Source organism: Artemia franciscana, chromosome 11, assembly GCF_032884065.1.
Source record: "Artemia franciscana chromosome 11, ASM3288406v1, whole genome shotgun sequence".
NCBI classification, from domain to species: Eukaryota; Metazoa; Arthropoda; class Branchiopoda; order Anostraca; family Artemiidae; genus Artemia; species Artemia franciscana.
In genome coordinates this window covers 34322317-34439164 of record NC_088873.1, presented here as the reverse complement: position 1 = coordinate 34439164, position 116848 = coordinate 34322317, and the positions used below count along the sequence as shown (strand labels likewise).

Here is a 116848-nt window from a genome sequence, read left to right as displayed (position 1 = left end):
GTCGACTGGTTCCATGTAAATTTTTAGGTCGTCATTTTGTCGTCATATTCATATTCATATTCTTTTTATAGATATTCCTATCTATTTGTCTAACAAACAATTAAATTAATAACATATTGCCTAGCATCTATATCTTCTTTTAATTATGAAAATTCTTTTACAATTAAAGCACCCAGTGAAAAAGCAGCAGAATTGGAGAAATATGTATGGACTGCAAACTTACCTAAAGTATCCATAAGAGTAAACCAAGAACTACAATCAAAACAAATATACAAATTTTAAGCCTCCAAAAAATGATTCCTTGGAAAAATAAGAGCCTGTGCAGTGACCATTTTCAGACCCCTAGATTAAAGGTAATGGGTCAATAAAAATTAAATTTTGTTTAGAAGCCCTTAAGAGTTTCGAAACTAGATAAGAAAAATGTGACTAATTTAGGAATATTTTGTTTTTAACAAAATAATATCTTGCTTAAACAGTTGAACGCATGTACATCAGTTGGTGAAAAATATCAATATTTCCATCAAAATATAAGGCCACTATTTTTTTTCAATGAAAACACAATAAAAAATAGTACTTTAAAAGTTGGGGGGTCAAAATATTAAAGGGTGAGGTAGTTCTCACCTCCCCTCCTCCCTTTACGCTCCAACCTCTAGGCTCAAGTCTCTCTCTTGAGTTGCATCGCAAAATAAGCTCAATATTGTATGTTTTTGTATGTTGTTTTTTTTTGTGGCCGTGGCCCTGCGGTTATTTGTGTGTCAAATGTACTACTGCTATACTACTAGTGCTAGTCAAATGCTTATAGAAATTATCAAGATCTAAGATAAAATCAGCCTTTTCTATATGGTAAAAGTACCATAGGATAGTTACATCATTTCAACATATATACCAACATATATTAATTAAATTTTATAATTTTATACATTGCCTGGTAAGATAAACACAACTTAATATTAAGCACGTAAGCAGGAGAGCAGCCTTTCGGTGTTTGTCCTCTCCCTATTAAACCTGGAGATTAATACAGCTTCTGTAGTAACTTACGTGCTTTGATAGTCATCGACAAAACGTCAAAGGAATATGGAGACATTGCCTGGTAAGATAAACACGACTTAGTATTAAGCACGTAAGCAGGAGAGCGGCCTTTCGGTGTTTGTCCTCCCCTATTAAACCTGGAGATTAATACAGCTTCTGTAGTAACTTACGTGCTTTGATAGTCATCGACAAAACGTCAAAGGAATATGGCGACACTGCCTGGTAAGATAAACACAACTTAATATTAAGCACGTAAGCAGGAGAGCAGCCTTTCGGTGTTTGTCCTCTCCCTATTAAACCTGGAGATTAATACGGCTTCTGTAGTAACTTACGCGCTTTGATAGTCATTGAAAAAACGTCATTGAAATTTGGCGACATTGCCTGGTAAGATAAACACAACTTAATATTAAGCACGTGAGCAGGAGATCGGCCTTTTGGTGTTTGTCCTCTCCATCTTAAACCATGAGATTAATACAGCTTCTATAGTAACTTACGTGATTTGATAGTCATTGAAAAAACTTCACAGGAATATGGCGACATTGCCTGGTAAGATAAACACAACTTAATATTAAGCACGTAGGCAGGAGAGCGGTATTTCGGTGTTTATCCTCTCCCTATTAAACCTGGAGATTAATACAGCTTCTGTAGTAACTTACGTGCTTTGATAGTCATTGAAAAAACGTCACTGAAATTTGGCGACATTGCCTGGTAAGATAAACACAACTTAATATTAAGCACGTAAGCAGGGGATCGGCCTTTTGGTGTTTGTCCTCTCCATCTTAAACCTGGAGATTAATACAGCTTCTATAGTAACTTACGTGATTTGATAGTCATTGAAAAAACCTCACAGGAATATGGCGACATTGTCTGGTAAGATAAACACAACTTAATATTAAGCACGTAAGCAGGAGAGCGGCCTTTCGGTGTTTATCCTCTCCCTCTTAAACCTGGAGATTAATACAGCTTCTATGGTAACTTACGTGCTTTGATAGTCATTGAAAAAATGTCACAGGAATATGGCCACATTGCCTGGTAAGATAAACACAACTTAATATTAAGCACGTAAGCAGGGGATCGGCCTTTTGGTGTTTGTCCTCTCCATCTTAAACCTGGAGATTAATACAGCTTGTATAGTAACTTACGTGATTTGATAGTCATTGAAAAAACTTCACAGGTATACGGCGACATTGTCTGGTAAGATAAACACAACTTAATATTAAGCACGTAAGCAGGAGAGCGGCCTTTCGGTGTTTATCCTCTCCCTCTTTTTATCCTAACCTGTTTATCCTAACCTGGAGGTTAATACAGCTTCTATGGTAACTTACGTGATTTGATAGTCATTGAAAAAACGTCACAGGATTATGGCGACATTCCCTGGTAAGATAAAAACAGATTAATATTGAGCACGTAAGCAGGGGATCAGCCCTTCGGTGTTTGTCCTCTCCCTATTAAACCTGGAGATAAATACAACTTCTGTAGTAACTTTCGTTATTTGATAGCCATTGAAAAAATGTCACGGGAATATGGTGACATTGCCTGGTAAGTTAAACACAACTTATTAGGCACGTAAGCAGGGTATCAGCCTTTCGGTGTTTGTCCTCTCCCTCTTAAACCTGAAGATTAATGCAGCTTCTATAGTAACTTACGTGATTTGATAGTCGTTGAAAAAATGTCACTGGAATATGGTCATAGAAAAATCGTCACAGGAATATGGCGACATTGCCTGGTAGGATAAACACAACTTAATATTAAGCACATAAGCAGCGGAGAGGCCTTTGGGTGTTATTCCTCTCCCTCTTAAACCTCGAGACTAATACAGCTTCTATAGTAACTTATTTAGCTTTATGGTCATTGAAAAACGTCATAATAATATGGCAACAAACAACACAATAGAAACAATTAATTAATGAACAAACAAGAATCTACATAACCAAAAAATTTTCAATGCGCTCCATACCTACATTAGGGAGGTCGGCCGATGTTTACCCTCCTCCCCCATATTCTAAAGAATATCTCCCCAGAAAATACTCCCCCCTAGAAATTACTCCAGGCAAAATATCCCAACCCCTTGAAAATAAACCCACGGAAACCCCCCTTGCGGGAGATACCCCCCGGAAAATACCACCCCACGTGGCTGGTCTCCAATCCCTTTGGACTTAAAAAAAAAGCATTATAACTCACAGATTTTTACAATCCTACATTAGGGAGAGCTGCCAGCATTTACCACCCAGAAAATACTCAGGGGTATTTTACGAGGGAGGGAGGGGGGGGGTTAAACGCCCAAAACCATTAGGATATATCCCTAATAGCTAAACAATATTATGAATTTTGTTCTCAATCATATTTATTAGCAGTGTTTCATCCTACTTTTGACACCAAAAGGAGATACCTCTTAAATTCTTCATTTTTCCATGCTTATTCATAAAAAAACTCTAATTCAAGTCAATGATTTCTTATAAAATGAATCAATGAATTTTCCACGCACTCACACATTAGGCACAATTATAGACCATCAACGTAGTTCTTTGCAAAATTATACTTCATATGTACTTGTTTAGTATGTAGATTATATTTATTTCAATTATATGTAAAATTATATGTACTTATATGTAATATAATATATATTATATTACATAATATACTATATATTACATATATATAATATAATATATCATATAATACAAAATATAGTATATATTTATATGTATTATATAGATATATGATGTTGGGGTGGCACTTTGCGCCACCCCAACACCTAGTTGGTGGGGGCGCTTCGCCATTGTAGTTGTGTCCCTGTGTCCCACCTGTGAATATATATATATATATATATATATATATATATATATATATATATATATATATATATATATATATATATATATATATATATATATACACACTAGCTATTGGGGTGGCGCTTTGCGCCACCCCAACACCTAGTTGGTGGGGGCACTTCGCGCCCCCCCCCCCAAGCCCCCCCGTGCGCTTAAGTCGTTACGCGCCATATTAGTTACGCGCCATTGTAGTTGTGTCCCTATGTCCCACCTGTGAATATAGATGGATATATATATATATATATATATATATATATATATATATATATATATATATATATATATATATATATATATATATATATATATATATATATATATATATATATATATATGCTTTTAACTACGTAAAACTTGCGAATATACAACATTCTTTGCTGTCCCATTGTCTGTGCATATAAATAGATTGTCAGGTTTACCGACTCTTGAACATGCAACATATAATGGTCCATGGGAAAACAATCCGTATTCAGATCTATACCTCATGATTCTAATGATTGCCCTTGAGCTTTGTTGATGGTGATTGCTAATCGACCATTCCCTGTGTCGCCGTCGTCATTTATATATCCCCCTGTGCCCCCCGGCGTCCCCTTTGTAGTTGTGTCCCTGTGTCCCGGTCGTCATTTATATTCCCTGTGTCCCGGTCGTCATTTGTATCCCGGTGTACGGGCTGTATATATAATCGTTTTTTTAGTTTTGTTTTTCTCCTTTATTTTACATTTTTTTCCTTTTTTATTTTTTTCTTTTTTTTCTTTTTTTTAGTTTCTTAGCTTTTTTAGTTTTTTTTTATTAGTTTTTATTTTTTTTTCTTTTTAGTTTTTTTGTAGTTTTTACCTTTTTTTTAGTTTTTTTAGTTTTTTCTACTTATGTCCTGGTCAACATTTATACTTCCTGTGTCCCGGTCGTCATTTGTGTCCCGGTGCTTTGTTGATGGTGATTGCTAATCGAACATTCCTTGTGTCCCGGTCGCTTTCTCTTTGAGTGTCGTCATTTATATTCCCTATGTGCCGGTGTCCCGATCGTCATTTGTGTCCTGATGTCCCGGTCTGTAATTGCATCAGTCGAAAACATGACGTCAGTCGACATACAAACATGACGTCACTCGACAGACACACACACACACACACACACACACACACAGACAGACAACTTATATATATATATATATATATATATATATATATATATATATGTTTTTAACTACGTAAAACTTGCGAATATAAAACATTCTTCGCTGTCCCATTGTCTGTGTATATAAATAGAAAAACAATTCGTATTCAGATCTATACCTCATTATTCTAATGATTGCCCTTGAGCTTTGTTTATGGTGATTGCTAATCGAACATTCCCTGTGTCCCCGTTGTCATTTATATATTCCTCCTGTGCCCCTTGGCGTCCCCGCTGTAGTTGTGTCCCTGTGTCCCGGTCGTCATTTGTGTCCCGGTGTCCCAGTCTGTAATTTCTCTTTGAGTGTCCCGGTCGTCATTTATATTCCCTGTGTCCCGGTCGCCATTTGTGTCCTCATGTCCCAGTCTGTAATTTCTCTTTGACTGTCCCGGTTGTCATTTATATTCTCTGTGTCCGGTCGTCATTTGTGCCCTGGTTGTCCATGGGAAAAACAATCCGTATTCAGATCTATACTTCATTATTCTAATGATTGCCCCTGAGCTTTGTTGATGGTGATTGCTAATCGAACATTCCCTGTGTCCCAGTCGTTATTTATATACCCCCCTGTGCCCCCCGGCTTCCCGTTGTAGTTGTGTCCCGGTCGTCATTTATGTTCCCTGTGTCCCGGTGACCCAGTCTGTAATTTCTCTTTGAGTGTCCCGGTCGTCATTTATATTCCCTTTGTCCCGTAAGTCGTTACGCGCCATATAAGTTACGCGCAATTGTAGTTGTGTCCCTGTGTCCCACCTGTGAATATAGATAGATATATATATATGTTTTTAACTACGTAAAACTTGCGAATATACAACATTCTTGGCTGTCCCATTGTCTTTGCATATACAAAGCCTTTTATACTTACAATGAGGTCATATGCAAACGCTCTTTTTACAAACAAACAAACATGCATACATACAACTTATTTTATATAGATAGATAGATAGATAGATAGATAGATATACATATACAATACAAATTAACGGCGTAAAACTTGCGAATATACAGCATTCTTCGCTGTCCCATTGTCAGTTCATATAAATAGATTGTCAGGTTTACCGACCCTCGAACATGGAACGTACAATAGTCCTTGGGAAAATATTCTGTATTAAGATCTATACCGCATTTTTCTAATGATTGCCCTTGAGCTTTGTTGATGGTCATTGCAAATGCTAATCGAATTGGGAATTGCAATCTTTTAAATTGAAAAGGCAGATCCGTTGGAATCATGGGAATGCGAGGAATAAGAACAGCCTCACCCTCAAAAGGACCTGTCAAGATTGTTGCCTCTATTACGTTTTTTATTGTTTTTTTTACGGCAAGTCGCGTGCCATTGCAAAGCTTTGGTGGGTTGATATTTCGTAACAATATTATTGGTACGCCTATTTTTAGTTGTAGCACGTGTGGTGGAAACCCTGGGAGATCCAGGGATTTAAAAATTCAGATGGATAATTAACCGCCTCATTTGGTTCCAGAACTGTGTCGACTGACTTGTAAAGGACTGCCTGCTCTCGAATCTTGGTCAAAACAATATTTTTGATTTCGTGGACGTCTTTATTCTTGGCTGCCAGAATCCCTTGTTCACTTAGCCATTTATGATTTTTATATTTGGTTATAATATTTGGAAATACTTTTTCAACCAATTCATATTAGGACGTCACTAAATTACAGAATTCAGCAGGCAGTTGTATACGTCCTGAAATTGAGTCTACTGGAAGCTTTCCGTTTCCAATTGCCAGCAATTGATCTGAAAATGTCTGACCAGAGTCATCGTTTTGCAATCGGACACGCATATTTGTAGTTAATTTTAATGTCTTTACGTGTGACCATAAATTATAATTTTTCAGGCGAGCATTCATTTTGTCTGCAGGGGTAATCTAGGTATTATAGGTAATGTTTGCCTGAAATATTCCCCAAGCAATATTAATGTGCTGCCAAAGGGTTTCGAATTTCCTCGCAAATCTCTCAAAGATTGATCCAGAGCCCCGAGCGATTTTTTGTGTGCCATTGTGCACTCGTCCCAAATAATAAGTTTGCATTGCTGCAATACTTTACCCATCCCAGATGATTTGGAAATATTGCAACGTTGGAGTTTCTTTAGAATGCAAATTCAGAGGCAATTTCAAAGCGGAAAAAGCAGTTCTTCCACCAGGCAGCAACGTTGCGGCTATTCCGGACGACGCAATTGCCAGCGCTATCATGAAAAGAGAAATCACCAATGCTACAGCACAAACACACAAAAAAAAAAAAAAAAAAAAAAAAAAAAAAAAAAAAAAAGAGACAGAAGGAGAAAAGGAAGACTGTTTTCCTAAATTAGTGATTAATATAGACCAGCACTTGAATGAGGCCTTAATCCTACTCATCCATACAATCACATAGGTCAAACAGCATAGCCACACACAATCAACCATAAAGAATAATCCATGGACAGGCAGTCATGTCGTCAATAAGTATAAGTCGTCATTTACCAAACAATAGAAAAAATAATATAGACAAATAATTCAGAGGCAACACCCAACATAAGGGCTCATCAGGAGAATACACTGGCCTATATAGGGTTTCGCCACTCTAAATTCTCTACCCAGCACAGTGTTGTGGCTACCACAGAATATCCATGGCATTCCCGCGTCAGGTATCACCCCCAAAATACATGCCTATGAAAAAAAACCAGCAAATGTAAAACAACCAAGTAAAACCAAAAACAAGCTTATCCTGTTAATATATCCCTCCCTTCAGCAACAATAGGTAAACTAAATATTATAAATTTTACCAAATCACCAATATTAACACATTGCAAAAAACCTGAACGAACTAAACAATTATAGAATTCATCTTTACCATGTGGCTAATTTTTAAAAATTCCGCTCAGTTAGAAACACAATTCAAAATAAATGGCGCTGTGACAACATTTCTCGAACCTCCGAAATTAGTTAAAAATTTCTTTAAGTATTTCTAGATAATTCTTTTGATATTTATTTAAAATTTCGTTATAATGAAAACTAAATTTTTTAAATTGCCAAGTTAATTTATTTGCAGAAAAACCTCTTGATATCAATTTTTGGCTTAAGATTTTACATCTATTTTTAAAATCAATATAATTACTACAAATCCTTGCATAACGAAGTAACTGTGAGAAAAACGCTGAATATGTGATATTTGAGTGTATATTACTTTCAGGGAATGGGAAACTAATCACTTCAAAATCAAAATCATCCATTTTATTATACATTTTAAAACTTAATTTATTATTATCACAAATATTAATATTTAAATCTAAGAAATGATCTTCATGACCAGCGCCATGACTAGGCTCAAGAATAAGCTCTGATGGATATATATTTTTAGAAATATCAATGAAATCCTTACAATTTAAGACCAAAATATCATCTAAATATCTTTTATTATTTGACAAAGCATGTTTTAAATTAATTGGATTATTCTTATCCATCATATATTTATATTCTAGTTGACTTAAAAACAAGTCAGCTATAAATGGGCTGTCATTCCCCCCCATGGGAATTCCCATAATTTGCTTGTACAAATCACCCCCAAATCTTATATAAGTATTGTATAAAACAAATTCCAATAACTCAAAAATCATATCCAAGCTGTAACATCTCAAGTTAACTGTAGTATTAAAGCAGTTTGTCCATATGGCTTTTTTATTATAACTGTCTATTTTTAAGAACCTTTTACTAGATGTCATTTTTTGTTCGAATTGATGCCAGAATCAATTTTATCACAGATGTTTTACCAGTATCCAAAGGTGCATCCAAAAAGAAGATTTATCCAACGTTGTTATCGACACAATGCATTATCTTATCATAAATGTCCTTTTGCTCCGACGTTAACTTAGAAATGTTATTTTGTACATACGAAAATAGATCACTCGTGCTGTAACTTTGTTCACGATCCAATTCTACACATGTTGAAACAGCAGCGTTACGATTAGGTGAAGGCATTCCCAAACCCTGAAGAGGTTTGTTTGCCATACATACGCACAAATCTTCAATAATAACTAAAGTGTAGTTATAAATTTCTGATGTAAAATCAACAGTCATATCTGACGTCTCTAGCCGTTTTCGATGCAGTATATCCTTGGCCATTCTCGATTTATATTTTTCTCATAACTCTGTAGGAGCTGAAGGAGAGCAAGTTGTTAGTATGACTACAAACAATGCACGAATTTGACTTGGAGTTTACGTTTCGCACGCGTCATTGATGCAGTTATCCCAGTGTTGGTCATTCTCCAATAAATTCAGAACTTGGCATGCACTACGGTAAGTGTGATGTATAATACCGTTTACAGTTCTCAATTACTCAAAGGACGTCGGACCGGGTACATTCACCAAAAGCAGGCGGAGAAAGAAGCATACATGTTGATTGGGGTGAACGGTGTAGAGTCTTCCTATCGTGGTATCTTTGAAGATGGTAGGTTGGCCGTCGACTGACTTACCCTGTTTTCGACGCTCAAATACTTTATTTTTAGCATTCCGCGTGTAATACGAAGGCACTTCAGTATACAGCAGTTTTTTTTGCAAAAGAATCATTCTGACATAACGAAAAGAAAGCAGTTAACGTTGTATCCGGTGGATTCAGGGCTCTTTGTTGCACGTTGGATTCCGAAAAATAAACACGTTGTCCATTCTGTAAATGTACCACTAAGTGAACAACAGCTGGACTTCGTTCATGTATCGGAAATGAAATAATTCGCCAAACAGCTTCATTACTGCTAATGTATCTTCCAGCCTAATATTGTACGATTTCATCGATATCACTGATTTCGGACTGCAAGCCAAAAACTGCCATGTCACTGCCTTTGGTGACGTATTTACATATGTATTTGATTGCCTTTACGGATTTACAGTATTCAATGTTTATGTGTGCATTACTTTTTTTGACAATAAAGGTGAATATGGAACAACCCACTGATTATCTACTTCGATGGTGGTACCGTTATGCTTCTTTATTATTGCTGTTTTACCGCCATCTTCAGTAGATCTTCTTCTAAATTGTGGGTAACCATCATTGCCAGTAATTGTGCTGGGTACTAAAAGTCGAGGATATTGCTTTGTGCACCTTCCCTTTGCCATGCATGGTAATTTTTCGTTCAGTGCACCGTACGGTCCATGTCTCATATTCTTACAACAATATCATATAAGCCCTTATCGACATTTTCATCAGGAATTTCAGCTGAAATCACATCGTCAATTTCATTAGAAATAATTTTATCATGTATCCAGATTAAAATATGTGCGTGTGGCAATCCTCGTTTTTGCCATTCCACTGAGTACATCCAGCATCGGACTGAACCAAACACTTTAAATTTTGCTATGTAGTTTATCAGTGATTTCAACTTTTGCCGGAAGACACGGGCCGTAACGTCATGTCTGTGAACCGCCGATTGTCATTGAAATAAAAGCTGCCGTATCTCGTCCCAAGATTGATTACATGTAAATGTAATGAATAAATCTGGACAAACATTGAGGCGAACATACGCAATAGTATCTTGAGCATATTCATGCATATGACGGGGACTGCCAGCATGTGACGAAGGTAAAATCGTTAATCTTCCAACGTTTGTGGTGTTACCGTCATTTACAACTGCATATCGCAAATGAATGTATTGTTCAGAGCGGACCTTGGTCTGATTCAGACGGGTAAATAGCAAACTTTCTGATTCAATTTTTGCATACATATCATTGATGTATTGGTGAAACAATTGACCGCATTTTAAAATATAATTGTCTTCATCCTGCCGAATCATTAGTCTATAGGAATAATAATGCATTGCGCTGCATTTCTTATCCGTTTGTTTGTTAGTGGATGGATCTTGCAAATTATTCTTAAAGTGATAGCCGTCGGCTCCATCCCAAAAAATGATAGGATATTGTAGGGCATCGTAGCATCGATGAGTTTCAGCAATTCTTACCAACTGAGCGTTTCGCTTGGGAAGAATAATATCTCGATGTAAAAACTGATCACCGACAATAACGACTGCCACTTCGTCGATAGTTGGAGCATTGTATCTACGCACATGTTGGCCAGGAGGCGTTTTGTCAGCGGAAATAACAATTTTGTCCGTATCAGTAGGTATCAAATCGATGGCTGTTTTGAACAGACGTACTAAACTATTATTTTCGTGGAAAAGATGTTGCAATTGGGAAACGATATTCCTTTCAACGTCGGGAGAAATTTCGCAACGTGCATTCAATTCAGAATTTCTATAACTGATGACGTACAGTTGTAAAAATTTATGATTCTCGCCTGAGAATGGTAGAAGGGACCCTGCTCTATGATAAATTTGCCCTTTTACTTTGAAAGTAGGCATAAATTGATCTGGATTTTTGATTTGGGCACCAAACGACGTCATTTGGAAACATGAGTTATATTTTCTGATCTTTGATAAAAAAAACACTTAGATTCTGACGTAGTTCCAGTAAGCAAAGTCTTCAATGGCTCTGGTGGTGCAGCCAGTTGAGGAAGTTTAACTTTTCCTGAGGCGCAACACATTCCCACTGTTTCACCATTAAATTTCAAGGCCTTGCAATAGGGACAAATTTTAGACATAGTCCCGATTTGAACACATCTACTCAAGTTATAATCATCGACTGGGCTGTACCTGAATGCCAGGCGGAAATTTTTAGGTTGCTCTTGTGATTCCTCGGCATGCTTTCTTTTGGTGTTTCTCTTTGAGACGCAAGCTGTTTTCATGCTATTCTTGTGATTCTTCGGCACGCTTTCTTTTGGTGATTTCTCTTTGAGACGCAAGCCTGTTTTCACGCTGTTGTTGTGGTTCCTCGGCACGCTTTCTTTTCATACTTTCTCTATTAGCCACAAGCCTGTTTTCACGCTGTTCTTGTGATTCCTCGGCACGCTTTCTTTTCATACTTTCTGGTTCCTCGGCACGCTTTCTTTTCATACTTTCTCTATTAGCCACAAGCCTGTTTTCACGCTGTTCTTGTGATTCCTCGGCACGCTTTCTTTTCATACTTTCTCTATTAGCCGCAAGCCTTTTGGCATAGACTCTTTGAGCAGCTTCCTCGGCTGTTGCCATTGTAGGTTCTTCTGTCATTTTAAAATTAAAAATTTCTCTTTGAACGGGCTTCTTATATACTTTTAATGACGTCATATTTAAAGCCTCGTCATAACAAACATGATGTCAGTCGACAAACAACTTCATGACGACATACAGCTCAATCCTTATAATGACGTCAGTCGACAAACATGACGTCAGTCGACACACAAACAAGACGTCAGTCAACACACACAAACAAACAACGTATTTATATATATATATATATATATATATATATATATATATATATATATATATATATATATATATATATATATATATATATATATATATATATATATATATATATAAATATATATATATATATATATATATATATATATATATATATATATATATATATATATATATATATATATATACTAGCTGTTGGGGTGGCGCTTCGCGCCACCCCAACACCTAGTTGGTGGGGGCGCTTCGCGCCCCCCCCAAGCCCCCCGCGCGCGTAAGTCGTTACGCGCCATATTAGTTACGCGCCATTGTAGTTGTGTCCCTATGTCCCACCTGTGAATATAGATATATATATATATATATATATATATATATATATATATATATATATATATATATATATATATATATATATATATATATATATATATGTATATATATATATATATATATATATATATATATATATATATATATATATATATATATATATATATATATATATATATATATATGTTTTTAACTACGTAAAACTTGCGAATATACAACATTCTTTGCTGTCCCATTGTCTGTGCATATAAATAGATTGTCAGGTTTACCGACTCTTGAACATGCAACATATAATGGTCCATGGGAAAACAATCCGTATTCAGATCTATACCTCATGATTCTAATCATTGCCCTTGAGCTTTGTTGATGGTGATTGCTAATCGACCATTCCCTGAGTCGCCATCGTCATTTATATATCTCCCTGTGCACCCCGGCGTCCCCTCTGTAGTTATGTCCCTGTGTCCCGGTCTTCGTCATTTATACTCCCTGTGTCCCGGTGCTTTGTTGATTGCTAATCGAACATTCCTTTTGTCCCGGTCACTTTCTCTTTGAGTGTCGTCATTTATTTAGATTGTCAGGTTTACCGACTCTTGAGCATGCAACATATAATTGTCCATGGGAAAAACAATCCATATTCAGATCTATACCTCATGATTCTAATGATTGCCCTTGAGCTTTGTTGATGGTGATTGCTAATTGAACATTCCCTGTGTCCCAGTCGTCATTTATATTCCCAGTATCCCGGTCGTCATTTGTGTCCCAGTGTTCCCCTTTTAGTTTTTTTTTATTGGTTTTGACCTTTTTTTAGGTTTTTTAGTTTTTTTCTTTTTAGTTTTTTTTTTGAAGTTTTTATCTTTTTAGTTTTTTATTTTTATTTATATTTTTTAGTTTTCTTTTTCTCCTTTATTTTTCAGTTTTTTTCCTTTTTTTAGTTTTTTTTTTCTTTTTTAGTTCTTTTAGTTTTTACCTTTTTTAGTTCTTTTTAGTTTTTCAGATGAAAATTTTTTTTTAGTTTTTTTCCTTTTTTCCTTTTTAGTTTTTTATTGGTTTTTACCTTTTTTTTAGCTTTTTTAGTTTTTTTTCGTTTTTTCTTTTTACTTTTTTTTTAGTTTTTATCTTTTTTATTTTTTTTATTTTTATTCTTAATTTTATTAGTTTTCTTTTTCTCTTCTATTTTTCAGTTTTTTCCTTTTTTTTAAGTTTTTTTTTAGTTTTTAGTTTTTTTAGTTTTTTAGTTTTTTTAGTTTTTTTTAGTTTTTTAGCTTTTTTATTTTTTTTATTAGTTTTTAGTTTTTTTGTAGTTTTTGCCTTTTTTTAGTTTTTTCAGTTTTTTTTTTAGTTTTTAGTTTTTTACCTTTTTTAGCCTAACCAGGATTTGAACCTGGGACCTTCATCTCCGTTCTGACACCCTCTCTCACCGAGTGACTACTCCAGAATGTTCATTTTGGTGTTTTAAATGGTATATTATTAACCAAATTAATGTGTTTTACAATATACTAAGCATCGTCAAAGCAAAAATGACGACAACTAATTTCATGACGTCAGCCGACACAGAAACATGACGTCACCTGATCCACAGACTAACAGACAACTTATTTATATATATATAGATATATATATATATATATATATATATATATATATATATATATATATATATATATATATATATATATGTTTTTAACTACGTAAAACTTGCGAATATACAACATTCTTTGCTGTCCTCATGATTCTAATGATTGCCCTTGAGCTTTGTTGATGGTGTTTGCTAATTGAACATTCCCTGTGTCCCGGTCGTCATTTATATTCCCAGTATCCCGGTCGTCATTTGTGTCCCAGTGTTCCCCTTTTAGTTTTTTTTTTATTGGTTTTGACCTTTTTTTAGGTTTTGTAGTTTTTTTCTTTTTTCTTTTTAGTTTTTTTGAAGTTTTTATCTTTTTAGTTTTTTTATTTTTATTTATATTTTTTTAGTTTTCTTTTTCTCCTTTATTTTTCAGTTTTTTTCCTTTTTTTTAGTTTTTTTTCTTTTTTAGTTCTTTTAGTTTTTACCTTTTTTAGTTTTTTTTAGTTTTTTAGATGAAAATTTTTTTTAGTTTTTTTCCTTTTTTTCTTTTTAGTTTTTTATTGGTTTTTACCTTTTTTTTAGCTTTTTTAGTTTTTTTTTCGTTTTTTCTTTTTACTTTTTTTTTAGTTTTTATCTTTTTTATTTTTTTTATTTTTATTCTTAATTTTATTAGTTTTCTTTTTCTCTTCTATTTTTCAGTTTTTTCCTTTTTTTTAAGTTTTTTTTTTAGTTTTTAGTTTTTTTAGTTTTTTTAGTTTTTTAGCTTTTTTATTAGTTTTTAGTTTTTTTTGTAGTTTTTGCCTTTTTTTTAGTTTTTTTAGTTTCTTTTTTTAGTTTTTAGTTTTTTACCTTTTTTAGCCTAACCAGGATTTGAACCTGGGACCTTCATTCTCCGTTCTGACACCCTCTCTCACCGAGTGACTACTCCAGCATGTTCATTTTGGTGTTTTAAATGGTATATTATTAACCAAATTAATGTGTTTTACAATATACTAAGCATCGTCAAAGCAAAAATGACGACAACTAATTTCATGACGTATATACGTATATATATATATATATATATATATATATATATATATATATATATATATATATATATATATATATATATATATATATATATATGGTTTTAACTACGTAAAACTTGCGAATATACAACATTCTTTGCTGTCCCATTGTCTTTGCATATAAATAGATTGTCAGGTTTACCGACTCTTGAACATGCAACATATAATGGTCCATGGGAAAACAATCTGTATTCAGATCTATACCTCATGATTCTAATGATTGCCCTTGAGCTTTGTTGATGGTGATTGCTAATCGACCATTCCCTGTCCCGGTGTCCCGGTCGTCATTTATATCCCCCTGTTTCCCCCGGTGTCCCCGTTGTAGTTGTGTCCCTGTGTCCCGGTCGTCATTTATATTCCCTGTGTCCCGGTCGTCATTTGTATCCCGGTGTCCCGGTCTGTATATACATTCGTTTTTTAGTTTTGTTTTTCTCCTTTATTTTTTTCCTTTTTTTTTTCTTTTTTAGTTTATTTAGATTTTTAAATTTTTTAGTTTTTTTATTAGTTTTTAGTTTTTTTTTTCTTTTTAGTTTTTTTGTAGTTTTTACCTTCTTTTTAGTTTTGTTAGTTTTTTTTTTTACTTATGTCCTGGTCGTCATTTATACTCCCTGTGTCCCGGTGCTTTGTTGATTGCTAATCGAACATTCCTTTTGTCCTGGTCGCTTTCTCTTTGAGTGTCGTCATTTATTTTTTTCTTTTTTAGTTCTTTTAGTTTTTACCTTTTTTAGTTTTTTTTAGTTTTTTAGATGAAATTTTTTTTTAGTTTTTTCCTTTTTTTCTTTTTAGTTTTTTATTGGTTTTTACCTTTATTTTAGCTTATTTTTCAGTTTTTTCCTTTTTTTTATTTTTTTTTTATTTTTTATTTTTTTTAGTTTTTTACCTTTTTTTAGTTTTTTTTAGTTTTTTTAGTTTTTTAGCTTTTTTACTTTTTTTTATTAGTTTTTAGTTTTTTTTGTAGTTTTTGCCTTTTTTAAAATTTTGTTTTTCTCCTTTATTTTTTTCCTTTTTTTTTCTTTTTTAGTTTATTTAGATTTTTAGATTTTTTAGTTTTTTTATTAGTTTTTAGTTTTTTTTTCTTTTTAGTTTTTTTGTAGTTTTTACCTTCTTTTTAGTTTTGTTAGTTTTTTTTTTTACTTATGTCCTGGTCGTCATTTATACTCCCTGTGTCCCGGTGCTTTGTTGATTGCTAATCGAACATTCCTTTTGTCCTGGTCGCTTTCTCTTTGAGTGTCGTCATTTATTTTTTTCTTTTTTAGTTCTTTTAGTTTTTACCTTTTTTAGTTTTTTTTAGTTTTTTAGATGAAAATTTTTTTTAGTTTTTTCCTTTTTTTCTTTTTAGTTTTTTATTGGTTTTTACCTTTATTTTAGCTTATTTTTCAGTTTTTTCCTTTTTTTTAGTTTTTTTTATTTTTTATTTTTTTTAGTTTTTACCTTTTTTTAGTTTTTTTAGTTTTTTTTAGTTTTTTAGCTTTTTTACTTTTTTTTATTAGTTTTTAGTTTTTTTTGTAGTTTTTGCCTTTTTTTAGTTTTTTCAGTTTTTTTTTTAGTTTTTTATTGGTTTTTACCTTTATTTTAGCTTATTTTTCAGTTTTTTCCTTTTTTTTAGTTTTTTTTAGTTTTTAGTTTTTTTAGTTTTTTACCTTTTTTTAGTTTTTTTAGTTTTTTTAGTTTTTTAGCTTTTTTATTTTTTTTATTAGTTTTTAGTTTTTTTTGTAGTTTTTGCCTTTTTTAGTTTTTTTAGTTTTTTAGCTTTTTTATTAGTTTTTAGTTTTTTTTGTAGTTTTTGCCTTTTTTTAGTTTTTTTAGTTTTTTAGCTTTTTTATTTTTTTTATTAGTTTTTAGTTTTTTTTGTAGTTTTTGCCTTTTTTTAGTTTTTTCAGTTTTGACGTCACCTGATTCAGTTTTTTCAGGTGACGTCACCTGATCCATCCACAGATCCACACACAGACAACTTATTTTTATATATATAGATATATATATATATATACAGTACAGAAGCTGTATTGTGATGTCTTGAGTTCTGCACGATTAATGTTTACAAAAAGGTTAATATAGAGGATGAGAATTTAATTGAAAAAACTGAAGAAATACTTTTAAAAAAATTTAATATTAGAATTAATGACAATGATAAAAGGTTCCCTTTCCTATATTGGACTGTAAAATTTCATAACAATCCCCCTAAACCACGGTTTATTGCTGGAGCAGCTAAATGTCTAACCCCCATTGCTGCTACTGACCTCTCTTTAATTTTAAAGGAAACATATAAATAAACTTAAAACCTACTGTTCTGGTATAAAAAAAAATTCGAATTTTAATCCATATTGGAGTGTTAATAATTCACTGCAGGTGATATATTCTTTAACAATGATTTCAGCTAAAAGAATTGAGTCTTTCGATTTTGCGACAATGTATACTAATTTATCACTTAATGTAGTGTTAGATAATTTAAAAACGGCTATCAAGAAATCTTTCCTCTTATCTAGTAAGAGGTTCTTAAAAATAGACACTTATAATAAAAAAGCTATATGGACAAATTGCTTTAAGACAACAGTTAACTCGAGATGTTACAGCTTAGATATGATTTTTGATTTATTAGATTTTGTTTTATATAATACTTATATAAGATTTAATGGTAATTTGTACAAGCAAATCGTGGGAATTCCCATGGAGGGGGGGATTGCCAGCCCATTTATAGCTGACTTGTTTTTAAGTCAACTTGAATATAAATATATGATGGATAAAAATAATCCAAATAATTTAAAACATGTTTTGTCAAATAATAAAAGATATTTAGATGATATTTTGATTTTAAATTTTAAGGAATTCATTGATATTTCTAAAAATATATATCCATCAGAGCTTGCTCTTGAACCTATTCATGGCACTGGTCTAGAAGATCATTTCTTAAATAGATTGTCAGGTTTACCGACTTTTGAACATGCAACAAATAATTGTCCATGGGAAAAACAATCCGTATTCAGATCTATACCTCATTATTCTAATGATTGCCCTTGAGCTTTGTTGATGGTAATTGCTAATCGAACATTCCCTGTGTCCCGGTCGTCTTTTATATATCCCCCCTGTGTCCCCCTGCGTCCCCGTTGTAGTTGTGTCCCTTTCGTCATTTATATTCCCTGTGTCCCGGTCGTTATTTGTGTCCCGATGTCCCAGTCTGTAATTTCTCTTTGAGTGTCCCGTTTGTTATTTATATTCCCGGTGTCCCGGTCGTCATTTGTGTCCCGGTGTCCTGGGCTGTAATTTTGTCAGTCGACAAACATGACGTCAGTCTACACACAAACATGACGTCAGTGAACAGACAAACAACTTATTTATATATATATATATATATATATATATATATATATATATATATATATATATATATATATAGATGGAAGATTATAGTAGTTTCATATGTAAGTTATCTATATATATAAAAATAAGTTGCTTGTGTGTTGTGTGTTGACTGACGTCATGCATGTTTGTCGACTAACGGCATTATAAGGATTGAGCATTATGCCGTCATGAAGTTGTTTGTCGACTCACATCATGTTTGTCGACTGACGAAATTACAGACCGGGACACTGGGACACAAATGACGACCGGGACACCGGGACACAGGGAATATAAATGACAACCGGGACACTCAAAGAGAAATTACAGACTGGGACACCGGGACACAAATAACGACCGGGACACCGGTACACAAATGGCGACCGGGACACCGTGACACAGAGAACATAAATGGCGACCGAGAAACTCAAAGAGAAATTACAGACTGGGACACCGGGACACAAATAACGACCGGGACACAGGGAATATAAATGACGACCGGAACACAACTACAACGGGGACGCGGGGGGGGGGGGTACAGGGGAGATATATAAATGACGACGGGGACACAGGGAATGTTTGATTAACAATCACCATCAACAAAGCTCATGGGCAATCATTAAAATAATGAGGTATAGATCTGAATACGGATTGTTTTTCCCATGGACAATTATATGTTGCATGTTCAAGAGTCAGTAAACCTGAATTATCTATTTATATGCACAGACAATGGGACAGCAAAGAATGTTGTATATTTGCAAGTTTTACGTAGTTAAAAACATATATATATATATATATATATATATATATATATATATATATATATATATATATATATATATATATATATATATATTTATATATATATATATATATATATATATATATATATATATATTCACAGGTGGGACACAGGGACACAACTACAATGGCGCGTAACGACTTACGCGTGCGGGGGGGCTTGGGGGGGCGAAGCACCCCCTCCAACTAGATGTTGGGATGGCGCGAAGCGCCACCCCAACAGCTAGTACTTCATAAGATACTTCATATGTACTTGAATTGTATTTGCAATTCCCCTACCTATGATCTTTTTCTATTACCTCCCTGGAAGACCCCCTCATTGAAATGACTTCGTGAGTACATGCCTGTTCGATGGTATATTTATATAATTATAAAATTGACAAGTCATCCATGGAGACTAAATTGGCAAATGACTCAATCATCTTTAAATATCTCTAAAAGGAAGTTTAAGATGGTTATAGGGAATTTATCGGGGATAATAATAATAATTTTATTTCTGTCTAAAATGCTGAGTCAAAAAAAAATACAAAGAGAACAAAGAGGATCACACCTCTAACGAATTCAAAGATAACTTGATGATATGGACGGTTGAATTAGACAGCCCATATTTTGAAACGTCCAAAATACGTGAACGGCTTACTATAACCAGCTTACAGTATCTGATCTTATTTATGCATGTCGACTGGTTCCATGTAAATTTTTTTGTCGTCATTTTGTCGTCATATTCTTATTCATATTCTTTTTATAGATATTCCTATCTATTTGTCTAACAAACAATTAAATTAATAACATATTGCCTAGCATCTATATCTTCTTTTAATTATGAAAATTCTTTTACAATTAAAGCACCCAGTGAAAAAGCAGCAGAATTGGAGAAATATGTATGGACTGCAAACTTATCTAAAGTATCCATAAGAGTAAACCAAGAACTACAATCAAAACAAATATACAAATTTTAAGCCTCCAAAAAATGATTCCTTGGAAAAATAACAGCCTGTGCAGTGACCATTTTCAGACCCCTAGATTAAAGGTAATGGGTCAATAAAAATTAAATTTTGTTTAGAAGCCCTTAAGAGTTTCGAAACTAGATAAGAAAAATGTGACTAATTTAGGAATATTTTGTTTTTAACAAAATAATATCTTGCTTAAACAGTTGAACGCATGTACATCAGTTGGTGAAAAATATCAATATTTCCATCAAAATATAAGGCCACTATTTTTTTTTCAATGAAAACACAATAAAAAATAGTACTTTAAAAGTTGGGGGGTCAAAATATTAAAGGGTGAGGTAGTTCTCACCTCCCCTCCTCCCTTTACGCTCCAACCTCTAGGCTCAAGTCTCTCTCTTGAGTTGCATCGCAAAATAAGTTCAATATTGTATGTTTTTGTATGTTGTTTTTTTTTGTGGCCGTGGCCCTGCGGTTATTTGTGTGTCAAATGTACTACTGCTATACTACTAGTGCTAGTCAAATGCTTATAGAAATTATCAAGATCTAAGATAAAATCAGCCTTTTCTATATGGTAAAAGTACCATAGGATAGTTACATCATTTCAACATATATACCAACATATATTAATTAAATTTTATATTCTAAAATTTTGGAACTTTAAAATACCTTGTTCAAACTATTGCAGTCGGCTGAGATCTTCAAAGATCTAGATCTACTTCCAATAAAAGAAATCTTTTTTGCTTTTAATGTATTCAGAACATTTACTTTTATTTATTTTATTTCACTTAATCCATTTACTTATTTAAATCTTGTCCTTAAAGTTGCTAAATCCCTAATCCTATCTTATAAAGAAGATCTGAAACGCATAATGTAGGTCTAAGTTCATTGCCATGGGTCACTGACAAGGTAAAATGTATGTCAAAATGATACCTTGCCTCTATTGTTGTCGTGATAAAAATCAGAATTTTAGCCGTGATCCTCCGGTTGAACTTAGTGTTGAATGGTGCAATTCTTGTCAACAGACCGATTGAATTCATGCTGATGATCGTTCATCGCATACTGGTTAAAAGATATAAATCAATCAAGTTTTTTCTTACGAAATAACTTGTGGAGCCGATTCTGTATAGATATTTGAATACTAGAAATTCTATCTGATTAGCCTTTGAACAAATGCTCATTCTTGCCGGTAATCCGCAATGGCTCGATGCCTTTAAGCTCTGAAAACTACAGTTCAAACCTGCATGTCGAAAGGGCTTCGCCTTCAGGGAGTGGTGACTCTTAAGATAGGTATGACCACGAAACTTACATGAACTTGCTTTGTGTTGGTCTCAGTCACCTGCGTCCTGCGATGAACTGTTAACAGTGAATAAGACGATGAGACTACGAATAAACAGACTCTTTAGCATTTCCGTAGCCTCAGGCAGATAAAATCAAAAGTTCATACGTGATGCAAAAGTTCGTGGTAACGAAATGTAATTAAGGAGCGACTCGGTCCAATAGTAGCCAAAACCCTAAAAAACGAAAGAATGATAACAATTGGTACATTAAAAGAATTGGCTTTTTATACTAAATGCAAATAGCCTATGGTAAATTCATTAAGTTTAATGTTACCCATCAAAAGCTACGAGCTTAAGAAAACTTACTTGATTTAAAAAAAAGAGGTGAAACCTCCCCAAAGTGTCATTTGATCTTAATGTACATCCCACCCTCAAATTCATCATATCTGAAAAGCCTACTGCAGAAATTTCAAATTCCTATCTTCAAAAATGTGGAATTTTAATTTTTTTCAAAAGTTCACGGATGCGTGTTTATCTTTTTTTTTGGTTCGTTTTTTTTTTCCCAGGGGTGATTGCATCAAACCAATGTTCCTAGGAGATCGGGAGAGAGCTTATTCAAACGTAAATAAAAAGTTCTAGTGCCTTTTTTAAGTGACTAAAAAGATTAGAGGGCAACTAGCCCCTCCTCTCACCCCTCTATTTCTCAAAGGATAACAGATCAGAATTTTGAAATAACTATTCAATTCAGCATTGTTGAAGTGTTCAGTAGCTATGCGTTTTGGAACAATGGGGCCCCACATAAACCCTGGGGAAAGGGGTGTAAGTAACGCAATATTTTCATTTTTCACATATAGTAGGCTACTTGTTATTACTAAAAAATGCACACATTTTTCTTGATGTGGGGGAGGAAATTTTTGACAGTTTTCTTCCATGGGTAGGAAAGATTCCTGGTAAAATTTTTCAGGGAAAAATTTACAGGGAAGGAGAAGGATTTACTGGTGGTCAAAATTAAATGAAATAAACAAGTTCTTATCTAAGAGTACGGAGTAACATTAAAACTTAAAACGTACTGAAACTACTTTGTATGCAAAAAGGGTCTACCCCTTCCCAAAACCTTTTTCCTTGCGCTAAAGTTTGACCCAGAACGAACAAAAATTAAATAAACAAGCATAGCAAATAAATATGCAATAGGTACTAATAAATCTAGGTAATAAAAAATCTTGAAACGACTAAAACTTTAATTGAATATGCAAATCAAGCTTGAAACAAACAAAAATCACTACGAACAAGATTTCGGGTTTCGCCTCCTTCTCTCACTGTAAAAGTCAGAAACCTGCGTCATTGGCGCTTTACTGAAAGCTAGATGTGCCTTGAATAGTCTTGGAAAGTATAAATAAAATCAAACTGAATGTTTGACATAACGCTATTAATTGTTGAAAGATCATCAGTTCAAGATTTTATTTCACTTATAATTTCATTTTCATTTTCAGCGCTATAATAACTGGATAAGAAAATATTTGCAATATACTTCGTTTTCAGTGAAGCACCAATGACGTAGTAGGCTTAAGACCTTTACAGTTAGAGAAGGGGAAAGTATCCAACTCTTCTTTATAGTGAAGCTATATTTGTCTTGAACAGTCTTGGAAAGAACTAATAAAATTTAACTGAGTATCTGATATTGATGAATTGATGAAAGCTCATCAGTTAAAAATTTAATTTTACTGTAATTTTTTGGTTCATTTTCAATGTTGTAATAAGTAGAAAAGAAAATATTTGTAATACAATTCGTCTTCGGTAAAGTACCAATGACGCAGTAGGATTTAGACATTTACAGTGAGAGAAGGAGGTAAAACCCAAACTCTTGTCTGTAGTGATTTTGTTCGTTTCAAACTTGATTTACTTATTCAATTTAAGTTTCACTCGTTTTAAGATTTGATTAGTCATTTATATTAATTCCTATTGTATGTTTGTTTGATATGTTTGTTTATTTAATTTTTGCTCGTTTTGGGTTTCATTTATACTTCAATATCAAAATCTTTTTTGTTCGTTTTAAGCTTGATTTGAATATTCATTTATATTACTACATGTAATTTCTGGTTGTTTTGAGTTTGAGTTATTGTATGTTTCTATTGCTTCTGATCTAAAGTTTAATATGGCCTTTACTTTCCTTTAAAAAAAATTGTTTCGGGAAGTTTTTTTTTTAATTAATTTCTGTTCGTTCTTTATTGCCAAAGTCTTAAGTTTTTCAGAATTCGCTATTTCGAAATAATTTTTATTCCAAAATAATTTAACAGTCTTGGCAAGAACTATTAAAATTAAACTTAATATTCGATTTTTTCTATTTAGTTTAATTGAAAAAAAACTTTTTTCCACAAAAAAGTTTTTCAAAGAAAAGTAAAGAGCTCCATTAGGAAACGATCTTCCAAGCTTAAAACTACTACAAATCACTATCAATAAATACATAAAACTCAAAACGAACAGAAATTACAATAAGTAGCTGAGTCAAACTCAAAACAAGCAAATATTAACATAAGTAGTGCTGACAACCCCCATCCCTTCTCATGACCAGAACAGAGTTCGTGGTTTACTGAAAACAAAGTACGTTTTAAGTATTTTCACTTTTTTTACTTTAATAAATAAAAAACAATTGAAACTTTAAGGAATAAATATCAGTATATATAAACTAAACTGACAATCCACGGTCATTTGTTTGTTTTAACTTTTTTAGTAAAGTGAAAATTTACAAATATTAAAATAAGTAGGGATCAGCCCTACATATGTTAATATTTGCTTGTTTTGAGCTTGACTCGGCTATTTATTGTGATTTCTGTTCGTTTTGAGTTGCATTTATTTATTTATAGTGACTTGTAGTAGTTCTAAGCTTGGAAGATTATTTGGTTTCTTCAACATCCCCTTCAACACACGCTGATACCTTAATACCTTCATACTTTTTAGTAGTAGTAGTAGTAGAATTAAAAGTAGTAACATAAGCTTTAGTGGTAGAATTAGTAATTAAAGCAGTAATAATAGTAACAATAGTACTAGTATGAGTAGAAGCAGTAGCATTAGGATGCAAGTATTTTATTTTGGTTTGTTCAACATCCTTCACAACTGCTTCACACCATTGCTTTTTTTCAAAACGTGTTTCTAAACTTTCAGACACTTTGGGCTGTAGTTTGCTCTTTACTAAGTTGCTAAAGGGGCTGACTGAAACTACTTTTTACTACATTAAAAAGGAAAGACTACAAACCTCTGGTTATTGATTTTTGACCGTGTAGTTTTGAATTGTACCGTTTTCATATTTCCCAGTATTTATACTACCCACGCAAAAAAGGTAATTCCCTTATTTTTCCGGGGGGGGGTAAGTTTCTTGTAGAGGTTTCTTGACAATGGTGTGCTTTTAGTTTCAATCTCACGCCATTTCCGATGGGTTTCTAGCTGCTACTACTACTACTACTACTACTACTACTAATAGCTCACTGGAGCACCAAGCCGCCTGAGGCCAACACAGCTACGCACGCTCCTCCTCCAACCTAATCTATTCAAGGCCTTCCTCTTTACACCCTCCCAAGAAATTTCCATTTCCTTTATATATTTGTTTATGACATCCTCCCAACCCAGACGAGGACGACCCGCTTTCCGTGTAGCCCCAGACGGTTGGCCAAAAAGGACAACCTTCGGCAATCTGTCATCCTTTATCCGCAGAACGTGGCCTGGCCATCTCAATCTTTCTGTCATTATAGCCTTAAAAAGCGGGATTGAACCTCATTTTTCGTACAACTCTACTGTTTGAAATACGGTCACTCTGCCGGGTACCCAGAACAATCCGTAGGCAATTTCTCTGGAAAACATCTAGTAAATTTTCTTCTGCTTTTCGGAGCGCCCATACTTCAGAGCCATATTTGACCACTGTCATCAGTGTAGCTTCCAATATTCTAATCTTGGTTTGCAGACTTATCTTTCTATTCTTCCAAACTTTTTTAACTGTGAAAAAACGCCCTGAGCCTTAGCTATTCTACTTTTAACATCTTCACTGCTCCCACCTTCTTTACTAATAATACTACAAAGGTAAGTGAAGCTGCCAACCTGATCAATCTTTTCGTTACCCAACGTCAGCTTTTCATCTTCACTTATTCCTAGCCTTAGTGACTTAGTCTTCTTAACATTAATTTTCAAGCCTATTCTAGAACCCTCAACTCCCAAAACCACTGAAAATTCATTCATTTTGCTCACATTTTCATCTAATATTCTCAAATCATCAGCATAATCTAAGTCCAGGAGAGTTTTTCCTCCCCGTTTGATTCTGTAGTCTCCAAGTGCCCTTCCTGTGCTCCTTAAGACGGAGTCCATCAAACTGATCCATGTGAAGGGGGATGGAACACAACCCTACTTAACTCCTGATTTAATACAATACCAGTTGCTAACCTCATTTCCTACCGTAAACGCAGCAGTATTATTCTCGTACATAGCACAAATCACTTTAAGGTATTTTTCTGGTATACCATATTAGAATGAGACCTTGCTAACGCTCTTCTATCAACAGAGTCGACAGCATGCTCTTATTCGATAAAACTGAGGACTAAAGGTGTTTGACAACGAAGGGCCTTCTCAATTATTGACCTAAGAGTGAAAACTTGGTCGACACATCCTCTACCTTTTCTAAGGCCGTACTGTTCTTCCCTTAAAACTTTGTCTAGTCACTCCTGCCTTAAAATTATAAAACTTTAACTCTAGCTACTCTAATAACTCTACATTTTTTAACTCTAGCTTGAAAATCACACATTTATCTGCCTTTTTTTTAAGAACACACTCCATTTCTACTGTACGTTAAAAAATTCCGAAAAGTCCATCAGATAAACAGTTAACCATGTTAGAAGTATTTCTGGTTTCACTGCCATGGGGTCAATAACAGAATACCTAGAAACTCTTTCCTCTATTCTTGTTACAATAAAAATCGGAGTTTCAACTTTGACCCTCTATTAGAACTTCGTATCAAATTGACCATTTTTGTCATTCCATCAATTGGACTCATACCGGTTATCTGTCATTCGGGTATAATGGTTGACAATCAGGCATACTGCGTATGCTGATATCGATAAATCATGTTTCTTTCTCACTGAGTGACATGTGAATTCTATTGTTGTAATCCTATCAAAAACGCTATTGATTACCTTTGTTTTTCCTTTATATTAAAGATGTTCTGCTTTCTTAGGTTTCTTTTATGGCATTATTTATAAATTTTTTTGTATTTCTTTTATGATTCCTTTTTTTTGTGCACGAGCCAATTTTTATTTTAACTTGCTTATTTATTATGAATTACGCTATTTATTTACCTTGTGATAGCTTAGTGGATACTGCCATACTTTCTGACCGAAGGTTTGGACGTTCAATCCCAAGTGTCACAAGGTTTGGGTACTAAAACAAAAGTTTCCAGGATGGAATTTAACGTACGCTATTTATTGTGTCTATTTACTGTCTCTATATTAGATGTAGAAATGATTGGATTTCGCAAAAATGTCATCTTGAAAATTTGGCTCTGCTTCTAGATTCTAATGATTGCCCTTGAGCTTTGTTGATGGTGATTGCTAATCGACCATTCCCTGTGTCACCGTCGTCACTTATATATCCCCCTGCGCCCCCCGGCGTCCCCGTTGTAGTTGTGTCCCTGTGTCCCGGTCGTCATTTATATTCCCTGTGTCCCGGTCGTCATTTGTGTCCCGGTGTCCCAGTCTGTAATTTCTCTTTGAGTGTCCCGGTCGTCATTTATATTCCTTGTGTCCCGGTGTCCCGGTCGTCATTTGTGTCCCGGTGTGCCGGTCTGTAAATACATTCGTTTTTGAATTGGTCTTTTTTTAGTTTTTAGTTTTTTACCTTTTTTTAGTTATACCTCATGATTCTAATGATTGCCCTTGAGCTTTGTTGATGGTGATTGCTAATCGAACATTCCCTGTGTCCCCGTCGTCATTTATATATCCCCTTGTGCCCCCCGGCGTCCCCGCTGTAGTTGTGTCCCTTTGTCCCGGTCGTCATTTATATTCCCTGTGTCCCGGTCGTCATTTGTGTCCCGGTGTCCCGGTCTGTATATACATTCGTTTTTGAATTGGTATATGATGAAATAAATTTTTGTGTTTTTCCCCTTTTTTTCTTTTTAGTTTTTTTTAGGTTTTTACTTTTTTTAGTTTTTTAGTTTTTTTCTTTTTTCTTTTTAGTTTTTTTTTGTAGTTTTTACCTTTTTAGTTTTTTTATTTTTATTTTCATTTTTTTTAGTTTTGTTTTTCTCCTTTATTTTTCAGTTTTTTGTTTTTTTTCTTTTTTAGTTTTTTTAGTTTTTTAGCTTTTTTAGTTTTTTAATTAGTTTTTAGTTTTTTTCTTTTTAGTTTTTTTTTGTAGTTTTTACCTTTTTTTTAGTATTTTTTTCACTTTGAGTGTCCCGGTCGTCATTTATATTCTTTGTGTCCCGGTGTCCCGGTCGTCATTTGTGTCCCGGTGTCCCGGTCTGTATATACATTCGTTTTTGAATTGGTCTTTTTTTTAGTTTTTTACCTTTTTTTTAGTTTTTTTTTTTAGTTATACCTCATGATTCTAATGATTGCCCTTGAGCTTTGTTGATGGTGATTGCTAATCGAACATTCCCTGTGTCCCCGTCGTCATTTATATATCCCCCTGTGCCCCGGGGTCCCCGTTGTAGTTGTGTCCCCGTGTCCCGGTCGTCATTTATATTCCCTGTGTCCCGGTCGTCATTTGTGTCCCGGTGACCCGGTCTGTATATACATTCGTTTTTGAATTGGTATATGATGAAATAAATTGTTGTGTTTTCTCCCTTTTTTTCTTTTTAGTTTTTTTTTTTGGTTTTTACTTTTTTTTTAGTTTTTTTAGTTTTTTCTCTTTTTTCTTTTTATTTTTTTTGTAGTTTTTACCTTTTTAGTTTTTTTTATTTTTATTTTCATTTTTTTTTTAGTTTTGTTTTTCTCCTTTATTTTTCAGTTTTTTCCTTTTTTTATTTTTTTCTTTTTTAGTTTTTTTCTTTTTAGTTTTTTTGTAGTTTTTACCTTTTTTTTAGTTTTTTTAGTTTTTTTGTTTTACTTATGTCCTGGTCGTCATTTATATTCCCTGTGTCCCGATCGTCATTTGTGTCCCGGTGCTTTGTTGATGGTTATTGCTAATCGAACATTCCTTGTGTCCCGGTCGCTTTCTCTTTGAGCGTCCCGGTCATCATTTATATTTCTTATGTCCCGGTGTCCCGGTCGTCATTTGTGTCCCGATGTCCCGGTCTGTAATTTCGTCAGTCGACAAACATGACGTCAGTCGACACACAAACATGACGTCACTCGACACACAGACACACAGACAACTTATTTTTATATATATAGATAGCCGTTATTTACAAAAATTATTTTGTAGAGGTCAAAACTCTTATTGAAAGGCTTATAGGTTATCCATGGGTCTTCCTGGAAAATTTATGAAATAAATGTTAGAATTCAGCAAACAGGGATATATTGGATTACTAACACATATTTTGTATTATACAACTCGCATTCTTTACTAGGAAATACCCGTGTTTGTCGAAGTTCAGACTCATGGCAACTATGCTAGCAACCAAAAGGATAGATCCTCAAGGATAAATAAATACAAATATAAACAATATATAGCATATATAGCAATATATAGCAGCGTATATGTGACAAAATATACACTTTTTCATATTTTTTATCCTACCGAGGTGAATCGCCAGTCAATAAATTCTGATTCTCTCTCTAATGCTATGCATATCCATGAGTATCCTATAGTCTCTTAGTACAAAGGAATCGGTGCATCTTATGCTTACAGCAGTTTTGGAACCTAAAATTAAATTTTAAACAAATGAAAGAAAGTTAGAAACTACCACAATCTTTGGAGTTTGCGGGCTCAGATCCTTCTCTCATTCTACATTGGGTCTATTGTAAAATAACCTATTTTTACATTGTGTGAATTTTTCATGTTCAGCTTTCTGTATTTTGAATTTATTTTTTTAACTTTTCTTTAATTCCATTGAATTTTACAATCCGAATTCGAACTTTTGATTTTTTATTATACCATTTTGTCAACTTTCAAAATGTACAGGTTTGTTTAATCATAACAAAAACTAGTCTTGGAACCTAAAATAACTTTTTAAAGGAAAAATTGAAAAAGGTTACATTGTTGAGAATCAAGGCCGTATCCACGGGGGGGGGGGGGGGGGTTAGGGTGTTTTAATCCCCCTCCCCCAAACAAATGTTTCTACAACTCTTAAAACGTAACAGGCCTCAGGTATGTTCTCTATGTTTTTTTTTTGTTTTTTTTCTCCTTCTAGTTGTTGCTTATATTTTATCCCCCATAAATATATTGCCTGTAAACTGCTATATGTAATATTTTTTTCTTATTCCCCTTGTATCCCTGGCCATGGAGCCTTTCGAGGGGAATTATGTGTATTGCAATTCGATTTTGAATTGTATTTTGTATTGTCTTCTATTTAATATTAATAAACTTCTCTCTCTCTCTCTCTCTCTCTCTCTCTCTCTCTCTCTCCCTCTCTCTCTCTCTCTCTCTCTCTCTCTCTCTCTCTCTCTCTCTCTCTCTCTCTCTCTCTCTCTCTCTCTCTCTCTCTCTCTCTCTCTCTCTCTCTCTAAAGAACAAAAATGAATATAGACAAATTTTTATGCGTTTTTTGAGTGTTTGTTTGTGTAAAATCCGAAAAAAATCTTTTTGTAAAACCCCCTCTGAAAAAAATCATGGACACGGTCTTATTGAGAATATGAGAAGGGGCGAGGATAAGTTCAATCCCCCCACCCCTTTTGGATAAATTCCCTTGTGATATAGCCTATTTTAATGTTATTTGAGTTTTTAGTACTATATAATTTTCTATATATTCAGTTTGTCCATTTAGTTTTAATTATTTGTTTAATTCTATTGACCTCTACCATTTTTGACTTTTTATTTTTATTTTAATGTCGTTTTGATAATTGTCAATTCTAAAACGCTTAATTAATGATAAATAAAGCCTAATGTCTGGAGTATTCATTCGTTTCAATGAGTGACATAAAATTTTGTATGATAATCCTTTAGTCATCACAATTCAAGGATGAGAACTCACAAACCAACCGTTAAATTAAACTATCCTTCAAGAATATTTAAAAATGATTTACAATTTTGAATGGAATGGATTTGAATGTAAGCGAAAAATTGAGATTTACAACTGCTCCATATTCACTATACCACATTGAAGGTCAGGCGTTTTTAAAATATATCGTCATTCTATAAAAAAAAAAACTTATTACTCTCACGACAATCGTGTTAGAATTTATGCTGATTCTATTTGCAGAAATACACAATCAGTAGCTCAAGAAGAACTAATCCTGTACAATGGGTAACACCCGGTGTTTAGACCATGAAAATCACCTATTTTTAAGAGAGATCGTAAATTTGGCAAAAATCATATAGCTTGACAAAACTTCGCTTAAGGTTGATTTTATAACTTAAACATTAGTAATAAGCTGTCCCACGCCCTTTCATTTCTTTCACTGTGGATAACATGTCCGAGCTCTACGTTTCCTGTGAAATTTATGATTTTACGATAAGTCTACAGGTGTTGACTTGACCATAAATTTGTTTGTTTTAATAGTAATGTTTTAGTGTTTTTGCTGATGACGACAACTGGTGTATGTGGTCAAACCCAGATTTTTTACATCTGTTTTCACTGTCCAAATGTTCAAATGGGCTTATCCCCATCGAAACTTTTGTGTGTTCTTCAAGAAAAGGCAGTGAGGTCTTAGAAGAAAATACCTTATTTAAGGTATTAAGTCGAAAATATGGTGCTTGGCCCTGGTTCTTTTGAATTTTAAGCAGGGCTGCTACTCCCTCCTTTAACTTCCTTTCTTTACATTCAAGTTTAATATTAGCAAAACCATGCTTCTAGAATAATATTCAAAATTTGTATAAAAGGATCGCCGCAGCATAAGGGGTGATGCTACTCTAGAACAAATAACAAAAGTGATGGCAAAAAGTATTACCGGGAATCAACAAAAATTAAATGTCAATTTCTAATCCCCTTCTCCTAAACAGATTTTATATTTGTCCGAAATCTGAATGAGATTTAGGATATCTGGCGATTAAAATACACACTTTGAGGCATCTAGATCCTTTGCCTACGCAATGAACCAGCGCCCCTCCGTCGTAATAGATGATATTTACTTATAGTTCACTATGTATAATTGTATGCAATATCAAGGGAATCAATTTGTTTTAATGAAGTCTTAAAATAAATTTCAGAAACATTTTTCTCAATAAGAAGGGAGTTATCCTCATTCAGTTAACCCTTATTCAGGCTTAGTCTACATGAAGGGAGATGAATGATTAATTCCACCCCCCCCCACCAGAGCTGTTACTAAGGGGGGCACCCGGGGAAACTGCCCTGGGTGCCATGATTTGGGGTGGGCTGCGGCTGGGGAATTGCCCATTTTGATCAGATTTTTCACATTTACTCGGCTATTTTTTTTTATTTGAATCGGGAGGAGGGAGGGGTGTGCTGTAAGTAATTTCCCCGGGCACCAACAACCCTATGAGCCCCCTCCTCCCACAAGCAATCTTCTTCCTATACTTACCTAAAACTTCTTGGAGAGTTAGACAATTTAGGCATTGAAATGCACTATTGAAAATTTGCACAGGGAAAATACGTCTTAACATTTATGATTCTCAAGCATTGCAATAAATTATGAAACCAAGCTCGTGGGAATTTTATTTTGTAGGTCATTCAGTTTATTAAAACGTAAAATGAACCAAAATGTTTTGTAGCACCGGAATTTGAAGTACAAATATTGAAGCGAACTGAGATTTTAGGCGTAGAGGGGTTGGTGTCTCCCTCCGCGTCGGAGCCTGATTACTTACCAGCAGTATCTACAATGGCCCTTTTCCATAAAGATTCCATGTCTGATAAAGTTAATCACTTTTAAGTGCGAGTTAAAGTTACTTCTATTATCCCACCTCATTAGCTGACATTGCTCATTTGGCTAACTCGGAATGTCCTTCTATCTTTGGATAAAATTGACACTTCCTAGCAGAGAATAGCCAAACATGGCACTTTAATGTGGCAGCATCTCTGTCACTACTTTAAAAAAAAATCTGTAAAACTTCAAATTCTCATCCGCAAAAGACCTCATTTTCGTCATCAGTTTTTTTTTAGGTTTCCAATGGTCTCCTATGTCCACAAAAGCTGATGAGTGCATAGGTTTACTTTGTTCTGTAGATACAAAACAAATTTAAGCTTGATCTTCAAAATCAAAATCTTTTTTATAGACGGAATACAAGTACTGCTATGACCTTGTACTACACTATGTACTTCACTACCTGAATAAAGACATCAAGAAGTGACAAATGTTGAACTCCACAACATGCATGGCAACGCTGCTGCTTCACTGAGGCTTCGTTCTGGGTTGTTACGTTACGTTTCTCACGTTTTATGACTTTTTAAAGCTGAAGTTTTATATTCTTTTCCCTTGGAATTATTAACGACATTTTGACTGACTCTGATTTGTTGTATTTTTATGGAAATTTAATAAAGTTTATTCTCCCTCAATTGCATTCAGGGGAAGTCTTTTAAATATGAACTAACGAGATTTGAAATGGAGGCCATGGAAAAAACGGCTAAAGATCTAGAAGATGCAGGCTGACAGCATAATAGTAAAATATTGCATTGGTGCGATAAAATTTAGAGGGAAGGGTCAATCTGGACATGTCCCATTTAAAGTTGGGAACAGAGCCACAATTAGGAAATACGAACACATTTAAAGAGAAACTGGTGGAATGTTTTGAGGATATACTAAACCGTGATAAAGATACAGGAAAAGACAAAGAAAATAATTAAAAAATTATGACACTTCAGATATGAAAGAAGATTTATTTTGCAAGCAAGAATTAGAGGCAGTAATAAAAGGATTACAAAATAATGAGACCTCAGAAGCGAATAGCGTGGTGAATGAGTTTTTGAAATATGGTGTTTATGAAGTTAGAGATAAATTACCGAAGATTTGCAGAATGACTTTTTAAAAAGGGTAAGTACCTTGCAATTTTTGGCAAACTTTAATTAAACACATTTATAAGAAAGGCGATTGGAATGACTGAGCTAATTGTAGAAGCATTACCTCAGTTTCTGTGGGAAGCAAATTATTGAGTATGATGATGTTTTTAGACTTGATGTTGTAGATAAGGTTTTAGGGATAGAACACTGTAGTTTTAGAAAGGGGGAGGAGAAAGTGTTTTAGAAAGTGTTGACCATTTTTTTACTCTTAGATTAATAATTGAGAAGTACTTGAGTCATCATACCCCTCCATTCCTCAGTTTTATAGATTTCGAGCAAGCATATGATTCATTCAATAGAAGAGCTTTGACGAACCTCCTATCCTTGGAAACTAAACCAGCTAAATACATTAAGTCATTAGTGCTATGCATGAGAATAACTTCGATATGGTTAAGGCAGGAGGGCAGTAACCGGTTTCGCGTTGAGTCAGAAGCTAAGCAGGGTTGTGTTTCATCCCTGTTTATTAAATCATTTTGATTGATTGTGTCCTAAGTAGCACGGCAATGACTATGTGAGCATGGAATCAAATGGGAAAATATAACTCTCCTAGAATTTGATAATGCTGATGATTGAGTGTCCTAGGTGAAAAACATTAGCAAAATGAATGATATTTTGGAGGTTTTGAGAGTTCAGGGCACGAGAAAAAGTCTGAAAATCGATTTTAAGAAGACTAAGTTGTTTAGGCTGGGAATAAGTGAAGGTGAAGAGGTAATGTTGGACAACGATAAGATCGATAAAGTGAATAGCTTAACTTACCTAGGTAGTTTTTTTTCTTTTAGCGATGAAGATGGATACAGTAAAGATGTTAGAAGTGGAATATCTAATGTCAAGGTTGCTTTTCTTCAAAATTAGAAAAAAAAAACAGGAAGAATAGAAAGATAAATCTGCGAACCAAGATTGGAATACAAAAGGTTGCAGTAATGTAAAGTATGGTTCTGAAATATGGGTGCTACGAAAAGCGGAGGAGGATTTGTTAGATGTTTTCCAAAGGAATTGCCTACAGATTATATTGGATACCCGTCTGACTGACCGTATTTCAAACAGTAAGCTGCACGAAAATGTAGTTCTGTCCAATTTTCTATAGCTGTAATAAAATAATGGTTCAGATGTCTAGGGCACGCTCCGTGGATAAAGGACGACAGATCGCCAAAGATTGTCGTTTTCAGCCAATCATCTAGGGCCAAACGAAAAGCAGTTTGTCCCCGAATGGAATGAGAAGAAATTGTAAGGAAGTACTTGATGAAAGTAGAACTTAATGAAAGGATTTCAAGAGGGAGGCTTTGAATAGATTAAGATGGAAGAAGAGCTTGGGTAGCTGTGTTGGCCTCAAGTGGTTTGCTACTGTAATAAGTTCTTAGTAGTAACTCTACTAGAATCGACCTTGTCTGTTGTTGGGCTGTTTTAAAAAATAGTTTCTAAAAAAACAGCTTTTCAAAAAAAGTAAAGATCTACATTGCGCTGAAGATGAACAGAGATAAATTTCAATAATATTTCAAGCGTAAGACAAGCATATATCCTTATAAATAAACACATTAAACCGAAAATGAACTAAAACTACAGGAAATAATTCGGTCAAAATAAACAAGCGGAAGCTACCACAAAGAGAAGTAGGGCTAATGTCCCTGTATCACTAAAGCCTAGAAGGTAATTTGCACTATAATGCAAAATTTTTGTTTCGATGTATGTGGTTTTATCTCTCAAAAACTGAAATAAAAAAAAAAATCACCAAGATTACCAAGATTAATGAAAAGAACAAATGAATGTAGATTGAAGGTTTAAAATGTGTATCAATATTCATTTCTGAAAGTCTTAACAGTTTGGGTTTAAAGAAGTTACAGAATAGAAAAAATTAAAATGCATTTTCCATTCAGCAAAATGAGAATTACGTTCTAGTCTTTAGAAAACACAAGGGGTGTCAGAAAGGGTGAAGCTTATGTTTTAATTTGGGGCGGATAAAGAATTTGCTTATAAATCATCCAGTGTGCTGATAAATGCGAACACATAAGCTAAATTAAGACGCCAAGCACGCCAGAAGTTGTAATTTGGATTGGGGGAGGAGTCACCCTTCCTCCTTGTCAACCCCCTGGATGGCATCTCTACTTCACTTTATAGTAGTTTCTACTCGTTTTAGGTTTGACTTGGTTATTTAGTGTAATCTCTCTTTGTTTTGGTTTTCATTTATTTATTGATAGTGATTTATTATCATTTTACGCTTCAAATATTATTTGAACTTATTTCTACTCATCTTTGTTGCAAGTCTCATTACTTTTCTTTCGAAACTTCTTTTGCAAAAGAAGTTTTTCTATATAAGAATCCTGATTTTGGCTCATAATTTATGTTTCTCAAAATGTTGTAGCAACTTTTAATAATAGTGTTACTGTAGTGCTTTTGATGGAAGGGTACGGGGAGTAATCTATATATATATATATAAATAAGTTGTCTCTGTGTGTGTGTGTCAGGGAATATAAATGACGACCGGGAATCTCAAAGAGAAATTACAGACTGGGACACCCGGACACAAATCACGATCGGGACACAGGGAATATAAATGACGACCGGGACACAGGGACACAACTACAACGGGGACGCCGGGGGCACAGGCGGGATATATAAATGACGACCGGGACACAGGGATTGTTCGAATAGAAATTACAGACCGGGACACAAATAACGACCAGGACACCGGGACACAGGGAATATAAATGACGACCGGGACACTCAAAGAGAAATTACAAACTGGGACACCGGGACACAAATGACGACCGGGACACAGGGAATATAAATGACGACCGGGACACAGGGACACGTCATTAGAATAATGAGGTATAGATCTGAATACGGATTGTTTTTCCCATGGACAATTATATGTTGCATGTTCAAGAGTCAGTAAACGTGACAATCTATTTATATGCAACATATATATATATATATATATATATATATATATATATATATATATATATATATATATATATATATATATATATATATATATATATATGGGGCACGAAGCGCCCCACCAACTAGGTATTGGGGTGGCACGAAGCGCCACCCCAACAGCTAGTGGTCAAATAAATTGGTTGATAATCCTTAGGGATGTATAGACTGACGGAATCGTGAATCCCATCTAAATACCCATGATCCATCTTAATACCTTTGATCTCTCCTAAGATATCCCAGATACATCCTTCTGACAACCAACGATACACATGGGGTGCTCTGGTTTAGTCTAACTTCCCACTCAACATCTCCTGACAGTTTTAATTTAATATCCTTAACCATTCCTGATATAATGCTCATATGCCAATTTGACAATATTGTATACACATGGTTTTTTTCATTTAGCTCAACTTTACCAATAATATGAACTGAAGCTACAATATAACACCCTTATTTTTTCCTGGCATATTGCTCAGACACCCTTTTGACAAAGTTGAGGCACACAGTATCTTTTGATGCAGTTTTACATCTCCCTCAACTTTCCCTGGAAAATTCAACTTTTTAACCTATTCCAATCCCGAGACATTGCATCTGTGCCATTTTGACAACCTGGATATATTTGAACTTTTTTTAATTCAATAATAGTAGCAGAAGTAGTAGTAGTAGTAGTAATAGTAGTAGGCTAGTAGTAGTAGTAGTAATAGTAGTAGTAGTAGTGGTAGTAGTTGTATTAGTAGTAGTAGTAGTAGTAGTAAACAACACGTAAGACAAAAGGAATTTCTTAAGATAGTCTTATTTAAGTAGTAGTAGTAGCAGTATCTGTAGCAGTAATAGTAATAGTAGTAGTGATATTAGTAGAAGTAGTAGTAGTACCACTAGTAGCAATAGTAGTAGTATGGGTAGTAGCAGCAGTAATAGCAGTAGCAGTATTAGTAGTAGTAGTAGTAACTGCAAATTTTTAGCAGTTACCGAGAGATCGTAAATACGTCCTTATGACATACAAGGATGCACATAGTGCTGTTTTATTTAGCTCAACATCCTCAATAATGGGCTCCAAAAGCTCCGAAATAACACCCCTAGCCGTTCCTAGGTTGTTACAAACATACCCTTTGGATAATCTGGATACACATGGCACCTTTTTATTTAGCTCCAGATCCTGCCAATTTTCCCTGAAAGTTTAAACTTAATATCCTATTCAGCTCCTAAGACAATGTATTTACGTCATTTTAACAAACTGGACACAGTTAAACCCTTTTGTTTAAATTCAATAATATAAGAACTAGTAGTAGTTGCAGTCCTAATAGTAGTAGCTTTGAGAGTTCAGACTATAATACCGTTCTAGCTTTTGACAATCCGAATACACACGGCACCTTTTTATTTAGTTCCAAATCCTGTCAATTTTCCCTGAAAGTTTAAACTTAATATCCCATTCAGCTCCTAAGACAATGTATTTACGTCATTTTAACAAACTGGACACATTTAAACCCTTTTGTTTAAATTCAATAGTATAAGTACTAGTAGTAGTTGCAGTACTAATAGTAGTAGCTTTGAGAATTCAGACTATAATACCGTTCTAGCTGTTCTAATGATATTGCTGATACGTCTTTTTGACCACCTGTATGCACTTGATCTAGTTTTATATTAACATTCAATTCCCCTTAAACTTACTACTTTCTGTCCTGTTCTGTTTCTGAGGTATCGCGTTTGTGCCATTTTGACAACCTGAATGTACGTTAACTCTTTTGACTTAGTTCCATAGTAAAAGCAGCCGTAGTAGTTATAGAAGTAGTCTTGAAAGTTTCAACTTAGTACACTTACCCATTCTTAAGACCTTGCCCGTCCATCCTCTGGACAACCAGTTTGCTCTTGATGGCTTTTCATTTAGTTTCACTTTCCCAGAAAGTTCCGACATAATAGCCCATTCAAGGCCTGAGTGTTTATTTGACAACCTGGATTAACTTAAGCTCTTTTGATTTAGTTCAACAGCAGTAGTGGTAACAGTTGAAGTAGCAGCAGTACTAGTGGTAGTAGTTGTAGTAGTACTAGTTGTTGTGGTAGTAGTAGTACCCCAATTGAACCCTGCCACTACTGTACCCAAGCTGATTGCTGCAAATTATCGAACAAACAATAATTGGCCCATACAAACTACAAACTGATTTGTCTAGATTAATTTTTCCAATACAAGTTACAAAACCTTCACAAAAGACCTTGGGCGAAAATACTAAGACACAATTGCCTCTAACAACAGGGGAAGGTGGTCTGCATTCCATCCAGACCAGGATATAGTTTCTTTATCCTGATATAGTTTCTTGATTTTTAGGTTGACTTTGAGGGGGCAAATTTCGTGCTTCCATATATAGGCCATATTCCAAAATTGAACCTTAGGTTTTTTGAGGTTGATTTTAAGGGGAGAGGGAGTCAGATATTTCGGCATTATTTGAAAAACGAGCAGAAATCAGAGGCAACGCTATAGCGTTGCCTTTAGTAAAGGTCATACGGTTACAACGTTTTTTTTTAAACAACAAAGATAGACAAAATTCCACAAAAAAATACCTCAAACGAGACTGCGGCCAGTAGAGAGGAAAGACTAAAATAACGCGGATATTTCACCTGTATCCAAATTAGGCGTCCTCAGCACAGGATAAAAAGAAAAACACTAAACAAAAACAATAAAACCACCACCAATAATAATAAATACAATTGTCGCTACTGATCCACGTAGAGAAAAGAAGCTATTAGAGTTACTTCAATGAGAACATCAAAGCAACTGAGGAAAAATTATGAAAATTGAAACTTAGTTATCTATTCTGTTGCGAAATAATCCTCTTGTAAGCTAATATTGAAGCAACTCTTTTTGGTCTAGTAGGTAATCTTGTCCCCTTGCGATTGTGTAAAATTTTAATTCCCTTATTGACTATTGGTTCATTTTTCAAAAGATAATCATAAATTGGGTCAATATTTAAATTCCCTGTGTCTATTTAATGAAAGATTAGCAAATATATGTTTTTTAATTTCTATAGCCTCCCTCGCCCACTGAGAAAAACCTTTCTCAAAACATCATTAGAAATAGCTGAAGCCTCATCAAATTCTATAAAATGTTCGGGATGAAAGAATGTATGTTCAGCCAGAGCTGAAACAAAAGTTTCAGGAGGCTTTCTTAATTGTAGGGTTTTTTCTATTGAGTTGCGATGCTCAATAAATATTTCAGTAAATTGTTGGTGAGTTCTACCAATATAAAACTTTCCACAAGAACAAGGAATTTTATACACCCCACTAACTAAATCTCCCCGGGTTAAATCCTTCCCAGAATTAAGAAATCTACCTAATGGTCTCTGATTGGAAACAAGTATCAATGTTGTGTTTACCTAAAATTCACTTAAACATCTCCCCCAAAGTAGGTACATAAGGCAGAGAAGTCAACCTTTTCGGTATGTTTAATTCTGTGCACTGTGAAACCTCAATAACCCTATTGTTGTGTTTAATGCGTCTATTTTTTTTTTTTTATTCATAAATTTAATCGGGTAACTATTACAAAATAAAATATCCCTCAAATACAACAATTCAGAATCTAAAAACTCCTGAGAACAAATTCTGAAAGCTCTATCCATCAGTGCAATCACAACCCCTCGTTTCACTGAAATAGGGTGGCACGAGTGACAGTTCAAATACCTATCACTGTGTGTAGGCTTTCTATATACTGAAAAAATTAAATGGAAATCTTTTTTATTCAATAGGATATCCAAAAAAGGTAGTCTGTCATTTGCTTCAAACTCCACTGTAAGTTTTACATTTTTGTCAAAACTATTTAAATGTTTGTGGAAAAGGTCTAAGGACTCTAAACCGTGTTTCCAAATGCAAACCCCATCATCCATGAATCTGTCCCAAAAACAAGGGAAGAGCCTAAAACTGTTTATAGCGGAAGTTTCAATAGATTTGATGAAGAGATTTACCAACAAAGGGGAGAGAGATGCCCCCATAGCCGAACCAAACACCTGTTTGTAAAATTCACCTCTAAAACCAAAATAAAGAGAATATTCATTTGCCAGGATTACCAACTTCATAATGACTACAATCTCCAAACTAGCCATGGTCATATCTTGTATCAAATCAAAGTGCTTTTTTAATTTAATCCTTAATATATCCTCGCACTTTTTCACGTTACAATTTGAATATATGGACACCACATCAAAACTACAGAGAATTGAATTCTCCTCCAATGTGAAATTTTTTAACTTATTAGTAAGATCAGTAGAATTTTTTATATATGATTTTTGTGTTCCTAAGAGTGGACGCAATGCCGTCGACAACCACTTTCGTAATTTCGCCACTGGTGATGAGAAAGTTGATACAATGGGACAGAGGGGGACTTCCGTCTTATGAATTTTGGGTAGACCATAGATCTTGGGTGCGGAACAACCTCTTGGATAAAATTTATTATAAAATTGTGGGGTAATGTGTAAATTATTTTTCAGTGACTCCAATTTCTTTCTTATCGACTTTACATATTTATCAGTAGGATCGAAATCAAGTTTTTTGTAAATAGTGGTATCCGAAATTATTGTATTCATTTTACGATCATAATCATCAGTGTCCATAATTACAATAGTATTGCCTTTATCTGCCCTATTCTTTTTCAAACCAGAAAGTATTTTAAAGTCATTTTTTGTTATATCATTTTCTGTTTTTCTCCTGTTAAAAGTCTTAAGTTTCCTTACGATTTCAGCTCTAAGCTCTTGAGGAGCCTCGACTTTATCAATAGAATATCAATGATCAATATTGATCGTTGTTGATTAATGTTTTATCAAATGATAAAACATTGATCAATATCAATGGTTTTTTCCAGAGGCACTTCATACGGAAGGGGCGGTCGCATGAACTTCGGGAGGGGGGACTCTTTCGATTGGGAATAAGAAATTCTAGTGCAATTTTTAAGAGTCAAAAGTGATCAGATGGATACTAGGCCCCTACCACACCCTTTTTTCCCAGTATGCATCCAATAAAAGATCTGAGATAGATATTTTGTTTAAAATAGCCCAAAGATCAGATAACAATAACTCTGGATTCAACAAAACCCCCCGGGCCCGGAGGCAGGCGTTGTAAGCTATGCCCTGGGGGCATATATGGTTCTTATTGAATGGATGCTCGTACAAACTTCAGAGAGGACTCACTTCATTGGAAATTGAAATCTCTAGTTGATTTCTTACGAGTCAAAAGAGATCAGAGGGTAACAATCCCCCCCACGCCCTTTTTCCCAAACCCATCCGATGAAAATTTGAAAATAACCATTTTGTTAGAAATCGCTCAAACTAAACTCCGGGATCAATAATAGAACCCAGAACCCAGGGTCAAGTGTTTCAAGTTATACTATGGGGACATAAAGAATTTTTATGTAATGGGTGGTCGTATAAACTTCGGAAGTGGCTCATTTGGTTGAAAATTGAAAATTCTTGCTACCTTTTTCGAGTCAAAAGAGTCGGAGGGCACTTACCCCCCTCCACACACACTCACTTTTCCCCAAATGCACCCGGTCAAAATTTCGAGAGCGTTGTAAGTTATACCCGGGGGCATATACGGCTCTTGTCAAAGAGCTACGTGTGTAAATTTCAGAGGAGTTTCGATTGACTGGAAGCTGTAGTTAACTGTCTAAGAGTGAAAAGAGATTGGGAGGTCAACTACCCCCTTTGCCCTTTTTTTACCCTAAAACATTCAATACAGATTTTGAGATAGTAATTTTATTGAAAATAGTTCACACATCAGACAACAAAAACTCAAGGGTTTACACAAGCCCCCAGAACCTAGTGGCCAGTGTTTTAAGTTATGCCCCAGGGGTATACAAGGTTTTTATGTAAGGGGTGGTCGTATAAGCTTTAGAGGTAGCTCATTTGATCGGAAACTGAATTGATCAAAAGGTACCTACCCCCACACCCTCTTTTCCTCAAATGCACCCGATCAATTTAAAAAACCACATTCTTTGAAGTAGTCCAATTATCAGATAGCAAAAACTTCAGTGTCAATATACCCCCCAGATCACGAGGAAACTAAGGACTGTAACTTGTGCCCCGGAATCATATAAAGCTTTTATGGAAAAGGTGGTCGTACAAACTTCAACGATTGTTGTAATTTGTGCCACCGGGACAAATAAGGTTTAATGGAAGGGACAGTAGTATAAACTTTGGAAGGAGCTCATTCGACTGTAAATCGGAATTACTAGTGCCCTTTTTAAGAGTCAAAAGTGATCGGATGGCAACAAACGCCCCCCCCCCAAGGTCCTTTTTCCAAGTGTTGTAAGTTGTGTACCGGGGGCATATAAGGCTTTTATGTAAGGGGAGGTGATATAAACTTCATACGTGGCTCATTTAGTTGGACATTGAAAGTTCTAGTTACTTTTTAGGAGTCAAAACATCTACTCTCCCCTCACACGCACCCTCTTTTCCCCTAAGGCATTCAATCGAAAGTTTGAAATAGCCACTTTGTTTGTAATAGTCCAACCATCAGATAGCAAACTTCTGGTTCAATATAGCCCCTCCCCCAGAGCCAGGGGAAGAGTTGTAAATAACGACGAAGACCACACTGCCTTTCCATCACAAACACCAAAAACAAGAAGAACAATAGGGAATTTTTTAAGACAACGGGGAACAAATTAGAATGAATATTTTGTTCTAATTTCTGCCGAAATATTCATTCTAATTTGTTTCCCACTGTCTTAAAAAATCCCTATTGTTCTTCTTGTTTTTGGTGTTTGTGATGGAAAGGCAGTGTGGTCTTCGTCGTTATTTACGTATCGCTTATGGGGAGCAGTTGACCAATGATATATTTTACTTCATTAGTTTAGGCAAAAAACCAGCTAATATTATTAACCAGCAAAAGTTCTTGCAATCTTGCAAATTTGAAAATCTTATTCCCAAGTCTTTCAGATTCAGAGCACACTTAAATACCCGAAAAGAAGAGCGTTTTGCTCATACATTACAATTAAAAACATTAATACACATTATTAAAGATAAAAAACAAAAAAGATACATTGTTTCCTCTGAAAGGAAATCTCTAGAAAAGTTTTTATTCGAAAATTTGTCTTCTGCTGATTTTAACAAAGTTGCTGGATTGGAAAGAAATTTATTTAGTCATGATTTCCGCTTATCAAGGGAACGACTTATTAAGAAATTGGAAAACCTACGAAAGGAATCATCGATAAATAACCCTATTTATGCTCCAAGATTCACTCCTACCTAGACCGGCTGTGGTTAACTTGTCCTCTAGAACGCTTGAACCATTGGAAATTCAAGCTCTCGAAAAAGGTCTGAAATTCTCTTTTTTTCCAAAACTTTTTTTTCCAAGTTCCTGTGGCGGATTTGATTTCCTCTCTAGAGTCGTCTTTGCACAAATTTTATTCATCTATTTCCAACCCAGACGAAGTTAGGGCTTGTCTTATTAATACATTTTACAATAATGAAAAAAAAGGCTGATCCTCCCGCCAATATAGAACCACATAATTTGCGTGACCGAAAGAGTTGACCAAAAGTAATTGCGTGATGCAAAAGATTACGACACAAAAATTTATGCACATCTAAATGACAAAACTACATATAAAACTATAACCTACGACCATACTGATCAGTTTGCTAACAAAATTATAAAAGAATTAAAAAATCTAAAACAAAATAGTAAAATTACTCCACATAATAAATTTTTCCCCCGAGGCAGCTTTTGTCCAAAATTTTATGGTCTACCAAAATTATATGAGCAAGGCATTCCTTTAAGGCCAATTGTAGCTTGTACGAAAGCCCCCACCTCACACATTGGAAAATGGTTATGTACAGCCTTCAAACCTTTGCTTTTTTCTCAAAAATCTTATATATGTAATTCGGTCGATTTAGTTGAAAAACTCAAAAACATAAATATTTCAAAAAACACAATTATCAGTAGCTTTGACGTTGTGTCTATGTATGCAAATATTAATGTAGCAGAATCCGAGAAATTATTAGAAAATAAAATAAATGAAAATTATGATTTAATAGAAGTTTCAGCAACAGGATTAGATTACGACGTTTCAATGACCTTGGTTAAACTTTGTACCAAGTATTCAATGTATTTCTAATTCCGTAATTCTTTCTACCAACAAATAAATGGCTTGCCCATGGGTGCGCCCATACTGGTGAATATTTATCTAGAGCATATTGAAAATTGGGCATTAAATTCATATTTTTTTAATCATATCTTTTGGGGACGTTACATGGATGACGTAATTTCACTTTCGAACTATGGGGAAAATGAACTTAGGGGTTTTTTTTAGATCACCTTATCACATATGATAGGAATTTACAGTTTACCTTAGAAATTGAAATTGCAAATAAAATCTCATTCCTAGATGTTCTAATTATTCGTAACTTAGATGAACTCAATTTTACTATTTACAGAAAACCAACACAAATCAGTAGATATTTACATTTTGAATCAAACTACCCCCCACAAGTTAAAAGAGGTGTCGTAATATCTCTCGTAGATCCTGCCCTGAATATTTTTTCTGATTCCTACATCAGAGCTGAACTAGACTTTATCAGGGACATACTTTTTGGAAATGGGTATCCTCTTTTATTTATCAATAATACAATTGACCATAGAGTGAAAAGACACTCCCGTAAAATCGACGATAATTTACCATGTGAAAATCCCGATAAGCCCCAAAACATAATTTACCTCCCATATATCCCAAAAATCACTAGAAATCTTAAAAAAGTATGCACACAAAATAATCTGTATGTTGTATTTACCAATAATTTGAAAATCATAAATCTCCTAAATTCTGGTAACGATAAGACTCCAGTTACTCGCCAAAGATGTGTCAATCAAATACCATGCGACTGTGGCAAATTCTATGTAGGGAGAACCCACCAGAATTTCGAGAAACGCCCACAACAACATAAAGATGAAATCACCAAAGCTCTGAATTCTAATATTACTTCTGGTTCTTTTGATTCTGCTTTAAGCAGCCATGTTTTCGAAAATCCTAGCCACAAAATACTTTTTGAAGAATCTGCCATTATTAGCAATGATCTAGCAAGTAGTTCGAGAAGCAATTGAAATCAGACATAAGATTAATAATAATATTTCCTTAAAAAGGGATTTAGGAGAATATTCACTGAATGCCTTATACACAAATTTAATTAAAAATGACCTTAGAAAATATATAAAAAAAAAACCAATAGATATTAACACAGAACCTGTCACAAATAGACCTATAAGATCAGCAGCGAAAAAAGCTAGACTGGCATTAAAAACCTGTTTTTAAATCATTTTCTTTCATTTAATTGAATTGCCTCGTTTCATAACAATTTATTTTTCAGTCCTGGCTGAACATCGCTGAGATAAGGATGCTGGGACTATTTTGAAAAATTATTCATTTTAGTTTTGTTGATTTTATCCTTTCGTAAGTTGTTTTTTCTTATTTGTGTTGCCGAGGACGGCCCTTGGACATAGGGCCGAAATATTCATTCTAATTTGTTTCCCACTGTCTTAAAAAAAGTCCCTATTGTTCTTCTTGTTTTTGGTGTTTGTGGAAGAGTAATAAATTACGCCCAGGGGCATATAAGGTTTTTATGGAAGAGTTAAACTCCAAAGGGGACTCATACGACTAGAAATTGAAAGTTCTAGTCCCCTTTTTGAGATTCAAAAATAATCTGATGGAAACTAACCTCCCCCTCCGCAAGTTGTCTTTTCCCAAAATGCGCCCAATTGGATATTTACATTTTGTCCAAAATAGACATAAGATCATATTATAAAAACTCTAGGGTTTATATACTCCCCAGGATCCGAGTGCAAGAGTTTTAAACCATACCCTGGGAGCATATAAGGTTTTTATGGCACTTGGTATTAACCAAGTGACATATAGCGATCGTAAATTCTGTCTGTCGGTCCCAGTTTTGCTACTTTTGGCACTTCCAGGTAAGCTAGGACGATGAAATTTGGCAGACGTATCAGGGACCTGACCAGATTAAATTAGAAATAGTCTTTTTCCCGATTTGACCATCAGGGTAGGTGAGGGGGGCCGGCTAATTCGGAAAAAATAGAAAAAAGGAAGTATGTTTAACTTACGAACAGGTGATGGGATCTTAATGAAATTCGATATTTGGAAGGATATCGTGTCTCAGAGCTTTTATTTTAAATCCCGACCAGATTCGGTGACATTTGGGGAGTTGGAGGGGGAAGCTAAAATCTTGGAAAACGCTTAGAGTGGAGGGATCGGGATGAAACTTGTTGGGAAAAATAAGCTGAAGTCCTAGATAAGTGATTGACATAACCGGAATGGATCTGCTCTGTTTGGAGAGTTAGGGGGGAGGTTTAATTCTGAAAAATTAGAAAAAATGAGGTATTTTTAACTTACGAAGGAGTGATCGGATCTTATTGAAATTTCATACTTAGAAGGACCTTGTAACTCAGATCACTTAATTTAAATCCAGACTGGATCCAGAGTCATTGAGGGGGGAGTTGGGGGAAACCGGAAATCTTGGAAAACAGTTAAAGCGGAGAGATCAGGATAAAACTTGGTGGGAAGAATAAAAACAAGTCCAAGATACGTGACTGACATAACTGGAACGGATCCGCTCCGGATTCGGTGACATATGGGGGAGATGGGGGGAACCTAAAATCTTGGAAAACGCTTAGAGTGGAGGGATTGGGATGAAACTTGGTGGACAAAATGAGCAGAAGTCTTAGATATGCAACTGACATAACCAGAACGGATCCACTATATTTGGGGGAGTTGGGGGGGGGGAGGGTTCATTCTGAAAAAAATAGAAAAAATGAGGTGTTTTTAACTTACGAAGGAGTAGTTGCATCCTAATGAAATTTCATATTTAGAAGGATCTCGTAACTCAGATCTCTCATTTTAAATCCCGACCAGATCCAGCGTCATTAGGGGGGGGGTGGAAATCTTGGAAAACACCTAAAACAGAAGATTAGGATGAAACCTGATGGGAGGAATAAAACCTGTCCAAGATACGTGACTGAGATAACTGGACTGGATCCACCCTCTTTGGTGGAATTGGGGGGAAGGAGTAATTCGGAAAAATTAGAAAAAAATGAGGTATTTGTAACTTACAAACGGGTGATATTTGATACCTAGAAGGATCTTGTGCTTTAGAGCTCTTATTTTAAATCCCGAACAGATCCGGTAACACTGGGGGGAGTTGGAGGGGAAAACTGAAATCTTGTCCCAGTTCCTTAAGAACGACCTCTGAATCGCAAAGGCCGTAGAATAAATAGTTGAAATTACTAAAAATACTTTAGCGTAAAGAGTGAGGTATAACGAGGAGGTAAACTCCTCATATGCGTAATAATATTTGTTCGTTTTAAGTTTTAATGCTGCTCCTTACTTTTAGTAGAAAAACTTTTAATATTTTTTTTCCTTTTTTTTTAAATAATGCTAAAAAATCCTGAACCCCCCTTCATTGAAATTCTCTTCTCCTGTGAGAATTTTCTCAATGGAAATATCCTCCCACGTAACCACCCCTCGACTCTCCCCCTAAACCAAAAAATCCCTCTGAAAACGTCTGTATACTTCCCAGTAATCATTACTATATTACTTACTTGTACTTGTGGCGGGAATCAGGCGTTTCCACCTCGCCCGGCATCGATGTTCTTAGAGACCTTCTTGGACCATGTTGATCGATCTTGTGCCAGCTGCTCTGCAAAGGCTATATGTTAACACAGGTCAAAGTTTGTAACTTACAGCCCCTCCCACGGGGACTGCAGGGGAGTAAGTCGTCCCTAAAGACATAGTTATTAGGTTTTTCGACTATGGTGAATAAAATGGCTATCTCAGAATTTTGATCCGGTGATTTCTGGGAAAAAATGAGCGTGGGAGGCGGCCTAGGTGCCCTCCAAATTTTTTGGTCACTTAAAAAGGGCACTAGAACTTTAATTTCCCTTAGAATGAGCCCTTTCACGACATTCTAGGACCACTCAGTCGATACAATCACCCCTGAAAAAAAAATAAATAAATAAACACGCGTCCATGATGTGTCTTCTGGCAAAAAATGCGAAATTCCACATTTTTGTAGATAGGAGCTTGAAACTTCTACAATAAGGTTCTCTGATACGCTGAATCTGATGGTTTGATTTTCGTTAAGATTGTATGACTTTTAGGGGGTATTTCCTCCTATTTTCTAAACGAGGCAAATTTTCTCAGGCTTGTAACTTTTGACAGGCATATCTGATCTTGATGAAACTTATATATTTAAAATCAGCATTAAAATGCGATTCTGTTGATGTAATTATTGGTATTAAAATTCCATTTTTTAGAGTTTTGGTTACTACTGAGCCGGGTCGCTCCTTACTACAGTTTGTTACCACGAACTGTTTGACTACGCCGGAAATACAATGGTTGCTTAATTAGAATCAGAATCCTTGGAAAGCATAAAAAAAACTTGGGCATAAAGAGAAGAGTTTTGAAGAGGGAACAGTCCCCTTTATATACGGAGTAATTTCTATAAGTTTTTATGTTTTAACGTTGTTCCTTATCTTCAGTTAATATATAATCGTAGCATAAAACTGTACAGGAACTAAAACGACCTGAAGTTTTCATGGCTAATATTAGTTATTAGCTAAAACTGCCTAACTCTGACCCGACAACTACCATCATTTAATTCTATTTTTTAATCTTCGGCTGCACACTAACATACTCAGTATCCATACAAAATAACACTCATATACAAATAAAACATACAATCCCCCATACATAACTTGCGTGGAGGTAACATACCTACTTCAAACATACTATTGTTCATATGAGTAAGCAGTTATTAAGTACTCCCTTAAAACTGAGTTCAATGTTATAAAATTTGTTTTTCAGACTAAACCCACCGACTGAACGTTACCAACTGAATGTCATTTAATCTAGATCTAATGGCTGGCTTTTCACCGACGGAGAGATATAGTTCTAGGTCCCTTGTGGGTCTTAAAAACAAAAACAATGAATATCACGAATTGGAAAATTATTTCTGCGCTATGGTAAACCTACGTTTTTAACGTGAAAAGCACAATCACTCTTAAGATAAGTCATAGGTTAGTTTTGTGAAGATGAAATTGACATTTAATTTTGCTCGTTCGATTGGAAGGCCATCATTTATTTTACAGCTCAATGCACTGCTACTTCGGCTTTATATGAAAGTTCAGGCATTCGATCAAATCTAACATAACAATTCAATGAGCCATGAGATATTAGTGAGCAATTGAGTTTTATTTTTAAACAAGCTGATAATTTAAAATACGAGAACATATCAGGAAAAAATGTTCAAGTCTCTTTAGAGACATTTAAATATAAAACAAACGAGTTTTCTATCCCATTACTGCTCGATGATATAGAGCTGAACTCCTTTACCTAATTAAATAAAAAAACGAGTTTTTTAAATGAAAGTAAGAAGCGACATTAAAACTTAAAACGAACAGAAATTAGTCCGTTTAAGAAAGGGGCTTTTACTCTTCAAGGCCCCGCTCTTTACGCTAAAGTTTGACTCTTTCTCTTAACTCTACTTCTTAAAACGGTAAAAAAAACTTTAGCGTAAAGAGCGGGCCGTTGAGGAGGAAAAGCCCCTTTCATATACGGATTAATTTCTGTTCGTTTTAAGTTTTAATGTCGCTTCTTACTTTCATTTAAAAAACTTGTTTTTTTGTTTAATTTCTGGACGTTTCTTAATTAATGCATGTTTTGATCTTGGCTCTCCACACATAAATAATTAAAACGAAATTTGTACATTAATTTTTTTTGGCTAAATGGCTTTCTCATAGTTTTAATCGGAAGATTTTGAGAAAAAAAGGAGAGAGGGAGGAAGCCTAGTTGCCCTCCAATTTTTTGATTACTTAAAAAGGCAACTAGAGCTTTTAATTTTTTTACGAACATTTTCATTAGTAAAAAATATACGTAATTTACGAATTAACTTACGTAACAAACTTCTATATTCGTATGTTTTATTGCGTATATGAGGGAGTTCACCCCTCGTCGATACCTCGCTCTTTACACTAAAGCTTAAATTATGTCCCAATTCCTTAAGAATGACCCTTAAATAACAAAGGCCGTAGAATAAATAGTTGAAATTACTAAAAATGCTTTAGCGTGAAGAGCGAGGTATTACGAGAAGGTAAACCCCTCTTATGCGCAATAATTTCTGCTCGTTTGAAATTTTAATGCTGCTCCTCACTTTCAGTAGAAAAAGACTTTTCATATTTATTTTTTCGTTGTTTTTTTATTTTTAAATAATGCTAGAAAATCCTGCGCTCCCTTCATGGAAATTGTCTTTCCCCATGAAAAATTCCTTCAGGGAAAGTTCCCCAGACATATCCCCCTCTTTTCAACCCCCCCCAACCAAAAATTTCCCCCTGAAAACGTCTGTACACTTACAAAAAATACAAAAAATACAAATTTTCTGCCAAAAAATACAAAATTCCACATTTTTGTAGATAGGAGCTTGAAACTTCCACAATAGGGTTTTCTGATACGCTGAATCTGATGGTGGGATTTTCGTTAAGATTCTATGACTTTTAGGGGATGTTCTCTCCTATTTTCTAAAATAAGGCAAATTTTCGCAGGCTCGTAACTTTTGATGGGTAAGTCCAAACTTAATTAAACTTATATATTTAAAATCAGCATGAAAATGTGATTCTTTTGAAGTAAGTATTGGTGTAAAAATTTCGTTTTTAGAGTTTTGGTTGCTATTGAGCCAGATCGCTCCTTACTACAGTTCGTTACCACGAACTGTTTGATCTATTTAGCTACCTAATCTTCCAAACGTTTCAACTGTGAAAAAACACCCTGGACCTTGGTTAATCTACTTTTCAGATCTCTACTTCCTTTAATTATAATGATACCCAGCTACCCAATGTACTCATAACAAATCCCAAAACAGGCCGAAAAATCCACAAGAAAAGAAAGATTGTAGGAAAAAAAAGACGATCTTGAAACTAGGTAAAACAGTTTTTTCCTTTTGCTGCCGTTTTTACAGTTGTATTTGTTTTTCTTTGTGTTCCTTTTTTTCTTTTTGTTTGTCCGATATTTTCTTTTTTACAATTTCGTATAACTTTATAAGTGATGTTCCTTTGAATGTAGCAAATTAAACTGACTAAACTTTTTCCTATAAGTAGCGCATTTCTTTGAAAAATTCAAACAAAAGCTTCAACCAGTTCAATCAGTCACAAGCTCATTTCGAGTTCACGTATCTTGGACTTGAAAAATCCACGAGCTCAAGGTATATTCAATTCAAGCTATTGTGCTCATTTGCGTCCTCGAGTTCATTTCCAGGCATTGTAAGTCACCGTAGTTATTCATTTAAAACCAAATAAAAAAAAATGAGAAATATTTTATACTTTATCTCCAAATTTACTAAGAAATTAATTCAGAAAATTTAAGTTTTAAAAGACTAAAAAAATTCACATACCAAGACCACGTCTACCTCTCATTCGAACTATCACCTAAAGAGACAATGTTAAACGAATGCTAAAAACAAGAAGAATTTTGAAAAAAACGGAATTTTGATGCTAAAATATAAATCAAAAGAATCGGATTTTCATGTTGATTTTAAATATATAAGTTTCATCAAATTTAGTCTTTGTCATCAAAAGTTACGAGCCTGAGAAAATTTGCCTTATTTTGGAAAATAGGGGGAAAACCCCCTAAAAGTCATAGAATCTTAACCAAAATCACACCATCGCATTCAGCGTATCAGAGAACCTTATCGCGAAAATTTCAAGCTCCTATCTACAAAAATGTGGAATTTCGTATTTTTTGCCAGAAGACAAATCACGGGTGCGTGTTTATTTGTTTTTTTGTTGTTTTTTTTTCTTTCTTTTCCCCAGGGGTCATCGTATCGACCAAGTGGTCCTAGAATGTCGCAAGAGGGCTCATTCTAACGGAAATGAAAAGTTCTAGTGCCCTTTTTAAGTGACCAAAAAAATTGGAGGGCACCTAGGCCCCCTCCCACGCTCATTTTTTCTCCAAAGTCAACGGATCAAAATTTTGAGATAGCCATTTTGTTCCACATAGTCGAAAACCATAATAACTATGTCTTTGAGAATGACTTACTCCCCCACAGTCCCTGGGGGAGGGGCTGCAAGTTACAAACTTCGACCAGTGTTTGCATATAATAATGGTTATTGGAAAGTGTACAGACGTTTTCAGGGGATTTTTTGGTTTTGGGGGTAGGGTTGAGGGGAGGGGGCTATGTGGGAGGATCTTTCCTTGGAGAATATGTCATGGGGGAACAGAAATTCAATGAAAAGGCATGGGATTTTCTAAAATTACTATAAAAAAAAACAATGAAAAAATAAACATGGAAACGTTTTTTCAATTGAAAGTAAGATGTAGCATTGAAACTTAAAACAAACAGAGATTATTACGCATATGAGGGGTTCTAAAAATACTTTAGCATAAAGAGCGAGGTATTTAGGAGGAGAAAAATACCTCGCTCTTTACGCTAAAGTATTTTTAGTAATTTCAACTATTTATTCTACGGCCTTTCTGATTCAGGGGTCATGCTTAAAGAATTGGGACAAAACTTACGATTTAGTGTAAAGAGCGAGGTATTAACAAGGGTACAAACCCCCTCATATACATAATAAAAATTTAAGAATATAAAAGTTTGTTACGTAAGTTAATTCTTAAGTTACGTATATTTTTTTACTAATAAAAACATTCGTTAAAAATTAAAATTTATAGTTGCCTTTTTATGTAACCAAAAAATTGCAGGGCAACTAGGCCTCCTTCCCCACCCCTTATTTCTCAAAATCGTCTGATCAAAACTAAGAGGAAGCCATTTAGCCAAAAAAGGAATTAATATTCAAATTTCATTTTAATAATTTATGTGTGGAGAGCCAAAATCAAACATGCATTAATTCAAAAGTGTTCAGAAATTACATAAAAAAAACTAGTTTCTTAACTGAAAGTAAGGAACGACATTAAAACTTAAAACGAACAGAAATTACTCCGTATATGAAATGGGTTGTCCCCTCCGCAATCCTTCGCTCTTTACGCTAAAGTTTGACTCTTTGCCACAATTCTGCTTTTTAAGACAATTAAAAGCTTTAGCGTAAAGAGCGAAGGATTGCGGAGGGGACAACCCATTTCATATACGGAGTAATTTCTGTTCGTTTTAAGTTTTAATGTCGCTCTTTACTTTCAGTTAAAAAAACTAGTTTTTTTTATGTAATTGCTAATAATGGCATATTCTTCAAAAAGTACTTTGTGGCTAGGATTTTCGAAAACATGGCTGCTTAAAGCAGAATCAAAAGAACCAGAAGTAATATTAGAATTCAGAGCTTTGGTGATTTCATCTTTATGTTGTTGTGGGCGTTTCTCGAAATTCTGGTGGGTTCTCCCTACATAGAATTTGCCACAGTCGCATGGTATTTGATAGACACCTCTTTGGCGAGTAACTGGAGTCTTATCTTTACCAGAATTTAGGAGATTTGTGATTTTCAAATTATTGGTAAATACAACATACAGATTATTTTGTGTGCATACTTTTTTAAGATTTCTAGTGATTTGTGGGATATATGGGAGGTAAATTACGTTTTGGGGCTTATCGGAATTCTCACATGGTAAATTGTCGTTGATTTTATGGGAGTGTCTTTTCACTCTACGGTTAATTGTATTATTAATAAATGAAAGAGGATACCCATTTCCAAAAAGTATGTCCCTGAAAAAGTCTAGTTCAGCTGTGATGTAGGAATCAGAACAAATGTTTAGGGCACGATCGACGAGAGATATTACACCTCTTTTAACTTGTAGGGGGTAATTTGATTCAAAATATACATATCTATTGTTTTGTGTTGGTTTTCTGTAAACAGTAAAATTGAGTTCATCTAAATTACGAATAATTAGAACATCTAGGAATGAGATTTTATTAGTAATTTAAATTTCTAAGGTAAATTCCTATCATATGAATTAAGGTGATCTAAAAAACCCCTAAGTTCATTTTCCCCATGGATGACGTAATTTCACTTTGGAACTATAGGGAAAATGAACTTATGGGTATTTTGGAAAATGAAATGGTTGGGGTTTGGGGGAGGGGATTACGTGGGAGGATTTTTTTTAATGCGTGAAGTGACACTTCTATGAAGGGAGCACCGAATTTCCCAGCATTATTTAAAAAACTATCAAAGATTATATAGAAAACAAATTGTTTCAACTGAAAGTAAGAAGCAACATTAAAACTTAAAACGAACAGGTATCATTACGTATATGATACCTTTACTTATATGATTACATTACGTATATGATTACCCCCTACTCAATACCATGCTCTTTGCACTAAGGTTTTTTAGTTCTTTCCAAAGAGCTACCTATTCTAATTAAACGGCCTTTGTGATTCAGGAGTCACTCTTAAATGATTGGAACAAAATTCGAACTTTAGCGTACAGAGCAAGGTATTGACTAGGGGGCAAATCTCCTAATATACACAATAATATCTGTTCTTTTTAATTTTTAATGTTGCTCCTTACTTTCAGTTGAAAAAACTTGTTTTTTTATTTAAGTCTTAAATTTAGAGCGAACTAAATGCCAACTACATACAGAAGATTTAAGAATTCCATTTAAAGACAACAGTCCTTGGAGGCAGCTTTGGGGTCTTTAGTGGCGAGGAGAAGTGACTCCCTAAAAAAAGTCTTTAATAGGAAACATTGAATTTTCAGTTATTTTTATATAAGGGATTTGTTTTTAGTTTTTATAGTACTTATTTTGTCTTTCTTATTGATGGTCATATTTGTAAAGTTGGCATTATAAATTCTGTTTTCAGTTCTGTTATCGAATAAAGAAATAAATGATTAAAGAATGGGTACAAAGACAACAGAAAAGGTAGAAGGGATACAAAGGTGGACGATAAATTGCCCAAACATTTTACTTCGAGTTTCTTCTTTTTCTGTTCACAAATTTTTAGAAAGTCAAAATATTAACTTTATGAGGCCAAAATCTATCGTAAAGTCAGATTATTATAGCACAACTTTATGAGGCCAAAATCTATCGCAAAGTCAGATTATTATAGCACAAAACCCATTCCGGCCCCCCCTCGTATCGGTTCTACCAATTGGAAAGGTGGTCTGTGCACGTCTTATGTACGCCCTTTTCTTGAATTAATTAAAAAAAAAACAAGTTGTTTTAAATGAAAGCAAGGAGCAACATTAAAACCTAAAACGAACAGAAATTACTTCGTATATGAAAGGGGCTTTTCCTCCTCAACGCCTCGCTCTTTACGCTAAAGTTTGACTCTTTCTCTTAACTCTATTTTTAAAACAGTAAGAAACGTTAGCGTAAAGAGCGGGGCGTTGAAGAGGAAAAGCCCCTTTCATATACGGAGTAATTTCTGTTCGTTTTAAGTTTTAATGTTGCTCCTCACTTTCATTTAAAACAACTTGTTTTTTTTTTTTGTTTAATTTCTGGACGTTTTTGAATTAATGCATGTTTTGATCTTGGCTCTCCGCACATAAATAATTCAAACGAAATTTGCATATTAATTATTTGCAATTTTGAAAATTTTAGGAAGATTTTGAGAAAAAAGGAAGGAGGGAGGAGGCCTGGTTGCCCTCCACTTTTTTGATTACTTAAAAAAGCAACTAGAACTTCTAATTTTTTACAGACGTTTTCATTGGTAAAAAATATACGTAACTTACGAATTATCTGACGTAACGAACTTCTATATTCGTATGTTTTTATTGCGTATATGAGGGGGCTCAACCCTCTTCGATACCTCGCTCTTTACATAATAGCTTAAATTTTGTCCCAATTCCTTAATAATGACATCTAAATCACAAAGGCCGTAGAATAAATAGTTGAAACTACTAAAAATACTTTAGCGTAAAGAATGAGATATAACGAGAAGGTAAACTCCTCATATACGTAATAATTTTTGTTCGTTTTAAGTTTTAATGCTGCTCCTTACTTTCAGTAGAAAAAACTTTTCATATTTATTTTTTCATTGTTTTTTCAAATAATACTAGAAAATCCTGCGCCCCCTTCATTGAAATTCTCTTCCCCCATGAGCTGTTTCTCCATGGAGATATCCTCCCACGTACCCCCCAACTCTCCCCCCTAAACAAAAAAATCCCCCTGAAAATGTCTGTACACTTCCCAGTAACCATTACTATATGTAACCGGTCAAAGTTTGTAACTTGCAGCCTCTCCCACGGGGACTGTGGGGGAGTAAGTCGTCCCTAAAGACATAGTTATTTGGTTTTTCGACTACGGCGAATAAAATGGCTATCGCAGAATTTTGATCCGATGACTTTTGGGAAAAAATAAGCGTGGGAGGGGGCCTAGGTGCCCTCCAATTTTTTGGTCACTTAAAAAGGGCACTAGAACTTTTAATTTCCGTTAGAATGAGCCCTCTCGCGACATTCTAGGACCACTCAGTCGATACGATCACCCCTGGGAAAAAACGAACAAACAAAAAAAAAAAAAACAAATAAACACGCATCCGTGATCTGTCTTCTGGCAAAAAATACGAAATTCCACATTTTTGTAGATAGGAGCTTGAAACTTCTACAAAACGGTTCTCTGATACGCTCAATCTGGTAGTGTGATTTAATATTGTATGACTTTTAGGGGGTGTTTCCCCCTATTATCTAAAATGAGGCAAATTTTCTCAGCCTCGAAACTTTTGATGGGTATAACTGATATTGATAAAACTTATATATTTGAAATCAGCATTAAATGCGATTCTTTTGATGTAACTATTGGTATCAAAATTCCATTTTTTAGAGTTTCGGTTACTATTGTGCCGGGTCGCTCCTTGCTACAGTTCGTTACCACGAACTGTTTGAAACGCATGCCCAGTTTGGAGACCACAAATGCATAACATTGACACGACAAAATTGAAACAGTGCACAAAAGAGGTCTATAAAATCTCCTAGGAGCCAAGTATGTCATTTGCAAATCTAGCCTCGCAGCTCTACAAATCCCAGCCCTTAAAGAAGGCAGGTACCATCTGATGCATAGGGTTGGCCACTCCGTGCCTTTGAGTGATAAACACAGTTCCCTACTACCCCTTGTCACTGCAGTCAACCCAAACACACACCACAAGAACAAGCTTGAATCAGTGCACTGCAGGACTAACCGTTTCAATAACTCATTCGTTGCTTTTTTTTCTACTATGATATAGTCGTCCCCAAAGACATAGTTATATGGTTATTCGACTACGATGAATAAAATGACTATCTCAGAATTTTGATCCGGTGACTTGGGGAAAATAATTAGCGTGGGAGGGGGCCTAGGTGCCCTCCAATTTTTTTAGTGACTTAAAAAGGGCACTAGAAATTTTCATTTCCGTTAGAATGAGACCTCTCGCAACATTCTAGGACCACTGGGTCGATACGATCACCCCTGGAAAGAAGAAAAAAAAACAAAAAAAAAACACTTATCCGTGATCTGCCTTCTGGCAAAAAATGCAAAATTCCACATTTTTGCAGATAGGAGCTTGAAACTTCTACAAAAGGGTTCTCTGATACCCTGAATCTGATGGTGTGATTATTGTTAAGATCCTATGACTTTTAAAGGGTGTTTCCCCCTATTTTCTAAAATAAGGCAAATTTTCTCAGGCTCGTAACTTTTGATGGGTAAGACTAAACTAGATGAAACTTGTACATTTAAAATTAGGATTAATCTGCAATTCTTTGATATAGCTATTGGTATCAAAATTCTGTCTTTTAGAGTTTTGGTTACTATTGAGCCGGGTCACTCCTTACTACAGTTCGTTACCACGAACTGTTTGATAAAGATTTGCTAATCTATAATTGCTCAATAAAGTTTCATATTAAATTCTATTGAATGGTTGGATCAATCTAATACCAACTCAATAAAGCGTTAAGCAAAGAAGTGAATGGTGACCTTCTCATCGAACACTTTAGAGAAAGATAATTAAGAGCCACATGGAATGACGCTGATATTCAAACTTAAAAAATAAAATAAAATATTTTTATTTTTAAATATTTCTATGCAAAAGTAAAACTTTAGTGTAAAGGCTAGAAGTAGTTGGGGGATGGGAAGCTACCCTTATGTCTATGTAAAATTAGAGATGATGTTAGAAATGAACAGAAACTAAGTTTTTTAATGAAATTAAACTGCGACAGTGAAACTCAAAAGGAAGCGGTTACGTGTGTGAAATGGAAGGGTTTATTATTTACATTTGCTTTAAACAATAAAATTTAGTTTAAGTATTTTGAAAGGTAAATAAGACATCTGTTATTACCAGCTGGCTATATCTTTTGAACTTTAAAGTTCTTTAAGCTAAGCAGTGGCTTAACTTTAAATTAGAGGGAGGGCAGTTGAGGGGGTCACAACATTCCTCATATAACACAGTTGTTGTATTTACTTTAGTTGGAAAAACTTTTTTCAGTCACCCATCTTCATAGATTGCTTTAACTGCTTTAACAAGCTATATGAAATTTTATACAGAAGAAGTCTTCTAAAATACTCTGTCAATCTGCTGAACCAACAGTCTGTTCCACAGTAGAGGTAATATACAGTAGCAAAAAGATCTATAATCTCCATTGAAAGTTTTGGACACGCACCTAAAACCACACAAGCTTCATGACCTCGCCTTCGCCACGCGCAATGACTGTTTCTGATGGAATTAAATAAAAAAAAACAAGTTTTTTTCAACTGAAAGTAAGGATCGACATTAAAACTTAAAATGAACAGAAATTACTTCGTATATAAAAGGGGCTGCCTCCTCATCAACGCCAACAAAATTTGCATGTTTATTTTTTTGGCTACATGGCTTTCTCATAGTTTTGATCGAATGATTTTGAGCAAAAAAGGAGAGGGAGGAGGCCTAGTTGCCCTCCGATTTTTTGGTCACTTAAAAAGGCAACTAGAACTTTTGATTTTGTACGAATGTTTTTATTAATAAAAGATATACGTAACATACATTAGCTAACATTAGCTTACCTAACGAAGTTCTGTATTCTCATGTTTTTATTATGTATATAAGGGGGTTCACCCCCTCGTCAGTAGCTTGCTCTTTACACTAAAGCTTAAATGTTGTCCCGATTTCTTAAGAATGACCCCTGAATCACAAAAGCCATAGAATAAATAGTTGAAATTACAAAAAATACTTTAGCGTAAAGAGCGAGGTATTATGAGGAGGTGAGCCCCTCATATGGGGAATAATTTCTGTTCGTTTCAAGTTTTAATGCTGCTCCTTACTTTCAGTCGAAAAAACTTTTTCATATTTATTTTTTCATTGTTTTTTTTTTAAATAATGCTAGAAAATCCTGCGCTCCCTTCATGGAAATTTTCTTCCCCCGTGATAAATTCCTCCATGAAAAGTTCCCCCAACATATTCCCCTCGTCTCAACCCCTCCCTAACCACAAAATCCCCTTGAAAACGATTGTACACTTCCCAATCACCATTACTATATGTAAGCACTGGTCAGTTTGTAACTTGTAGCCCCTCCCACAGGGAATATGGTGGAGTAAGTCGTCCCCAAAGACATAGTTATAAGGTTTTTCGACTACTCTGAATAAAATGGCTATCTCAGAATTTTGATCCGGTGCTTCGGGAAAATAATTAGCGTGGGAGGGGGCCTAGGTGCCCTCCGATTTTTTTGGTCACTTAAAAAGGGCACTAGAACTTTTCATTTCTATTAGAATGAGCCCACTCGCAAGATTCTAGGACCAGTGGGTCGATACGATCACCCCTGGGAAAAAAAAACAAAACAAAAAAACAAGTAAACGCGCATCTGTGATCTGCCGTCTGGAAAAAAAATACGAAATCCCACATTTTTGTAGGTAGGAGCATGAAACTTCTACAATAGGGTTCTCTGATACGCTGAATCTGATGGTGTGATTTTCGTTAAGACTTTTACGGGTTGTTTCCCCCTATTTTCTAAAATAAGGCAAATTTTCTCAGACTCGTAACTTTTGATGGATACGACTAAACTTGATGAAACCTATATATTTAAAATCAGCATTCAAATACAATCCTTTTGATATAGCCATGGGTATAGAAATAGCATTTTTTAGAGTTTTGGTTACTATTGAGCCAGGTCGCTCCTTACTACAGTTCCTTACCACGAACTGTTTGAAACCAAGTAGTAACTGAAATAATGGCTCTGACGAATATATTTCTGCTGACGTATTGCTCTGGTGGTCCACCAAATTGCCCAATTACGCGCCATGCAAAATGTGTCCTGTTTGGAGAAACATTTCACTAATGGTACATACTTCTACTGTGAGCTATTCATAACAGTATGGGTACCTGTAAATATAGACAATTATCCTTTGCTACCAATAAGACGAAGCCATATGACGAAGGTAAAATCGTTAATCTTCCAACGTTTGTTGTTTCCTTGTTTGAGAGTGCGGGGTTTATTGTAAAGTCGTGACTTAGTTTACTCTCATAGAAAAAAGTCACATTTGATGGTTTGATGTTGGCTCCAGCATCCCCTCACATGCCTTCCTCTGAAACACCGCTTGAACTTTAATCTTACATGTATCTGCATTCTGTATGATTAGAGAGCCACAGTAGCCCCTCCAAAAACCTCAGCCCCCAGCAACAGCCTAATAGCTTTAAGGAAGGCAAGCTTCATTTTATTTGAACCAGATTGTACAAGGATTCAAGGTGTATGATTGGCGGACCAGAGTAGATCCGTAATCCTACCTTTCAAATCCTGTGTTTTTTTTTGATCCTGTAAAAAAAAAGGCAGAAATGGTTATAACACTAATTGGTTATAACATTTGCTACCATAAGCCAACGCCTGATTCACTGATACTCTACTTGTTCCAAAACCACTTAGTTAAGGTCAATCTCCGAGGTTTGAAGCCAATGCTACTTTCCTATAGCAGTGAAATGCGTATTAACAGCAGACACGAGCAGATTCTTTGATGAAAAAATTATTGTGGCTTCATTGAAAGCTTTAACATGAATAGGCCGAACAAATTTGCATTTTTATTCTTTAGAGCTTCATAAAAAATTAATTAGTGGAGACACCTCTAATTTTTAAAAGTAGTAATAAAATTACTTTTAGAAGATGTAGAGAATTGTAAAGTAGCCTCTCGATTTGCCATAAGATTTTAAAATTTTTGGCCGTGAATCTATCAGCACCTTATTGACGAATTCAGAATAAAATAAACCCAACCCGTAGCTGGCTACCGGTAAAGATCAGACTTACTTCCCTTTGATTTTAATCAGTGTTTTGTCACCTTTGCGTATTTAAACATACTATCAGCACTATCTGAGGATCTATCTGGAGCCCCATCAAAAATTACTTTCATAGCCATTACGAGCATATTTTTAGATTCACTTCCATTGGAATCCTATATGAAAATTTTACTGGAACTCATCAACTACGGCATTTACCCTGGGAGCTTTACCATCTTGAATTACGAAATATTAAAAAAAATATCCTTTGTAACAGGCTAACATTAATGTGTTTTTTTTTATATGGAGACATATACTCCCAATCATGATAAGCCTTCCCTAAATATCGCGAAGAAAGTAAATTTCTAAAAATAAAACCAAGGGTTGAACACCCCCGGCTATAGAGCTCTCTCAACAGCATATGTTGTTATTCAAAAAAATGCCTTGGTTCTATATAATAAAATTTTTGTTTTAGTTTTAAGATACTCAACAAGAAACAGTTTTTGGCCCCTTCAGGCCAATTTTTTAAAGAAACCAGTGTTATTGTTTGAATTGGACTAGCCCACAAGCCAAGTAGATTGCACTGGCCAAGCAGATCAGAAGATTAATGTATCTTATTCGTTTAAAATTGGGTCCGATTTAGCTCTTACGGAAATCTTTCTTCTAAGCTGAAAAACTTTCCTGGAAACGTTTTCCTTTTTCACTTCTGTACAAGAAAGAGACAAAATGACTGCACTACTTCGAATCTTTCCTTTCAATCTCCTTTCTTTCTATCATATTGTTTCTAAAGTCGCCAACAAACTTGGCCTTCTGAATGAAACGCATACACACGCGCCAGTTACGGGGGGGGGGGGGGGGTAGGAGGCCCAATTGGCCACTCCATTTACTTTTAAAATACCTTTTTGTTTCTATTTCATTGCTATTTTTATTTTTAGAATTATGTTTTAGGTATATTTGCTCAATGGTGTTCAGGTTTTTTCTTCATTAAGAAAATAAACTGCCCCTCCCCCCTACATTTTCGTGAATCAGCGCTACTGATCACATATAAGTCCAGGTGATCCTCTATAAAGCGGATCCGAAGACCTCCCCCACCCCTTTGGACAACTGTGGCCTAATAAATGCCTTTTCCGTCCCCCCACCTTATCCAGGAGAAATTCTCTAATCCATCCCTGGCTCAAACCTCGGTATAGCTACATGTATTAAACACTAAGAAAACGAAAATAAGTGGCTTGCCTTGTTTGAAAATGTTCCCGCTATAACTACACCAGTTCATAGAAGTTCCAAATCCTGTGCTTTCCTTCCATTCATCCCCACTGAAAAATAGTTTATTTTTGTCCCCAAAATTTTGAATAAACCCTTGCAATTAAATTCATTCCATTCTACTTTATTAATTTTAATTTAATTTGTTAATTTATTCTATTTTAAATAAATTTGTCATTTCCCGGAAAGCCACCTCGGAATTAAGTCCTCTGAGGCGATTGCAGATGCATCCACGTGTCAGTAATTCTTAAAACATTCCTGAACAAACATAAAACGGAATGCCTTGACGATTGTAAATTGCATTTAAAAAATAATAACAATATGTATCACATAAAACATGTTTTGCACGAATAGCTTCCACTCTTGGTTTTTGCGAATAGGAAAAAAGTTGATGACCTTCAAACGATTTTACGCTTAAATTATAATTGGCCTAAAATCACTTCTGCTTGATAAACTTAGGCACTAAAGGCCAAAACATTTGGCTTAATTCCTCTTTAAACGGGTTCTTGAGCAATCGCTTAATCACCATTATAACTCACAATATATAAAAATAGCTAGATATTTTAGTCCTTTTCAAACTATCTAATTTAAGATTTCACGAATTTCCAATAAATTTCAAATTCAAACGTAAAATATATTGCGCTACGCTATATGAATACCTCTTAAATTCATCATTGAGGTAAAGGCAGAAAAAAACAATTTGGTGTCAATATTTATGTCACAATTTCAAAGAAAGTGACGATTTCAATTTGGAATAGGTACATTCCAAATATCCTCTGGTAAGAATAGGAAATACCGGGTTGCAGGCAGGTTTATGATTCAAACACAATCAGCAATAAAACACCAAAACACTAATCCTAATATGGCAGGGTATCAATGTTTTGATTTCGGCTTCGATTTACTCGACCGTGTCGACGGTTTAATTGTTGTTGTTGATTTTTTAGCACTAATGGAAACCATCACTGGTAATTCTCTTATATTTTCGACCGGTTCGACAATTCGGCCATTGGGTTCATATTCATCATACTTATAAAAACTTGGCCGATTTGTACTGTCATAATCATAGTAATAATAGTCATATTCCAAGGTTGAAGAATTGTCAGAATAGTAGTCATCGTAAGTCACATCTTTGCTTCCAGATGGTACTCGACGGCCAACGGGACGTTGATCGATCTGCTCTAGGTATTCCTGCTGCTTTTGAAGCTGCCTAAGCTGTTGCTTAAGAGTTTCCGTATTCTGTCGCTCATGCTCTCGAAGGGTCTTCTCTTGGTGGACGTCGGATGCACGTTGTGTTTCTTTTAAAAACAGCTCATGCTCCTGAAACACACACAAAAATCGGTTAAAACACAAAAAAAAAAATCGGCAAACTTACACGAGTTAAGTATTGACCAATGCCACATTGATTCTTTTAGACTAGAGTTCTTATAAATAACAGTTCTTAGTTCTACACCGAAAAATTATCTTTTAAATGTTCAAGTTTGCAAACTTGAACATTGCAAACTTGTTTTTAGGACACAGATTAAAAATGAAAATACTAACGCTTGAAATTCCAGAAAATTGGAATTTTAAAATAAATGTCGAAATGTCACGAGGACTTGCAGATGATAGTTTTACAAAAATGGTAATTTCCGACTTTATTTTAGCAAACTACAAACTCGATGGAATATCTGCATAGTTGAAGGGGCAAAAATAAACAAAGTTGCAACTTTTAGCGTGGTGAAGGTTGATAAGAACTAATTATTAGATATATTGGCACACATGAGCAACCCTAAAGGTGAAATTAGATGAGTTTTTCTAGGTGGGGGTCGGAGGTCTCAAGAGTTGACACAACGAAATTTCACATTGAGGCAAAACTGTACAAGTTTAAAAAAAAAAAATTCTTAAAGCCTTGAAAATACATTATTTTTTTTAAACCAGTAAAAATTATTAGCACAATAGTGGCTAAACTTTATGAAAGATTTATCTACAAGACAATTTTATGATCGACTTCCATACTTAGCTTAGATCTTTTAGTAAACTCGTTACCAAACTTCGGATTCTGATCTTTTCATGGTTAATATCTTTTAAATATTACATTATTTATGAATATCTATGAAATTACTAACGTTGAATTACTGACAACAAATAAATATCTCTCTAATTGCTCTAAGCAATTGAATGATAATACGCACATCTTAAGTATTTTCAAACCCGAAGGTATTAACAAAGGATGCTAAACTAACACATTTGCTTGATCTTTTGTAAGCATTAAAGAGTATGGGTAGCTAATAAGAGTGGAAACTGGTGCTAGTAAACGCCAGTATCAACGCCATCTAGCGTTTGGCGACACTTGGTATTTTTCAGTGTAATAATAAGAATAGGTAATTCAATCAGTATAATTGGTAAAAGTATGGTAGTATTAAGTATTATATATCTGTTCCAGACAGAAAAATTATTACAGAGTCTGAAAAATGTCTAGTGTCACCACGTGGTAGATGGTGTTGACAGTTTTTTTTTCTGTCGATACTAGTGCCAGTTTCTACTTTGTAAGTCATCCATATTCTTTGTAGCATACTAAAACAGCTTTAGAAAATGATATAGATCTTCAAGCTAGAAATACTGAGTGTCTTCCCGGTGGAAATTGCAATTTAATTCCTATTAATCTCAAACTCAACACGGATTAACAACGAACCAGGAAAGGTTTCATTAACTAATACCTTGATAAGCAATATAATGATCGATAGAAAATGAATAAATTTCGCGAGTAATGAGTAAAACTATAAGAAATATGAGTATTAACGCCTTAATACTCGTTAACTCTCGCAGGTTCGGTCATTTGCCTCCAATTTCTCTAATCTGATGATGATTGTGCAGAAGTTAATGTACTAAAGGTGCTAGTTGACTGTAGTCTCAAAAAATTAATACAAAATACAATTCGAAGTTAAATTTGAATTATTCCAGCCTTTAATTCGTTCTCACATGGAACAAAAACTTTAATTCTTATTATTAACTTTTTATCGTACCTGGGACGCGCTCGCAAATCGGAAATTAACACTTTAGTTAGAATTACACCATAAGTATATATATATATATATATATATATATATATATATATATATATATATATATATATATATATATATATATATATATATATATATATATATATATATATATATATATATATATATATATATATATATATATATATATATATATATGTATAAGGATTTGGGTGTCAACTCTTCACAAAGCGAAACCTTAAGTTTCAAGATTTAAGAATCTGAATTTCAACGTTTCACAAAACGATTCTTTTAAGTTTCAAGATTTAACTATTTGGATTTCTACGTTTCCAATAACAAAACGTTAAATCTCAAGATTTAAGGATTTGGGTTTCTACGTTTCAAATAACAAAACATTAAACCTAAAGATGTGAGGATTTGGGTTTCTACGTGAGCTCAAGCCAAACTACTGTCACTTTTTTTATAAGAGCTTTCATCTGATAAACCTTGAAAATTTTGACCTACACTTTGAATACTAATTTCTCGTAAGAAAAGACCGAATTTAAACATAAATTTAACCTGTTTTTAGTTTTGACATATGGAGTTAATTTGGGATTCTCTACTATAAAATAAATACAAATAAATAAAGTAAACAATGACTGCAAGTAATGGTAAAAATTATAAAATATTCCAACCGATAGCCATCTGAGAAGAAGCAAAGAAACAAAGACTAACTGCAAAATTTAGAACCGTGCAGTAACAATTTTCGATATTTGAAACAAACTTCAAAATTGTATACGTATTCCAAATTGTCCATTAAAATCTTAGGTTTTAATATTCAGGGAAATAAAATCAAAAATAAATAGACCACTGAAGCGTTATATCGTGCAATATATGCCTAAATTCAAGGCAAGTGTAACGTATCAACGAGTAGTTGACACAAAATTTAGTAAAGAGGTATTTCTTTTGAACGATTGCAATTCTATAACGTAACGAGAGACCATAAACCCAAATGCTCCCCACGAGACCCTCTCTGTATCTTGAACTTGCACATACAACCTTCTTTAGTTGTCCCCTCCCCCTCCTAGGTTTGTCGATAGGACCCTATCCAGGAAATATCAAGAAATTCGGACATAAAAACTTGCTGCTTCTGCAGTCCCCCCTCTCTCCCCCAGAATAGTACACTTATTCTCCTATAGGGGCCAAGCATATATATATATATATATATATATATATATATATATATATATATATATATATATATATATATATATATGTATGTATGTATACATACATATATATATATATATGTGTGTGTGGGGGGGTGGGGTGGAGGTTAGATTTTCAACCTTCCTTCATTCTTATATGGATGGAGCAAAACACAATTCGATTCGCATGCTTTAGTCATTATACTGCCCACGCATTCTCTGAAACTACTATTCTTAATTTTTTTATTTTTTCCTGCTGCTTCTTTTCTCAAACGACTTATACATGGTTCATCAGTATTTTACTACATTTTGTTTTGGACACCGATTTTATTTGCTGCTTCATACCTTCAGCCTTCCTGATTGTTCATCATAAATTTCCTGTAACTGTTGCTTCTGCTTTTGTTGAGCCCTTCTTTGGTTTTCATACGGTGATTCAGTGAGGCCACCTATACTATTTGAGGCCAATGAACTTTTCAGCTTAGGATACCATTTAACTGAGAGACTGCAGTCAACATCAAACCAATTGGCACAAATGAAGTTCTCCTGATCAAATACAGTGTCATTGGGACACATGAATTTGAAGTCGCGTATCTGAAATTTCAGACGAATTGCTATATGTATATTATACAGTATAGTTATGTTATTTTATAAAAATAGTAGTTATTCGAAAACCCCATATGATGAGAGGCATGCATTATTCATTGCAATATATATAAATTCATATGAACAACAGAGCAGAGTAATCTTAGTATGTGTTAATATAAAGATTAATAAGAATAATCTGACTCAGAAAAGGACGAACTTGACATGCGAAGCTGGAATTTCAGTTTACAACAGTCCTAATTTGAAATCCAAATCGAGCAGAAATATATTTTTAAAATAAATAAATACAATTGAGTATGGGAAGGAACTCTTTCTCAGTTTTTGCCCAAATTTAAAAGTTAGGCTCATTATTTTTAGAATTTATTTTAACATATTATAATTCTTTAAATTTAATGATTTTGTCCACTATAGACAACTTCAGTTTGAAATGAAGACATTCTGATATTTTTCCCGTTCCGGTTTCTTTTTTATTTCTTCGTTTTAAAGGTTCCCAAGATCCTTAGATTTCTTCTTTTTTTTGTCTCACGTTTTGTTGGTTGCAAAATTATTTAAAATTTAGAGCTTCGTCAAAAATAATTTTTGTGGATTCCAGAAGCTTGAAAAAACCTTTGTTGTAGTTTTTACATACCACTGTAAGGGTTAAACTGAAAAGGGTAAAGCGTTTTGAACTTACAAAAGTAACCTTTGAAAGCCAGATTTTTGCTACACTTACAAAACATAATAAACAGAGCTCAAACAAAATTATGATTCTCTAACCTTCAGAATGAAGCAAAAGTCTGATAAACAGTTTATAATCACTTTATTTATGATGCAAGCTAATTGTATACTTGAATTCAGACACAATAATACGCATGCAAGTCTTAAGCCTAACAGGAGGCCAAACTTAGGCCAAACAAAAAACATGTGTATTTAATTGCAGATCAAAGCTGGTTAAGCACTGGAAACAAAGAGCGATCCTCGTGACAAGCAACTAGAGTTTAATTTAAGTTTCTCAGTACAGTAACTTAACCAACCAAGGTTTGAATTTAGTGGCTTATATTTAAAAAGGAAAATATTTTCGTAATTAACTTTTAGCCTACTGTTAACATAAACATAAATAACAGTTGTGATTCCAAAACCAGAGTGAATATTTTTTTTTCTTTTGGCAGATTTTTTTGAGCGTATATTTTAGTTTTCCCTTATGAGGGGCTGGAAGGAAATTCCACAAAAAGGGGAGGTGTAAACCTCTAATTAAATATTTTCCACAATATAATGGTAGGCTTTTACACTTCTCCACCTTTTAATTCTAGATATTGCACCAAAAAGTGTTTTTTGGTGCCAAATGGAAATTTACGATAGTGTTACAAAGACTAATCAAACAGCTCGTGGTAACAAACTGTAGTAAGGAGCGACCCGGCTCAATAGTAACCAAAACTGTAAAAATGCAAGTTCAATACCAGTAGTTACACCAAAAGAATTGCATTTTTATGCTGATTTTAAATATATAAGTTTCATCAAGTTTAGTCTTGTACACCAAAAGTTACGAACCTGATAAATTTGCCTTATTTTAGAAAATAGGGGAAAACGCCCCCTAAAAGTCATTGAATCTTCGAAAACCATCAAATTCAGCGTATCAAAGAACCCTAATGCAGAAGTTTCAAGCTCCTATCTGCAAATATTTTGAACTTTGGATTTTTTGCCAGAAGACAGATCACGGATGTGTGTTTATTTTTTTCTCCCCAGGGGCGATCGTATCGATCCAGTGATCTTACAATGTTGTGAGAGAGCTCATTCTAACGGAAATTAAAAGTTTTAGTGCCATTTTTAAGTGAACAAAAAATTGGAGGGCACCTTGGCCCCCTCCCACGATCATTTTTTCTCAAAGTAACCGGATCAAAATTTTGAGATAACAGTTTTGTTCAGCATAGTCGAAAAACCTAATAACTATGTCTTTCGGGATGAATTAATCCCCCACAGTCCCCGGGAAGGGGCTGCAAGTTACAAACTTTCACCATTGTTTACATATAGTAAGGGTTATTGGGAAGTGTGCGGACGTTTTCAGGGGGCTTTTTTGTGAACGGGGGGATTTGGATGGGGGAGGGGGTTTCGTGGTAGAATATTTCCATGGAGGAATTTATCATGGGGGAAGAGAATTTCCTTGAAGGGGCTGCAGGATTTTCTAAGATTATTAAAAAAAAAACAATGAGAAAATAAATAAAAAAGATTTTATCTGGAAGTAAAGAGCAGCATTAAAACTTAAAAAGAACATAAATTATTAGGTAAAAAAGGGGGTTCATCTCCTCCACAATACCTCGTTCTTTACACTAAAGTATTTTTAGTACGACCTTTGTGATTCAGAGGTGAATCTTAAAGAATTGAGACAAAATTCAAGCTTTAATGTAAAAAGCAAGGTATTGACGAGGGGGCAAACCCCCTCTAAACGTAATAAAAATATACAAATATGGAAGCTTGTTACGTAAGTTAATTCGTAAGTTACGTATATTTATTACTAATAAAACGTTCGTAAAAAATAAAAAGTTCTAGTTGCCTTTTTAAGTAACCAAAAACTGGAGGGCAACTAGGCCTCCTCCAACACCTCTTTTTTGATAAAGTCGTCCGATCAAAACTATGAGAAAGCCATTTAGCCAAAAAAAATATGCAAATTTTGTTTTAATTATTCCTCTGCGGAGAGCCAACATCAAATTCCTTAAAGGGTGTATTATAAGGTAATGCAGTATATATTAGAAATTGATCATGAATTCGAAATTACTTACATATAAAGCATTATCTTGAGATCGCTTGTTCATTATTGTAATTCTGTTTCAAAAGTGTTAGTTTTCTATCAGAGATGAACCTTTCATACAAAAATTCCAATGAAATAGAAAACTCATATTTCAACTGTATTTCAATTTACCATGGGAGTGCATATGGTCATGCTACTTATATGAATAATTAAAACAACATTTGCATATTCAATTTACTTTGTTTTGGCTGAATGGCTTTCTCAAAATTTTAATGGAACGAATTTGAGAATAAAGGAGCGGGGGAGAAGGCCTAGTTGCCCTCCAATTTGCTTCGTTACTTTAAAAGAGCACTGGAACATTTAGTTTTGTTTACGAACATTTTCATTAGTAATAAATATGCGTAACTTACGATTTAACTTTAGAAACGAATTTCTATATTCGTATATTGTCATTATGTATATGAGGGGGTTCGCCCCTCGTCAATACCTCGCTCTTTGCGCTAAAGTTCGAATTTTGTTCCAATTCCTCAAGAAGAGTCACATTGAGTCACAAAGGGCTTAATTAGACTAAACAGCTCTTATGAAATTACTAAAAAAAATAGCATAAAGAGCAAGGTACTGAACTGACGAGGGGGCTAAACCTCTTATAAATAATAATTTCTGGTCATTAAGTTTTAATGTTGATCTTTACTTTCAGTGGAACATTTTAAATTAAATTTCTGATAATTTTTTTTTATGCTGTGGAATCCGTCACTCCCCTCATGAAAAATTCCCTCCCCCCTGAAAAATTCCTCAATGGAAGATCCTCTCACGTAACCTTCTCCCCCCGACCTCCCATAGAAAATATCCTCCCCCCAGAAACCATCTGTATACTTCCCAATATCCAATACTACGTGTAAACAAAGGGCAAAGTTCACAACTTGCAGACCTTCCCCCGGGTACTGTGGGGGGGGGGGGGGGTTAAGTCGCCCTCAAAGATAAAGTACTTAGATTTATCGACTATGTTCAACAAAATGGCTATCTCAAAATTTTGATCAGGTGATTTTGTGCAAAATGAGTTTCGGAGGGAGCCTAGTTCCCCTCCAATTTTCGTCACTTAAAAAGAGCACTATAAATTTTAATTTTTAGTTGAATGAGCCATCTCTTAATGCTTTATGATTACTGGGTCGATATGATCACCCTTGAAAAAAAAAACAACAACAAATAAACAAAATCTTTCATCTGGCAAAAAAAATTCAAATTTTTGCAGATAGGAGCTTGAAACCTTTACATTAGGGTTCTCTGATACGCTGAATCTGACATGTGATTTTGCATTAAGACTATACTACCTTTAGGGGGTGTTTTTCTCTCTCTTCGAAAATAAGGAAAATATTCTCAGACAGATAGCTTTTGATGGGTAAGACTAAACTTGATGAAATTTATATATTTGAATTCAACATAAAAATCTGATTCTTTTTATGTATCTATTGTTATTAAAATTCCGTTTTAAAGTTCCGGTTACTGTTTAGCCGGGTCGCTCCTTACTTACAATAAAATATAAAATATATTACTTACAATAAAATATAAAATATATGTATTACTTACAATACATATAAAATTCGACAAGTTGTGGATCCAAGTGAGTGGGACTTATCCATTAACCGCCTCCTGGCATGGGTGAAGTTTAAGTTTGTGCAGATTTCCACAAAGAAACCTAAGTTAATCACGGGCCAGACTGGGCCGTGATCTAAAGATAACTTTCGTAGGGAATCTTGCGAATAAAATGTAGGTATAAATATTGATCTTCCTCTGATTTTGCAATTACCACTAACTTTGTAAATTTTTGTGGTTTAACGCACTCTTTTGTGAAACCACAAAGGTATAAAAATTGCTAATAATTTGGGATTTGTTGATGATTATTCACACAGTTACATAAATATGAGCAAGGTCAAGTTCACACCTAGGTCGTGACAGGAACTAAATTTACTTTTACGATCCACCGCAATTGATTGCAATTTTAATTTGGAGTTTAAAGGCGCTTCAAGGCAAATGAAGCGCTATATTTTCATTGAGATTTTTTTTTTATTACGTTGATTTTTATTATTACTAACATTTGGATTCAGTTTTACAACAAGCGATTATTATTATTATGTGGAAGAAAAATTCAAGATTGTGATCAAAATTGAAATAAAAACTATAAACTGGTTAGTTAGCGTGAGTCTAGACCCTTGATTTCCAACGTGAGGCGCAGGCCCCTCCGGTGGGGCATGACAATATTTTAGTGGGTCATGGGGAGGACGTGCACCCTTAAGCTGATAATACTTTAGAGGCTTAATTTTGAAAAAAAGCATTGTTCATGTGACTGATATTACGTTCATATTCATTTATAAAAAAGCAAAAAAAAAAAAAAAAAAATACATGATAGCGCTGCGATTACGTCGTACATTGTATATAAGGCCATATTTTTTTCAGACTATATTTTTCATTAGTATAAAATATGCTTAGAGGACGCCCGATAAGAGATACCAAGTTAAGGGTCTTTTAAGCTTCCTTCAGGTGAAAAAAAATACAAAATTTTGAAAAAAAAATTTAGGAATCATGGGGGGGGGCAGTCTAGGTTGACTTTCATTTTGCACTTAGGACAAAAGTGTTAATCTGTAAAACATTACAACAGTAATTATGAAGTAAGAAATTGGTACAGATTACTGGCAATTGCTAATTTACTTTTTAAATTAATATATCAAGATATATACGTAGAAATCAAATATAGTAAATTTACCTAAGGAATATAAATAATAAAGTGCGAACCAAACTTCCAAAAACGCAAAGTAAAAATAAAAAATGTGAATAAATAACTTAGAGAGCTTGTAAAAAGTATATTTTTTAGAAGTTTCTCAAAACAAACAAGGTTTTTTATCGGATAGAAGAAAATGATCTAAAATATAAAAACAGGTTATTAGCGTAAATCTAATAGAACCCGACACAATCTGCTTTTAAAACTTGTTGTAAATAATAGATCTACATTCCAGTGTCAATTGTTTCCCTTTTCGAAAATAGCGACGAAGACCACACTGCCTTTCCACAACAAACAAACACAAAATAGGAACAATAGGGAAAATCTTTTCAAGACAGAAGAAATCAATTCAGAGAATATTTCGGACCTATATCCAAGGGCCATCTTATAGGAAGACAGTCTTCCTTTTCTCCTTCTGTCTTCCTTTTTTTTTCTTTTTTTTCCTCTTCCTCACATATGTGAACGATCTCTACCGACTTTTTAACACCCCAATTAACATTGTTTGCTGTGGATTGTGTCACAATTCTTACTCTCAGAGTACGTTGGTGTTCACACCTAATAGTCAAGAAGAATTAATAGCATTTGCAGATGACACTACTTTAGGTGCTGCAGCTCCGGATGAATCATCTCTTATTCTAAATCTTCAAGCAATGACTGAGAAAATACTCTTTTGGTTTGACATAAATCAACTAACTTTAAATGTAAAAAAATCCTACCTTCTTATTTTTTCTCGTGAAGGTGTGAGCTGCCCCACAATTACTGAGCTTCATACACCAAGAGGCTCCATAAGTCGTCCCCCGGATCGATATGTGTGATTCCTGGGAGTTCTTTTGGATGAAAATTTATCATTTAAGTGGCATGTTCAAATAATAATAGTGAAAATTTCCCGTGGACTTGGGATCATCCGAAAATTAAAGCGTTTATTCCCTTTCCCTATCCTCCGTCTTTTATACTTTTCTCTGATTTACCCTTATATATGTTAATGTTCGTCTGTGTGGATGTCCACATTTCCCTCGGTACTTGCTCCTATTCACAATCTTTATGAGAAAGCGGCAAGAATTTTCCAGTCGGCTACACACATTCCTCTTGACCTCCTCAAAATTAAAGATATTTATGTTTTATCTCTATCTTCGTTGGCATATCAATATTTCCAGAGAGATCTCCCATGTTGTTTTTCGGGACTGCTTAAACTAGTAGGGGAAGTAAATTTATATTTCGTTCGTAACCGGGAGGATGTGATGATTCCAGCTAGTCCCTCGGTTCGTTCAGACTTCGGCCTGGCTGTGACTGTGGGACATGCTTGGAACTTGGTTCCCGCTGAGATCCGGCAGTCACGAACACTTGGCTCCTTTAAGAGACAGATGAAAAGTTTCTTATTAAAGGCTTCTTATTAAATGTTTCCTATGGTTTATTTATTATTTTTTTTTTCCTTTTTTTGGGTTGTTGTTTTGTTGGTGTTGTATCCTCGATGACGCGTGAATTTTAATTTGTATTTTATTATCGGGTGATGTGAGGGTCGCTGTTTCGTGGGGACTGCCGGTGAGTTGATTTCTTTTCCTTACATATTTATATTTAGACGTTGTTTAGTATGTTTATGACAAGTTTTTATGATTCTTTATTTATTGTATGCCGTTTCCCAAATAACGGGCCATTGAGCCCTTTGGGATATTATTTTTGTTATTGTTATTTTATGAAAATAAATAGAACTTGAACTTGAACTATTCCTCTACAGAGAGCCAAAATTAAAACATGCATTGATTCAAAAACGTTCAGGAATTAAGTAAAAAAACAAGTTTTTTTAACTGAAAGTAAGGAGCGACATTAAAACTTAAAACGAACAGAAATTACCTCGTATATGAAAGGGGCTGCTTCCTCATCAACTCCCCGCTCTTTACGCTAAAGTTTTTTTACTGTTTTAAAAAGAAGAGTTGAGAGAAAGAGTCAAAGTTTAGCGTAACGAGCTGGGCGTTGATGAGGAAGCAGCCCCTTTCATATACGAAGTAATTTCTGTTCGTTTTGAGTTTTAATGTCGCTCCTTACTTTCAGTTAAAAAAAACTTGTTTTTTTTTATTGGATATAGGCCGAAATATCCACTGAATTGATTTCCACTGTCTTTAAAAGATTTTCCCTATTGTTTCTACTTTGTGTTTGTTTGTTTCCCTTTTCTTTAGGAGGGAAGAGAGGGGTAAAGTTAAAGTACAAAATTTTATTTTCAAATTAAGACGAGGATTTTAATGACTAAACATTAAAACAGTACTGCTGAAACAAAACAATTGGCAAATATTATAAACAATTTCTATTTTATTCATAAAAAAATATATGTTAAGGTATATTCATAGAAACCAAATATAGTAAATTTATCTGATGAATAAGAACAAAGCAATAAAATCGTCAGAAAAGTAAAATAAAAAGCGTGATTAAATACTTCGTATCTTAAGGAGACTGTCAAATAAATTCATTTTCCGCACAATTTCTTACAGAGAAGAACTTTTTAATAGATAGAGTAATGTTATTTTATACAAAAGATTCTGAATTGCTTGTTGCATCTGCTGTGCATGAACGTTTTTTACGTTATGCACAAAAACATTTACGTTAAAAACATTACGTAACATTTTACGTTAAAAAAAGAAAGAAAACACAGTAGTGCGAACTCAAATCCCAAGCCAGAACTCAATTCCAACCCAGTAAGGAGCAATTTCCCGGAACTACTTGCGATTGTGGCTTCCATTGAAGGAGACGGGGATGTTGGTCAACAGAATGACTAAAATTGAAATTTATTTATTGTTCCCGTCGTCGATACCGACTTCTAAGCACACCAAATGTGTTCCTGGCTTCTGACTCATGACTAATCTAATTCCGTAAGATATTTTTTCGGGGATGCTAATCTGTGAATAATATTGAGATCCGAGCCAGTAAGGAGGAGTTTCCCGGAACTACATGCGATTGTGGCTTCCGTTGAAGGAGACGAGGATGGTGGTCAACAGATGACTAAAATTTAAATTTGTTTATTTTTCCCATCGTCGATACTGACTTCTAAGCACACTAAATGTGTTCTTGACTTCTGACTCATGACCAATCTAATTCTGTAAGCTATTTTTTTTTCAGGGATGCTAATCTGTGAATAATATTGATAAAACTTCATGTAAAAAGTCTACCCTCTAGCCCGCTTAAGGACGTGGCATCCTTAGTTTAGGAAATTCTTATATAAATAATGCGCTATGAAATTATGGGGCAATACCCTTTTCACCTTGACCAGATTTATAATAACTGTTTTAAAATCCATTATGCACAGATAATTTAAACTTCTAACCTTACAAACAATTTAAGGAAATGCTTTATGCATGACTTAATAAATTTAAAGAAGTTACGATCGTGTCACAATCTCAACAGATATTTCTACCCAAGCTCGCACTGGTGTCGTGACGGGGCGTGGCTTTTTGAGTACATTTAATGGAGATCAACCTCCGGTCAAAAAATCTTCATAGAAGGGATTTTTATAGATCATCACTGACCTTCAAAAAAGGTCAATTTTCTCATTGCTTCCCAAATGTAGTAAAAGGTCATGGTATTGTGATGAAATATAAAACCATATCAGATTTAGAAAATTAAATTTTCATTTGCAGAGTCATCACCACAAGCTTATTTTAGGGATTGCATTTTGGTTTCAAACAACTTTAAAAACAGCGAAAATGACGTTTAAAAACGTTGACAACGATAGATGGCCAAATTAGACGAGTTTTCGGTCCTTATCAACGTGCTGAAGGTTAAACTCCCTGGTTTGTCCGGTTAACAGCTTGTCGAAGGTGTTGCAAGGTCGTTGGAATTTTCGACTCTTCCCTTTTAATCGTCTTGGCGACAATCACCTCCTTTCATATACGCTTATGTTAAAAATCATTCTAATAGTTATCAGAAGAGACAGTGAATGTTTAGCAAGAAGAAAAGATTTTGCCAATTATTCTTAATATTTCTTTTATGATTTTTTTTTCTACAAGGCACATCATTAAAAGTAGTAATAAAAATACCAAATGGGTTGCATATTTTCTTCTGTAGATATGTTTAATTTTTGCTTCCAACCCTGTGTCCGGTCCTTTTCCTTCCTAATGTCTTTAGTATCACCATACTTTCCCCAGGAATTAGGAACTAACTTAGGTCTAAACTTGATAACGTCTTCCTTTGATTTAGTCCCAGTTCTTTTTTTTTACCACTTCCTGTTATGACCCTCTCAAGCATTAATTTATAATGTAGAATTTTAGCTTATGTTTATTAATATACTTTAGTTATTTAGCAAGTGCAGTTCTTTCGTCATTGTTCCATTCAAATCGCCCTCATCTAATTTGCGTAATACTATAACAGAGATGTCACTCCAGTTTTCTTTGGGGAGTCCTAAGAGTCAACATTTCTACAAGGATAAGCTAAGACAGAAAAAACACGATTCAAGTTCCCTTTTAGCCTTAAGGAGGATTAAAAAAAAACAGCCTCATCCTCTTCTCCCAACTAACGGCTTTACAGATATGCATTTTAAACTCTTGGCCCTATACAAAGGGGTACAGAAAATCACATACAAATCAGGATTATAATAAATGATGTATGAAGGGTGTGAGGAAAAAGAAAGAAAGTGGAAGACAGGGAGAGAGAGAGAGAGAGAGAGAGAGAGAGAGAGAGAGAGAGAGAGAGAGAGAGAGAGAGAGAGAGAGAGAGAGAGAGAGAGAGAGAGAGAGAGAGAGAGAGAGAGAGAGAGTTGTTGCTTACGAACTTCAGTCAGTTGAAATTTCTCAGATCAATTTGGAGATTTAGCTTGCCTTAGGACAAAAAAATAAAATACTTACATCAGTTTCATCAACTTGTACACAGACGTGGAACATTTGACATTCGGCATCGATGTCTGCATAATAGCCACCGATTACCTTCTCTTCGCAAGAAAAAGGAGTGTCAGGCATATTCTCATGATGGTAATTAGGGGGTCGTTTCGGCTCACAAGAAGCAGAAGGTAGAATACAAATAAATATTACGCCTAAAGCATAAACAAAATCATCAATAAACGATAGAAGAAATATAGCGCTTCGAAATTAATGCAACACCTTGCATAAAGCGAATATTCTTGTTCTTCAGATGTTGTATAGAAAACCTTGCATGAACAAGTAAAGTGGAAACCATGAGCTGTTGTAACAAAAATAAGTATCCAATAACGGAGTTCCTAGGTTGACATTCTAAAATCGAATTTTAGCCAATAGCAACGGTGTTTCTTTCATATTCTATCCCCTCAGCACTAGCTGCTTATAGATGATCGTAGGGTGGTGATTAGATACTCATTTGAAAGGTAATTTGATAGACGGTACGATTTTTTTTATTTTTAGTAATCAAACAGTTATGATTACTGACTGTAAGTAAGGAGTGACACGGCTCAATAGTAAAGTTGACAGTTGACATTCTAAAATTCGAAAGAAATCGAATTTTAGCCAGTAGCACGGGTGTTTCTTTCATATTTTATCCCCTCAGCACTAGCTGCTTAATAGATGGTCGTAGGGTGGTGATTAGATGCTCATTTGAAAGGTAATTTGATTGACAGTATGATTTTTTTTTTAGTAATCAAACAGTTCATGATTACTGACTGTAAGTAAGGAGTGACACGGCTCAATAGTAAACGAAACTCTAAGAAACAGAGCTTTGATAACAATGGAACCATCAAAAGAATCGAATTTTGATGCTTATTCAAAATATGTAAAATTCATCAAATTTAATGTTACTCATCAAAAGTTAAGAGCCTGAGAAAGTTTAACCAATTTTTGAAAAAGGGGGGAGGCATCCCCAAAAGGTCAAGCGACCTTAATGAAAATGACACGATCAGATTCAGCATACCAGAGAGCCCTAATGTAGAGGTTTCAAGCTCCTATGTGCAAAAATGTGGAATTTTGCATTTTTTGCGAGAAGAAAGATCCCGGATGCATGTTTAATTGGTTTCTTCTGCATTTTACTTTCTCCCCACGGGTGATCGTGTCAAACAGGACTCCTGAATCACAAAGGCTGTTAAATTAGAATAATAAACTCTCTTAAAGTTCGAAAAAACTTTAGCTTAAAGAGCCAGGTATTGAGGGGAGGACGACCCTCCTCATATACGTAATAATTTCTGTCCGTGTTAAGTCGTAATGTTGCTCCTTACATTCAGTTGAAAAACTTGTTTTTTATAAATTAATTTAGATTAAAGAAGCAATGGCAAAGATTAATATGGACAAAGAAATGTGTCATGACTTTTTTTTTAGTTTTGTTTTACCTGTGTTGGCCACGTTTTGGCTGATCACAAGCTGTGATCAGCGAGTTTTTTGCCTATTTTCTTTTTATAAATCCACACTTACGGTCCCAGAGGAAAATGACATGTGGTGCGAACTGGAAGACTATTGGCCCTCTTTCAACTTCATTTTGTTCACCAGCCTTGGCAGCCTACTGGGTGGTCATAAGGTAACAATTAGAGGCTCATTCGAAACTATATGTGTATCAAAATTTTTAGAAAGTTAAGGAGTCATTTAGCACAAAAAACAACAATTTTAGTGGCTTGCTGGGGATAAGAGGCTGAATAGAGGCTTTAAACGGAAACTTGTCAAGGAAATTCTCCAATACCCAATACGAACTTGATTGGTCTCTTAGTCATCGTCCTACCTTCAACGTTGTCATATGGGACCTAGCCCTATTTTCTGGAAACCAAAGGAGATACAGAATCGTGAAAAATTTTTAAGCACTGTTAAAAGGGTGGTAAACGAAGTTATACAAGGACTGCTCCTGCCTACTTACTTGTCCTGTTGCCTTATTTGAGACGCAAACTTGAAATGCCATCTAAGGAATGGTAAAATTAGATGACTGGTTGCACCCAATTCGGATTGATTATTGAGGAAGATGATGGTAACACAGTTCCCGGATAAACTGGTTTTCGTCCTTGAAATAGGTACATATTACCATTTCTCATCTTGGGATTCTCTATCTGCTCAAGAGTTACTGCTAAACTCTATCAATGATAGCCAAATTATATAATGGCGCTATAGTAGTTTTTTCTGTTCTACTATGCTACCCTCAGCTGTAGTATTAGGGGCGGGGCGAGGGGTGGTAATCAGTGATGACAGTGGTCAAGTATGGTTCCGAAACATGGGTGCTACAAAAGATTGAGAGCGACTGGTAAGATACTTTCTAGAGGAATTTTCTACGGATTGTTTAGGGTACCCGTTCGACTAGCCGTATTTCAAACACTAAGCCTTACGAATAACGGGGTTCTATCCTGCTTTTTAGGGCTATAACCAGGGAAAGATTGATGAGGCTAGGGCATTTACGGATGAAGGATGATAGATTACCAAAAGATCATCCTTTTCGGCCAACCATCTACGGCCAAACGAAAATCAGGTCGTACCCGAACGGGGAAGGAGGTCGTAAGGAAGAATTTAAGGGAAACTGAAACTTTTGAGAGGTTGTCAAGAGGGAGATTTTGAATAGATTGGCATGGGAGAGTAGCGAGCATAGCTGTTTTGGCCTCAGATAGCTTGATACTGGAGTAAGTTGTTAGTAGAAGTAGTATTAGCATTTCTATACTGAAATTTTCAGCAGTTTAGCTCTAACAGTTGCATTAATTAATTCTACAGTGCTAGATAGTCCACTGACCTAGAAATATTTGGATTTAAAAGGGTTGGCTTCAAAGGTTAATTTAATCAATTTTTTCCCTTTGAAACTTTAGGGCTGCTCTTATAGTGTTTATATGAATATGTAAATTAGGTGATAACCCTAAATTTGTATTATAAGACAATACATTTCACTTTTATGGGCATTTCCTTTGCGAACCATTACCTATTATGTTTCCCAACATTGAAAACAAAGAAACTAAAAAATAATAATCTTTTGAGATTATTTTTCGTTTCAGTACATCAAAACTGGCAGTTTAACGTTGAAAGAGTAAGGATGGATTCTCATGAGCAAGGTAGCCTTTTTGATTTATAAAAACAAAAATAAAAAAACATGATGAAAAACATAAATTAAATTTAGAAACAAGTATCTTCAAATACCCTGAACCAAAAGTGAGCTATCGCCACCTTTAACAATCGGTCGTAGCATTCAACGAATTGCTTGTTTTTTAGTAGAAACTGGCATAACCACAACAGCTACTCAAATGGTATAAGAAAGGGGTATGTCGACTAGAAAAAAGCGAAGCATCTTTATGTTTTCAAAAAAAACGAAAATTTTGGGATATCAGTAAAGCACAAGCAACCTCTTGAACTTAGCGGGTGAGGATTGAGGAGGCAAGAGTCCCCCACCTGTTAGTTTTAAACTCCCTCTACATTCATTTTAAATTTAAACCTCTTTACGTGTACTTGAAACCTATTTTTATTTACGTACTGTATATACAGGGTATCGCCAGGAAATAACTTAATATAAGTTTGCTCTCTCTGCCTGAGAAACGACGTTAAGCAATTTTCATTCACAAATATATCTTCTGAATTATTTTTCTCACCCGCTAAGGTCTCTAAACCCAGTTTGGATCCTTAAAACACAAGCTACTCGTATGGGCAAGTACCAAAACAAGACCCTCTGTAAATCTGGAACTCAAGCCTCCCTATGCGGTAAGGGCTCCTCGCGATTGCAAGAAAAGTCAATGATTGCAACTAAAACTTACGTCTCTTCAGTATAGCATTGAAATATGGGAGAAAACGTGCTAAAATGAAAGTAAATAATGTGTTTCCCAATCACTGAATTGCGAAGTAAATGAAACAGGTTATACTCCTTAGGCAGATTATGGGGTAATGCTGTTACAAGTTTTCTTAAACGCCTAAGTGGGAAAAAAGAAATTCTCCGAGACAGCCTCAAAAGATTTATTGCGGGAGTGATGGTCGGCCTTTTCCATCAACAGTGGCGGATCGGAGCTGCATCCGCAATCCGAGATGATGACAAGGCCATTAGTTTTAACTCTTAACAAGTTTTCCTCATATTTTATTAACTTTTTTTCTTAAAAAAAATGTGATGGAACAAACACGCTATCGCTGACCCCTGTTACAGTTCAACTAAACCGAAATTAAAATTTATTACTAGTTGCAGTCAATTTTGCTGCAACGAGTAAAGACATAAACTAAACAGTCTGGCATAAAGTTTTGCTCAAAAATTGTCTTTAATACCTTCTTATCTCTTTCTAAACTATATTTTACCAGAGTCAAGGTTTAATTTAGAAATTTAAGTAGCTATGTTCCTGTAGGAAAGTTTGTCGTGAGCCTGACTATACAAATACGGTAGCCAACAAATAAACTGACTTGACTTCTATAAGCAGACCTATTTGTCAAAAGATACTTTATGTTTTCTTGGCCAAATAAAGTACAGAGAATGTATCTAGAAAAAAACGAAAATTTTTGGCGCATCAGACTGTCCTCGCCTTATTAAAAAATTTACATTTCTTGAATTTTCGGTTAATCGATGCTAACCGTTTTCATAGCCACCATTTGCTTAAGAAAAGAAATACTCCAATATCACCACTTTGGAATGAACACAAAAAGGAATTAGCAATCAGAACCATAAAAGGACGGCCGATTGGCTCGTGCTCCTCTACCCCCCCCCTTCTACCGTTTATAGAGAAGTCAAGTTTCTTTGAAACTTGAAAAACGTCTCTTTTCAAATACAAGTAAAGAGCGATATTTAAACTTGAATTAAATAAAAAAAAACAAGTTTTTTTTTAGCTGAAAGTAAGGAGCGACATTAAAACATAAAACGAACAGAAATTACTTCGTATATGAAAGGGACTGCTTCCTCATCAATGCCTCGCTCTTTACGCTAAAGTTTGACTCTTTCTCTTAATTCTGCTTTTTAAAACAGTAAAAAACTTTAGCGTAAAGAGCGGGGCGTTGATGAGGAATCAGCCCCTTTCATATACGAAGTAATTTCTGTTCGTTTTAAGTTTTAATGTCGCTCCTTACTTTCAGCTAAAAAAAACTTGTTTTTTTATTTAATATCTGGACGTTTTTGAATTAATGCATGTTTTGATCTTGGCTCTCCGCACATAAATAATTAAAACAAAATTTGCATATTAACTAATTGAAATTAATCGGAAGATTTTGAGAAAAAAGAAGCGAAGGAGGAGGCCTAGTTGCCCTCAAAGTTTTTGATTACTTAAAAAAGCAACTAGAATTTTTAATTTTTTACAAACGTTTTCATTGGTAAAAAATATACGTAACTTGCGAATTAACTTACGTAACGAACTTCTAAGTTCGTATGTTTTTATTGCGTATATGAGGGGGTTCAACCCTCGTCGATACCTCGCTCTTTACACTAAAGCTTAGATTGTGTCCCAATTCCTTAAGAATGACCTCTGAATCACAAAGGCCGTAGAATAAATAGTTGAAATTACTAAAAATACTTTAGCGGAAAGAGTGAGGTATAACGAGGAGGTAAACCCCTCATATGCGTAATAATTTTTGTTCGTTTTAAGTTTTAATGCTGCTCCTTACTTTCAGTAGAAATAACTTTTCATATTTATTTTTTCATTGTTTTTTCAAATAAAGCTAGAAAATCCTGCGCCCCCTTCATTGAAATTCTCTTTTACCATGAGAAGTCTCTCCATGGAAATATCCTCCCACGTAAACCCACCCCCCTCAACTCTCCCCCCTAAACCAAAAAAAAACCCCTGAAAACGTCTGTACACTTCCCAGTAACCATTACTATATGTAAACACAGGTCAAAGTTTTCAACTTGCAGCCCCTCCCACGGGGACTGCGGGGGAGTAGGTCGTCCCTAAAGACATAGTTATTAGGTTTTTCGACTATGGAAAGATAAAATGGCTATCTCAGAATTTTTATCTGGTGACTTTGGGAAAAAATGAGCGTGGGAGGGGGCCTAGGTGCCCTCCAATTTTTTTGGTCACTTAAAAAGGGCACTAGAACTTTTAATTTCCATTAGAATGATCCCTCTCGCAAGATTCAAGGACCACTCAGTCGACACGATCCCCCCTGGGGAAAAAAACCAAAGAAACAAGAAAACAAATAAACACGCATCCGTGATCTGTCTTCTGGCAAAAAATGCGAAATTCCACATTTTTGTAGATAGGAGCTTGAAACTTCTACAATAAGGTTCTCTGATACACTGAATCTGATGATGTGATTTTCGTTAAGATTGTAGGGGGTGTTTCCCTCTATTTTCTAAACTGAGGCAAATTTTCTCAGGCTCGTAACTTTTGACGGGTTGATGAATGGGTTGATGGGTTGATGAAACTTGTATATTTAAAATAAGCATCAAAATGCGATTCTTTTGATGTAACTATTGGTATCAAAATTCCATTTTTTAGAGTTTCGGTTACTATTGAGCCGGGTCGCTCCTTACTACAGTTCGTTACCACGAACTGTTTGAAAGAGAAAAAAACTGCCCATAGAGGTAAGGAGAAGCAGCTGAGCGAAAAGGAAGGCTTTTTCATTTATGGTACCGTCATTTGTATTACTCCTCATGCTAATGAAAGATAATCACTAATGAATATTTAAGACAAGACTCCGCATTCGACAAAAAAAAGACATAAAAAAAGACAATACCTAGTTGGCGGGGGCGCTTCGCGCCCACCAAGCCCCCCCCCCCCCGCGCGCGTAAGTCGTTACGCGCTATATTAGTTACGCGCCATTGTAGTTGTGTCCCTGTGTCCCATCTGTGAATATAGATAGATATATATATGTTTTTAACTACGTAAAACTTGCGAATATACAACATTCTTCGATATCCCATTGTCTGTGCATATAAATAGATTGTCAGGTTTACCGACTCTTGAACATGCAACATAAAATTGTCCATGGGAAAAACAATCCGTATTCAGATCTATACCTCATTATTCTAATGATTGCACTTGAGTTTTGTTGATGGTGTTTGCTAATCGAACATTCCATGTGTCCCCGTCGTCATTTATATATCCCCCTGTGCCCCCGACGTCCAGTCTATATTCCCTGTGTCCCTGTGTCCCGGTAGTAATTTATCTTTGAGTGTCCCAGTCGTCATTTATATCTCCCGGTCGTTATTTGTGTCCCAGAGTCCCAGTCTGTAATTGTCCCGGTCGTCATTTATATTCCCTGTGTCCCGGTTTTTAGTTTCCTTTTTCTCCTTTATTTTTCAGTTTTTTACCTTTTTTGTTTTTTTTTCTTTTTCAGTTTTTAGTTTTTTTTAGTTTTTTTAGTTTTTTTATTAGTTTTTAGTTTTTTTTTCTTTTTAGTTTTTTTGTGTTTTTACCTTTTTTAGTTTTTTTTTAGTTTTTTTTTAGTAATTGTCCCGGTCGTCATTTATATTCCCTGTGTCTCGGTTTTTAGTTTCCTTTTTCTCCTTTATTTTTCAGCTTTTTTCCTTTTTATAGTTTTTTTTTTTCTTTTTCAGTTTTTACTTTTTTTATTTTTTTTTTATTAGTTTTCAGTTTTTTTTTCCCTTTTAGTTTTTTTTGTAGTTTTTTTGTTTTGTTTTTTGTTTTTTACCTTTTTTATAGTTTTTATGGCACTTGGTATTAACCAAGTGACATATAGCAGTCGCCAATTCTGTCGGTCTGTCGGTCTGTCTGTCGGTCCCGGTTTTGCTACTTTAGGCACTTCCAGGTAAGCTAGGACGATGAAATTTGGCAAGCGTATCAGGGACCGGACCAGATTAAATTAGAATAGTCGAATAGTCGTTTTCCCGATTTGACCATCTGGGGGGGGAGTGGGGGCCCGGTTAATTCGCAAAAAATAGAAAAAATGAAGTATTTTTAACTTATCAGCAGATGATTGGATCTTAATGAAATTTGATGTTTGGAATGATATTGTGTCTCAGAGCTCTTATTTTAAATCCCGACCGGATCTGATGACATTGGGGGGAGTTGGAGGGGGAAAACCTAAAGTCCCGGTTTTGCTACTTTAGGCACTTCCAGGTAAGCTAGGACGATGAAATTTGGCAAGCGTATCAGGGAACGGACCAGATTAAATTAGAAATAGTCGTTTTCCCCGATTTGACCATCTGGGGGGGGAGTAGGGGCCGGTTAATTCGGAAAAAATAGAAAAAATGAAGTATTTTTAACTTATGAGCGGGTGATGGGATCTTAATGAAATTTGATGTTTGGAATGATATTGTGTCTCGGAGCTATTATTTTAAATCCCGACTGGGTCTGATGACATTGGGGGGAGTTGGAGGGGGAAACCTAAAATCTTAGAAAACACTTAGAGTAGAGGGATCGGGATGAAACTTGATGGGAAAAATAAGCGCAAGTCCCAGATACATGATTGACATAATCGGAACTGATTTGCTCTCTTTGGGGTTGTTGGGGGGGGGAGTAATTCTTAAAAATTAGAAAAATGAGGTATTTTCAACTTACGAACGGGTGATCGGATCTCAATGAAATTTGATGTTTAGAAGGATATCGTGTCTTAGAGCTCTTATTTTAAATCCCGATCGGATCTGGTGATGGGGGCGGGGAGTTGGGAGGGGGAAACCTAAAACTTGGAAAACACTTAGAGTGGAGGGATCGGGATGAAACATGGTGGGAAAAATAAACACAAGTCCTAGATGGATGATTGACATAAACGGAATAGATCCGCTCTCTTTTGGGTAGTTGGGGGGGGGGTATTTCTGAAAAAAAAAATGAGGTATTTTTAACTTACGAACGGGTGACCGGATCTCAATGAAATTTGATATTTAGAAGGATATCGTGGCTCAGAGCTCTTATTTTAAACCCGACCGGATCTGGTGACATTGGGGGGGAGTTGGGAGGGAGAAACCTAAAAATTGGAAAACACCTCCAACGAGTGGAGGGATCGGTATGAAACTTGGTGGAAAAAAAACACGAGTCCTAGATACATGATTGACATAACCAGAACGGAATCCAACGGATCCGCTCTCTTTGGGGTAGTTGGGGGGGGGGGTTAATTCTGAAAAATTAGAAAAAATGAGGTATTTTTAACTTACGAACGGGTGATTGGATCTCCATGAAATTTGATTTTTAGAAGGATATCGTGTCTCAAAGCTCTTATTTTAAATCCTGACCGGATCTGGTGACATTGGGGGAAGTTTAGGGTGGGGAGACCTAAAATGATGGAAACGCTTAGATTGGAGGGATTGGGATGAAACTTGGTTGGAAAAATAAGCAGAAGTCTTGCATACGTGATTTACATAATTGGAACGGATCTGCTCAATTGCGGGAGGGGGGGTAATTCTGAAAAATAAGAAAAATGACGTATTTTTAACTTACGAAGGAGTGATCGGATCGTCATGAAACTTCATATTTAGAAGGACCTCGTAACTCCGATATCTTATTTTAAATCTCAACCGGATCAATCGTAACTGGGGGGGGGGCAGTTGGGGGGACCGGAAATCTTAGAAAATACTTAAAGCGGTAAGATCAGGATGAAACTGGATGGGAAGAATAGAAACCTGTCTAAGATAAGTGACTGACATAACTGGACTGGATCTGCTCTCTTTGGTTATTGGGGGGGGGGGGTAATTTTGAAAATTGAGGTATTTGTAACTTACGAAAAGGTGACCAGAACTTAATGAAATTTGATATTTAGAAGGATCTTGTGCTTTGAAGTCCTAATTTCAAATTCCGACCAGATCCTGTGACATTCGGGGGAGTTGGAGGGGGGAACCGGAATTCTTGGAAAACATGAAAATTGGAGTATTTATATCTTACGAATAGATGATCGGATCGTAATGAAATTTGATTTTTAGAAGGAATTCATGTCTCAGAGCTCTTATTTCAAATCCCGACCAGATCTTTTGACATTGTGGGGATTTGGAGGGGGAAATCTTGGAAAAACACTTGGAGTGTAGGAATCGGGATGAAGCTTGGTGGATAGAATAAACAAATGTCCTTGATACGTGATTGACAGAATCGTACTGGATTCGCTCTCTTTGGGGGAGTTGGGGGGAGGGGTTCAGTGATTTGGCGAGTTCGGTGCTTCTGGACGTGCTAGGGCGATGAAAATTGGTAGGCGTGTCAGGGAGCTGCACAATTTGACTTGATAAAGTCGTTTTCCCAGATTCGACCATCTGGGGGGCAAAAGGGAGAGGAAAAATTAGAAAAAATTAGGTATTTATAACTTACGAGTGGGTGATCGGATCTTAATGAATTTTGATATTTACAAGGACTTTGTGACTCAGAGCTCTTATTTTAAATCTTGACCGGCATTAAGCCTCTTATTTTCCGTTTTAAATCAATCTATTGATTCATAGAATTTTGTTAGAGCTCACCATATGATCTCTTGGCTCTTAGCTCTTCTCGCCTCGTCACAAGTGCCATATGAGCTCTTAGCTCTTGTTTTTTTAGTTTTTTAGCTTTTTTAGTTTTTTTAGTATTTTCTTTTTAGTTTTTTTTGTAGTTTTTACCTTTTTTAGTTTTTTTTCTTCTTTTGTATTAATGCTAAAGCCAAGGTTCGAACCTGGAACCTCTCGGACCTAGAACCTGGAACATAACGCTTTACCAACTCAGCTGTGTCCCGGTTTTTAGTTTCCTTTTTCTCCTTTATTTTTCAGTTTTTTTCCTTTTTTAGTTTTTTTTCAGTTTTTAGTTTTTTTATTAGTTTTAGTTTGTTTTTTTTTTTTAGTTTTTTTTGTAGTTTTTCCCTTTTTTTAGTTTTTTTGTAGTTTTTTTTTAGTATTTTCTTTTTAGTTTTTTTTTGTAGTTTTTACCTTTCTTAGTTTTTTTTTCTTCTTTTGTATTAATGCTAAAGCCAAGGTTCGAACCTGGAACCTCTTGGACCTAGAACCTGGAACATAACGCTTTACCAACTCAGCTACTTCGGCTTGAATACATTCGTTTTTGAATTGGTATATAATGAAATAATTCAGATGTCATATGCGGACAGACAGACAGACACACAAACAAACAACTTATATATATATATATATATATATATATATATATATATATATATATATATATATATATATATATATATATATATATATATATATATATATATATATATATATATATATATATATATATATAGATAGATTTAGTAGCGTAGGAGAATAATTTTTAAGGCATAGCTACGTCTGAAAAATAAGTTTTGGGGCATTGCCTTCGCTAAATACCTAACCTACTGATATCTTATCCAGATTTCCACAGAAGAGGTTGACGTGAAAATTAAAACTTCAACTGAACAAAAAAGGAGCAAAGAAGATCATTTCTGATTGACATATTATACTTAGACATTCTTCGTTAAACTAAAACTTGTTTTCAGAATGATCTTAATCCTTTCTAATTAAATTTGGATTAGTTGCACCATAATAAGCTTACTCTTGACTGACCGGATGCCTAAAAATTTCGTAGGAGTGTTTTGACGCCACCGTGGTTTCCCGCCACCATACCTTTTTCGCCACCTTTTAATTCAGGTAGGCCAGAAAAGACATAGATATAGACATAGACATAAGAAGAGACATAGACACAGATATGGACAAAAACATAGTCATAGACATAGACATAGGCATAGAGTAACCTAACCTATCTATTCTGACCCAAGTAATCCTCTTGATGATGCAAGATTTTCTTGGTTGGTGGCGTCAAAACACCCACACCAAAAATTTTAACTTGCGGAAAGACATTGTTCTCACCCTCTTTCCTATTTGTTATGAATCTTTTTCATTGTTAACCCAACTGTAGAGGAATTAACAATGAATTATCATGTATTTGAAATTTTTATAAGCCATAATTGGGCCGAGAGAAGCGCTTTCGCCGTCGTTTAGAACATGAGAATAGAAACTCTAAAAGAGCTGGACTTATGGCGATTTAACATGGGACGATATACGACATTAATAAAAAAAGGAGGAAATTTCAAAGAAAATTCAATATTTGACAGGATTAATCTGCAATGCATAAGATAAAGCGATAGTTGATCAACATTTATTTTATTCTAAAGAAATATTTAAAGTCAAAATTCTGTCAGGACAAAGTAGGCTTAAGTTAGCTTGGGAAATCCTGACAGGTTGGGCAGGTTAGTTGACTTTAAGATGGTAGGCCTACTGGCAACAAAACACTACGTTCCATGCCCTCACCCACATTTTAAAGCACCTGAAAAGACGGATGTATAGCAGCTTCAGGTCAATCAAAGTTCCAAACACTAGATGGCACCACTGATTACTCTTCACGACATTACCGCAAGTTTTCATTTCATTAACTTTCCCAAGCTCATTAGTTAAAACGGTATTCACTACTAACCTCGTGCCCGAGCGTTAGTCATAATTCTACTCCATGACCATTTTTGCTAGAAAATAGCAAGTAGAATTGTGATTTTAAAGGCACGGCTGCCATACATTTTTCCAGAAAACTACTCAAAAGGCTCACAATAGTTACTTTTGTTTTCTTGTCCTGTAAGTTTTATGTAACTGTAAATTTTATGTAAACTGTAACTGTAAACTTTAAACTGTAAGTTTTAAAATTATATTTGCACATAAGTTTTAAATTTGTTACACTTGCGTTCTCTTACGATCCTAATGCGAAGTTAGGATTGTTTTCTGAATGCTATTAATTAAAAAAAAAAAAACTTTTTTCCCCTGAAAGTAAGGAGCGACATTAAAACTTAAAACGAACAGAAATTACTTCGTATATGAAAAGGGCTGCTTCCTCATCAACGCCCCGCTCTTTACGCTAAAGTTTGACTCTTTCTCTCAACTCTTCTTTTTAAAACAGTAAAAAACTTTAGCGTAAAGAGCGGGGCGTTGATGAGGAAGCAGCCCCTTTCATATATGAAGTAATTTCTGTTCGTTTTAAGTTTTAATGTCGCTCCTTACTTTCAGTTGAAAAAACTTGTTTTTTTTTATTTAATTTCTGAACGTTTTTGAATCAATGCATGTTTTGATTTTGGCTCTCCGCAGAGGAATAATTAAAACGAAATTTGCATATATTTTTTTTTTTTGGCTAAATGGCTTTCTCGTAATTTTGATCGAATGATTTTGAGAAAAAAAAGAGCGGGGGAGGAAGCCTAGTTGCCCTCCAATTTTTTGGTTAATTAAAAAGGCAACTAGAACTTTTAATTTTTTACGAATCTTTTTATTAGTAAAAGATATACGTAACTTATAAATTAGCTTACGTAAAGAATTTTTTATTCTCATGTTTTTGTTACACATATGAGAGGGTTCGCCCCATCGTCAGTACCTCTCTCTTTACACTAAATCTTAAATTTTGTCCTAATTCATTAAGAATGACCCCTGAGTCACAAAAGCCGTAGAATAAATAGTTGACATTACTAAAAATACTTTAGCGTAAAGAGCGAGGTATTAGGAGGAGGTGAGCCCCTCATATGAGTAATAATTTCTGTTCGTTTTAAGTTTTAATGCTGCTCCTTACTTCCAGCTGAAAAAAACTTTTTCATATTTATTTTTTCATTGTTTTTTTTTTTAAATAATGCTAGTAAATTCTGCGCTCCCTTCATGGAAATTTTCTTCCCCCATGACAAATTCCTCGATGGAAAGTTCCCCCAGTATATCCCCATATTCTCAACCCATCCCCCCAACCAAAAAATCCTCCTGAAAACGCCTGTACACTTCCCAATAACCATTACTATATGTAAGCACTGGTCAAAGCTTGTAACTTGTAGCCCCTCCCACGGGGACTGTGGAGGAGTAAGTCGTCTCCAAAGACATAGTTATAAGGTTTTTCGACTACGCTGAATAAAATGGCTATCTCAGAATTTTGATCCGTTGACCTTGGGAAAATAATTAGCGTGGGAGGGGGCCTAGGTGCCCTCCAATTTTTTTGGTCACTTAAAAAGGACACTAGAACTTTTCATTTCCATTAGAATGAGCACTCTTGCAACATTCTAGGACAACTGGGTCGATACGATCACCCCTGGGAAAAAAAACAAAAACGAATAAACACGCATCCCTGATCTGCCTTCTGGCAAAAAATACAAAATTCCACATTTTTGTAGATAAACTTCTACAGTAGGGTTCTCTAATACGCTGAATCTGATGGTGTAATTTTCGTTAAGATTCTATGACTTTTAGGGGGTTTTTCCCCTATTTTCTAAAATAACGCAAATTTTCTCAGGCTCGTAACTTTTGATGCGTAAGACTAAACTTGATGAAACTTATATATTTAAAATTAGCATTAAAATGCGATTCTTTTGATGTAGCTATTAGTATCAGAATTCCATTTTTTAGAGTTTTGGTTTCTATTGAGCCGGGTCGCTCCTTACTACAGTTCGTTACCACGAACTGTTTATATCAATACGAAATTAGCCAAGTATACAGGGTTAATTTTGTTAGTTTGAAAAATTCAATCAAGGAGAAGGATCTTGTAGTCCAGACAGAACTTAAGATAAGGCAATCTAACTTTAGTGTAACTGTACACAGAGCTGTTGCAGAGGCTAATGGTGTTCGGTGAAAAATTTTTTACATTGCTTCTCCCCCGGCTCAAGTATAAGCAAAAAAAAGCCGAATCAAAGTTAAAATTTTAACTATAGCAGGCGATCTCATAACCACACCGCTCCCCCACAGCTGCGGCGTCCAAATCTGCTTTTTGGCTCTTTAGACAAAAAGGCTGCTGACCACTTTGTTAGGAGAATAGAATGAATTTTGGTATCTCTCATTTTTGAGTGAGGTGGTGTTGGGTTTCATACCTCAGACCTTGTAAGGGAAGGTGTCCATTTTCAGGAAGGTTGCAATTCAGTTAGGAAGTTACTAATTTAACCTTGAATGTGTCAGAAATTAAGCTTTAATTGTCACAAATGTTATTTTTCCTATTTGAGGGGATTTCCATTTAATTTAGGTTAAGATTTCACATACTTTTGGTATTTGTGCATTAGACAGTACACACTCAAGAATTACGCTTAGGCGAGATCATAAAATCAGTTTCATAGCTACAAAGACAAGCGACGGATGATACAATGCGACAGGATGCATTTGACTTGCATAATTTTGACTATATATCTGCACAATAGGGGGGAGGGGGTGAGGTAGGTTAGGGGCGTCGTCCAAATATTTTATCCCGACCACCTAATGCGCAAACATAAAACCCAAATTATATTATTATAGAAACTAAAGATTATTTGAAGGTTATTTTTCGCCAAGATAGACCTAACTTCACTTCTCGGGTGTGTACTGGCTACTACACAAGTACTTATTTTTTGTTATAAGCTTGTTTAGCAAAAGTGAAAAAAAAAAAAATAAACTGTATTATTTTAACCTTCAGACAATCAACATTAGACTTTCGCTAACAGCAAAATGCCATGACTCTCTATGTTATTTAAGACTGTTTTCTCACGTGACTCTTTCCTCATCCTTTGAGGACAAGGGGCTTCAGTTACCTATGATATCCCCTCCTCTTCGTTCTTAAATATAAACAGGGGGCCTGCCCATCGAATTACCACAATTTTTATGATAGCCTCCAGACATGTAAAATTTAATGCAATTTACTCTTTACTCGATTTAAGCCCCCTCCCTTCCCTCTCTAACTAAGAATTTACATATTTATTTTCTGTCCCTGGGTACACTGTTGTTAACCACAAGTACTAATATTAAAGAATAGTGTCTTACCTATCAATAAATGTGTCAGTGTTGCCATTACGCCTCTACGTAATTTCCATGGAGCTATGAGGCTTTGCTGGACACATTTACTGCCTAAAAGTAATACGAATAGTTGAACATGATTAGTTAAATGTGCCATTAAATAAGCATATCATGTGGACATCCATATGGTAAAACACGAGAGAACATTATAAAATTAATGGCCTTACTAATAATCCATCAACTCATGTTTCTTGTTTAAGTGAGTCCTCTACATGCAATAATGGGACGCTAGTCATAATAATAAATTTGAAAAATTGTGCAGCAAAGATATTATGCAAGGTGAATCTTAGATGCGCAGTAAATTCTTGTCTGCAAGAGAACTTACACCCAGCAACTTATTCTTTGTAAAGGACAAAAGCACTGGTGGATCCAGGCCCCCCAAGATTCAATTCTGGCACCCTCATTCCTTGTTTTTTCCTGTTTTTCACTTTTTTATAAAATAAATTTGTCAATTAGGTTAATTATTGGCGCCCTTGTCATATTCCTCCCCCCCAAAGATGTCGCTTATTGGTGATCTTGTCATATTTGGCCCCTCTCCAAGATTTTGCTCCAAATCCGCCCCTAGCATAAAGTAGATGGTAGCTTCTACTTTGACCTGCAAGAGGGAATATATTTCACAGCTGCAATATTTTTTAGTCTTGTTCGCCTGTGAGTCCAAGCCAAAATCCCCCTTTACATACAATTCCAGTCAAAATCGTCCGTCATGAATCAACCCAGCAAATCTAGGTCATCCCTAAAGTTCTATGACCTTAGTCCTATCCCAAGATGGATGAATGGATGATAGACCATCTATCAACAAGGGAAAATGACATCATTTTTATACATTCCTGAATAAGCCTTATGCCAGCTGCACCTCTCACTCCGACTATCAACTGTCTTGGCTTTTTCTTGGCCAAATATCCATGGATTGATTTTAATTCAAAAATCATAAAACAGGCTTAGGTCACTTCCTTGCCTGTGAGTGTAAGCAAACTTAGTCCCCCACTCTTTTGCACACAACTCCAGTCAACATTGTATGTCATGAATCAACCCAGAAATCTCGATCATCCCTAAAGTTCTACGAATATCTACCTTAGATCTGGCCCAAGATGGATGGATGGATGAATGATAGACTATCTATCAACAAGGGAAAATGACATCATTTTTATACATTCCTGAAAAAGGCTTATGCCAGCTGTGCCGCTCACTCAGACTATCAACTGTCTTGGCTTTTTCTGCAATTAGCCATGAATTAATGGCAACTCTATTTTAACTAAAAAATCAAGGAGGAATCATTGCTACTCCCGCCGTTTTCCCATGCCATAAGCACTGTTTTGGCTTTATCTCCAATCCACCATAGATTGATGGCAACTTGATTTTAACGGATTTTGAATTAAAATCAAATTGCCATCGATCCCTGGCTAATTGGAGAAAAGGCCAAGACAAAATAAACAAAATCAGATGAATTTTTCAAACATCTAGAAAAGCAGAGAGGCAATAAGAAAAAATAAGACTCCTTTGGACCGGAGCCTCAACCCCAATCTCTCTTCTCACAGCCAATGTATTTACCCGTCAGTTTGCTATCCGTCATTAATGAATTCAACCTATCAAAAAGAGGATCTTAAAACCCCTTTAATATGATTATAATATGATTTTTATATACCCCTTTAATATGATTTGTATACCCCCTTTAATATGATTATAATATAATTAACAATTAACAATGATTTTAATGGCATATAACGGTTTTAAATAGAAAAGTTATTAATTTTTCACATGAGTCACTTTTAGGACAAGTTATTTTGAACGGAAGGCTGCTAGGTAGTAGGTGCACTTTGTATGCCTAAAAACTCTTTTCTTGCAGCAATGCGTTACAGGATCCTCGAGCAAAAACTTTTAATTTCCGTTAGAATGAGCCCTCTTGTGATATTCTAGGACCACTGGGTCGATACGATCACCCCTGGGAAAACAAAAACAAATAAATACGCATCAGTGATCTTCTCTGGCAAAAAAATACAAAATTCCACATCTTTGTAGATATGAACTTGAAACCTCTACAGTAGCGTTCTCTGATACGCTGAACCTGATAGTGCTATTTTCCTTCAGATTGTATGACTTTTAGGGGGTTTTTCACCCTTTTCCAAAAATAAGACAAATTTTCTCAGGCTCACAACTTTTGATAGGTAAAACTAAACTTGGTGAAACTTATATATTTAAAATCGGCATAAGAATCTGATTCTTCTGATTTATATATTGGTACCAAAATATCGTTTTTTAGAATCTCAGTTACTATTGAGCCTGGTCGCTCCTTACTACATTTCGGTACCACGAACTGTTCAATACCAAGGTAAGTAAGGCTATCTACTTGATTGATCTTCTCATTACTCTCTTCACCTTCATTTCTTCTTAGGCTAAGTGACATGACCTTCTTAACTTCCAAACCTAGTCTTGCATACAAAATTCCCAAAACCTCCAAAAATCCATTTATTTTGCTAACATTTCAGTCTAGGACACAAGATTCGTCTGCTTAGTCTAAGTCTAGGAGTATACTACCTTCCCATTTGATTCCATGCTCTCCCATAGTCCTTGCGGGCTCCTTAGGACAAAGTCCATCAAAATAATCCATTTGGGATTATTCCCAATCCATATGGGAATAGGATAAACCTCTGCTTAACTCCTGATTTAATACGAAAGCAGCTACTACCCTCACTTCTTACCTTAACCTTAAATGTTAAACAAGGTAACAAAAATATACTTATCACCATTAAATGAAAACTTAACCACTATACTGGGAAACACGTTCAGTCAGTTTCTCACTCAAAATTAAAATAAGTGCAAGAGACCAAGTAAATCTGGAGCATGACACAATGATTCAGAAAAGTCAGGGCGGTGCACTTTTTGAAATATAGGCTTATAACTGATTTATGCGCTGGTTTTGGCCCCACCCTAGACTTAGTGTTGCCCTTGCACCCATATTCTCTACTTTTTATTACAAAGATGACGTGACAAAAATTTCCTACTATACCTGGAATGAAGAGCTAAAAAAAGAAAATAATTTTTGAAATATGGGCTTATAACTGATTTTTGCGGTGGTTTTGGCCCCACCTTAGACTTAGTGTTGCCTTTGCACCCACATTCTCTACTTTTTATTACAGAAATGACGTGGTAAAAATTTGCTACCATACCTTGAAGAAGGAACTAAAAAAAAGAAAAAAAAACATAACAAGCATTATTCATGAGTTTAAAATTAAAACATTATAAGCATCAAAACGAGGTCAAAATTTAAAAAAAAAGAAAAACAAACATAATAATAATAAACCTGGGCTATTTTACTGTTGGTTTTTATTTGATTTTAATCCCTATGTTAGAGTAAGTATTATCTTTTTAAGCGAACAATGACTGTATACATCTTTATATTTATTTATTTATCTGCAAAATGGAACAATCTTTTCTAAAAAATGGCATAATAATTTTTTCTTACATTTGGCATACTACCGTTTTCCGGTGTGAAAAAGTGATCTAAATGCGTCACGATGTTGGGGAAGGTCGTCAAGGGCTTCCTACAAATACTTGGAATGGTTATAATAAATTTGACTGAAGATTAATGACCGTGGTAAATATTTCGGAAAGCCCATTGCAATTTAATTTCATTGTCAATAGTAAAGAGTAATTTGTCGGTATAAATATACAAAATTGTTTTGCCGAATAAAAAAATTAAATTAAAGTTGTTTTGCGAAAGAGATAAAAAAAAACTGTCTTTATGTTCACCAAGCAAAGCATTTACACTAAAAGTCTATATCTAATCATCTAACGGAATCGGTTCAAATCTATGGTTTAGGGGGTAGATCTTATTTGGAATGCTTTTGGCCCCAAGTACTCCTATGTGAGGTTTGAGCTGATGATAACTCGTATAACAAAGGTGTCTCATATCACCTTCTAGTCTACTTATTTACTTATAAAAAACTAGAGAATCCCTTTGAACACTGTCTTTAGTATCTATTTGAGTTTGAATTAAAAATAGATTAGATATTGTGAAAATTAAACAATGTTTCAAGGTTTCGGTTCGGCCTATCAAATTATCATGAAATGGTTACTATGACAATCTTAACATAATTTGTATTCAATTTCTTTTTACATTTAGCTATCAAGTTGAAAATATTCCATACATCCTTGTGTCAACATTAATAGTACCTCTTTAAGGTTCCTTCGGGGAGAGGGGAGCTTCCGAAGATTCATGTTTTCACAAAATGATTTCCAAATGAATTACATATTAACCTGATTATACGTTGGACATTAAACATTCTTAAAACATATTTAAAAGATATCTTCCAATTTTAAGATCTATTTTGACAAGCTCCATCCTATAACCAAAATCAGTGAGCTAATGGGTTACCTTCATATGATCTAATCACTCTTAATAAACTCATGAGAATAAACGAATAAGGTGGATTTTAAAATGCGGACAAATAGGCAAATTCCACGAGAAAAATAATGAATAGTATAAATGATTATAACGAGTGAAGTATAAATTAGGAAGACTGGGTCTTGAGGCTCCCCCTTCTACCAAGAGTAGCCACCTATATTTAATAAAAAGACGTAACGAGAATTAACAGCCAAGACCTTGCTTGGATGAAGCCCACCCAAGTGTCACGATTTTCTTTCGGAATATTCAAGCATACCGAATAATGTTTTCTGGAGCGCATATCATCTCAAAATAATTCTCTTGTTTTTTAAATATGCTTCTGAAAATCTACCCAAAATTAATTTTTGTGAAATGTCCCCAAAAGACAAATATCAAACAGTTCGTGGTAGCGAACTGTAGTAAGGAGCGACCCGGCTCAATAGTAAACGAAACTCTAAATAACGGAATTTTGATGCTAAAATATACATCAAAAGAACCGGATTTTCATGCTGATTTTAAATATATAAGTTTCATCAAATTTGGTCTTTGTCATCAAAAGTTACGAGCCTGAGGAAATTTGTCTTATTTTAGAAAATAGGGGAAAACACCCCCTAAATGTCACAGAATCTTAGCGAAAATGACACTATCGCATTCAGCGTATCAGAGAACCATATAGCAAAATTTTCAAGCTCCTATCTACAAAAATGTGGAATTTCGTATTTTTTGCCAGAAGACAAATCACGGGTGCGTGTTTATTTGTTTGTTTTTTTTCCCCAGGGGTCATCGTATCGACCAAGTGATCCTAGAATTTTGCAAGAGGTCTCATTTTAACGTAAATGAAAGGTTCTATTGCCTTTTTTAAGTGACCAAAAAAATTGGAGGGCACCTAGGCCCCCTCCCACGCTCATTTTCTCCAAAGTCAACGGATCAAAATTTTGCGATAGCCATTTTGTTCCGCATAGTCAAAAACCATAATAACTATGTCTTTGAGAGCGACTTTTTCCCCCACAGTCCCTGGGGGAGGGGCTGCAAGTTACAAACTTCGACCAGTGTTTACATATAATAATGGTTATTGGGAAGTGTACAGTCGTTTTCAGGGGATTGTTTTTGGTTTGGGGATGGGGTTGAGGGGAGGGGGCTATGTGGGATGATCTTTCCTTGGAGAAATATGTCATGGGGGAACAGAAATTCAATGAAAAGGGCGCAGGATTTTCTAAAATTACTATAAAAAAAAACAATGAAAAAATAAACATGGAAAAATTCTTTCAATTGAAAGTAAGGAGTACCATTGAAACTTATAACGAACAGAGATTATTACGCATATGAGGGGTTCTAAAAATACTTTAACATAAAGAGCGAGGTATTTAGGAGGAGATAAATACCTCGCTCTTTATGCTATAGTATTTTTAGAAATTTCAACTATTTATTCTACGGCCTTTCTGATTCAGGGGTCATTCTTAAAGAATCGGCACAAAACTTACGATTTAGTGTAAAGAGCGAGGTATTAACGAGGGTACAAACCCCCTCATATACATAATAAAAATTTAAGAATATAAAAGTTTGTTACGTAAGTTAATTCTTAAGTTACGTATATTTTTTACTAATAAAAAAATTCGTTAAAAAATTAAAATTTATAGTTGCCTTTTTGTGTAACCGAAAAATTGCATGGCAACTAGGCCTCCTTCCCCATCCCATATTTCTCAAAATCGTCTGATCAGAACTAAGAGAAAGCCATTTAGCCAAAAAAGGAATTAAAATGTAAATTTCATTTTAATAATTTATGTGTGGAGAGCCAAAATCAAACATGCATTAATTTAAAAACGTTCAGAAATTACATAAAAAAAAACTAGTTTTTCTAACTGAAAGTAAGGAGCGACATTAAAACTTAAAACGAACAGAAATTACTCCGTATATGAAATGGGTTGTCCCCTCCGCAATCCCTCGCTCTTTATGCTAAAGCTTTTAATTGTTTTAAAAAGCAGATTTGTGGTAAAGAGTCAAACTTTAGCGTAAAGAGCGAAGGATTGCGGAGGGGACAACCCATTTCATATACGGAGTAATTTCTGTTCGTTTTAACTTTTAATGTCGCTCCTTACTTTCAGTTAGAATAACTAGTTTTTTTTTATGTAATCCGTTAAGGATTCTGAATGATACACAATGTACACTTAACAAGATAAACTGGACTTTTAACCATTACACCATTTTAGGTAAATCTTTTAATCAGTTTCTCATTCGAAAATAACAACAACAAAAAAACAATAAAAACAAAAGAAAACATGCAAGTCCGGGGCATTGCGCAATGCAGTAACAATTAAAAAAAAAGTCAGGATAGTATATCTCTTTGAAATATGATCTTGTTATTAATTTAGGCGTAGATACTGGCCCCACCCTGGATTAAGTGTTGCCCTTGCTCTCATATTTTCTTCTTTTTTTCGGAAATGATATAGCGAAATTCCTTACTAAACCTTGAGTAAGAAGCAAATTAAAAACGATCTTGGAATGCGTAATTTATGTGCTAGGATTCAAAATACCCTAAGTATCGAAGCACGTTTTGTCCTTCTAAAAAAAAAAAAAAAACTAATGATACTTATCTATTAAACAGAACATTCTCTAACATTACGTATATGACGCGTCACAGAATGCATTCGACTTGTATAATTTGGTCTATATATTTAACACATTAGGAGGGGGTTCGGATGGGCTGTTTTATGTTAGATTAGATTCGGTTAGGTATCCCCCCCAATGTGCAAATTTATAACCCAAATTTCAAGCTCAAAAACAAGAAGAACCAAAGGGAATTTTTTTCTTAAGACAGTGGAATTCTAATTTGAATGACTATTTCGACCCTACGCCCAAGGGCCGTCCTCAGCAAAATATAAAAGAAGAAAGACCAATAACATACGACCAATAAAACTGAAAGGATTTTTTTTTCAATTTTTAAAAACAATTTCCGCTATTTAACCCGAATTTTGCAATAATATAAAGTAAAGCATTGTATAAACTAATGTATTTCATTACGATTATCTAACTTCACTTCTTGAGAATGTTCTGTTTAACAGACAAGTTCCTAATTAATAATAATAATGACAAAAATAAACTAATCAGAAACGTGACTATTCAGCTTGCAGACTTCGAGCCAAGACTATATTTTGAATTTATTCAAGGGGCTAGGCACTTTCCATGACCTGGTGTACAATCTCGGAGTGCAACGTATACCAATGGGCGTGGCACACTTCTTCCACAATGGCAGACTGTGTTATATTTCGCGCACACCTCCTTGTAAGGAACTGCTAATAATCCCAGCTTGTAATGAAGAATTCAATATTAAGAGACACAAGTCAATTTTCGTCATGAAATACTTTGTGGGTCTTGTATACCTCCTTCTGCCCTAGGCCTAGTCAACCTCAGGGGTTACTACATGTTGATTGCCCTAATTTTTTTTAGATACATGGAAATCCCACTTAAAAGAAGCATTTTCCGTAACTGAACCTCCTTTTCTACCCTAGGCCTAGTTAGCTTCAGGGGTTACCACATGTTGATTGCCTTAGTTTTTTTTTTTTTTTTTAGATACATGGCAATCCCACGCAAAGAAGCATTTTCCGCTACTGAACCCACCTTTTCTGCCCTAGGCCTAGTCAACCTCAGGGGTTACTGCATGTTGATTGCCCTAATTTTTTTAGATACATGGCAATCCCACATAAAAGAAGCATTTTCCGTACCTGAACCTCCTTTTCTACCCTAGGCCTAGTCAACCTCAGGGGTTACTACATGTTGATTGGCCTATTTTTTTTTAGATACATGGCAATCCCACATAAAAGAAGCATTTTCCGTAACTGAACCTGCCTTTTCTGCCCTAGGCCTAGTCAACCTCAGGGGTTACTGCCGGATTCTTGACAACTCAACTATTTCTGATAGCAAGGGTTTTAAGCGTAGTAACTGAAACTATATGAGAGCTCAGATTTCGGCACTTTTTTGCAATTTTTCAATTTAATCATCAATATTTACTTTTGTTAACAAACTTTGCTAAGATTATTAGTTTATTTTTTTTTACCAGAATGAAGTAAAAGCTGACTCATAACTTATACCAGATATATCGATGCAAAATACTAAATATTATTTAAGTTGCAAACTTTTTTGAGGGTTTTGGGAGATTTGGCATATTTGTAATATTATTTATGAAAAGAGTAAAATTTTTTGATCTGCGAATTTTTTCCAAATTTTACTGAAATTTGTAGTTCAAAAAAAAGTTGACTTTAAGTTTAGTAAGTATATCAAAATTTGTCAGATTTAAAAAGTAATTTGTTTCAAGTTTACCAATGGAATATAATCCTATTTTTGTTTTCCCAAGGTGTACCTGGATTCCATAAAGTAAAACAAAGAATTTTACTATCATTGTGCAGTATATTCATTAAATTTATGATAAATCTGACATAATTAAGGTTGCACCTCGATTAGATAATGTTGTGAAGCTTACATTCAACATTTCAACACGCTACGGATACTAATTATATACTCCATAAGGAATAAGCTAAACTTTGGTGAATAGAGTAGAATCTTTTGAGGAAGGGCAATCTCCCTTGTATACAGGACTATATTATTCGTTTCAAGTTGTAACGCCACTCTTCATTTTGATTAATATAAAAAAAAAACTTTTCCATAAAACGAGTTTTCAAAAAGAAAAGTAAAGAGCTCCACTAGGCCGAAAATGAACAGAACTAAAGTCAAATAGCCTTCCGAGCGTAAAACTACCATAAATCCCCATCAATAAATAAATGAAACTCAGCGTAAAACTACCATAAATCCCCATCAATAAATAAATGAAACTCAGAACGAACAGGAATTACAATAAATAAGCGAGTCAAACTCAAAACGAGTAAAAATTAGCATGAGTAGGGTTGACAACCCTTATGTCTTCTCAAGACCAGAACATAATCTGCACTTTAGTAAAAACAAAATAAATGACCGTGGATAGTTAATTTAATATACATAAAACGATATTTATTCCTTAAAGTTTTGATAATTTCTTATTTATTAAAGTAAAAAAAGTAAAAATATTTAAAATGTATTTTGTTTTCAGTTAAGTGCAAATTATGTTCTAGCCTTGAAAAGGTATGGGGATTGCCATCCCTACTCATGTTAGTTTTGGCTCGTTTTGTCTTTGACTCGCTTATTTATTGTAATTTCTGTTCCTTTTTGGTGTCATTTATTTATTGATGGTGATTTATGGTAGTTCTATGCTTGGGATATTGTTTGAATATATTTCTACTCATTTTCGGGTTAAGGGGGCTCTTTACTTTTTTTTGAAAAACTAATTTTGTCGAAAAACTTTTTTAAATTAATTTCTTTTCGTTTTTTATTGACAGTCTTTTTTTATGGAAACAAAATAATATTTTACATCTTTTTTTTTATCTTTTTTCTACAAGAATCCATAGTTTGTATTGCTATTTGTATGTTAGAGAAACTTTTTCAACAATTTTTAATCCTGACATAAATAATATTGTTTAATTTAAATTTATACCTCGTAAAGTTTACCTGAAAAATTAAATTTAATATCATTCCCAAAAAAATCCAATCTACAGAAAATGAAAAAAGGACTCCTATGAATCTCAAGTTGGAGTGGGTGTCTTAACGCCACCACGGTTTTCCGCCACCGTATGTTTTCCACCACCCAGGAAATCTTGCATCATCAAGAGGATTAGTTGGGTCAGAATAGACAGGTTAGGTTAGTCTATGTCTATGTCTGTATCCATGTCTATGTTTTTGTCTATATCTGTGTCTATGTCTATGTCTATTTCTATGTCTGTTCTTATATCTATGTCTATATCATATCTATGTCTATTCTGACCTACCTGAATTAAAAGATGGCGGAAAACCACGGTGGCGTTAAAACACTGCTACGCTCAAGTTACAACACGATAAATTCATTACAACATAACAAAAACTTTATTTAGTTTTTAACACAAAGCAAGAAGTGGTGTGCATCAAAATTTGAGACCCTTTTTTGAGTAATTTTTTACAACTCCTCTTAGCTTTTTGCATATTTCTCTTTTTCCATGACGCTAATTAAGTTATCTAAGCTATTTAATTATTCTTATCTTGTAATTTGGAGGCATTTAATATTCATATAGTCAACTTTCTTACAAGACAATGTTTTTTGGTTGCGCTTCACCTTCATACTACATTACAAAATGAAGGACAGATAAAACCTTTCATTTTTCATCTAAATACAATTTTAATTGATGACTTAACAAGGGTTTGATGATAGATTTTATTATTTAAGGTAGAAACACATATCCTTCAAATTAATGTCTGTATCAACTTAAAGCATGGTTTGACTAAATTGGCACATGAAAGACTAGAATGTAGATTACAGTCTGTAAAAGTTTTTATTTGAGCATAATTAAAAGAATTATAACTCTTTATAAAATTCTTTATTGAGATCTTCTGTTAAATGATCACACGGCATTAAGGATGCGTAATTTTAGGAATATACCCCTGCAGCTCAATAAGTGAAGTTAGGTTAATCCTAATAAAATATACCTAAGTATGATACAAAATTTAATACTTTGGATACAAATTTGGGCTATATATTTGCACATTGGGGGGAGGGGGGGGGTAAAGTACAGCAGGTCTGCATGCAAAATGTGTTAGCTACAATTATTCTGATATGGTGAAGTAAGAATTGTTTTCTGACTTCAGATTTTCCGCATTTAGGCACAAATGCTAAAATGGGATTTCTGGGATTTTCGTGCCAATTGATTGGCGTATTATGACCTTCTCTGTTTTGTTTTACAGACCTGATGAATTTAGCGTCTGCGCCTGAGTAGTGCCTTTGTTAGAAAGTAGCATAAAAACCGTTTGCCTTTCATCAGCAATGGAGAAACTTGCTCCGTAATTCAGGTAAAAGCATACTCATGACACAAAGGTTAATGACCAATGTAGAGGCAAATATTACGATAAAACACATGTTATAAGGTAACAACCCGTAGGATAGATTGTCTAATGATCTTTTTGCGAGACTGTTTCGATTGATGAATGATACAACGCATCGTTATATTTTTCATTTGATTAATGCCCGAGCTTCAGTATTGTTCACAGTCATACTTGCGGATAGAAGCAATGAAGAGGATAACAAATGAAAAAATGTAAAAGACAGTGAACTTTAAAGAAAACAAAGTGAATATTTTGACTGGATGTCTAATGGTTCTAGGCGTTTACCCCCGGAAAATCTTGTTAACTCAACATCAAAGAATTCAACAATGAACAACCAAATTTTAGCTAGTGGTGCATTCTAATAAATTTTTGACCAGGTTAGGAAGCTCTGTCAGCTAGTTTAAACTGGTTTCCCAGATCCCAGCCTGAAAAGACTGGGATCAACTACGATCAGATTAAAAGAAGTAAAGGGGACTCGAGCAGCACCTGACGCTTTCGGGTCGGGTAATCACCCACCTCCTAGGTCATGTTGTTTTTCTACTAAAACTAAGTTAACGCTGGTCAAGCATTGGCGACCAGGTTTTGCCCCAATTGAGACTGGAATGTGTCACTGAAAGAGAAGTCTTTTCGGATTAAAAAACAAAAACAAAAGGAACTGAATGTTTATCTAAGAAAATACCAAAATTATATTTTCAGTTTTAACGCAATTTTGCACGCTGGAGAAACAACACCTTCAACTTATGTAGCAATTATTACCAATTAACGTCACTATTTGAATGAGAAATATTTGGGATCCTTTGAAGTCCAAAAAGGAACCTTTTCGAATATATGAATAACAATATAGCAATATAATAACATCAATGTTTTTTTTTTCGAAATAAGAAGCTTTTGCTTAATTTCGATATGACTTACACATCTGAAAAAAAATCTTTCAACTCTGATCCGAAACAGAAGGGAAGAGAATATACGTCCATTATATGAAAACTGCCGAGCCGAAGCAAAATTTGACTCCTGTTAGAACATTGCTTAGCTCTGCAAATTTGATAGGGGCTTGAGAAAACCGAAGCACTTAAAAAAATGGAAAATAATAAGCTATTTTCTGTTATCCTTTTTGCATCTCTAAGACTAGTTTTAAATTAGCAGATATTCAGCCATAAAACCATTTGGGGACAAATCCAGCATGCGCTTTGTGCGAAATGGGAGGGAGTCGATGGGACAACTTATTTCCTATATTTACATTGGAACTCTATCCAATAATATTTTCACCCCTCTCCAAAATTTGGATTGTTGTCTTTGTCCCCTTATATGTAAATGCTCCAATGCTTAAGCACAGAGAGGAGGGGGAAAACGTGGGCTCTTGAAAGCGTTTCATCATAGAAAACAATGTAAATGAATATGAGGAAAAGAGAACAAGGAAAAATGTGTCACTCCAGACCTTCATTTTTATCGCCGGAATATGAATGCAAGTCAAGCTTCTTCAGATGAGTTGAATAATCATACTGATTAGACAGATTGCCTAGTCATAATATACATCAACATGTGAAAGGATTGATAATAAAGAACTAATCATATATAATTTGCATCAAGAACAAAAAATGATTAGTTAAGGGAGAAGATTGATGTTTGAAGTCGTGCATACTTTCATAAAAACTGCGGAAAGGAAGTTGGGAGCATACGACTATATAAGCTTCGACTAACTAGTTACCAAAGACTAATGGGATAAACTCTTCTAAAAGAGCAATTTTTGTAGCACTTTCATTCTATTAGTAATATTGGCCTTAGGCTTGTTCGCATATTTTCATATACACTTGTATATTATGGCTTCTGAATGTACTGTGGTGAGTCTTAGTGGCTTGCTATTTGCTTCGGCTAGCTACCCAAGGATCACGAGTTCCACTTCCAGGTCAATAACAATTTCTTCTAGCATTTTCCTTTTACTAGAAGCTCTTCTCTGGCACTTTTAGGCCAACGGAGGCCCAGAGCCCTCATATTTGATTTTTGCAATGAACTCCCATTCCCCCTGAAATATGGAAAATTATGTATCGTTTTTGAATACAAAATTCTCATACAAAAAGATCTCATTTGAGAATGATATCTTGACCCTATCTCAACAAAAAGAGGAGGGGTATATCTTTGAAATGGGATTATGGCTCCTGCGAGGACCCACATTTGGAGGGGGTCTATTTAGAAAGAACAAAAAGCACAAACACTTTGCTTTAAATAAAGAAAATTATATGAAACTGTAAAATCTTGAGATTTGAGGGCGGGGGCCCAATCTCTTTTCTTACGTATATACCTTGTGTAGCATAATTTTCCACCGCTTTGGCAGTAGCTAACATTTACTTTTCAGATTCTTGTGTGGAATAGCATGTTGTTTTGAACTGCCTAACACATTAGGAAATAGCATTTCCTCTTGCACTATTAGTGGCTGCTATGACAGTAAACAGATTTAAGAGTAAATGAGTAGCTAATATGCTCATTTACAATTGGTAACAAAGCAAGCCGCTTCTGAAGAGGAACCTGATGCCAGGTAAACAAACAATTATGGGTAGTCTACCCATAAAAACTTTTCAGGGAAAGAGAAATACTTCAAAAAATGTTAGGGGACAGGTGGCAAAGTTTAAAAGCTAATTTAAATATCAGGCCGTTCGAGCCACAACCAGCATCTCATGATTTTTGAAAATATCTTTTTTTTTTTTACCATTAAGAAATAAATCATCAAAGAGACAAACTTTCCGAAAGGTCCGAATCTGAGATCCATTTTAGAACTTATATTTACTTGTAATATATTATTTGCGTATTTTTGAAACTTTTTTCGAAGTTTTACCCCACCTCTTTAAAATACTGGGTCACTCTTGAAGCAAAATTCGGCATGTCCTGTGTAAGTACCTGTTTTACCTTTTAGCTTATACCAATGAACTTATTGCTTCGTTTCATTTCTACTTCGATGTTGCAGCGTAAGTAGACTATGTCCCGGTAAACAAAAGTTTTTTTTTATTATGGCCATATCAGAAGACAATTCCAGTCCTTAAATAAACCCGATCATCTTCTAAACGGTCTATACTTGCTCTCCACAGAACCTGGCTGCAACGCCAAAAAGGCCAATTTTGACGGTCCGGCCACGACACATTTATGCATTATGGTGGTTGGAATTAAACTTGGCTGGGTGGTGGGCTTTCACTGATTCTTTCGCAAAATATTTTGGGCAAAATACAATTTTGTAAAACAAAAAAATAGTTCCGAAAACTTTAAAAAGTTCTAACATTTTTATAACTCATCTAACACACAGTCACCTTTTTTCGCTAAAATTGACACTTTTTAGTGCAAAACATATCTTATTTATAGCAGGTACAAATAAGAGTATTTATCTTGGAGGGTAGGGTCAGCACTTATAAGGACTGGGGACTATTTTCAATACCTTTTTGAGTTCGTTTATTATTTTCTCATTTCAAGATCTACAGGATAGGTGCTTGCCCGCTATCATATTTTTTGGAAATAAAGTAAAATTCCGTGTTTTGGCAGCATAGGGACATGCTGAATATGATGCAAATTACATCAAGAGCACATCTTTTAGGATGAATTCTCCTAGGCTCGTAACTTTTTATAAGTTGGTTAGTTTTAGATATAAAAAATAATATATTTCGAACCACCGTAAATGGGAAGTTTTATATATATATATATATATATATATATATATATATATATATATATATATATATATATATATATATATACATATATATATATATATATATATACTACTACTACTACTACTAATAACTCACTGCAGCACCAAGCCGCCTGAGGCCAACACAGCTACGCACGCTCCTCCTCCAACCTAATCTATTTAAAGCCTCCCTCTTTACACCCTCCCAGGAAGTTCCCATTTCCTTCAAATCCTTATTTATGACATCCTCCCAACCCAGACAAGGACGACCTGCTTTCCGTGTAGCCCCAGACGGTTGGCCAAAAAGGACAATCTTCGGTAATCTGTCATCCTTCATCCGTAGAACGTGGCCTAGCCATCTCAACCTTTCTTTCATTATAGCCCCAGAAAGCGGGATTGAACCACACTTTTCGTACAACCTACTGTTTGAAATACGGTCAGTCAGCCGGGTACCCAGAACAATCCGTAGGCAATTTCTCTGGAAAACATCTAGTAAATTTTCATCTGCTTTTCGGAGTGTCCATGCTTCAGAGCCATATTTGACCACTGTCATCACTGTAGCTTCCAATATTCTAATCTTGGTTTGTAGGCTTATCTTTCTATTCTTCCAAACTTTTTTTAACTGTGAAAAAACACTCTGAGCTTTAGCTATTCTACTTTTAACATCTTCACTGCTCCCACCATCTTTACCAATAATACTACCAAAGTAACTGAAGCTCCCAACCTGATCAATCTTTTCGTTACCTAAGGTCACCTGTTCATCTTCACTTATTCCTAACCTTAGTGACTTAGTCTTCTTAACATTAATTTTCAAGCCTATTTTAGCACCCTGAACTCGTAAAACCTCTAAAAATTCATTCATTTTGCTCACACTTTCATCTAATATGCTTAAATCATCAGCATAATCTAAGTCCAGGAGCGTTCTTCCTCCCCATTTGATTCCATGGTCTCCAATTGCCTTTCCTGTGCTCCTTAAGACGAAGTCCATCAAAATGATCCATATAAAGGGGGATAGAACACAACCCTGCTTAACTCCTGATTTAATACAAAACCAGTTGCTAACCTCATTTCCTACCTTAACCGCAGCAGTATTATTCTCGTACATAGCGCAAATCACTTTAATGTATTTTTCTGGTATACCATATAACGATAAGACCTTTGTTAACGCTGTTCTATCAACAGAATCGAAAGCTTGCTCATAATCGATAAAACTAAGGACCAAAGGTGTTTGACAACGAAGGGACTTCTCAATTATTAACCTAAGAGTGAAAACATGGTCGACACATCCTCTACCTTTTCTAAAACCGCATTGTTCTTCCCTTAAAACTTTGTCTACAGCATGTCTCAGTCTAAAAAGTATCATATTACTCAGTAATTTGCTACCTACAGAGACCAGACTAATGCCTCGATAATTCCGACATTCACTCTTGTCACCTTTCTTATACAGTGGTTTAATTAAGGTTTTCCTAAAATCATTGGGTACTTCCCCTTTTTCAAAAATCATGTTCATAATCTTCAGTAGCTTATTCCTAACCTCAGAGCCACCATATTTAAGGAACTCATTAATCATACTATCAGCACCTGGGGCCTTATTATTTTTTAATCCTTCTAGTACTGTCGCTAATTCTTCCTCACTAAACAAATCTTCCTTCACATCCAAGGTATCACAAACTTTTTCATTTTCATCTATATCTTTTCCTGCAACTGTATCTCGGTTTAGCACATTCTCAAAATGTTCCACCCATCTTTCTTTAACTTTTTCCTTATCACTAATTGTGACCCCATTTCTATCTTTAACTGGGACTAGTCCGGATCGGCTACTCCCTTTCAATTTATTAACATGCCAGTATAATATTTTACTATTATGCCGTCTAGCCGCATCTTCCAGATCCTCAGCAATTTTATCCATCGCCTCCATTTCACATCTCCTTAGTTCATATTTTAATGCTTTCTCCACTTTCTTTACATTCCTTTTGTTTTCATACGACCTATCGCTCAGATAATTCTTATACAAACCCCTTCTACTCTCTATTAAACCTAAAGCTTTTTCACTAATATTCCTAGTTGCTGTCTTAGCACTCTTCCCTAGGACACCATCAGCAACTTCACAAATTGTTTTTCTGAAATTATTCCATCCATCTTCCACATTGTCAAATTTTAAACCCTCAAGTTTAGTACTCAACTGTTCCTGGAATTTTTTTCTCAAATTTTCATCCTGAAGTCTACCAACATCATAACTTTCCGGGAGGGAGTTACTCTTCCGAAATTTCAGCTTTAAATTAACCTTAGACACTACTAGATGGTGATCTTTACTTTTAACATCAATAACGGCACTCCTATACACCCTAGTATCTTGTATTGATCCTGCTAGTCTTCTGTTTACAATAACATAATCAATAAGGTTTGCTGTCTTACCATCACGTGAATACCATGTCAACTTATGGGCCATTTTGTGACCAAACACCGTATTGGTTATAACTAGGTTGTTATACCTACAAAATTGCAAAAGCCTATAGCCATTACTGTTTTCTTTTCCTACACCAAAATTACCTAGGCTAGGATACCATCTATCCCTATTTCTACCAACCTGGGCATTAAAATCTCCTAGCAAAAACACCATATTTCTACCTGGTACCCTGTCTATTTGCTCCTGTAACTGTAAGTAAAATTCATCTGAGTCACTAGTATCTCCATCAGTTGGTTCAATGGGGGCATATACTACTATAACTGATACCCTAAACTTTTTAGTCATAAAATGAGCAATTAGTATTCTATTATTAATACCTTCCCAGCCTAAACAAGACTTAGCAGCTTCCTTATTCATCATAAGCCCTACTCCCTGTCTATGTACCCCATCCTTCCTTCCTGAGTAAACAAATTCTATGTCACCTAATTTCATGCTTCCTACCCCTGGGATATGAGTTTCTGAAACTCCTAATAAATCCAGTTCAAACCGTCTGAATTCGTCAGTCAAAATGTCGATGCGATAGTCATTTTTTAACGTCGTAACATTCCAAGTTCCAATTTTCATGTTCTTTAAATCTTTGAAATTATTTTGGCCTCAAGAAAAGCAGTGATCCCGGATACCAGTGCAGGATGGGGACCAACATATCTTCTCAAGTCTACACCGAAGCGCTTAAGCCGGCTTAGAACCGGACAGCAAGAAGTCCCTGGGACCTCCAGAAAGTTGGAGGCTTAGTGCAATCCTGGGCCCATCTTGGTCACAACATGGTTTTCAGCACTTGGCGATGCTCTTCTATCAACAAGAGTCGAAATCCTGCACAGACAGTCCCAAGCCTATTACCTCCGACTCATTATATATTCATGCCTACAAATATTATGCTACTACGGGGAGGCAGCCCATAGTAGATAAATTAGCTAGGAAGAGGTTTTTCAGCCCGAAAACGCCCATCAAAACAAACCAAGCCCAGAAAATTATCCAATAATCAGAATCCCGTACGAGTGCTGTGTTGTTTACTAGGCTATAATTTCCTCGAGGGGCGCCACTCCTCAAGTGGGAAAAATTGACCGCAAGTTTCCCAGTCTTGCAGGTACCCCGAAAGGGTCGAGGCAGCCCTTTACAGAGGCCGTTGTCCATAAATCTGGATCTTACGCCCTGCCGCAGTTGTCCTCCTATAGAGGATCCTCCCACGATGGTGTTCTGCTTCACCATGCAATTTAACCCATTACTGGGAGAAGGTTTGTAACTCATCTGACGCGTTAACACGGCAGTTGGCCCTGCTGAGTGTACATTTGAGGGGCCTTCTTCCTCCTCCACCTGAAATTATGACCCCCAGGGGAGGGTTTCCCAGTTTCTATTATGGGCCCCACTGGGACAAGGTCCTACTTGGCCTAAGCCTCCTATGGAGCTACTCTACCTATCTATAGGGCTTACATATATACATATATATATATATATATATATATATATATATATATATATATATATATATATATATATATATATATATATATATATATATACATATACATACACACACATATACATACACACATATATACATACACACATACATATACATATACATACACATACACATACATACACATATACTCACTAACGTGCAAATATATACCCTGAATTGGTATAGGCTATATATATATATATATATAGATATATATATATATATATATATATATATATATATATATATATATATATATATATATATATATATATATATATATATATACAGTATTCCATTTTCAAGAATTATGGTTACTATAGAAACACCGCGTCTGTCGTTCTTTTCGTAGTTTGTTACCAGGAATTGTTTTAGTAGGTCCCCTAAGTCCCATTAAATGTTCATTTACAACCAAATTTAATTTAATCCAGATTTCACTTGCTTTGGCTAAATTCTTTAAAATTTTCATATTCCTGCCAGTGGCGTCTGTTTGGGAGAAGGGGGCAGTTGCCTCCCCCCAAATAATTTTTCAAAAAAATGATTAAATAGCCCATACCCCTTTAATACCCGGATATGGGCCCTTTTGCCCCCCCCCCCCAAATAAAATGCCAGTGCTACGTCCCCAGATTCTTGCATCTGTTTCCCCATACAGTCTATTTTTTTTATAACGACGGCAGAAACTGCTAAAAATTACTCGAGTTAGAAGCAAATGAAAAAAAAATGAACTTTAAAACCAAGTTTCCCCAACTACATCAAGTTAAATTTTGAAGCGCTTTCATAGCAACAACATTAGACGGAATTATGTTAAAAATAAGGAATAAAGATAAATGCTTAGTTTCGTCACAAGATAATATAACACACATATTTTTAAAGGTAATCAAAGATCAGGGCCCTCTAGAGGGAGAAGGAGTGGAGGTAGTTGCTTCAAAATACCTTCCCGGGACATACTTTAGTCTGTAGATTCATCCCTGAAATTTTCATTTTCCTCACCTAAATCCTTTCTGAGATAGCAAGAAGTTAATTAACTAGAATTTTACCCTTATGGTAAAATTTTAGTTAATTAATATGCCAAATAAAAAGTATATGGTAATTCCCTCGTGATTTAGCCTACCTTTGGAAATGAATGCTCATAGCTTGTGAAATAATCCTAGTCAATAATGGTTTCTGTAATCTATTCCTGAAAAATATCACTGAATACACTTCAAAAGAACCATTATCAGCGCCAGCATTACCACTGATAACAGTGAAAGTAGAGCTTAACAAGACATCAGCGAGATAGGTGTAACCCTACGCCAAAGACCTTGGCGTCGTCAGGAGGTACAAAATTTATGCAAAAGTTCATCGATTTAAGATTCCATTGACCATACGAAAAGTGTAACAGTAAACACTTACCTGCCGATCAGTTCGTAATAGGAGGGCCTAATAGTTGATTGATGTCTTACAAAGAGGACATTCTTTAGTCGGTTGTTGACATAACCCTATAAATGGGTTACAGGTAGAATTAATAGTCTGCCTTTCGATTAATGATCTGCTTTTGTTTGCAACTAGTTCTTATGAATCTCGGTTGTATTTCCTTAATCTTGAGGAGACTACATGAAATCCTAGGATTTTTCGAAAAAATATTTAGAAACAATAGAGCTCCCTGAAATGATTCACTTAGCAATATTATTTAGAGATTTAGTAGATGATTCCTTACGAGAACCTCTTTTTACTCTTTTTTCCCTAATAGGTATGGTATTCACAACAATATTTGCCCATAAAGTCCATTTTTAAGCTGGAAGCAGGCACATATACGGGGGAGGGGAGGAGAGTTCAAGAGCTCTATCCCCCCACCCAAAATTTGAAATTCTTCTGGTATTTCCTAAAATTTCTTAGATCAAATTTATGGTTTTTACGCTACATTTTATCTTTTAAACCCCCCGTTTGTATCATTTTTAATCCCCCCTTGATATTGTCCATCTACAAAAAAAATCCCATGTACGGTAAATTCAGTGATAATTCGGCTCACATATTAAACAAATAAAAAAGATTGGACATCTGTTCACCTTCTAGCTCAGTTCAGGTGAACCTCACACCAAACTCACACCTTCACCCCCTCCCTCTGATGGTGATGATTTCGTATGAACTTGAATTTGTTGGTGGATTGACCAAAACAATTAATTCGGAAACGAATCTATGGCCCATTAGCGGTTTAAGGCATCATAATCCGGAGGGGGGGCAAGGAATCTGAAAAGTGTAAAAATATAAAAGGAATTTAATGTCAGATATCGGAGAAACTGGGGGGAGGGCAGACGCCCTTGTCCAGGCCTAGAACCGCCACTGCTACATCCCAAAACATGGGTCTTGAGAGCTACGTTCAATCTCTTGTCTCTATTCCCTCTCTTTACTTGTAAGGTTTGAAAACATTTATGAAAGAGGTCTATTTTCATTTTTTGTTTCAATGGAGATATAATTTTTTACAAAAAAAATCAACAAAATTAGAATGAATCCCAATAACCTGGGCTTGTATCACCATTCAAAAAAACTTACATCCACTTACATCTGTGCATTTGGGTTCCCATTTCACAGCAAAACAAAAGAAAAAATATACAAAACATTTTAAGAGGAATCTCTCAACTTTTACCGTGCATATTCTAACTGTCATTTGAAAAATCTTTTTATTGCCAATGCTTGCAACCACGTGGTTGTTGCTTCGCAGTTTTAAGCCAAAGGAACTCAGAGGCCTTTTAAATTGATTAGATAAAAACACAAGTTTTTTTAACTGAAAGTAAGGAGCGACATTAAAATTTAAAACGAACAGAAATTACTTCGTATTAGAAAGGGGCTGCTTCCTCATTAACGCCCCGCTCTTTACGCTAAGGTTTGACTCTTTCTCTCGACTATACTTTTTAAAACAGTAAAAACTTTAGCGTAAAGAGTGGGACGGTGATGAGGAAGCAGCCCCTTTCATATACGAAGTAATTTCTGTTCGTTTTAAATTTAGTGTCGTTCCTTACTTTCAGTTTAAAAAAATCTTGTTTTTTTATTTAATTTCTGAACGTTTTTGAATCAATACATGTTTTGATTTTGGCTCTCCGCAGAGGAATAATTAAAATGAAATTTGCATATTTTTTTTTGTTTTGGCTAAATGGCTTCCTCATAGTCTTGATCGAATGATTTTGAGAAAAAAAGGAATGGTGGAGGAAGCCTAGTTGCCCTCCTATTTTTTGGTTACTTGAAAAGTCAACTAGAAACTTTTAATTTTTTACCAATTTTTTTGTTAGTAAAAGATATACGTAACTTATAAATTACCTTACGTAACGAACTTTTGTATTCTCATGTTTTTATTACAATTATGAGGGGGGGGGGGGTCACCCCCTCGTCAGTACCTCGTTCTTTACACTAAAGCTAAAATTTTGTCCCAATTTATTAAGAATGACCCCTGAATCACAAAAGCCGTAGATTAAATAGTAGATTACTAAAAATACTTTAGTTTAAAGAGCGAAGTATTAGAAGGAGGTGAGCCACTCATATGTGTATTAATTTCTGTTCGTTTTAAGTTTTAATGCTGCTCCTTCCTTCCAGTTGTAAAAAACTTTTTCATATTTATTTTTTCATTTTTTTTAAACAATGCTAGAAAATCCTGTGCTCCCTTCATAGAAATTTTCTTCCCCCATGAAAAATTCCTCGATGGAAAGTTCCCCCAACATATCCCCTCTTCTCAACCCCTCCCACCAACCAAAAAATCCCCCTGAAAATGTCTGTTCACTTCTCAATAACCATTACTATATGTAAGCACTGGTCAAAGTTTGTAGCTTGTAGCCCCTCCCACGGGGACTGTGGGAGAGTAAGTGGTCCCCAAAGACATTGTTCTAAGGTTTTTCGACTACGATGAATAAAATGGCTATCTCAGAATTTTGGTCCGTTGACTTTGGGGAAATAATTAGCGTGGGAAGGGGCCTAGGTGCCCTTCAATTATTTTGGTCACTTAAAAAGGGCACTAGAACTTCTCATTTCCGTTAGAATGAGTCCTCTCGCAACATTCTAGGACTACTGGGTCAATACGATCACCCCTGGGAAAAAACAACAAAAAAACAAACAAATAAATAAAAAAGCATCCGTGATCTGCCTTCTGTCAAAAA

At 35.0% G+C, this 116848-nt stretch overlaps 2 protein-coding genes and 1 long non-coding RNA gene across 5 annotated transcripts in view; 1 reads left to right on the top strand and 2 right to left on the bottom strand.

Moving 5' to 3' along the window:
• The window catches only part of LOC136033126 (receptor-type tyrosine-protein phosphatase kappa-like), a gene marked incomplete in the record, with an annotated part of 235592 nt that extends 202386 nt beyond the window's left edge, over positions 1–33206 (top strand). For both annotated transcript variants that reach the window (XM_065713757.1, XM_065713759.1), the window contains 1 exon segment: positions 32927–33206. In XM_065713757.1, the coding sequence (XP_065569829.1) occupies positions 32927–33001 (75 nt within the window).
• Positions 33207–63301: 30095 nt separating this feature from the next.
• LOC136033128 (uncharacterized) lies at positions 63302–115303 on the bottom strand. 2 transcript variants are annotated; one of them, XM_065713763.1, is made up of 5 exons: positions 115267–115303; positions 93788–93871; positions 78136–78320; positions 67557–67802; positions 63302–64339 (listed from the first exon to the last, which is right to left on the bottom strand). In XM_065713763.1, the coding sequence occupies exons 1-5, from the start codon at positions 115286–115288 to the stop codon at positions 63896–63898; spliced, it is 981 nt and encodes a 326-aa protein (XP_065569835.1). In that variant the 5' UTR covers positions 115289–115303; the 3' UTR covers positions 63302–63895. The 2 variants fall into 2 exon arrangements, with proteins under 2 accessions (XP_065569835.1, XP_065569836.1); XM_065713764.1 differs by lacking the exon at positions 115267–115303 and adding an exon at positions 113839–114012.
• LOC136033383 (uncharacterized) lies at positions 88563–89154 on the bottom strand. The gene is made up of 2 exons (XR_010618916.1): positions 89017–89154; positions 88563–88705 (listed from the first exon to the last, which is right to left on the bottom strand). It is a non-coding gene; the product is annotated as an uncharacterized LOC136033383 (long non-coding RNA).
• Positions 115304–116848: the final 1545 nt, after the last annotated feature.

What these genes read in the sequence shown, in the direction of transcription:
- LOC136033128 (XM_065713763.1), bottom strand. Translation starts at nt 115,288, where the DNA reads ATGGGAACCCAAATGCACAGAT. An exon ending in TACAAGTTGATGAAACTGAT is followed by an intron (nt 67,803 to 78,135) that starts GTAAGTATTTTA and finishes CTGAAATTTCAG; the next exon opens with ATACGCGACTTCAAATTCAT. An exon ending in AACAATCAGGAAGGCTGAAG is followed by an intron (nt 64,340 to 67,556) that starts GTATGAAGCAGC and finishes TGTGTGTTTCAG; the next exon opens with GAGCATGAGCTGTTTTTAAA.